The sequence below is a fragment of the Kryptolebias marmoratus genome, linkage group LG22 (assembly GCF_001649575.2).
Source record: "Kryptolebias marmoratus isolate JLee-2015 linkage group LG22, ASM164957v2, whole genome shotgun sequence".
Classification (NCBI taxonomy): Eukaryota; Metazoa; Chordata; class Actinopteri; order Cyprinodontiformes; family Rivulidae; genus Kryptolebias; species Kryptolebias marmoratus.
In genome coordinates, this window is record NC_051451.1 from 20,668,112 (window position 1) to 20,795,031 (window position 126,920).

At 37.9% G+C, this 126,920-nt stretch overlaps 3 protein-coding genes and 1 long non-coding RNA gene across 5 annotated transcripts; 2 read left to right on the forward strand and 2 right to left on the reverse strand.

The window, feature by feature from the left end:
- Positions 1–211: 211 nt before the first annotated feature.
- marveld1 (MARVEL domain containing 1) lies at positions 212–1,602 on the reverse strand. The gene has a single exon (XM_017433007.3). The coding sequence runs from the start codon at positions 1,341–1,343 to the stop codon at positions 846–848; it is 498 nt and encodes a 165-aa protein (XP_017288496.1). The 5' UTR covers positions 1,344–1,602; the 3' UTR covers positions 212–845.
- A 15-nt stretch (positions 1,603–1,617) lies between these two features.
- LOC108245796 (arginine vasopressin-induced protein 1) lies at positions 1,618–6,967 on the forward strand. Its single transcript, XM_017432996.3, has 4 exons — positions 1,618–1,754; positions 1,842–2,276; positions 5,351–5,718; positions 5,804–6,967. Exons 3-4 carry the CDS (start codon positions 5,393–5,395, stop codon positions 6,054–6,056), a joined length of 579 nt encoding a protein of 192 aa, XP_017288485.1. The 5' UTR covers positions 1,618–1,754; positions 1,842–2,276; positions 5,351–5,392; the 3' UTR covers positions 6,057–6,967.
- A 21,349-nt stretch (positions 6,968–28,316) lies between these two features.
- On the forward strand, positions 28,317–60,168 carry LOC112451002. The gene is made up of 3 exons (XR_003039731.2): positions 28,317–28,402; positions 58,247–58,288; positions 59,887–60,168. It is a non-coding gene; the product is annotated as an uncharacterized LOC112451002 (long non-coding RNA).
- A 497-nt stretch (positions 60,169–60,665) lies between these two features.
- Positions 60,666–112,185, reverse strand: zgc:171482 (zinc finger protein). 2 transcript variants are annotated; one of them, XM_017431640.3, is made up of 7 exons: positions 111,536–112,182; positions 94,622–94,732; positions 91,226–91,318; positions 83,450–83,627; positions 79,552–79,809; positions 72,272–72,368; positions 60,666–62,432 (listed from the first exon to the last, which is right to left on the reverse strand). In XM_017431640.3, exons 2-7 carry the CDS (start codon positions 94,730–94,732, stop codon positions 62,411–62,413), a joined length of 759 nt encoding a protein of 252 aa, XP_017287129.1. In that variant the 5' UTR covers positions 111,536–112,182; the 3' UTR covers positions 60,666–62,410. The 2 variants fall into 2 exon arrangements, with proteins under 2 accessions (XP_017287129.1, XP_017287138.1); XM_017431649.3 differs by lacking the exon at positions 94,622–94,732 and having other exon boundaries at positions 111,536–112,185.
- Positions 112,186–126,920: the final 14,735 nt, after the last annotated feature.

Below are 126,920 nucleotides of genomic sequence, written 5' to 3' on the forward strand. Positions count from 1 at the left end.
ATTTAGGCATGTGGCAAAGAAAGATCTCTGCTGACTGGCTGGGACGTTTTATCTCCCCAACACAGGAAGTTCCTATTGGCTGAGGTCACCGATCTTCCCAAATATGTCCCATATCAGCTCCTTCTCAAAATTAATTACTTTAGCACTTTCCTTGAGCAGCTGTGAACGCTTCCAACCACAAACAGAGAATCAAAAACAACTGAAACAGCTCTCTGTTTCTCAGTCTAAATCTTTATTCTTATTATTTCTTAAAGAAACACCTTTGTTCGGTATACATGTTGCAGCCCCAGTCATATCCCTGTTGTGGAAGTTGTTGTCACAACCTTGTTGAGTATACAGCATTTTGACAAAACATGAAATGTTAAAGACAAAACAAAAACACCTGGATGAACAGATAGCAGATAGTAGTATAAGTTACTGGTGTTTAATTAGTCAGTATCGTTTGCTTCCTTAAAAAACATAAAGAGATATACCTTTAAAAATAGAATAAAAATGTAAGAAAAAAACAACCCAGAGGTTTAACACTGGCTACAAGTACATATCTATAAAACATATATTACTGCTGTTTTATATTATAATACCCCCTCTTCACTGTTGTTATCATGGTTCTTTATGAGGGTTATTACTCATATTAAGCTCGAACAGACTTGTGCACATAACCGAACTCCCATAATCCTTTGGGCCCTGCACCTGGAGCTGCAACATAAACGCCTGATCCAGCCTCACCATTGAGGTGAAAGGTCGGGAATGAGGAGACAGAAGGTTCTTAAGTGAAATGACAGTGAAGTGAACTATTCCTCATCTTGCAGTGGACACCCATTCCTCCATCCCTCGGTGCGCAGCCGTTAGATGACCGTTCTCTCTCCCCGACACTTCCGGCGACCCCCGTAAATAATGGACAGCAGGTAAGTGACGCAGCACAGGCAGGCGAACACGGAGGCCGTCAGGTAGACCTTGTACAAACAGGAGTGCAGGTACTGCTCCAGGTTACAGAAGGACTTGACCTCCGTCATGTGGATCGTGATCCCTATGGCCGGCAGGTAGAGCAGGGCGGCGGCCACGTCGTGCGCCACGTTGGCGCACAGCCAGCGCTCGCCCCCCAGCAGCGGCACCAGGTCCTGCTTGTCCAGGAGGGTGACGAAGAACAGGCCGAGGGTGAGGAGCCAGAAGAGCACGGCCACGAACAGGACGAAGTGAATGGAGCCCTCGTATTTGTTGGCAGCGATGGTGACCCACAGGCCGGCTCCGAACACAATATGCAGGATCCGGATGATCCCCCAAAAGCTCCTGAGGACCTTCAGGATGTTCTGCTTCACCTGCGGCTGGGGAGGTTGTGGTGGCATCTCTCTCCTCCACTCCGGTCAGTCGCAGGGCCCTTCTTTCCCCAACAGGGCGGATGTTTTTTTTTTTTTTTTTTTTTGGCCAGCTGCAAACAGCAGGCGAAAAAAAGAACAAAAACTGGAAATGAGAGGGTAGAAGGGCGGAAACAGGCTCCAACAAAAATGCAAAAGTTTGGGAATAAACAGGAACTCTCTGTTCTTTCCACAACCCCGGGGTTTTGAAATCACAGACCCTCTCGTATGTTTCGTCTTTTCCGTTTCCTCTGTTGAATGTAGAGTCTGTGTTGGGGGGCTGGTAATGGAACGAGGGGGTGGTCTGTAATTTAAACCCCGCTCCTCCTCTGCTGGACTGATGGACATCCCTGCGCGCTGTTACGGGAAGATTTCTGACTTTTATTTTCCTTTTACGCACAAGTACGACTACAATTTATCAGCCTGTTTAACTTCACTTTAACTTTCCAGAGTTTAAGAGTTAATTTTTTTTGTTTGTTTCTTTAACAGTAGGACTCATTCTGTCCAGTTCGACTTGAATCTGGGATGAGGCTCGTCCCGTTCATGCGTCACCCTGGCGCAGGATCCTCACATGTCCCGTTCTTTTCCTCACACGAGTGACAGACTGTGCCCGCTCCAGCCAGGCCCATTGACGTCAAGAAGTTTACAGATTGCTCAGTCCTACGTGGCCAAAGGGGTGGAGCCAAACACCAAACCCCTGATTGGTGGAAACAAAGACTGCGCCCAGGCTGAACGGGCGGGCGCACGCACATTACGCGGCTCTTATTTGCCACCCTGATTTATGATCGACACTCTGAACCTGATCGGCCTGAATGATTGCTGGTGGAGCTCCACAGACAGAGACAATCCTACAACAGCAGCGGTCAGTGTGACAGTAAGGGAGTGCAGCACATAAGGAAGTCTGAATCCTTTCATTATCTTTGGGTAAGCGATTTGTTTATTGTATTTTTTTTCTTCACATGACTGTCATAGGATTGGTCATTCTTGCCGTTTTAACCCATGAGTCAGCGAGCACAACGTGGACTACAGGAGAAATGAACTTGTTTTATTTTTTTTTGTTTCGAGTATCAACCTTAAAACAACCGTCACATAAGAAAGAACCTAACCTTGTTCTCAGGTTATTGTCTGTTTACAGACTGTGGCTCTCATTAATATCACAGGTTTATCCACAGATTCAGCCTTGCACACAGGACTTTGTGAATATTTTTGTTGCAGTGACTGACCCAGCAGTGAAACATGTTTGACTAGTTAATATATAATAAGCAGGACTGTGATGACTTGAAAGAGGAAACTCATTTTGAATTTTAAACCAGTTCATTAAGAGGGACTTTCAGCATATAAATCAGATGTCTGATTTTGACACATTTTTCAGATATTAATACACTAAAGGTTAAAGTTTTTTGTTTTTGCAGTCAGTTGAATAAATGAGGAATGAGGAACTAAGACAAATCAAATCTACTCAGATGCTTTGTCACCAATAATTAATAAATGCTTTCATACAAGGCTGTGGGAAGTAGGGCTGTGGAGGGTGCGGCAGCACCCTCTGATGGATGCCAGAGGCCACACCTGTCCAAATGAATACACTGTGTTCCAAATTATTATGCGCCGTAGCCTTGTTCGCATGGGGTGTCCATCAACCAGCCATCCTCCACTCCATCCATCTGGACCATCGAGCGTTGCACGGCACTCATCGGTGAACAAAACAGTTTTGAAGTCAGTCTTCATGTATTGTTTGGCCCACTGGAGCCGTTTCTGCTTGTGTGCAGTGGATAGAGGAGGTCGACAGGATGGCTTACGCACAGCTGCAAATCTCTGAAAGACCCTGCATCTTGTTGTGCGTGGGACGTTGGAGGCACCAGCAGCTTCAAAAACTTGTCTGCTGCCATGACAAGGCATTTTTGCAGCTGCTCTTTTAATCCGACGGAATTGCCTGTTGGAAAGAGTCCGCAATTTTCCCTTATCAGCACGCACACGTGTGTGCTGTGAATCAGCTACATACTTCTTAATTGTGCGATGATCACGATGAAGTGTCTTGGCAATGTTGATTGTAGTCATGCCTTGACCTAAACACTCCACAATTTGTTGCTTCTCAGCAGCCGACACATCCTTTTTCTTTCCCATTTTGGCTGAAAATGTAGGCTGCTTAATAATGTGGGACAGCCTTCTTAAGTAGTCTTGCCTTTAATTGGACACACCTGCCAAACTAATTAGCATAGGTGTCTGCAATTGCTTTCAATGATATAAGGAGCCCTGACACACATCACCATCAATGAGTTTAGCTGACAAACCAAAAATTTCTTACCTTGTCACTCCTAAACACGTTTTGCATAATAATTTGGAACACAGTGTAGTTAAAGAATTCGAAAAATGGATAGAATCAGATTTAATTAGTGGTGGATTTGTCTACATCCCAAAAACATTTTGATATTTTTGTGTTTTGGAAACTTGGTTTATGAACCAGCAGCGTTACTGCATATGTGTGTGTGCCTAAATACGGTGTCCGACAGGTGCAAACAGCTTAATGTGCTTCAAACAGCTCAACATGCTGCAAACGGCAAAACACACAAACAAAAAACAAATGCAACAGAAAAACAAATGCAAAGAAAAAATGCTGCACGTACCAAAAACACTAAAAAAAAAACTGAAAACACCAGAAAGTAAGAAAAGTTGCTCCTCTAAACAGAAGTGCAGCAGACCACTAGGGGGGACTCGAGGTGGTCTCGGCGGTGTCTTCCTGCTGTCCGATGCTGGCAGTGAGATGTGGGTCAGCCCACCTTCATGTCTCCCTCCTAAACACGGTGGTTCACTTCAGGACCATCAACACTTTACTAACCAACAACACTTGAAAAACAAAACTTAAAAAGCCTCCATGTCATGTAAACTTCTGTCCAAGAGACTAGACTGGACAAATAAGGCACACCTAAGTCTATCTGATTTTAATTTTTTAATTAATATTTTTATGAAAAATTAAGAGTTTTTTCTTAATAGTTTCTATGTTTCGAGATAAAACGATGAAAAGTTAATATTGAATTGTTTCATTAGGTGGATGCGTCTTATTTGTCCAGTCTAATTAAATTAAGCCACAAGGAACTACTTTATTACCTTAATATTAATTATTCACAACACAGTTGCAAATGTTTCACTAATTATTTATTAAAATTAGTTATGAATGAATCTGCACTAGTTCTGTGATGTTCACCAGCACATCAAGATAATCAGAAACAATCATGAAAAAAGTGTCTCACTCATACTAATATTATTGTCCTTATTTAAGACGTTCCATAGTTTATTCTTAAGTACCTTTCCTTCTTTTGTTATATAAGTGTTCATCAGAAAGTTCCTATAAACTTATTTTTAATAATGATCCACCAACAATCAGTTAGCCCCTGATTCAGACCCTATTTGATTGATTAGTTAACAATAAGCTAAATAATAAAACATGATGAGTTACTCATTAATCAGTGGTTATTTCGTATAAATAGTTTTAAATTTGGTACTTACTGTATTTGCTTCCTGGCATTTATTTTACCTTTCCTGTTATAGATTGTTTTAATTTTAAACAGCTGAACAAGCGGATTTTTAGCAGAAGGGTCAGTATTACAGTCATGATGTTGGTCGTTCAGTTAATTCTGACTTGGACGTGTCCCATTTACAAACATAAAAGTAACAGAGTAACCATCTGCTGCGTAAGTGGCTTAAAGTGCTGTTCGTCACTCGTCTTGTAGTAAGATTAAAGAATCAGAGCAGAGTTGCAGATTTATAGCTGACAGGCAGTTTTTTTTCCTAATCTTTGCCTCAGAAAGGGTTGTTCTGTCATTGATTGAGTAGCAGATACAAGTGATCCTTTTAAGGTAGGTACGAAATATCATCTATAGATTAACCTGCACAAAGTTTTACATTAATCATATTCTACTGGTTAGCTTTTTTTTTAAACTGAACTGCAATCTGAAGCCTTTTTTGCATGGCAAACAGACCAATTTTTGCTTCCTTCTCCGCAGAGTTTAATCTGACTGCATGACACTTTTCCTGTGCATCTCTGGATGGAGACTGGATCCGCCTCCCCTTCTTCCTCGGTGCTGGTGGGTCCTTCCTCCTCGCCGTGGCGCCTGGCTGAGAGGAGAAACAGAAAGGCGGGCTCAGGGAACATTTTCAGCAGTGTGAATCTGTGGCAACTCCAAAGACTGTTCAGGGCAGCTGGAGACCAGGATGCAGAGCAGAGAGCCCAGGTGATTTGGGGACACAGAGATGACGCCGAACTGGCTCAGGCGTTAATAGGAATGAGAACTCGAAGCCAGCGGAGAGGGCTGAGAACCAACGGGAGAGACGCTCTGGGCTCTCACTGGCTGCGAGCCTTCAATCACCTCAGGTAAAACCACCTCTAACGTCACACTTATTTGTCAAAGGAAAGAGCCTGACTCTTTGAATTGCTCATAACCATCTATATTGCTCAGAATTAGAGAGAGCTCACCGAGCAGCCGCGGGGAGGACTCTGGGGAGGAGAATGGTTGTAAAGCGGAGGCTCAGAGAAGTCCAGAACCACACAGACACGCCTCGGTGAGGGCAACAGCAGAAGAAACTGAGGCCAAATTTTCACTAACTGAGAGCCAAGGCCCCACAGGGCTCTCTGAGAGGCCAGCTAAATCCAGCTCAGGACTGAGGAGAGGAGGCGATCCTGAGAGATACCTCCACCGAATACTTCACTGAAGACACCAAACATGGACACTGATTGTCTTCTAGTTTATACTGAAAATATTTTAAGCTGAGAAAATAAATCTCTAATATTGTTTGCTCTTTAAATGACAAAGGGTAACGCTTTTACATTACACTGTTACCACTTGGAGACATGTTACCAAAGAATCCTTTCAGCATAAACCACTCACAGCTTTAAATATTAATTGCTTTAATTAGAATCTGCCTTTTTTTTTGTTCTTTTAAATTTTTCCATTAATAAAGCACACTAATAATGAATTATTTGAAATGTAATTCAGATGTAATGTATGGCAAAGTTAATATGAAAACAACTTCTTCAAGTGAGGGTATTCATTACTGCATTCCAGATGTGCTCAGCTGTTTCCACTCTCTAAATGTCATGCCTGCCTAAACTTTTTGTATACCTTGAAAATATGCTATCTTTTTTTTGAATTTCTACTAAGGAATGACACAAAAACATTATAAACTGAGAAATGTTGGTTTTGCAAGTATATTAGATGTTCCACTGGTCTGCACGCCAGAGATGATTCACCAAATGGTATCTTACATTTTGCACTTTAACACTTGCAACAGATTTTAAGTTCAGCTGGTTTTAAAAACAGGTTTTACAATCCAAACTGTTGGGGTTGAAGTTGATTTCCCAATTTAAGCTGTATTTTGTGGGAAAATATGTTTTTATTTGAACTTTTATTTTCATCTTTTCACCGAAGCTTTGTTTATTGGTACCGATGTGCCGGGTAAACAACTCTGCTGAGAAACCAAAGATTAGAAGGCCTTGTTGTGCATGGAAAAATGATTAGCTTTTATTATTGTTCAGATAACACAGGGAAAAAAATCAAACTTATGAAAAAAGTCTGAAAACTTTCCATTTTGAATTCTGACAATAAAGTAAATTAACACATGAAGTATATTTTGTCTTTCCTTTGTTCCTTCCATCCTTACCGCATTTCTTTCCTCTGTCCTTTATTTGTTTGTTCCTTCATCTCCTCTTTTTATTTCTCCTCCCTTTCTTCCTTTTGTTTTTTCCTTTGTGTCTTCATTCCTTCATGGTAATATTTTTCTGCAGTGAATTAAACAGCTCATTAGACTCACTGTAGTGATAATTAAGTTAAAAAAGATGTAATAATATCTGTTCTCTGAAACGGTCAAATCTTGTCATGTGCATTATGTGCTCTATATTTTAGTGTTGCCATCTTAAAATTATATATGCAATAAGAATAAGCATATTAAAAAACAAAACAAAACAAATAGCTGCTTTGGTGCTAACAATGACCCACAGTCAGAGTCCATCTCATCCCTGACCTCTGACACTCGCAGACTCCAGTTTAAGTTTTGTTTCGTTAAGAAAAAGGAAATATTAACAGCCATTAGATGTTGCACAGAAAGAAACATTGTCCTCTAGTGGTCTTTGTTTGTGAGGCTGTCACATATCATGTCAACCTGCAGTCACTAGATGGTGCCAACGGTTTTATTTTGAAAAGCAGAACTGTGAGTTGAAAATAGCTCACGCTTGAGATTTTTGGCAGAACCCTCCCAACAGAAAACTTTGGATGAGCATAAAAAGCTGAGTAATAAACCAACCGTGTTAACTTTAAAATGTATCAACCTCAGCCTCAAACACTTGTTTTAGTTTAATTACTGTAAGATAATCTTTAAATGAAACCAAGGAGAATTAAACAGTGTGGTGCATTTATTATATTAGTCGATATTCCCTCATAATTCTTAGCAATCTGCCCACCCCCTGTTAATCCAGGAACTAGTGAGTAAATAAAAATAGGAGATAAAAAATCAAATTGGAGCTATAGGTCTCACTGTGTGTCCTGGTTGGACTTGGCTGTGCCTGGTTGGAGCAGTGACAGAAGTGAGGCCACACAGGGGCAGCTTTATGAGGTGCAGAAAGCTCAAACAGAGAAAGCAGCTGACAGGCTCAGACGTAATCCTCCTTTCCCTCAACATCTCACCTTGTTGTGTTAAAATAAGTACAGTTTGTAGGACATTTTACTGCTTATTTCAACTTTTATTCACCCCGTAAGCCTTGGGACAGTGAATGATATGTGGAATGATGATACAGCAGTAACACAGCAGCAGATATATTTTCTCACTCTTTAGTTTTCTGGTTGGTGCAGGATGTGTGCACTTATTTCTGCAGAACGGGCACTTTATCTCATGATACATACAATACATTTTTGCTCATGATACTTTTGTATTCTGGGCACGGACCTGTTCTGGACGAGCTTTAAACTGTTAGACTGCTGCTTTTCTGTTTGTAAGAAATATAACTATCATCATTTATATTCAAGAGTGTGTGGCAGAATTACCATTTGTGGATATTTTCATAATAATATATTTACTGTTCAGACATTGGTTTAAATTATAATCATGCATGGAAACTTTTTAATTTAAATGTACGTTGGGAGAGTTGCAGAAAACAATTAATTTCGCTGACTTCTGTAATTCTGTTCAAATTATTATAATTCTTCACACAATAGCATTTGGGTGGCGACCTCAGATTCCTTTTGTGGTACAATGTTGCCTTTCAGGCACATCTTAGCAGATTTTTCTAAGTTATGTGCATATAAATGAACATCTTTATGCTTCCAAAAGTCTGGGTCTAATTTAGTAGTTAATAAAAACTGACAGAGGGAAAGCTTCTCCGTGCAGTGTTGCATCAGGACTTGTAAATGACTTGTTTTTCTTCTGGCACACTCTGTACACCAGTTTTCGAACAAGATTTAAAATAAAAAGTAAGTTAAACAAAATGTTGGGATTCTTTTTGTATCCAATAGACTTAGTTTAGGTGTTTTAGACAGTGAAGCACTTCCTGTCCAGTCGTCCACTCATTTGTTGATAGACAAATGTCCTTAGTTCTCTCTTTCTGGTCAGCACAACTTCTTCAGACATAAATAAATAAATAAAAAAGTGACAAACATTTGGTGCCTGGTTTCCTGCAGCTCTCTCCAAAAATAAATAAATAAATAAAACCTCCAGTAGACTATTAACTTTGCATCTACTTTGCATTTTGATTAAATCCCCTTTTGTGACAATCATAAATTATATCCACCCCTCTGCCTGTCATCTAAATCAGCCAGCTAAATGACATTTCGCTTGACGACAATGTTTTTAAGTGTCTCTTCCAGCATAAACACACTCTCAGATGTCGCCTGGTTTTCCAGTTTTGCTTTCCAGACATTTTTTAGCAAGGATGATTCGAGGCAAAGCTGACAAAGGATGAGGAAAGGGATGAGTGACAGCTGCATCCGGAACATAGAGAGCATATCTGATTTTCCAAACTAAGAAAATAGACTTTTTCCAATCCTTTGTGTGCGAATGTGTGTGATTGACAACAGTCGTATTGGGGGATCTTGGATAGGGAAGGATCTGAGAATAGAATCTGTCCCTGATGCACGGTAATTAGAGCAAGGAACAGTAATTAGTGAAATGATACATACAGAATATGTTCCCTATGCTCTGATTTCAATCCACCACACAGACAACCACTCAAACACCCACCCACCCACACACACACACACACACAGATGAGCCCTTGTGCACTCTGTTTTTGTTCAGGAAGAACCACAGAACACTGCAGCACAACATTCATTGTTATTCCTTTGCTCGGTGTCACTGTGTGGCTTTGCTCTTATTTTCGGCGCTGTACAACTCAGTCTCTCGTTGACTCCTGCAGTCTCCAATCAGACACGACGCAGCCTTCCTGCTCCTCTCTGAGGTAAACACACAACATCAAACGTGAGAGATGTGAACGCCGGGGCCAACACCTTTTCCATTTACTCCATTCAAAGGAGTTCAAAACTCTTCACCTAACCTTCAGAAATAAAATCCACTTTATTGCCGCTGAAGAGAGAACACTTTCTTGATACTATAAAGAGAAAAACCTGATGTGCAAGCTCAACTTGCAGCTGTCAAATTAAAGTTTTTCCAATCTCCCTGGCTGTTAAAATAAAATGGGCTCAACTCATTTACACAAGGTCAAACTGCTTTCCACGTATAAGACCTTCCTGTTTGCCGTCACGCTTTGCTGCCTTCAGGGCTGTTCTGGGCGGTAGAGAAACACAACATCACATCAAATTATATCGTATGGCCCACACTGGCAGTTTGAACTATTAAGATCAGCAGGGCCAGGAATAGATTTTTAAAGAAGCCTTAATAAGCAGGTCATGCGTCAGATAATTGTTGGGATCTTTTGTTCTCTGCCCTTTTTTTGAACCCACAGTAGTGACATTACTTGTGTTTTTTTTTGCTTACGATTCAAGTCGATTATGTCCAGATCACAAAATAACAGTTATTATGTTTAATGTGTTCTCCAGATGGACAGTGTATTACTTGTTGTAGCTTCCTGTTGCTTCCTTTATTCTTTATTTTGCTTTATTTTCAGATTCAGATAATACAGCAGAGTTATTAATAATAATAAAAAAAAATCAGAGAACAGGAAGTGATCAAAAACATGTTGCAAATGCAACTCAGGAGTTTTTGACTGTAAATAAGCAAAATAATCTGCTACGGCCATGTTCACTGAGCTCTGTTTTACTCACTGAAGAAGAGCTGCAGTGAAGATGCATGCTGACACACTACACACAGCTTTTGTCAAGTAACCAAGAGTTGGAGTGAATTACAGTAGAACAGGAAGTCCTCTGTGTTATCATAATGCAAACTGCATTTCCTTGTGGGCATAAACTGAATGTAAAAACAGGGTGAAATTATAGGCCAAGCATTCCTTGAAGGAATGCCTTCTATGTCAGAGTTCTGAGTAAAGATAATTCAAACAACAAAATAATAGCCTTTTTAGTCAAATCTTTCAAAGTATGTTTTATGCTTTGTTAAGCAAAATTGTTAGTGCTCAAAGTAAGTGTTGGGACTGACTCTAACTGACTACTGCACCACATTTTAGCTTTATATCTGTAAAACTGTCTGAGTTATAGCCATTTCATTGTTTGCTAAAGTTACTCAGCTGTGATGGCCATTCTGAATGGTGTTAGTTCCAAACATTCATCCAGTGATCCGTCTACTGGTTCACAAGATGTTCTGCGAATAATCAGACACATGAACACACATGCAAACACAGACAGACATGGGCAAAAACCTTATTGTCTTTTGATTCTGGCGCTGGGTGATCACTATTTTGTTGCATCAACTTGGCCCTGTCACAGTTCGAGGAAGACCCAAAAGCAGACACACAGGAGACGGGATCAAGATGTAAAACAAGGCATGAGATGGTACACGGAGTAAACAGGAGGATCTGATCACGGATTGTGGAAAAAACAAAGGATATCTAAACTGGGAGGGTTGATGAGACAACGGAAAACAGGTTTTGGAGAAGGCTCAAGAACAACTGAGGACATCTAGTAGGAATGATGATAACAAGAACAAAACCAAGGCTAAATAACCCAGGCAGCCAAAACTAATCAAACTCACAGAAATTTAATAAATTCAAACATTAACTCAAAACACCAAAAGCAAAACAAAGAGTCAAAACCATGACAGGCCCAACAGGGCATCAGTTAACCCTGATTTATTAAGAGATCTACTGATTTATTGTGACAAGTGATAGAGGCATGTAATGATCGGCAGAGCAAAGTGGCCCTAATCTTATATTAACACGTACCACCGGCCTGGAACTAAGAGGGGGAGCAGATCTGGATTATTCAGTTTGAAACAGGCTGCTGAGCCAGTGACACAGAGTAACCTTCAGTTAATGAAGAAAATGGCATGAAGAGTCACTCACATATCTGACTCTGCTTACACGCATGTAATACCACGCATGGTTGCACAGACTTAAATCATGCAGCTTGTTCCACCACGCTGTGAAAGAAGGTTCAGGCTTTCTCTCAAGCTTTGTTTTACTCTGCAAGGGAGTGGGACATCTGCTTACATGTGGCAAAACGCAGCACAGGACAGCTGTTTCTGAAGAAACCTTTTTGAAGTTCTCAGAGTCTGTCACAGATCAACACAACCTCAGGGACAGAATAAACTCACGCAGACCCCAAAACGAAAGGATGCAAATTCACAAAGTATTATAAGCTGAGCTTCAGTGTACATAATGTTCTAATCTGTTTTTTTTTCCTTTAATATAAGAAAATAGTAAAGCTGAACAATTCATTAGAGAATTTGTGTTTTTTTTAATTATTATTATTTCCCTTTCTTTCCATAAAATAATTTGACTCTCCAGTGCACCATCAGGCAGCACACCTGACCTATATTTTTGCATCTTTAAACACACCGAATGCTGATATGGTTTTACACACAAACGTAAGAGAAGGGGCAACGAACAAAGATCAGCTGACACTGTTGTCATCTCGCGGTCTCTGTGCTGAACTTCGTAAAAGTTACAGATCTGCTGCTGAAGCAGCAGTTTGCAAAGCCACCACACTGGCAGCTGTAGTGTGTATAAATAAAAAAAAGTGAAAATATAAGAAGGCAGCTTAAAAAATTCAAATCAATGCAGGGAGGGGTTGGTGTCAGGCTTTGTGTGCAGCTTGGGGGGATTTATCATGGTCACTCTACACTCTGCTTCGCTGTTGCTTGTTTGCAAACTTGGCTGAAAATTTTCTGCTGCTGCACTTGAAACATTTTATTAATTTAAATTCCAGTTTTCAAATATGAGCCCTGACAGAGTTCCCTTTAGTCTGTTGTGGTGCTTGGTTCATGCTTGTAGTAGATATTTTTGACATGCCATCAACACGATTCTTCTGATGTTAGTGTTTGCTGATCTAAACTGCAATCTATTAAATAAATCCTTATGAGTATAGAAATGCAAAAAAGGATAAAAGACAACAAATATGTAATTACCCATCTGTGTATGTTTGAGTCTCTGTGTTTGTTTTCTGTATGCAAGCAGAATATTTTAGGAGCCAGTGAATGGATTCTAATGAAACTCCTAGAAAGTAATGATTAGATGTACATCTACAACTGATTAACTTCAGGAATCAAAACCCAACCAAGTTGGCTGCCACAGCTAATCAACCTTAGCAAACACAAAAATAGCTAAAACTCAGTGAATTTTACAGATATTGAACTATATTTTTTGTGTAATAGAGATATCCCCAACTGATACTTTGAGTGCTTAAAGATCACATGATATCTTTGTTTAAAGATCTGGCAAATGACAATACAGCTTCCTTCCATATAATTTGTGTTATAAACACATCAAAACTTCAAGTCTGACTTTGCTCTATATGCAAAAAAAGCCTCTGAAAATGAAAACTGAATGCTAGTTTGAAAAATAACAGACTAGAAACAGGTAATGCAGCTATTAAGGAGTGCTTTTTGTGACAAATTTTGTATTTCAAAAGAAGCAAAGTCTGTGTGTGTTCAAGCTAACGTTCTAACCTGTCACAGGAGAAGATGAAGGCCATGAATAGAACCCTGTTAAAGGGTTTCCTCCAACACCTTTGATGCTGGCTTAGCTCCCAGGGAGGACGTGACAGAGGCCTAAAACGAATTAGATCCCTAATAGAAAAAGACCCCTGCAGCCCTCAAAACCTCACTGATTCTGAGCTTCCACATAAAGAATTTGTGTTAAAAAAAAAAATCCTGCACCTTAACCCACGTGTCCAATTCCATCGCTTTGCATTCCGATTACTCTCTTCAAAGGGCTCTAATTCAAATGCTACAAATGCAAATACGTCTGAACACAGCTCCCTGTAGGCGCTGTCACTTTCAGAGAATGTACTTACAGTGAGGATAAGAAGGAATGAGTTTAAAACAAGAGCGCAGCATGTCACATACAGGAGAAAGATGAGATGTTGAGGTCTAATATTTAAAAAAGTGCTGTAACCCATCTAAACCGACTGTCGCGGTGCAGACGTCCTCATCTTTGATGGGACTTGATTTATCTCAGGCTTGTCATGATGTGTTGAGACACCTCCTGATGGCTCTAATGGCTTCTTGCATTACTTATGACGATTACTTTATCATTCTGTAGCTCTGAGTGAGCTACATAAACTGCTCAGTTGTCATTAGCAGGAGGACGTACGGAGTGAGACGAGTTGGGAGAGAAGCTGTCATTTTGTCATGCTTTCAAGGTTGGCAGATTTTCACGATGTGTGCAGTTATCAGCTTCTCTCATCTCTAGTCCCTTTAGCCTTTGCAGAATTTATTTGAAACTGCCTCTTTAATGGGATCGGACAACACCAAGTTACTGTGTCCCCGCTTCACCTCGAACAATTGAGATGAATTTTTGTATCTGAAAAGTTATCACATTTCTCTTTTCCAGGGATGCTTAGAAAACTAGACATCTGAAATGACTTATTTTGTGCCCTGACAGCGAAAATTCAGAATCTGTTATCCATGCCATCCCTGGTTGTTTATAAAAGGTGATACTGAGCATATTCTTTTGCGTATGCCACATCATCCTTTAATTGTCAGCTTACTTGACCTGTGCAAATTTCCATTGTTAATTAAGGAAATCAGGGATGCAGAAAATGAATATTTCAGCCATTTATCTATTATTTATCATCCGCCATGGTTTACAACCAACCATGTGTTACAAAGAGCTTCGATCCAACTTTTAATGTGGAAAGATTGGAAAGCAGGTTTAACATATATAGTAGTTGTCAATCAAATCTTTACTATCCTGTGCATTTTATGTAATGTGATAAATTATTTGCATTATCTTGTACAGAAGAAGTCTATTAATTCTAAAGCACATCTGAAAATACAGTATTTATCAGCAGTAAATAGTCTTTTGCAATGTCATCTAAATGTAAAACTATGATTAATTATAACAACTACTAATAGTGTAATTGTGTTTTTATCTAAACTCGTATAAAGAGGTTTTGCTCTTATCAGTTAATAAAACAATTTCTTCAGGGAGAAAATGTTAAAGGCCAAATATTGTCTTTTTTCACTGCCAGAAAACCTACAGATCCTGATTGTACCAACATAAATAAATGACCATCGAGCGTTTTCACTGTGCGCAAAATAGGTAAGTAATTTTAAAGTGCACTTTTCTGACAGGATGGGAGCTTGTGAAGGCAGGTATTTATGAAACAGAATAACCCTCACCATATATGAAGTGATGGCACATCATGGCAGACTGTTGTTTTAGTAGATAATGACAGAAATGGGATTGTCTTGTCCTCAGAGAGGACAGGAACATGCTGAATCGATGCTGAACCGGATCACCTCACTGGCTGATGAAGGCTGTCGGAGCCACGTGGTGAAGCACGTCTCGGACCGGGTTAACCTGCTGCTTCATCCTCAGAGCTGAGCAGGGACCCACCAAACACACAGGAGAGAGGATGGAAATATAAAAAAAAAACATGACTGGAGGTTTTGTCAGTTTGCAATTTGCTTAAATAAAATCAAGATTTTAAAAGACTCAAGCAACAACACTGATGTGCTTTGATTTGTGTTAATAGACTCCTTTTCTGTCAGAATTGCAGACATTTCTTTGGCTTTCTGAGTGAGAACAACTTCATCGGGAATTCATTCATAATAATCTTTGTGTAGTACACCCAAAATAATTGTGTGACCACTTTGATTTTGTTTAGCAAAATTAGTAGAATTTTCTATTTTTCTGATAGACTTTATACTTCATCCTAGTGGTTTGAAGAAAAGAACTGATAAATGCGAGCAGCATGCCTGCGGAACCTTTGTTCGTGGACGAGTGTAAGGCCAGGTTGCAATAGGTGAGGCACTCCGCCCCTCACGTCAGACGCAAATTGGATGACAAACGCTGCACGTATGTTCATTGCTGCTGCGCTTTTTCTGTATCCTTACAGGTTAGTGGTCAACCATACACGCATAAATGTTCCCTCAAAATGTACCAAAGCTGTGTGAATGTGAAAGGAAGAGTCATAATGTGATTTATGAACCGTTTATTGTGTTAAAAAGAGTTTGTTTCACTCCGCTGCTCTCTGCAGCGTGGTGCGCATTCGCGGGTTAATTTGCCCTTCTCAGGGTCTGGCAGGCGGGCCGCCGGTAGAGGTGGGTCAGATTTGCCCTGAGTATTGTCTTGAAGGCATGCTGCCAGGTTAAACGGTGGTATAGATAGCTGTCCCACACACTTGCAAAAGTTAGTGAAGTTATGTAAGGTGTTTTGTTCAGTGTGATAATTGATTCCAAATAAGTAAATGTTAAGAAAGAAAATAAGTATTTTGTAAAGCAAGTTAATTTACTTAAGGTTAATTATTTAAGTTAAGCTTTACAGCTATGTTGTATATTCCCAGAGTGAAGTCAAACACGATTTAAGTGCTGAAGTCCTGAAACATTACAATTGAGCAAATTGTTAATATTGAGTACAGTCAGAGCTTACAGTAATTTTACTATGTCAACATAGTAGTCTAATTTGTGCCTTATTCAATGTTTGATTGATATTGAAGCTCTCTTGGAGAAAATGTGGTTCAAGACACTATAGATTTGGATATTATGAATAGGTTAAATTGAAGACACTGGAATGTATGGACATTTTAAAGCACTCATGTTTCAGTTAGAGACTGAAGTACAGGAACTGGAACTCAGGGAACTGTTTGTAAAATAATAAGTGTTTGTAAATTAAAGCAGACGCAAATTGGATGACAAACGCTGCACGTATGTTCATTGCTGCTGCGCTTTTTCTGTATCCTTACAGACTTATCACTTTGTTGCCACGGTACCAATCCTGGGACCCGTAACATTTGTCATATGAGCTCACATTTCAGCTGGAGACTTTGATATCACTAATTTATTCTTGGGTGGCCATAATTTTCCAATATAACTTCTCCGCAGACACATGGCTCAACACAGAAGAGCCAGCTCTTCAGGACAAGACTCAGCTGTGCACCTATACCTCAAGGCGGCCCATTAGTGAGTCAGGCAATCAAAGACCCTAACGAGCCTCTACTGTGAGGAGAGTGAGTGTAATCTGAATGTGAATCTAGTTTACAGAACGTCTGATCTTTTAAAGCTTAAACTCCAAACTCTCTGCTTTTTGAATTGATCAAACTCCTCAGATGAGAAGCAAAATGTCTTCAGCTACAGAATAGAATTCCAGTTGCTTTTTAAACTTTTTTGATTCCTCTCTGTATGCAACTTCTTGTTTTTTTAAAATCAGTCAGTATTATACCACACAAAAACAAACCAGTGGTGTTTTTTTGACAAAAGAAAAAGCTCTGACTCTCAGCACATTCTATAAACTACAAAATAAATTTGCCAACTTGTCTTGACTGCAGCTGAAAAACTGCAGTTGCATAACTTCTTGAAAAGGAAACTAATAAGATCAAACTTCAATCAGTTTGAGTTTCAGTCTCCTTATGACCGGATGTTCTCAGGATCATGTTAAGTTTGTTTTGTGAAGTTTAAAGGCACAATCATACCCTTCAACATAACAGCTGCATTCTGTGACACGAGTCTGCACTATAGTAAAAACCTGTTCTTTTAGGAAGTAAATAAGTAAAAATAAAACATGCATTGACACATGTTGGCTCCAGAAACAAGGATCTTCTGACATTTTGTAGGAATTAATTTTTTTCAATCCAAAAAACTGCACAAAATACACAAATATATAACCCAACAAGCATTCTCTGAGTATTTATGCATTTTTTATGCCATGTAAACTTATAAAATAGCTCACTGTTGTTTACCAGCTGCTCTTTTAACCACAAATGCTTCCTCACTTTGCACATCCTTAGTCTTCCTCCTCCCAACATGTCCTCTCATGAGAAAGAAGAGCAGAGGAGGACAAGAAGAGGCTCAGGAAGAGTAGAAAACACATTGAACAAAATGAGACATCTGTGGTGAGAAGCCATTATATTAAACCAATGCCAATTACACAGCACTTGTGACAAAGCTGTATCATCTTCATTTTTTTCTCATTAGTCTTTAGCTGTATTTAATGATCTTTGTTTTAGAAGCTTTACCAGCTTATATATTCACATTTAATGTACTGTACAGCTGAATATCCGAGTTGTATAAGTATCAATAAGACATCTGTAAAACATGCCTCTTTGCGTGTATGCTTACAACTTGTAAAACCACATTATGCATATTAGCAGATGTGTTGAAGCAACACAGACTTCTCCCAAAGATCTAAAATGAGAGTTGAATGCTTCAGATTTACTCAGGAGTAAAAGGTTGGAGGTTAAAGGCTTCGAGCCAATGAAGCTCAACAAAAACAGGAGCACAGGTGGGTGCTGTTAACTCTGAGTTGTTGTTTTGATTTCTTTAGAAAAAAAATAAAAATTATAATTTGAGTGTTTTGACTCTAACCTATGAATTTTATTTTCTCTCATGCTAGCAGAAGTAGAGTTTTATGCATATTTTTAAGAGTTTATGCATGTGTTCAATTTTTGTTTTTAGAGTTTTTAATAATGCATGTGTTTTTTTTTTATTTGGACATTCTACTCTAGATGCATGCTTTGCAGCTGGAGATGGAAGAGGAGAATTGGACTTCCTGTTAAACAGGCAATTTTTGTGGATGGCTGGACGATGGTTCAAAATTAAAAAAAGAATTAAAGAAAGAAAATCTTGTTCCGAAATGATGCAGAAAAAACAATTCATGCATTTACTATCACTTTTAGGTTGTACTATTGCAATTTCTTATTAGCAGGATGTCTTTAGTTGATCTGGAATGCTGCTGCAGGAGTTCTGATGAGAGTTAGAAGGAGAGCGATCATATTTCTCTAATATGCTTCGATCTTATTAGCTTCAGTCTTTTGGCTCCCTGTAGAGAATAGAATTTAAAATTTACTTCTAACTTATAAGGTTCTTAACAACCAAGTTCCATCTTCTGGTAAATATCTTCTTGTTCCATGTTTTCCTAACAGAGCAACTCACTCAGACTGCAGATTTATTTGTGGTTCCTGGATTTCTATAAAATGGAGCGTTTTCAGTTCTCAGGCGTTTTTCTCCATGACACCATGTCTCCTTTTAAAACTAGGCTTAAAACTGTACTTTTTGATAAATCCTACAATTAGGGTTGGCTTGGGTTTCCTTAGCTATCTTTTAGTTATGCTGCTATAGGCTTAGACTGCTGGAAGACATACTGACCACTTTTCCTCCAGCCTTACTCTCTCTACTTTCCTTGTTTAAACATGCAATTATTGCTGCAATTACCCTGTTTTATATTGTTTTTCTTCCCATAGAAACTACATGTGGACCACTTGCTGTTTGTCTGTGTCTCTTTCCTGTCCTCTTAAACCCCAGCTGACTGAGGCAGATGGCTGCTCATCCTGAGCCTGGTTCTGCTGGAGGTTTGTTCGTGTTAAAAGGGAGTCATTACTTTCTACTGCACCAACGTGCTGCTCAGAATGGGGGATTGTGACAAAGTGAAGGTTCAATGTAATCTGTTGGCTTCTTTGGATAGATAATTCTTACTAATTGACATTTTGAAATGTACTGTAAGTGAATGTATTGTATTATATTCAGAAAATACTGAAGGAGCTTTTAAATGATATTGGAGCACAATAATTAAGTTTTTCTTTCGTCTTAAGATACGAATCTGATGACTTATTGTTTGGTGCTTGAATGTAATGTTAGGGGAAGCCCTGTGGCCCTCAGAGCTACATGTAGAGAAATATTGTGACTAAACACTGCACTCGGATGACAAGAGCTATTTATGTTACCAAGGACCAATAAATTTATCCCAGATTTGTTTCTCTCCTGAGCACACTGAGTCCTTGTGTTCTTGTACTGGATCCAAAATTGCAAACTCAAATAATTCCTTCACACTCATGGCTCATGTTCACCGTGCCGGTGATGTTATTCCAACCATTTGTTTGTACGTTTACCCGGGCTGGTTTGTTCTGACACAAACATGCAGCACACAGTGTGCACCCTCACTCAGCAGGAAGGTTTTACACATGAGGTTTTGTTTCAGGAGGGAAGCAAGGTAATGCTGCAGAGAGAGAGAGAGAGATGGAGACAAGGCACAAAGCAGCAGGAGAGAAATGAAAATTAATCAAATGCAAAGAGTTTCTGGGAACTTTTCTCGGCACAGCTGAACATCTCAATGTACCCCCATCTGTGCGGTGAATCTAACGCCAACAAATGATGGACGAGGGGCACGAATCATTCAATTACATCTTTGTGTATGCTGTAATCACAGAGAGGCATGCACAGAGGAAAAGAGACAATATGGGAGAGAGCTGGAAGCAAAAAATTCTGTTGAAAAATAGACTCAACTAAACAAAGATTAAAGAAGTCACCACAGAGAGAAAGAAAAGTGGTTTCACGATTTACAGATTTATTTTTAGATTTATCAGTCCGTGTTTGTGTCAGGAAGTTTTAACTCTGAGAAGATGAAATGACACCAGCAGAACCTGGACAGTGTGATCCTCTGACCAGCATGTGATTGCATTACGTCAGGGTCTATTGCCTCATTTCAGCCCCTCACATGCTATTAATTTCCACTGAACTTCTAATTGAACAGTCAGCAGAAGCACTGGGGCTCTCCTCTGCTTCCTTCTCCCTATGTCCTCCTCCACCATGACTCTTTGATCAGTTCCTCTCCTTATTCCTCGCTCTGTAACTCCAGCCCAACTTCCTTTTCTCTCTCTCAACGGTGTGATTGGCAGCTGTGAACTTTCACATCGTTGCATCATTATTTTCAAGGCTTCCACTGTTGACTGAAACAAACATAATAAATACTGTAAATCTGCATGAATCCTTCTGCTGCTTTATTTGACTCTGTCTCATTATGTGTCAGTAAAAGGGGATGTGTATTAGTTTTCTCAGCACTGCGGCTGTTCTTAAAGTCACAGTGAAAAAGAAGTGCGCATATTTTTCAGTTCTATAACTTTTCCTGTGTAAACTGAGGTTTGCAGACATCTATACATAGGTTTCTTCAGGTCTCGGCACAACATTTCTATCGAGGAGCTGAGGGATGGACCTTTACTGGTCCAGTGCAACCTGTTGATTCTTCTGTTTTTCTCTCATCCTGCTGTATTTCTTGGCATGTTTGGGACCATTGTGCTGCTGCATGAGCCTATAAAAAAGTGAACATGACACGGGCAACTTTTGCATCCGAGAAAGCGCCAACAATCCTGGACAATAAATCCATGTTTGGAGCAACACACGGTGAACAAATAACAGCACAGCTCCTTAAAATGTCTAAATTTCAGATTTGCTACTCACTGAAAATGTTGTAAATGTAAAACTAAACAACCAGAAAGACAAACAAATTGAGGGTTGATCCCCAGTACGCACTGAACCCCGGTCACTACCCGTGGTATGCTTATTTGTGTAAAATTGTGAACATAAAAAATGTTGTATATAGACTGCAAAATACATAACAGAAAGCACTGTGTGAAAGTGTGTGTTTGTGAGTGTGTGTATGTGTGGGTAAACGAGCAATGGAAAGGTTAAAAACATTCTATATGAATATGGACCATTTATCATTTAACATGATTTTACTCCTAATTAATCTTCACATTTCAACTAAACATATAGTATGCTGTTTTTGGTTGTATTAAATTTCTAGATGCTGGGATAATTTGTAAATATAAAAATACTCAGTGCCCATTATGAAAAATAAATGTCCTTTTTCTTGATTACTTGCAGTTTAGCTCACATGAATACAGTAATTTGTTGCTTTTCAAATGTGTCTGTGTGTCACATTTTACAGATAATGTCTTGAATGTCAGTAATAATGTACATACGGTCCATAAATAGTGAATAATCTAAATGATGAAAATTGGGTGATTTGCTGTTGAGAAAAAAAAAGGTAATGAGGAGCAGCTCATTTGGCAACATTAGATAATGGTAAAGCCATCTTGAACTAATAAGGAACTTCTGTTTTCATTTTAATGGTTTATTTTATTTCACTGAGCACAAAATGACTCAGTAACCTGTAATAAAAGGTGTTATTTTTAGTGCTGCTTGGCGTTTGGATCAATGTTAATCAATAATGACATGAAGAAAGAAAAGATATGATTGATTTGCAGATAATTAGGATGAGCTAATGGTTATTGCATCATATTTCCTTTTGAATTTTACATAAATGATTGTGTATATATAAAGTATGTGATTTTGTAATATTAGTAAATTTGGACAGGGAAATGGGAATTATACAAAAATGAAGCATATATCATCTGATTAATTCAGGTTAATTCTTCACTCTGTGTTTGCAGTTTTGTAAATTTCTGTGAGTTGTACTTTGGAGTGTTGCAGCCTTTTATTTGACTTCATTATTGCACATGCTGTGAAAGTGACCTTGACTATTACGGTAGATTTTAGTGTGTACCTCAGGCTCGTTTCAGTGAACAGAGCTGCTGGACTCATCCTCTCCTCCTCTCCTCCTCCTCTTCATCAGCAGGACAGAGATGCTGTTAAATGTGACTGCACCGCTGTTTCCCCTTTTAACTCCCCGCCTTCAGATCCAATGTGACACGCACAGTGCTGCTACGCAAGATCTAAACTGGCTTCTCACTTCACACTAATCTGCACGGCCTCATCACAGGGCAAATGCTGCTGTCTCCTCCAGCTCTGGCATGACACGAACACACATAAAGACACAAATAACCTCCTCACTCAACACACTCATGAAACTAAACGGCCAGTTTTTTTTTTTCTCAGTGAAAGTTTAATTTATCTTTGGGTGGCTGCCAGTTTCCCCTGTGAAGTCATCTCATCTCCAGATCTTTTGTGCCATCTTTAACACCCCCCCCCCCATTTTCTTTCTCCAGGGTCTCAGATTTTAAACACGCCAGAATAGATTAAGATTAAATTGTGGAAATTGTCACATACAGTCATTTCTTATCATTCATGTACTGTACACAGAAGCATGTTTTTTTTTCTTTGTTTGTTTCTGTTTTTGCCCTATTCTTGTATTACTTAAAGGCCTATAGCAATATGTGTCCAAACCTGGTCCTGGAGGGCCACTATCCTGCATGTTTTAGATGTTTTTCTGCTGTAACACACCTGATTTAAATGACTGAGTGATTAACAGGCTTCTGCAGAACTTAAAGACTTCTTGAAGAACCGGGAAACATCTAAAACATGGAGAATAGTGACCCTCCAGGAGCAGGATTGGACACCACTGGCCTATAGCATTCCTTGAAGGAATTGTCCACCACCTTTCATGCCAGAGTTTTAAACCAGGACAGACATGACAGAGTTTTAATGTGCAATTTTGTTCAATATCACAAGATGTCACGCTCAGAGTATGGGTTGGGAATGACTTTTAGCTACTACTACATCAAATTTTATCTCAGTGTCTGACTGAATTATAGCCAGTTTTGTGTTTTCTGAGATCAGTTGGGTGTGGTGGCGATCTTAAACTGGGTTGGCTCCAAAAGTTAATCACTTGTAGAGGTGCTGCCAGTGATTATTTCCTAAAAGTTTCATACAAAATTTAAAAACAGAGTTTTTGTGCAATCTATTAGCACATAGAATATACATTGGGTAGTAGTCTCAGCAAGTACAACACCAAATCTTAGGTCAATATCTGTAAAATCGACTAAGTTTGTGTTCCTTAAAGTTAGTCCGCTGTTTTCCCTTTACTGATGCTTTTATGTCTCTTGAGAATTTGCCTTGCATGTGCACTATTTTTTATTTTATTTTGTCAATATTGGATTTATTTCAGTAGTTGCAACTGATTCTATAAACAAGGTTGGGCTGTAAAAATCCTTTAGCCTGCTTTGTGGAAGTAAATAAACAATTGACATCTACAAAATCTTTGAAAAGCATTGAGTGAAAAAGATTCTGCTTCAGTACAATTACTCCTCACAGTCTCACCAGTCTAATGGGAGAGCAGCCAAAAGAGGGTCAGTCTCAGGAGTTTGTATTGAATAGCTTTTAATTGTTTGTACTAGAGCGGAATGACAGAGTGACACGCTATTAAAATGATACAAGCAAATTGGCTTGCATTAATGCAGTAACAGTTAATGGAAGCTTTAAAAGACTGTTAAATAACTATTTCTCACAAAGAAGTAGTTTTGTTTTTTGACAAACAAATGGCCACTGTCATTATAACAAGCCTCTTTGTTGCTGCAATCCCAAATACCTTTTTTATATTTTATAGATTATTTTCATACATTTTCACCTTACAACAGTATGTGCGCAAAAGCACAGGTGTTCCAATTTAAGTGTCCAGAAGAAATTCACAGAATACAGTCAGGATTTATAGCAGCTATTTGTGACTGCAATGATAGTTACACACACACTGTGAAGGTCATATTGTCCACACAGAGCTGTGAGTATCACAGCTGAAATGGGACTAAACTGTACTTTAATGCATCATATATTTTATTGTCCCTCATGAGCTGTTGACAGATGATAAATCAGTGACTGTTATGCTGATTTTCCATCCAAATTGCTCTCTACATGATTTTTCCAACGACCTCTTTGCCCTTTTGGAAGTTGTGTGAAAAGTATTTTTTTTTAATTACTAGGATTTTATTCAGTTTAAGTGCCTAATTTAGCCCCTTATTATTTCTAAAATGAAAGCTTCGGTTTTTCCTGCATGTAATATCTACTTTTGTGTTCTCACAGCACAGATGTGCCGATGCACTCCAAAGCAGCAGACCTGCCTGTTTAATTTCAGTTAGCCAATTAATTAAGCCCATAAGACAAAGAAACAAACAGGAAATATGAGGGATCAATTAGCCGGAAAATGACTACAGCACCTGTTTTGAAGGCATGGCTGAAGAATGAATGGGTATCTAGTTGTATGGATGCCATAGTGAAGTCAATCAGATTGGAGATCTTTACAAACTTTGTGAATGAACATGAGTCAACACTTAAAAAAAATATATAATCTAAGGAGTATTTTTGGATCAATATTGCAGACTTCCTTGATTTGTTCTCTGCTGCTAAGTGGAAACAAACGAGTCAAACCCATCTTCTGGTCACAAATAAATCTATAATATGAAATTCTGCAGTTGCTGCTTTATTACGTAGAAAATGATTGCCAAGATGGGATCTGCTATTTCTGAGTCGGAATCAAAATAATATTAAAAAAAATGTCCAAGACACTTTTTACTTTTTTTTTTTCAGTTTACCTTTTTGAAGCACAGACATTTTAAACCAATGTTTGTCAGGCAACAGCAACATCGTCTAAAAATGTTCAACAGTGTTTCTGCTTGTGTCTGGGTGTGTGTGTGCATTTGTCTGCTTTGTTGGCAAAATATCTTACGAACCACTGGTTGGATTTTCTTGAAGCTCTCAGAAAGAAATAACATTTACACATTTCCTTATTTTAAGAGCAGCATTCTTTTACACATCTCAGATTATAGATTATTTTCTTTACATTTCTTTGCTGTATTCACCGAGACAAGTATTTTTTAAAACTTTAAGCTTCCTTCGGTAACCATCCTGCAGTATATTCTTCTGTAGTTTCTTGCTGAAAGATCCCAGGAAATAATTTATTTCTCTGCAAGTGGGTCACCAAGCATCTGTGGAAGGTGAAATATATGAGATGCATGAAGTCACTGGTAGTTTAAGGATGCTGTGAGCTTAAAGGAGGTATGGGAGTGCATCAGCCCATCTGTGTGTGTGTGGGTGTGAGACAGAGTTTGTGTTTAATAAGTTAGAGCCACTGGAGTCCATGGTTTAATTAAGAGATAGAAACAGATTTAGGCCTCAGCAGTACCACGCTGGTCTTCTCCTTGGTCTCATGCAGGATGTCCTCGGATGTTTTATGAATCGCACGCAAACCTCCTGCAAAAACATGTACACTTAGCAAGGATTATCACAGATAAAAGAAAAAGCAGATTCCAGCTAAAAAGGGTATAACAAGAGGGAAAAGTCTTTAATTGGAGAAACAGAAAACATGATAACAAATATGAGATAAAAAAGATAAATGCTATTTTAAATACATTATCTCTTACAATGAAGGTAGCTCAAACTCTCAACTGAAAGAATAGACTTAAAAAAGGAATAAGAAGGATAACTGAGGATAGAAAGAGCCTCTCAGGTCTGATAAACAGAAAGCCCATTTATGTATCTCAGCTGCAGGAGGAGGCCCAGAAAATGGAAAAGAAATGAAAAGATAAAATGAAACTTGTTTGTGGATAAGACTCCTTTCAAAGACTTTAGATGCATTTTTATGTTGATTTCCTACTTGTGACGGGTTTTTTTCTGAAGATGTGATTATGAAAAATGTGCATTAGTTTCTACGGCTGGGGCAGCTTACACATCTGGAAAGGCACCATCAATGCAGAAAATAATATACAGGTTTAGGAACAACAGGTGCTTTGCTTTGATTAGCTGATAATTTTGTGTACTGGTTAACAGAATTGATTGATTGAGAAACATAAATGTCATGGTAAATCATTTTGTCTTTTGTTCCTGGCTTCTTAAAGTTTTTAAAGCCTAAATATTTAGGAACGATGGTAGCTTTAAACAAACTGACATAATAATCAGTAATGAAAATATATATTCAGTTCAATTTTGGTTATTTCTTGTGAGAGCGTGCAAAAACATTCCATCCAAGTTTACATTTGTTTTTCAGTTCCTGTATGTAAACAAGAATTTAACAAGGGTGCTCATTAGAGGCTGATGGCTGTGCACAGTTAGAACATTTCCATATTCTGTAGGATGTATGATTTGTATCTGAAGCTGAAGAAGATGCAATGTTAAAGTGTTTTTCCTCTTTCTTAAGCAGGGATGTTAAACTTATGTTTGGTTCCTGTCCTCTGTATGTGAGGGGGACAGAGGTCATAGCTGTCTGAATTTAGAAAATTAGGCAGGATTTCTTATGAAGAGGCGACCTAAGTTTGTGTAACATGAGCTGTGTTGCAACACAGTGTCACACACAGCGTTACACTGACCTCGGATCACAGGTACACGGTAGTTTAGAAAGTGTGTTGACAAAGTACATAGGTCTAATGCAAAAGTAATGCATTTTAAAGAATTTATACTATGGTGAGGCATGACAGGCTCTGAAAGTGTTAAGGTTTGAGTTCCCTATAAATGAATAAAGCAAAAAACCTCCATGGCTTCGTTCTAATTCATTAATTTAGCTTGGTTTCATCCGTCCCTATCCTTGACTCTCCAAACAGAGAGACTGTTGTCTTCTGCTGGTAAGACTTTCACAAAGGCTTTCCACACAACTTCCCTCCACCCCCAACAAAACCAAATCAAAAAACAAACAAAATCAAAAAACAAAAGCAAAAGAAAAGACAAATCATGCTTGTAAATGGCATTAAGTGCAATTTTATGCAATATTACAAGATATCAGGCTGAGAGAACATGTTGTGAATGACTTTTAGCTTCTGCCGCCCCAAGTATCTTTAAATGAACTGAGTTAGTGACATTTTTGTGTTGGCTAATGTCAATAAGCTTTAATAGCCATCTTGAGTTGTTATTCAGTTGTAAATGTACATCTGATAATTACTTTTTGAGAGTTTCATTAAAATCCGTCATGTATTTCCCCAAACAACATAGCAAAACAAATGTCATATTAGAAGCTGTGTTCTTTGAAATGTTGTATTTTCTTTGTTTTCCAATCTATATTTTACATTCTTTCCATCAAAAAAACAACTAAAAACAAGCAAACAAATAATCTATCTATCTATCTATCTATCTATCTATCTATCTATCTATCTATCTATCTATCTATCTATCTATCTATCTATCTATCTATCTATCTATCTATCTATCTATCTATCTATCTATCTATCTATCTATCTATCTATCTATCTATCTATCTATCTATCTATCTATCGGGTTACATTTAGTTAAGCCTAAATATCTTGACTGATGAAAGTTAAAAAAAGAAACCCTAATTAAAGCTAAATACTCCTTTTATTGTCTGGAAGATTTCCACTGAGTGGATTTATTTGAAAACTCTTAAACTTTAGTATGCAGCAGTGAAGACTGTTTCTCAAGGCTGCCATTATAATAAAGTAACCTTGTTGCTGCAATGTTGTGCAATCAGTGGTTCTCAGTGCAAATTTGATTCTGCTGATGAGGCTTCCCTCTGCCATCTCTCTGACTTCATCCCTCATCCTCATTCCACATCACATCTATTGAATTCACGAGATGATTTTTCTTTTTTCAAAAGGGAAAAAGAGCTTCTCATTAGTATGCAGAGGAGTCCAAGTACAAACAGCACACTTATTTTCAGAAGTATGAAAATAAAATATTCATGACTACAGAGAGCTATCTTTGAGTGAAAGAGAGGCAGAGAGAGATAAGGGCGGAGAAGAAAACAGTTGTCATTTTCACAGAAGCCTTCATCCAAATTTCCATGCTGTCCCTGGCTTCTTTCAGGGCACTGCTCTCATCCTGCACCTGTTGGCTTTTTGAACCTGAAGAGCAGATGAAGAAAACATAGCTCATCCTTTCAAACTGACTGTCTTTAGTTATTTCTCTCCTCAGCGTTCCTCCGGTGGCTGTTGGTGATGTCTCCATGGCAGCAGGTAGCCAATAAAAACAGCTCCATCCCAGCTGTTAAACTGAAGGTAAATCAAACGCAGAACGCCAAGGAGCTGCTGTATAATAAGGCTCGCACAACACTGAGGACTGTAAGTGGCCCATTTAAATGATATTTGTGTCATGTCATTTACAAATGAATGGCCTGGCATTCCATGAAAGAATGCACATTACCCGCCATCTTACTTGCCAGGGTTATAGACTAAGGCTCCAAAAGTTGATCACTTGTAGATTTACATCCAACTATTACTGTCTGAAAGCTTCATTAAATCCATCCAGTGGTTCATGAGATATTTTGCTACCAGTACAGACAAACACACACATACACACTTATACACAGACCCAGACAAAAAAAGTATTGCTCTGCCTTTGCCTTCAGAAGCAGGCACAGGCACCTATTAAAAGAGCATACCCCTTTATAAGCTGCATTTCCGATAAAACAGGCACCTATCAAAACAGCATACTTTTTAATTTACTGAGGTTTTGATGAAACAAGCACCTATCAAAAAACAAACCTTTTTCAAGCCTGCTTTTTCCATAAAACAGGCACTTATCAAAACAGCATACCCCGTTAGAAACTGCATTTTCTACAAAACAAGCACCTATCAAAAGAGCATACCTGTATAAAAACTGTATTTTCTAAAAAAGAGGCGCCTATCAAAACAGCATACTTCTTCATTTACTGTAGTTTTGATTTGCATGCATTTGAGTCAGTTATTCAATTATTTATTTTATGACAATAGTGCAACTGTTACCAGTCCTAAATATGGAGCTAAAAATGAAATATAAATCCACAACCACCACAAACTTCAATGTCTTGGCATGTTTACACCTGGGCCTGAGCTATTTCAGTCTTTTAGTCTGAAAATCCTGCCTCGGGCAACTGTCAACCATCCTGTCATTCTTCACAAAAACAATGTCTTAGCAAGAAAAAAAACAACACACCATAGGTGTAAATAATAGAATCTATGGTGGCATGAAAACACTTGACTTGCTTTCGTTTCAGGCTGCGTATGTTTTAGAACACTGTAATGACTCAGGAGAATTTAAGAGAAGAAATTGATCATTTACTGGATGTTGGGATGAACATCAGTGTTAAAAGCCACAGTGTCAGATGGGAAAAAGTCCAATATTGCAACTAGCAGTTCTTGAAGGAGTGCACTTTGCAGGCCGATGTTTTCTACAAAGATCCTGTGTGATCTGTTACTGCTTGCTGTACGGGCAGTGAATGACTCTCAGCTACTACCACACCAAGTTTTAGCTCAATATCGGTCAAACTAACTCTAGTAGAGCCATTTTTGTTAACTAAGATTGCTTTACTGAGGTGGCCATCTTGAAATAGGTTAACTCCAAAAGGTAATTTTACATCCAGGGATCACAATCTGAGAGTTTTTTATTACAAACTGTCAAGTAGTTAATGTGAAATTTTGCTAACAGACAAACAAATGAACACGCACAGACAGACAGGCAAATAAATGATCGTCTGTATTTCATGGTGGCAGGCGATAATAAAAAGTAATGAATTTTGCAGTCAAATCATCTTTCTTTTTTAAGCAGCATGACATTTTAATTAATTATTTTTTTCCCACTCTTAACAAACAGTAGGTGGTTTTATCTTCCCTTTAAGCATCATTGTGTGTGGCTGGTTATATATGCACCAAACAACTATAACCAAACCTACTTTTATTCTCTGTGGCCTATCTCAGTATTTTCACATTAACTTCACAGTGAGCTTGTTCATTTTATTCACCAGTGTCTCTCCTCATGTAATTCTCTGCCTCCTACATGGCAAACAGCTTTCTAATATTGTTTCTAATCCATCGCCTGTCTCTGTGCATGATTGTGTGCGTCCACAGGGAGCGCATACAGTGGTTGTGCATTAAGAGACCACCAAAGTCCTCTCTAAAAGATAAGGAGTCACCTTGCTTTCATTGCCCCCCCTGCGGGGTTCTGCATCGAGAGCCTAATTACTTCATTGCACCACACACCAGAGCTATTGCAGATAGCCTGAGGGACAACTGGACTTAAAGGATAGGTTCATTTATGTGACACACTAAAAGTGGAGAGTAGGGAGAACATTTCCAGTGATTTTGCTGGGAATACAAAAACACAAAAAAGCCCAGAACAAAAACAAAACGAAGGCCATCCCAGCCTTATGGCTTATTTTCACAACTCATTAAAGGCCACACGCAGAGTTAATTAGTTTTAATGCTAAAATTTTCAGAGGTGGTCGCTTTGATTATTGTGTGAATGCTGATTCAGCATTTGCATTATTGGTTTCCTGTTTTTTATTATTCCCTACACTTCTTGCAGTCTAACTCTGCATTCTTGTTAGTATTGTTGCCATTTAACTTCAAAAGGTTCAGCTCATTTAGGAAATGGGTGCTATGACTTTTGTTCCTTCTAACTTTTATACGTTTTACTTGCACAGAAATACACTGAGTAAAATATGTGTCACTTCAAAATCTGCTTCAGCATAAATGCTCTGTTTTTACTTTTATCTTCTTAGTTACTGTTCTGCTAATTTTAGTTGGCTTTTTGCTACTTTTAGCTTCTAGCTATCCTTTTGCTACTTTAGTTCTTAGCTAGGCCTTTGCTACTTTAGGTTTTAACTACCTTTTTAGAACTACCCTTTTTGCTATTTTTAGCTAAGCCTTTTCCACTTGTAGCTAGCGCTTTGCTTCTTTTAGCTAATATTTTGCTCTCAGCTCTTTCAGCTAGTGTTCTGCTTTTTTTAACTTTACAACCATAGCTGTGGTGCTGTGAGAACTTTTGAACAAAGATGCTCCACCCAAAACCCTAATTATGAAGTCATTATCATAAAATATTGTTGAATTATAAACTTACATAGCACTACTCAATATCTATTTTTTTGTTTATTTACTCATTCATTTAGTCCTTTTTTTTTTTTTTTTTACATATTTCATTTCTTGTCATCTTCAAAGAGTTGCTGTAGCACCATCAGCACCCACGGTTCCCTCAGGCTTCTTAACAAGTCAGTTTCAGCTTCTTCAGCAAAGTTCAGCCACTTCATTCAGCACTCAGCGTTCACATTACTATTTGCCAAGAAAATGCAATTTTTCTACTTGAAATATTTTTTATGAGCATCAATGTTGAAATCTCAATTTAATTTTCATAAATCTGCAACTTTAAACAACATACCACGATGCAATATTTACTGACCTTACTGTTTAATTTGTTGATTTTTTTTTTATTTGCAGGTAGTCAATTTATTCACTTCTATGTTCTACATAAAAATGTGCATATGAATTTAGAGCACAAAATTTATAACCAGAGGATTTCTAATTTCCATTTGTTGCCCTTTTGAAGTTAAATTTGTTCTGACTAACCACAACAGAGCACTCTGTAGCTCAAACAGGGTATTAAAAAAAGATAAAAGCAAAAGAGGCAAAACACATTTGTAAAAATAAATGTTCATGCTGTTAAATGGACCTTTTGTCGCCTCACTGACCAAAAGCTTTTTTACACTACAAGCCACATTTATCTATTCAAGCGTAATAATACACTTGTGTTCTTAAAAAAGGAGCAAAATATTGAACCACTGACCTTCAAATTAGTGCACAACCTCTGATCCATTGCAAATTGAAACAACACACTGAGAAAGATTTCTGTTTTTAATCCAATTTTTCAACAATCATGAACAGTCGTTGCTAAGGGAACCATCACTATTATTATACTTTATTCAGACATGTAGAAATTACACCGAAAGTACAACTGTTTATGAACGCTAAATGATTTGATTATAAACCTTTTTGTTAAGATTTTGTCCACTCACAGTGTTGTTTCTAAGTTTGTGACTAATCAAATATGAAGGCAAAATTTTTACAGTTTATTGTATTTTATATTATATATTTGTGTGTAGCTGAGGGGGAGCAACTGAGCAACCAGTATTTACTGCCCAATGGCATGAAGGGGAGTAACAAACGTCCTCCACTCCTGTCTGTTTAGGGCCAGCATCTGGATGGTACCCCAGGTGTGGTTTAGGGTCTTCATCTCTCCCTCTATCGCTCGTCGCCTGGTGTTCTTCGGTCTGCCTCTGTTGCGTTTGCCTTCTGGTGTCCAGTATCGAACTGTGCGGGTAATGTTACCAGGTTCTTTCTTAAGCACCTGCCCAACCCACCTCCACCTTCTCCTCATGATGATGGTCTCCAAGCTCGACAATGAGCGAGCAGTTTATTTGAGATTGTGTTGGGCCAGAAGATTCTCAGGATGGGAAACAGAGAGCTTGTTTAGGTAATTGTCAGTCAGCCTCCAACACTCTGAGCCGTATAGCATGTGTTCTCCTGTTTAACATCGCCACTGCCTGGGTGATGCAAGGAAAGATCAGCCGAGAGGCACATGATGGACCATCTTAGCAGCACTTGAAGACAAATTTGGCTGATGACCTGGCTCTGGTCTCCCACACCCAACAACACATCCAAGAGTCTCACCTTAACACATATGGTCAGCAGAGAGGCCTGGAGATCAGCCTGAAGAAGACAGAGGTGATGACAATGAACATCACAAATCCTTCACTGGTGCAGGTGACTGGAGAAGATCTACTTATGACTAAGTAGTTCACTTACTTAGGAAGCACTGTTAGATATGGAGGAGCAGGCAATTGTCTTAGCAAGGCCAGAAATGCCTTCTGCATGCTTAACAATGTTTGGAGGTCCCAGCAGTACAGTATAAAGACCAAGCTGAAGCTGTACCAGAGCGGTGTACTTTCTATCAGTAAGCCAAGAAAAATATATTTCAATGTAAAGTTACCTAAAAACAGACAGTTCTCAAACTTGGCTCTACAAAGATGTGTTTGTGAGGCTGTCCACCAACTCCTTCCTTCTTCATCTCCTAAAAGGAAGATTTTTGCTTGTTAAATGGGATTAAGTGTTTTTGCAACTTTTTCACAAAATACAGAGATGTATATAAAGATGTTTGCACACAGTATCACAACAAATGAACAAAAAATGTTTGTGTGGACACAAATAAGCTTTTTTGACAACTATTGATTGTTCATTGTTCAGCTGCCTCCAACTTCTGATTGTAAAAGTATCTGTAGAAAATTATTCTTTAAAAAAAAAAAGTTCTTACATTTACAAACTTCAACAATGTTACTAGAGGCTTATCATTTACATGATAAAAACAGTAGTTTGTTTTTATTTTTTACTCTGTATTTTTTCCTCTCAGAATGTGGATATGTTTACATGTAGGGACATACAGAAATGTGTGAGTATTGTTCTTGGATGGCTGCTGAAGTCAGTACTCTTCACAGAGGATATAACTTATTGATTGAAATGACTCATTTATTCAGACGAAGCTCCTGGAGTTGCTTCTGGGCTTGTTTTAGTCATGGAATCAGATGCTTGCTATTCTTCATTCCAGTCTATAAAAATACATTTTTGTGCACTGACAACAGAGGCACAGCTACAGGACAAAAGAAAAGAAAACAGAAGAAAAGTCATAGAAACTCCACATTGTTTTTGGCTTTTACATTATGTATGAACAAAATCTTTAATTTCAGCTTCATGTGATGAGAATCTTTCACAGATTTTAACATCAAAGTCAAATGTCACTTATGGGTTTTCACAAATAAGAATTAGGTACTCCCCTCAAACCCAGCTAAATGGTTGACTAACAAGAACTGTAACACTAATTAGGATTTTCTGCTGGCATTCATTTTATTATCGAGGCAACTACTAACAGAAAAAGGTTTTAACCTTATAGGAAATTACTTTTTGGATTGTCACTCCAACATTTTCCTGCAGTGTAGAAACACCCTTTGAACTGGCGAGAACCAAGTGGAGAGGACTGGCTATCATTCAGAGATATAAAGAAAATACAAACACAGTATGTCAGCGTAAAAACCTCATAACATCTGTTTATTTACACAGTTGCATAGGGCTTTGAGCTCATTTTTACAACCACAGACTTGGGCACTTTACTGTTCTTAAGTTGACTGCAAACTCTTCTGTCTCAGAAGCCATTTCAGAGTCAGATGTGGGAACAGCTAAAGCTTAGCCATAATGGCTTCATGCTACAGGATAATATTAACTAACACAGCAGAGATACATTAGGATAGCCAATTAAGAAAAAAGAATCCAGTGACTGCAATGGTCCAGTTGAATTTAAAGGATTTGGTGGGACCTTAAGAGAGCTGTAAATTAACAAATGTCCACAAATCTTAATGAACTGAAGGAACATTGTAAAGAAATGAAAGTCTAATTTAATCCACAATGATGTGACAGACTAATGAAGTCATACAGAAGACAATTACCTCAAGTTTTTGCTGACTTATAGTCTTTTAACACTTGCTGCGTTGGCATATTTTAGATCTTTTTTCTACCCATCTATTTCACCTTAACCCACTGTTATTTCTCAAACTATAGGAATTACTTTATATTACTATTCAATCATGGGAAAAATATTCTGTCTCAAAGCATAAGCAGCAAAAATGTAAGCTATGTTGTTTTCCATTGAAGCAAAATCTTACTAAACGGGGCATCTCATGGAGTTATTTTTTGCAAATTTGACCAAGCTTTTTAAGAATTCTACAATGACCTTCTTTGGATTTTTAAAAAATAATCTAAAAAATCAATCACAAGCAGATATTTCCCTCATGCTGGTTAGATGTTTCACTTTATTGTTGGTTTTACTTTGAATGCACAAAATATTCAGGATCATTTAGCTGTATTTTGCAGAAATTCACATGATATTTTTTATCGGTATTTGTGCTGCAACACTTTCCACACTTTCCACAGCACCTGAGAGAATGGTGCTGACTTCACGTTTTTTTCACTTGGGTGGAAAAAAAAAATCATTCAGTTAATACTGAAAACTTCTGCAAGGTCATGCACAATCCTTTTGACAACAGCCAGCTTGGCTGATTGTGTGCCTGAGCATTGACCTTAACCACATTTAATTGGATTGCTCATGTCTCCTGAATTTCAACTTTCAGGGCAGCAAAACTTCCAAGAGAGCACTGCTTGAGGACAAAACAAACATCCCACACTCGTCACTGTCTACTCAACCTCCTGTCTGTATCCACAGACTCACACATTGTCTCATATGCCTCTGCTCTAACACACTTATGTCCAGCCTTCCAGTAATAGGTCACTGTTGTGATGCCAGCCTGTGATTCATGTGTGGAGGGCAGAATAAATCTCATGCTAGGCTTGGGGATGATAAAACGTACAGACATGCATCAGCTGGGCAGAGAATCCTTCAGATGTACCAGGTGCCATTCTAACCTGCTGCTAATCTGTCCCAAAGCCTGGGATTTGCTCCATCCTTTCATGGGAGTTTATTCTGCTTGATGCATGCAAGGCGTCAACAGCTAAAAATAAACAAAGAATGCAGAATTTGTAGAGCTTCCACAAGTTTAGAGGAATAGTCTAGTCATTTTATAACTGATGTTCTGTCAAATAGTTATCAATAATTAGTACCTTATCAGCTGTGACAGCAGTCATGGAGCAGAGACTATAGAGAAAGAGGCAAAGGTCTTTGTCCAGCGTTGGTTAATGGCTAGCCAAATAAGTGCCTGTTTTTTTATTGTTTTTCTGGCTCACAGCACAACTTTTTCTCTAAAACAACATACTGGTGTGAAAGAAAGCTGCATTAGCTAATAATAAACACCTACACTTTTGCACACTGTTTGTTTAGTTTGACCCTGTTTTCTCAACCAAACAACATCAGTGAAAGAAAGATTGCGCCTGTGCCATCAGTCGGCCTAAGTTTACTTAACTCAACGGCGGACTGATACATTCAGCAGCCTCAGCACCATTGGCATATACATGGTCTCTATTTTAGTCTATCTATGCTCAGCACAGATTTATTCACATAGTAACATAGATGTTTTGTTGAGAAAACAGAAAAACTAAACAAATGGTGTTGTGGTGAAGTGCATAGGTCTAAAATTAGCATTGTTTTACACCAGTATGTTCTTTTTTAGATGGCGATGTTTTATAAGCCTGAAAATCTATTAAAAAACTGGCACTTGTTTGACTAGCCATTAGCCTAGCCTGGATGAAGACTTTTGCCTTTTTCTCCATACCCCATGCTCTATGACTGGTGTCACAGCTGAATTGGTGCTAACTATCGATAACTATGAGACAGAACATCAATTCAAAAATGACTAGACTATTTCTTTAAGGCGCCAGTGGAGAAACAGCTGGATAAATCGGGCACTTTGGTTGAACTCTGAAGACGCGAATCCATGTTTTCTTTTCCTCGGCAAGTACAAAGCCTTTAATCTTATGGCTGTGTTTTTGTATGTGTATGTGTGTGCAACCTATATTTTGGTTGTTGTAGCCTTTGTGCACTTTGGGTTGTATGATTTAAGTGGAGGTTTAAGTAAAAGCTCCTGTTTTGACAGGTGCTTGAAAGAAGGATTAAAGTAGGGATGAGAGCCGCATTAATGAGAGGATTTATCTCCTGCTGCTTTTCTCTTTCCTCTGACTAAAATATACTCCTCTGAGCTCTAAAAGCTTAGGAAAGGTGGCTAGAGACAGCGACGGTGTAAATGTGTTTCTTAGCTGTCAAATAGTGGCTTATTACTGAAAGACTGGGCACGTGTGTGTGTGTGTGTGTTGACTGGGAGCTGAGAGTGACAAGTGTGAAAGGTTTGTTTTATCCTCAAGCACTGCACTCATGTAGCCCGTCTGCAACTTTTAATGCAATAATGCAGGAGGCAGATGGCTCTCTCTGTGTCTCTCTGTCTCCTCTCATTTTATGTTTTAATCTATTTTTCAAACTCAAGTTGCTTCCATTACCCACAACACACCGTGCAATGACATTTCTGCTCTTCAAATTAAATTATTCAGCTCCTCTATTCATTTGTTCCCCTGTTCCTTTGTTCCCATTTCAACAAATGCCTCTTTTCCCTCCGAGCCAAAAACCTGTGCTCATAAAACCGGTGACCCCAGAAATAGAGGAGCCATCACTTAGTGTCTTTATCTGGGGCTGTGTGAGATGACCGAAACTTATTTTCAGCAATGTGACCTTGAGCGAAAGTCTGAGTGATTGTAGGAGGGACAGAGCCTTCCTGTAGTTTTGATCAGAGGTTGAAAGCATTTGGCGAGCTCTGCTCAACAGAATGCTTCCCTTAATAAGTCAAACGTATTGGAATAGCCTTGAGAAAAATATTTTGATCTTTTTTGGATTAAATGTTTAGTTTGTATTTTTCATACGAAATGGTTTTCTTTAACCAGATGATGAATTAGAAATCCAAATCTACAATAACCTGTCTCTGACCTTGAGAATAAAATGGAACTGTGCAGTTTGTTTAAAAAATAAGCAATACAGCAGGAGCTAAATCTCTTTCAAAAAGCATGACAACGTTTTAATCTTTTCTGTCTTTTTTGCAAATTGTCACTTGTCATTGTCTGCTTATGCATCTAGTAGCTTTCATTTTGTTAAAAAATTATAAAAAAATACGCCTTGGATAAAAACCCAGAAAGTTTATTCTATTAAAAAGTAACTTCTTGGTGATAGTTACATCCTGCTTGCATCATCTGTAGTGCCCACTCTCATGAAAGCATTTAACTCACTTTAACTCCTCCTGTTTCCCTGGCCACTCTTCCTCTTCTTCTTCTTCTTCTTTGAGTTTAATTGTGGATTAGAATATCAGCTTAAGGTGCAGACTGTCACGTACCTTACCTGAGTATATAGTGCAGGTACTAATGTGCTCTGTTTAACTGAAGGCAAACAAACAAACAAAAAACACTATATTGTGTAAAACAAACTTGTTTTAACGAATAAAACAAGTACTCATTTGCAGATTATTTCCTTCAGTTATTTCTGCTGCAGCTCATTAAACACCTGTCTGTGTCAGTAAGCTCACCTGTCAGTCACTGACTAATCACTGTCCCAGAACGTATACAGTCCTTGGCTTTTAACTTTGTTTACTTGCACTTACCTTCCTGCTTTCCTGCTGCTTCCTTCTGCTCCAGTTTTCTTTTTTAGGTTTTGGTGCTGTAGTTTTTGCTGCTTTGTCAGCCTTTTTTTAAGAATTTTATAATTAAAGTTTTATCATTTTGTACTTAGTTCTCAATTTCTGTGCCTGCTATTTTGGGTCCACCACACCACTATACATCACGACAGTATGGTATCTCATATATAGCCTTTATATATTAGGAAGGCTATTTTTCCCCCTAGTAGGACAGATGAGTTATGGATGATCCCAGGTCAATACACACTGCTGTGAGTAAATGAGAACATTTGAGCTTACCTGATAATGTCCTCAGAACAATTATCAGAAGAAAGGCTGCAAATAATACCAGTAAGGAAGAAAATCTTCATCATACAGTCTCTGTGGGTCTTGCAGAAAAGCAGGTATAATTATAAATCTAGCATAACCTTGAAGGAACACATAGCCCACTGCTTTTCATGACAGATCATTCTCTTTAACAGAGGTATCAGTTTTGGTCAAACCTTAAACATGTTGTGCACAATCTCATGCAATTCTGCAAGATCTCACACAATCTATTAGCCCTCAAAATATGTCTTGTGAATGACCCTCAGCTTCTACCGCAACAAATTTTACCTCAATATCTGTAAAACTGTCCGAGTTATAATGTGTTTTCTAAGGTCAGTTGGCTGTGGTGGCCATCTTAACTTAGGCTGGCCCCAAAAGTAAATCAGGTATAGATGTACATCCAGTGATTACTGTCTGAAAGATTTGTTAAACTCCATCTAGTGGTTCATGAGGTAATTTACTAACAGACAGGCAGGGTTGCCTGCAACAGTTAATGCCACAGTTTTAAACAAAAAAATGTTAAAAATAGCACTTGAGGTATGAGTTGGGGATGCCTCTCAGCTACTACCACACCAAATGTTATCTCAGTACATGTAAAATTGATTGTTATGACATTTTTGGGGGGGGTTCTAAGTTTGATTTGTTGCGGTGGCCATCTTACATCGGATTGGTTTTAAAAGTTAATCAGCTGTAGATGTGCATCAAGTGATTACTTTGTGAGAGTCTCAGTAAAATCTGTTTAGTGGTTCATGAGATGTTTTTCAGATATTTGACCAACTAACACATATGCATACAGACACAGGCAAAAACATTATCAGCAAAAAGCAGTAATTACAGTTAAATGTGTCTTGTATCGATCATTACTCTTCAATAATGCACTGGATAAAAGACAATAAAGATACTGAAAATGTCCATTTTTATTGATACAAAACAGAAAAATATAATAATAAGAAAAAGAAAAAATGCAGGAGAAGCAAAGAATTTTCTGGCTCAACATTTCTTTTACTATTTCTTTTAGATTTCATTGTGCACATTTAGCTTCAGCTGCTTATTGCTATTCTATGATGCAAAAAAAGCCCAACATTAGGTTTACAAAACATTCTCATTGAATGCAGGCTTTTCTCCAGGCGCTCAACCACTGATGACAGTGAAAGATGAAGACTGTTCTTTACTCTTGTGTATTTCTGATTAAATCTTTTGATGACAGAACCAGAAAGCGTTTTACAAACACAAACATCACTGCTCCAGGAGACAGAAAAGAGGCAGACTCTGTTTGGAATCTTAAGTGAGAGACTTGCAGCTCTCTCAAATTACTCATATATAGGTCAGGGAGATGAGCTTGTGTTTATGTGAAGATTGTGTGTGTGTGTGTGTGTCTGTCAGAGTTTTATGGGTTGAATCTCTTGCACTCTGAAGTGAGTGCAGTAAACAAACATCAGTGCTCCGTGATGGCCTGCAGCAGCCGAGATGTGAGGCTTGTGGAAGCCTCTGAAATTGTTTTTGATTATTAAAATAAAAACAATTTCTTCTGATCAAATCTCTGCGAGCAGACAGGACCGATGCTGTTATCGGCAAACGATCACATAGAAGAACGGAGAGAATTCAAAACTGAACATATAAGCAAGTTTAGCAAACTTAAACTCAAGTTTCTAAATGTCTGTCAAATATTGGTTAGTTGTATTCAGATTTATTTTATTTCAGGGCCTGCAAACAATCTGTGGGCATGGATGTAGTTTCATGCAAGACTAAGCTTTAAGGAAGACTTGTTATATTAACCATTTTCAGGTATGAGACACAAAATTACAATATTGTTAAGAGTGTCCTATTTAAAGATTTTTGTTCTTGTTGGCTTCAATAAAGCATGAAAATTATTAATGAGAGGCCCCAGGTCTGCATAAAATACCTACTTTGTCCTGTGAGGATGAAAAAGTTAGTTTTAATGAGTTTGTGTGCGTTGGTTGTACACACAGTACAAACAGCATTAGGAAGTTAGAAAATTTCGCCTTTCTCCTGGTTTAACATTTCTTACGGGTTTTTATTTGCAAAGTTGTTTCATTGCACTTACAGTAACAGGATTAGTAGTTAATTCCTAAATCATATTATCTTTCTCTTCCCTTAGGTTTATGTTCATCATGGCACATTATAAAACCGACAAGGTCCACTATTATAATAAATATTAAGCACCACAGAGCTCGTCTTCAAAACAAAAGCACAGCATAAAAATGGCTTTAAAAAAAAGCAAAGATTTTGATTGATCAGCTGATGTGCTGGATGTGGCTTTGGGACCCTTAAGATGGAAAAGAAGCCCACATCTAAAAAAAATATAAACACAAACTGATAGATAATCAGTTTAATTTTATAAGAAAACTGAAAATAGAAGCTCACATTAATATGTCCATTTAGAGACTGGGATCATTTAACTGACTACATTACATTTTAGAAATTCACCTAATATAGATATTGGTTATAAAACCAGATTTTGGATTTCATTTTTGTTTATAAATTATGAATTTATTAAACACTTTTTTCAGCTGTCCTGCTTTTGAAATGTAAATCAAACTCTGAAAGGTCAAGGGAGGCAGTTGGTGTTTTAAAGCAGCCGTTAAGGGTAAATTATCTCCAGATGGTGCAAAAAAAAAAAAAAGTAGTGAAAGCCCACCAAATGTCTACATCATATCCAAAAAGCCAATCTTGGCCTTTGAATCTCTTGTAGAAGCAAACATATGCACCTATGTGCCTGATGCTGACTGTGTAGTTTGAGGGCTTTGGATTTTTAAAAATTGAATAATCCACTCCTGAGACATCTGAGATTAGCAGTTACTCTAACCCAAAGAATTGGTATGATAGTATTTGACCTGAATGACTCAGTTTGAGCTTCCATACTCATTAGCAGCACACAGATCTGCCTCAGGGAAACCAAGAAATTACCAGACATAATGGAAGAGACACAGCTATTCCCAGTTTCAAATTTAGCAATATATAGTTTCTGCAGGGTACCAATTCCAAACACATAACAGCCCCCATGAAGTGTCGGTGGAATGTTTTTGAATTCAAAGTTTCCCACACAACACATTAAACGATCCTTGTTTTCATTCACAATCCTATGGTCCAGGCTTCAAAACGAGTTGTTGAATGCGCTCGTCATTTCTGCAGCCGTGTGCTTGTGTTCACAGTTTTTTCACACACTCCCCTGTGAGTGTGCCTCAGAGTCTGGCACCGCGTTAAGCCCGAGAATGTGCATGTGTTGGAGCCGTCCTGCTTAATCCTTACAGCAAATAAAGGAAGGCTTACCCAGTCTGATGCACACACACAAATGCAGGAGAGTGAGCGCAGATGCACACACTTCACATGCACTGGCATCCTGTCTCCATATCTTTCTTTCCTCTTTCTCTGCTCCATCTGGCTCGTGCCTCATCCCTCCATTATTCCACCTCTCTTCTGCAGCCTATTCTTCATCTATCTTCCAACCTCCTGTCTTTCTTCATCCCTATCCCCCCTCTCTCTTTTACCCCTTTCTTGGAAAATCTCACACAATCCCTGCTGCTTGCAGTATCTCAGTTTCTTTGCCAAGCCAATTTGGGTTTTGGAAAGTGGCTCAAAAGTTACCCCCACACCCACCAACAGTTACCCCCGACTTTCCTGTCCAGGACACAGCAGCTGCTTGTGGTTTTACTGAGCTGCAAGGGTGGGTTTTCAGATTATTTACGATGGACTTTCCTCTCTGGTGAAGCAGCCATTGTCACAACTCTAAAGTGTAATGCAGTCACATCACAGCTCAAGAAACGGATATCTGGTCGCAGCCAGACCATAAATCTTCACTCTTCCATCCATTTGTTTTTCTGTGAAGACTGATATCTACCACTTTCATTTCCCTGAAGCCCTTCAGGCTTTGGTTGTCACCTACAATTTAAGATTATCCTCCTCTTATTGTATTTGCTCCCGGATGGCAAATATGATCAAGAAGTGGGTGGGCTCAGGTGTCTCATTAAGCAAACACAGCTGTGCACTGAGCCCATCTTTTCAAGCACGTGAATGTGATATAGTGAAAGTGATTAGGTGAGACTGACCAAATTTCAGCTTGTAAATAATGTAGATTAAATTAAAGGCCTGGCATTCACTGAAGGAATGCATATCGCCCGCCACCTTTCATGCCAGTGTTTTGGACTAAGATCATGTTCTGTTGGGAAATAAGAAATATTCAAGCTACTTTGGTCAAACCTTGAAAATATATTATGTGCAATTTTATGCTATATTGTGATATATTGCCTGCTCTTGCATGACTCATTAGCACTCAGAATATATGTGATAAATGACTGTAAGCTACTACTGCACATGTACTACCATTTTAGCTCAATATCTGTAAGATGTACTGAGTTACAGCCATTTTTTGTTGGCTAAAAATGCTCTGCTGTGGCAACCATGTTGAATCGAGTTGATTCCAAAAGCAAACCATCTGTACATGTCTAGGCTATGACTACTTCCCAAAAGTTTTATTAAAATCTGTTCAGTGAATCATAAGATATTTTTCTATAAGGTATAAACAAACCCACTCTCACACATACTTTCTCAGGCAGTTCCCTGTTGGGTAATGATCAAATGATAAAAGCTCATGTGGGATTTAATCAAACTGGTCTGAGCTGCACTGCACCATTTGCAGTGCCTGGATATTTTTTTGCCAAACAGACAAAAAAATAGCCCAAATTTCAGCTCTACTGTAAGTGCCTGTACAATGTGTGTGTAAAGCATAAGAAACTGCTGTGGAAAAAGTCCGCTGAAGTCAGTTCTTTAAACTTGTCCTTCTAATCTGAATCTGTTGTGTTTCTGACTGCATGATTTAGCTACCAGAACGATGCTGCTAATGTCTTCGCCTCCAGGGGAAAAAAAAAACTCCCCAAAAAACAAAACTCACCAACAGACGTTAGTGTGAACAAGTAGGAGACTGTGCCATGACTGCGTTCCTGAGAGAAAAAGAAGAACTGCCAGAGTTTGGACACTAAAAATCTGCACCTTGGTTTTACATTTATTTACAAAGAACTGATTTTCCAGTGGCAGCATCGTAATTTAATGAAATGGACCAATTCTTTTGATATGATCTTTTTATTATATATGAAAATTTAGTCAGATTCTTTTACAAATAAAAACCTGAAAAGTGTTTCCTCCCTTTTTTTTAAGCCCCGTTTACATTTATAGCCCAAACTAAAATCCAGTGTAACCAACTGCATTCAGAAGTCACCTAATTAGAAAGTAGAGTACAGTACAGCATAAATACAGCTGTTCTGTGAAGGCCTCAGAGATTTGTTATAGAACATTAGAGCTCAATCAGCATCATGAAGACCAAGGAACACACCAGATAGGTGAGGGATAGTTGTCGAAATGTTTAAAGCAAGGTTAGGTTATACAGTTCAACAATATCCCAAGCTTTGAACATCTCTGTGAGATGTTCAAGGCATCAGCTGAAACAGATGTTTAGCACTGTTGCCTCACAGAAAGTAGGTTGCAGGTTCGACTCCCAGCTGGGAATTTTCTGTGTTGAATTTGCACGTTCTCTTTGTGTAAATGTGGGATTTTTCCGTGTACTCTGGTTTGAGTAAACGTACATGCTGACTCTTAAGTGTCATCATGGGGTCAGCGTGAATGTCTGTCTTCTTTGTTTCTCTGTGGACCAGTAATGGACTGATGACCTGTCCAGAGTGTATCCTTCCTCTTACCCAATGACTGCTTTAGGCCCCTGACCACTGCGACCCTGAACAGGACCATGTGTGTGCGTGTGTTCATATGTTTGTGTGTTAGCAAACTGAACTAATGGACTTTACTGAGTCAATCTCAGATCATATGTGCAATACATAAAAGGTTTGAATCTGAAACGTCAAAATGAATGATTCTCATTCTCATCTTATTTTCCTACTGAATCCTAAATCAATCTTAACAGGTTGGAGTATTTTCAAGGTGTTTTTTAATGGATCTATATTGGGGTTAGTGCGCACACATTAACTCTAATCTGGTCAGCCACAACAAGGGCATTCCTTGTAAAGTAATTAGCCCTTGATGTGCATTAGGGGAATGAAGAACAACTTTTGTGAATTGTGCCTGACCTGGTAAAGATGAAATTACATCACTCACCAGCTGTTTCCAGTCAGAGCCAGCACACTCACATAAATGACCGGCATCTTCTCCCTAGATAAGATATAATATCCCATCTGACCCTCTCAGCCTCTGCACAAATGCCAAAATCTAATTTCCCTAGTGTCGTTCAGAAGTCTAGAGCAGCTGAAATTCAGGATGCTTTTGTGTTTCTACTTTTTATGTTTTGCTTTAATCTTTTTTCCAGGTTTGATAACAAAGAAATGTTTCCATTAATTAAACATTTCTTTAAAATACCATGCTGCCTTTCTTAGCGGTTTTCAGTGGGCATTTTGTTTAACATAAAGGAACAAGATGGAATGCAGACAATTGCACTTTTTTTGGACAAGGAGAGATGTTTTTTTTTAGTTTTAGTCTCCTTTTCCAGCTCTTCATATTTAGCATCTGAGCTTTTGGCTTTTTCGAGCCAAAGTAGAATCTTTCTTTCCCATGTCTTTCCCAATTTAGCCCTTGTTTAGTTGGCACTTGTGCTCAGCTGTGCTGCTGCCCACTCAGATTATGTGTAAAATGAACACACATCTGAAAAAAAAAAGAATCAACTCAGTATTTTCCATCCAAAATGAGAAAACTGTTCTGCTTATTCAATCCAGCGTATTATAAAGAGAAAAAAAAATAGAAGTAACTTTTGTTGAAATACTTTGACACTTTCTTTGTATTTCAGCTGACATTTTTGAGCTGCTGACTAAAAGTGTTGGTCAGACTTTGGTCATCTGCCTCGGACACTTTCGGATCAAAAGGCCTTGGAGAGATGGCGGCTTCATAATGATTCAGCTCCTCCAAATGCTCACATCTTTTTTGTATCACGCGCTCTTTCTAGTTGAGCTCACAAGTCACTTCTTTTGTTCTTCATTGTTTTGCTGCTTCATTAGTCTTCAAGCAACAATGTTTGACTCAGAAATGCTTCTTTGATGCAGCTTTTTTAGTCTGTGTACATGGCCACTTTGTTTTCTCCAGTTTTGTGGTTAAACTTATATTTTCCGTCTTCAGCACAAGTGAGCTCAAAAGCAGAACCTTTATCAATGTTTTTCTTTTAGCTTATCTATGTATTGATGTCTGTAACGGTCTTGTTTCAAAGGAATATAGAAAACAATATTTCTACTAACTAGTACATCAGTAACTGTTTGTTCACTTTAAGTGAAAACAATTTTACCAAAACAGAATGAACAAAGTTGAGCATGACCACACAGAGTACAATGCTGTATTTCACTACTTGAATGAAAGTTATCCAAAATAATCCAACCCCAAAAGGGATTTTATCATCAACTGACCATGCATTATAGATATTATTAATGTGGTCATGTTAACAAAAGGAAAACAGCACAAATCAAATGTTTTTCCTCATTCTTGATTTAAAAGATTTGCCATTTATTCATTAAATTAATAAACTTTATAATTTATTGTCTAATCAATAAACTTAAATGGACAAATGCGTAAATAAGAGTTATTTTAAAAGCAAAAAGTTATCCGCTTTGTTTGCATTTTATTATACATCAGCTAAGCTGGACAATGAGTTTTAAAAAGTTTTAGTACAAAAGAAAAGTACTTTTTTGGTGACCCATTGGAATATTGTTGATATCAGACAACATTTTTTATTGCAATTAGATAAAAGATTAAAAGTAAATTACAAGATTTATAAATAATTACCAAAGGACCTAGAAGGACCTTCCTTTTTTAAATTTATTCACTTTTTCTGTTTAGTTTTATGCACAACCTTTTACAATACATTTTATAGCAGGTGCTTAGAGGAATATGCAAGAAATATGCAAACATTAAGGAAAAAAAAACCCAAAAAACAACAAAACCAAACAGACATAATTAGGACAGTGACAGTACAGTATCAATGTATTTGTCCTAAAAGGCAATCTTTAAAAAATAATTCTCTATATAAATAACAAGATATATTTTCATCATTTCTTCTCACCTTAGACTCCAATTCATGGAGCCAAAGTCAGTGTCTAAAGCACTCTTAGCTGTTTTTTGTTTCTCTTACTTGCTCCTGAGCTGTCAGATTAATCTTTGTCTCTTTAAGCACCGTAGCATTATTAATTTAATGATAGGTGGCATTACGTGAGATGCTCAGAGAATAATGAGGGAGTTTGCTTTGGCTATTACTCCCTCTGTTAGAGCGAAGCAGCATGAGTACCTTGCAGCTCGTTTAAATCCAGAACCAAGGTCAATGAAGCCTTGCTACATATTGTTCATTACGTAAACATATATGTCTGTACAGTATACTCCACACACCTCTGTGCACAATATGAATTGTATGAAAATCACAGGGGTGGGTGACCTGTAACACTTGTCCTTGATTAATGTGCCAATAACAGTATAATCTGTGTGTTTTACATGCAGATGTGATGAATAAGAACTTGTTGACCTATTTAGCAGCTGCGTACCGTGATATCTGAGCCCAGTGTCAGTGTCTGTTTATTCCTCTTATCGATCAACTCCTGGTCCTCTTTCTTGTATGTGCTCGCTACCTCACAACAAATTTCCCACAGGGGTTTGCTGCTACTTCCTGACCTTCTTAGAGCTCCCGAGCCACTCTGTACCTTCCTCCTCCTTCTCTCGAGCTCGCCGTGTGTGTGCTGGCGTGGAGCTGAGGGAGCCCGCACTAACAGAAACTCTATTGACTGGGCCAGTCACTTATTGCTGCTATTATAGCTGCCGAGGCCCTCTGGACGCCAGTCGATAAAAACTGCTTGTCTCTGTTCAGTGGTGAGGGGGCCTTTGTCAGCACTGGAGGAAAATTATATGTTTGGATCGACCACCTTAAGTTGCAGTTTATAGTGGGGTTGTGAATATGTGAGCATGCATCAGGGTGTCATGGGCTTTTATATGTATGTGTGTGTAAATCGGGAAAGCAAATACAATTAAAACCAGGTTGGAGAACACAGCAGTAAATCCTCTTTCATGGTTTGAGAGTGTTTGTGTGATCAAGGCCGCCATGGTGACTGCTAATTCTCATAAACCTTTTTCTGTGTTCCTGGAATGCACACAAATGGCAACTCAGTCTCGATGTTTGCTGCTGCAGACCAACAAACACGCACTTATGCCAAGTCCTCCCAAACACCAGTAACTAAGTATTAAAAGGGACAAATTAAAATAGACAGATAAGATAAAAATGGACCTGCAGCACCGGGTTTAAAAAAAAAACCCAACAAAATATGTCAACTGCAATGACTGTCAAACTATAATCATTAACTGCCCAATAAAACTACTGGGTTATTTTGATAACTTAACTGGTAGGTTGGATGAGTGTGACCAAGTATTAGGTCAAAATGTTTGACTCTGTATCATATTTGTATTAACAAATATTATTCTAAATCTTTTACAGTAAGTAGAGACTTGGGGTTATTTTTCATTTTTATCCATGTATGTGTGTGAATAAATATACAAAAAACAGTGGATAGAGGACATAGCATCTTTCTCAAAATGAATAACTTAAAAATCTTAACCAAAACACTAAAAAAATCCAACATATTTAAAATAACGTTCAAAGAAGACTAAAAGTAAGGCAAAATTGTCTAATCATTTGGAAAAGACAAGCATGTACACTATATATATATATGAACCCCTCAAATTTTACTCTACATTATAGTTTTGCAAATTTTACTTTTTATAAAGTCAAAGTTTCTCCGCTTAGCCTATTTGTCGTTGTGGCTGTACTTATAAGAACCATTTTTCCAGGCAGTGTTTTTGTCTCTTAATGCTGACGTGCACCTCATTAGAAGAGTCCCTACAGTGGCACCGGAGGGGGTTTAAGGAGATTGTTTGATTGACAGCACTGGCATTCAGACTTAGGAGGAGTGACAGTATGCAGAGCAGCAAGGTCACTGTCAGGGTAGAACAGACATGGAGGGAGCTACTAAAGCGTAAAAAAAAAGTCTGCGGCACGTGGTGAACTGCTTCAGTTATAGTCACACTAAAGTGCAACAAAAAGCATCTGTTTGGCTGCATGGTCTTTGAGAGTCCGGCATGGTGGAGCTAAAGCTAATGTCCAACCAAGACAACTCTAATGTTTAGTTTGTGTCATTATCGAGCAGCCACAGAGCTTTATTAATTACAGATAAATATCCAGTGATTACTTTTTCTGTAAGTTTTATTAAAATCTGCCCAGTAGTTTACAGGATGTTTTGCTAACAGTCAGTTGCACGCTCAAATACAGCGGGTGATTATGACCTGATCTTTGTCAGCACTTTTGAGGACACTTTTGTCACCGTTTCAGCTTCTGTCCAAGTATGGAGAGTGTATCACAACTGTGGGATATCCAAGAGGGAAATTTGCTGCTAATTCTGTCCCACATTTCTGCTTGCGGCAGAAGAGGAGGGAGAGAGGCTAACATGATTATACCTAATTTCTGCCAAAATGCTCGTAATGTGAGGCTGAGAGAACAAAAAAAAAGTGTTTATAAATGCACAGTCACACGCTTTGATTTTGTGCGTGCACACACGCATGTAGTCAGCGTGGAGGAGGATGGTACATTTTCTGATCAGATTAACTTAAAATTAAGTGAAAACTTTGTTAAAGTGGTCTGCCTCCCCGCAGGTGACAATCCAATTAACTTCATAAACATACCTGGCTGGAGTTCCATTCAGTGTTGGAAAAAAAAGACAGTTTAAAAAAGAAATGGACAATGTATGGTAGAGAAAGGTTGGTGTGTGTGAGATTGGGTGAGGGTGGGGGGACTATATGGGATAGGAAGGTGGTAAAATTAGGATGAGGCAGTAGCCAGGAGGAGAGATGAGTGAGAAAGGGGGGAGGGGTGGAGCGGTGAGTGATATCTGCAGTGTGCAGGGTGTGAAGCGTGTCATCTGTCATCTAATAGGAAACCTGTGTGTGGCCGAGGCTGAAATGCAAAAATATACCTTCCATTTCCAATCTCACACTCGCTCTCCGCTGCTATTTGTACCCACGGGGTAACCGGTCCAATCACTGACGGTTGGCTCCTGTCCCTGTCCGTCCACCTGTCTCTGTGTCTATTCTGTGCAGCTTTGTCACCTGTCACATACGCGGCTATGATGCAATTTCCCCACATCTGTGCGTTGTGAATCTTAAGCGAGCTTAGACTGAGAATTTGATTTGATCCTGTGTTTCTGAAAGAGTTGTTAAATTTGGATTCTCACATACACCTGCATTTGCAAAGACGGGACAACTGTGCCTCTCATTTTGCTTTCAGATGAATGCATCTGTTTGCTGCTTGTTGCCAAATGGTTATCTTTAAATGAATAGCCTGATTGGCAAAAGATGTTAGCAATTAGCTGTTTATGTGCTGGAAGAGGACCCAGTCATGTAAATGATGCCTTTGATGAGCTGTTGCTCAATTGTTATGGTGCAAATGGCAGTTAAAATTTGCAATAACGCTGTCTCACAGGAGAGTTTAAAATACGGTCACAAATGTAATTCCTCTTTAACGCTGAGGTTTCTGCAGCTTCGGTTAGAAGTCAGAGTGACTTTGTTCTGTCTTTGTGCAGTGAAGTAACCATTAAGGCTGTATAAACTGACATATTTAATTTTAGTCTTCTCTAAATTTGGAAGATATTTTACCTCAGGAAGAAGGGACTGGTTATGGATTGAGTATCTGTGCTCATTTTCTGGTGGGTGTGCTTTGAATGCCAAAGCAGGTACGTGATTGTTCATATATTTCTGTTCATATTTTTCTAGTTTTAGCTTTTGTTCATCGGCTTCCTGTGAAATTCAGAATAGAATTTATAATCTTACGTCTAACATACAGAGCTCCCAAAAACCAAGATTTATTTGTTATTAAAGATCTTTATGTTCCATATTTTCCTAACAGAGCATTGTGCTCTCAGATTGCAGGTTTACTTGTGGTTCCTAGACTTTCCAAAAGTAAAATGCTTTCAGTTCTCTGGCTTCTCTCTTGTGAAACCAACTTACAGTTTCTGTCAGTGAGGCTGACACCCTGTCAGGCTTAAGACTTTTCATTTTAAAATCTTATAATTAGGGTTGGGCTTGGGTTTCCTGAGCTATCCCTTAGCTATGCTGCTAAAGGCTTGGACTGCTAGAAGACACACTGACTATATTTCCTCAATCTGCTGCATTTTCTTACTTTTTCCACTTTCCATGTTTAAACAGTTATTGCTGTAGCGAACCTGTGTTTTTTTTCCCCATAGAAACTACACCTGGACCAGTTTTTCTGTGTTTGTCTCTGTCTCTTCCATGTACTCTCAAGCCACAGCTGGCCGATTCAGATGGCTGCTTGTCCTGAACCTGGTTTTGCTTGAGGTTTTTTTCTGTTAAAAGCAAGTTGTTCCTTTCTACTGTCACTGCTCAGGATAGGGGATTGGGATGATGAGGACAAGGTTTGCAATCTGGTGGCATTTCATAAAGTACTATATGTGAATGTATTGTGTTATAATAAGAACCAAATTGACTGCAATTGGATTTGAATCTGGATCTAAATTGAATTTATGATTTGGACTTGTATAGTGTCCTGAGAGGACTTTTGTTGTGAATCTAAGCAAATAAACAAAATTGAATTGAACTGTTACCATGCAGCTTTTGTATACTGTTTCAAAAGTTTTGAAAACACTTTGCAGTTTCCATGGCATCCTAATGTATTTAGATTACATTTGGAACCAACAGGATTCTTTGTTTTGTTTGCTGCAAAGAAGTGGCGCTTGTGACTCACAAGAGCAAACTGTCAACTCCTTTCACAACAGTCAACGTCAGAACAACCTACAATTTCAGGACAAATGGCATCATCCGCCCTCAGGATCTGAAATACATTATCAGTCCATTCAAATCCTCACAGCGTTTTTCAACCCACAGTCATTGTGATGACAGCCGCACTCCGGTTTGTGACCTAAAAGATTTTATATCTCTCACCACGAAGAGCTCAAACTAGTTAGCTCCCTGGCCTTTTCCATTTACTAACACAAGAGCTGAGTCTACTTGATGTGTATTCTCTCTTTCCTCTCCTAATGAAGCCTAAGTGAGTTTTAGTGTTCTAATGGCTTTGCATTATACTCCCATCTCATTTGGTTCACTTACACAACTGTGCCTGATTAAGGCCAAGACTCGTAGATATTCTACTTGACAGAGGATGGGGGCTGTGCATTGTTAAAGGGTGAGGAGGGTTCATCCATTTCAGTCTTTAATTATTAATTTCATGCAATTTTTAAGAACTTGAAGCATTTCATGAAAGGCATTAGTGAATCATTTTAAGGATGTTTTTTTGTTATGGACATTGCCCTGTACTGATTTTGGAGAAAGGAAATGTGATTCTTTAATTTGATGCAGCTCATTCACAATTCATTTATCATCTTACAGTCCAAACAAGCACACTGTGCAACCTGTCAAACTGTCCAAGTGTCCATTCTCCACATGCTTGCTAACCAGAGATTTTCCTCTTGCACTGTTTGTGTCATGATGCAGTAGTGGCGAGGACAAAAAAATTGCAGACACAGTGGCAAAGAATTAAGTGAAAATAAAGAACTTTAATCATAAAAAAAAAAGCTGACAAGGCAGCAAAACAACTTACAAGAAAAGCAGGTGGAGCGCACAGGGAGCAGGAGGCATGAGCTAATAACACAAAACTACAAAGACAGAAACACAAGAAGGCATGGAGCCAGTAAACAGTTGGATCTGACAAAGAGATGAAAAAAAAAAACTGGGGAGTTTATATGCTGGGAAGGTTGATTACTGAGTGTGAACAGCTGGGCTGATTAACAGATGAGTGGCAGGTGTGTAAATGAGCTGAGAAACCAGGACACAAGGAGGAAACTAAGTAAACCAAACCGTACTGAGTACAACAAAGTACATAACTGTATAATTAAAACCACAATAAAACCGACTGCAAGAATAAAATAAAACCCCAACAAACTCCTAACACCATGATGGCTTACCTTTTAGCTAATATCTGTCAACCAGGAGTCCCATTAAAACAACTTTTGCTTTGTCAGTGTACCATGTAAGTGAATCTTTGTCCACACTGAAACATAGTTTATTTAAAACTAAAAATATCTTTGTAAATGTGGCACTGTTTCTAGAAACGTCTTCATGCACACGGAAACCCTGAAAATGACTCAAAAGGCTATAGTAACTATGCCAGGTCTGTGTGTGTTGCTGTAATGCTGCTGAAAACGTAAAACAAGGTGTGGAAAGTACGTCTAAAGCTTGCACGCCGGGTGCAAAATGGAAACAGTAGAAAAAGAAGAAGAGGTTGCTTTCAGGTTGTCAGGTGGATTAAAGGTGGTGGTTATGACAACATCATTTTCAAAAAGTTGAGTTTTGGCTGTCTGCAGAAAAAGTCAAGGGTGGCATTTTCAGAACTTTGGCAAGCAAGGCAGAAGGTGATCAGCAGTCTTCCAAGAAATGCTACTTTTATTATAAAAGAAAACCTTGAGAATCAGGACATTTTAACTATTGTTACCATTCAGTAACACATTATTACCTGTGTTGTCAAGTCAAAGGTTTATAAAACTAAACACATTCCTGTTTTGCTGCTTGTTTGTACATACATACATGTTTTTGGATGGCTCCTCTGTGAGGCTCTGTTTGGTGCACGTCCACTCGGTTGAACACTGAGGAAAACAGTGACTCTTGACAGCTACGGAGCCAGTCATGAAGAAAAACAAAGTGTGTGGACACACTATGTGCTCAGCAGTTCCTTGTGGGACACAAAAACACACAAATGAATCCATATGATCTAGCAAAGCAAACACACATTCAGAACAGTTAAAAAAAAAGGATAGGACAAATAGATTAAATAAAATTACTTGTCTGAACTTCTATCAATCTATTACAATATTGATTTTGCAACAAAAGCCACCCAAAAAAGCATTGTTAAAAGAATCAGAACTGATTTTTAAGCTAATAAAAAAGAGAAAGATGCAGAAACACAAACTGTTGGGGCCTTTTGTCTTGACTGGTTTTCTCATGAATATTTTGGTTGGAGATAGTGTTAATGCAAGAAAGCTGTCACTGACAAATATAACAAAACAAAATTTAAGCTAAGAATAGCAGCTATGCAATAAAATCTGCCGTACAAATATTTAATGTACTCTATGACAAAAGTTGCCATTCTTTTTTGCAGAAGATGATTTTGTTGTCTATGAAAGTATAACAAAGGAAGCCAATTCCTGTTCAATCTATGCAGATTTTTATTATAGTATCTGAAGCACCAACTTCGAGAATTTAATTTTTTATTAGCTTGGATGGAGAGAATAACAATCTGTGTTTCAAAGCACAATGCATTTCTCAAGTGTATATGAAAAAAAAAAAATCTTTTGACTGTAGGTTCTTAGAAGTGAAGAATAAAGTCTTCATTGAGTGAAATTCATCTATTAGTTGCTCCATTTTAAGGAAAATCTTTGTCAGGGTGGCAGCTGCCTTTTAGTCTTTTGAATATTTTGTTCCACTTCAAAGTAAAGGTTATCAACACACACTTGGTGCATTTAGGTTCTGATTACAAAATGAAACCATGCCTTTTTGCTCAGTATGCTTATGTCAAATTAACAAAGACATCACAATAAAAGTGAATACACATAAAAATGCAAATTTGCTATTTACCGAAAAAGAATACCAGAAACCTCTTATGTATTAAAACCTGATTATATATTTTTTTAAATGAAAGCACTTTACTTTAAAGCTAGTCCTTAATTTCAAATTGCATGTGCTTGAGAACAAAAGGTAAAACAGAAGGAAATCGCTGACTGCTCTCAGGAGCCTTACAGAGAAAAAAGTGGATTTTTCTTTCAGCCCTTCCCCCTTTTCTCCTTCTTTCTTTCTTCCTTTCTAACATAATGCTGATACAATAAAAAACGACTGCTGCCTTATTCTGTTTCTGCACACACCTTTGATTTGTGTTCAGCATTGTAAGGCAATTTTATGCTTAGCTGAAACTCTTAATTGAAACTGTGGATTTTTTTTAGTATTTTTCCACAAGGTTGAGGTTTTATTTTCATGATTCTGCAAAGGAACCACATACAAACAGGTGTCTACAGATGTTTTTTACATTATGTAGACTGTTATGTATTACAGTCACTGCTGATACCGAAAGGTATAGAATCTAAAGTTTTCTGTGGCATTTGTGACAAAATAAATGGTTCAAAGTCATTTTAAAGGTTTGACTTTGTCCCAGTTTCACAGTGTAGGCTGTAGCTGAAGTTCTTTGCAACAACTTGATAAACATTTAGCACACTTAAATTTGGCAGTATGCATACTCAATTCTGAGCGACTTCTGAATGTGGAGTTGATTGACGCCATTTATTCTCAAGATGCTTTTGAGTCAGGGAATGGAGTAGCTGCTGCCAGGCTTTAGATTAAGACGAAATGCGAGGAGTGGTGAAACGACGTCAGCGAACTTAAAAATTTAAATCTTCTGCCAGTAAATTACTGCACCATTTTCAGAGTCGTTGTTTGGGCTGATGTCGTCTCGTGTGCATCCTTTATTGTTTTTTATTTAAACAAACTGGTAAAATTAATTTCTTTCCAAGGCCATGGAACGTGTTGTGGTTGTGGGGGTTTAATGCTGCTCTTGCTGCCATCTTGTTGGTCTGTACGTTGTCCTGACTCACACTTGAAGGCAAACCACCACCTGTCAGTCAAAGCAAACATGCCACCACATGTAATTATTGATTTCTAATTATTACAGATGGATGTGAGAGAATGGTAAAGTCCGAGTGGCTGCATGTTAGGTTTGACAACTGAATTTGTCACTGCAGCCAGGCTGCTTCTCTCAGTGTGTTTGTGTGTGTGTGTGTGTGGTTGTCACAGATTTAGCCCCTGGTTGGGTTGAGTTCTGCTGGCTGTTGAGATGACAGCAGTCACAGAGGGGAGGAAGCATCAGATGTAACCATCAACTGTCAGACTTATTACATTTGCTGTCCCCCTCCTGAGTCAAAGCCCATATACATACAGTATCAGGCCAAATGTTGCCTAATTTGCCTAATTTTTAATCATACATTTCCTTCCAACGTTTCTACCCTCAGTTCTCTGTGTTTAATGTAAAAAGAAAAAAAGAAAACATGGCATTTCTGGTAAATGGTAAAGTCTTTAATGGAGTGCTCGTACAAGCTGACATGCTATCTTATGATCTTTTAGCTGGAGAAACAAAACTGATTAGTTATAAAAGTCTCCCTGATAGAAAAACAGATTTTAGGAGGAGTGAGCTTCTTGTAATAAATTTTTAAGAGCGATTGCACTCAACATATGCTACTTGCCACAACACTCGCATAAATCTGCCACACAAACACATTTTTATACATACATAAATATGCAACAAATAGAAAAAAAAACACATACACACATTTTATCCACTCACACATGCACAGACAGATGAATGGAATGCTGGTGCGTGCTCACTTTCCCATACACAAAACCAAGTCCTCGAATCTATGCTGGCACAGTTAATGGCTGGAGCAGTGAATGTATCAAATCAAAGGTTTAATTAACGCTTCTCTGGCCAGCTGCAGAGCGGGAACAGCAAAAAGCTTTTATTGACGGAGGGTTTGGCAATTGGCAAAGCTTGCTCATTTGAAAAACAGCAAGAGACAGATTTGGATTGCAACTGAAACCAAAACAATGTCTCCGCTTGAGTAGAGCTACAACCTTTTTTTTTTTTTTTTGCCTAAAACAAAGTAAAAAAAAAACAAAAACCCCCAGATATTTTAGCAGAGTCATTAGAGTCACTCTTAATATACTTTTATCAATGTGCATTTGGTATTGGCTCTGGTTACAATAGCAAATAGGACACAAATTTACTACAGAGGTATTGCTATAAAGCATCTGTCATTATTTCACATTATGTGAAAAGGTGAGGCAATATGTTGTATTCAGCTGTCATAATTTTTTATTTAGAATGTTTTGGGTAAGCCAAGAAGTCTAATGACAGAATGAATTTTAAAATGACCTAGATCTATAACTTTAAAGGTCTTGCAACCTAGTTGCAAAACACAAAGGAAAATTATTAAATGACTGGTGTCCTTGATTTCTGTGCAAGAAAAGCAAATAGCAGTGCCTTTCTGTGGCAACTAGAGTGATCACACTCACATCTTGCAAGCTAACGATGCTTTATTTGCCTGGCAAATGCATCATCGGTGAATATCAGACTTTGAACGGCTTTTAAATTTTCATTTCAAGTACCCATAACCTCCTTGCTTGTTAATATTGGTCACTGAGCTCAAAAATGTAGGTCAGGGGGGCCAAACTCAGTTACACAAAGGGGTGAGAAATAAGAACTTGTACCAAGGGCCAATTTCGCTCAATATTTATTGAAAAAAGCTATAAATTACCGGTAACCTTGGTTTTCAGATGAAATATGTCAAAGTATTCATATGGAAATTCAAATGACATTTTTTGTATTGATATATTATGTAGAATTTGAAACACAACTGAATGAATAAAGATAAAAAAAGGATGAAATTTAAAAAGAGACACATCATTATTAGTCATTTCTTATGCTTTACTCACTATCAACAACTTATTCATTTATTATTTCTTAGTTATACATTTTATCACAATCTATCAAATTAATTTAAAAAAAAGTCTCCATTAAAAATCTGGACAACATTTGACTTTGAAATAAGAAGAGAATACAGGGTAAAATAAATAAAGCAGACTCTGTTGCTCTGGTGAACATTAACATCTGTTCTTGGCTAAAGGTTTTGAATAGGTACTTTGTCAATAAACTAAATTTAATGGATTAAAAAACATCAACTTCACATTTAAATTGTTTTCCTGTGTATGCATGATACATCTCTGAATGGGTTAAAGCAGGTGCAAAATGAATGAATGAATATCATAAGATCTCAGGAACATTAGCACTTTGGTGTTGATTCAGCGGTGCTAGGTGTGCCCGGCTGCTTCTGTTGCTCACCAAGCTGCGATCCATTGTCTCATATCCCAGCTGAGGCTGTGAGGTCAATATTGTGAGGACAACAATGATTTTTGACAGGGAAGCTCTGACAGGCTCAAACAATGAACAGCTTGCTGCATGGAGCAGCGCAGTGGAGTGAAAATCTGTGGTTTTGGGCTTCATCACTGCTGACAGCCAGATTGGAGCATGCAGATACGACATGTGACATGAAGTTTTAAATCTGTCACTGATATGTAGAACTGTGTGTCGAAATGTGTAGAGCACATTGTTTTACTGATATGTTTTTGTTTCACAGCAAAAAAATGAATCCAGTTCTGTTACTGTCTGTCCTTGCTCTTCAAACCCTTTAAAACATCAATGAAACTAGTTTTCTACGTGTGATTTTGCTGTAATATTTATTAAAAAGTTGTTGCTTGTTTTTTTTTTCTTAATAAATAAGCTGCTAAATGAAAAGTAAGTCTATGTAAAAAATCTTTCATCTCACCCTCAGGTCCTTTTGGGACCTTGAGGGTTTGGATCAGTATCATAGCTTTTCCTGCAACTGCACTCCTCTGAACAGAAATCTCTGAGGTTATTTTTTGCATTCTATGTACACTATCCTTTGCAGCTGTTAATTTGACTTTCCTGTGAATTCTTCTCTAGGATTCTCCATAGTGAGATCACGCTGACTGCTGTCTACAGCAGGTAAGATACTGACTGCTCATAGGTACTCCACACACATCCACTTTTAAAAATCTTTGTAAAATGTCAGCTGAAAACATATCCTTGTCTTGACATTTATAGAAAATGTTTCTCAGACTGATGCAGTTCTGCAGGATTACTCGGAGGATTCTGTAACACCTAATCTGCTGTTTTGTGTGGGAACCCTCACCACGACTCACTGATATTTCTTCATGTGTTTGGAGATGATTATGTGTTTACTGTTACCAAAAGTAAATCAGTGTAAAATCTACAGCAAGGCTGCCACCATTTCAATTAAATCCATTCAGAAAACTGACCTGTGTGCACCTCGAGTAAAGAGATTACCTTTTTCAAGAACACATCCAGCAGAACATGGAGTTTCAGTGATAGGGTTATGAATATGGATGAGCAGAGATGGCTTGCCCTTCTGAGGGCTAAGTGGGGTGACGGCCTTAAATTCTCACACCCACTGTGCTCTGGTACATGGAGGATGGGTGGTGCAGTGGAAATGACATAATACCAGCTTTAATGTTTTATTCAGATCATCTCCTGTTGACTACAATGGACCATTAAGAGTGCACATCATCTCCTGTTTGCACTGATTCCTTCTCCCTCCTGCTGTTTTCTTTCCTCAATGACTAGCACTTGTTTGTTTCATGCAATTACCATGCTTTCCTCTGTGAATAACAAGTTTGTTTTCCAATCAAGGAAATTATAAAAATAGATTATAAACAGTCGGCTCGATTGTGCAAACTTTTTTGGCACCTCAGCCTTAATGCACTTGTTATGAAAGTTATTATGTTAAAATATTGAAATAATGATTATAGCAAAAACAGCAAAGTTAAAATAAAAACTAGTCTAGATCCAAGCTTTGCAACTACTGTGACAGTGTGAGCAGCTTTGATCTATTTTTATTTTATTTCGTCTTCTCTTTTTGTGCAATTAAGGTGACATCTAAGGCTGTCTGAACAACAGCCACAAACACATCTGACCACACCACCAACATTCTTTGCTTTTTCACTTTTATGAAGTAAGGATGAGTCAACATAGAAGTGAAAGTCTACTAGAGTGTGTGTTTTTATGTTTGTTTCTCCCAGAGTGGACTTTCTGTGTTCCCAAACCTTTACAGACTTTTATCATTAAGAAGATAGAAATGGGATTCTATTAGTGGAGATTACATTTTTTTAGGTTTTTACCTCGCTCTCAGGCTGCAGGTTTACTTGTGTTTCCTAGAGATTCTAAAATGTGAGGCACAGCTTTCAGTTATCAAGCTCCTCACTTATGGAACCAATTTCCAGTTTCTGTTCAATAAGGCTGACAGCCTGTCTGCTTTGATAAATCCTAGAGTTAGAGTTGGCTTGGGTTTCCTGAGCTATCCCTTTATCCCTTTTGATGCTTATAGGCTTAGCCTGTTTGAGAACATACTGACCACACTTCCTCACTCTGCTGCTGTTTTTACTGTCTTGACTCTGTTTATGCATACATACAATTATTGCTGCCAGTACCCTGTGTATTTCTTTGTTTTTCTTCTCATAGAAACGAAACCTCTACCAATCTTTCTGCATTTGTCTGTGTCCTTTCCATGTCCTCTCAACCCCCAGCCGGTCCAGGCAGATGGCTGCTCATCCTGAACCTGGTTTGCTCGAGGTGTCTTCCTGTTAAAAGACAGTCATTTCTTTCCACAATCTCCAACGTGCTGCTCAGGATGGAAGATTATGACTACTATTCAACAACACAAAAGATATTCTGCAAACTTCAAAGCTGTGCATGTCAATGAAATTATTTCTTACTTGTCTCCGTGAGGGTGTAAACAAACAGAAAAAGAAAAACACAAGTCTGTTTTTTGCAAGAGAAAGATAGATATAGTTGTCAGTTCTTTGTATTCATCATCAGGTGTGTTTACAAATGTGCTCACAACTAACAAAGAGTCTCCCACTGTCAGTGCAGCAAACAGCTTCACATACTGATGCCCACTGGAAAGCATTGTATCACAGTTTGTTTTTTTTACCCATAAATACATCTCTGTTATATATATTATGTAACATCTACTAAAATATCTGACTCATGGCAAAGTCAGCCTTCACATTTTCGACATACACGTCTATTGTGAATAAACCAGAGCAGGAGACAGAGCAGTCAGTGTAAATCGTCACACAAACAGTCTGAAGAAAAAGCCAAATGTATTCACGTTTTTGCAGTTTTGTTACGGCGTTGAAAAGTCCAGCAGCTTCGTTTGTATTCTTGCATCGTTGTTTGGGCAGTTTTTCTGACGCACACACACAAGATGTTCATCATGGTGATTGTAGATTTTCTGGTAAAAACTGCAGGTATTAAAACTCCTCTCAGCAAACATGATCTCTTACTGTTTTTTGTGTGCTGAAATTTGGTCCATTGTCATTATTTCCAAGTTTATTTGACTATATTTTATCCACTAAAAACACAATCCACCAAAATGTAGTTTATTCTCAATTCAGTGTACGCAACTTTTATAATAAGTATAAGAAGCTGCTCTACTTGTGACTCAGTGCAGATAAACAATATGATTACAAAACTCTCTCTGTAAAACACAAATTTTACCTGCACACACATCTTTTTTCTTCTTTGATAAACTGTTTCCACGTTGTGTGGTTGTTAAAATCCCAGCACGATTGCATAAAAACCAATACTCATCCATTTGTCTATTGAGGGAAAAATAGTTTCTAATTGTGTGTTGTTTACCCTCCTCGTTGTAAAATAAGCACACAAAACAAAACCATTTGAGTGTGCATCATAAAAAACAACTAACAGAGGACAGCACTGTGTGTTTCTCAGTTGCTGCTAAGGGCCACTTTCATCGTCAGAACAGGAAAGCAGAGCACATCTTCTTTTTGTTCATTTTTATGATGCTACAAACCATCACTGGAACTCACTCAACAGACATCATGAAGACGCTAAGCATGACACTGTAAAACTGCAGGGACAGGTGCTCTGTGGATCAAAATGTTTGCTGTTGAGATGTGAAACATGTAGAGAATAAACCAGCTCTAGAAGTGACCTCTTTGTTCTGTTACAAGCATGTGCTGTGATGCATTGCAAAGCTATTCCTAGAAAGCAGCACAATAAATAGGCTTTCAAAAGGCAAGTGAATGCAACATTTGCATGCATTGAAATATAGCCCAGTTGTATTGGGTGCTACATGGGTAGTAAAGAAAAAAAATGATATTTTTTTCTCCCTATAGCAACAAGAAAAATAAATACTTTTTTATCTACATGTTGCCCTTGTCAGAGAGAGTTTTCTCTCCAACTTGCATCTGACATCAGTATTTGGTGTCGTGGGAATGTTTTTAACAGTAAATTAATCACAGGATTATACAGACTCGCTTAAAAGCAGGAATCTGAAAATCTCTTGGCTGCTTTTTTTATCTTCTGGTTTTGAACATGTGGAATACATCGAGTTAGGTTTCAAACTGGCATGTCATTTGAACAGAAACAAAACCACCACACTGCTAAAAAAAATAAACAACAAGAAAAAATAAAAACCTCTTTGATTTTGAACTTATCAGGTCATGCAGTCTGTAATGGTTGAGGCCATTGGATGGTCCTGTTCTTGGATACTAAAGTCTGAGTCGGTCTCAAGTGGTCTGAAAGTGAGCCATCCATGAGCCATCACCATCATCACTGCATTATTAGAAACATGAACAAATAGAAGACCGTGTCCAGACTTAGATCACTGTCAGAGCACTTGGGGGACTGCGAGTTACAGAGTTATTATTACTTCTGTTCCATGACTATCATTATAATGGTTATTACCAGGCTGGGCAACGCACTGACATCAGTTCAATTTTAAGATTGTGGTTCACAGAGGAGTTCCACCCTCAGCCGCGAGTCTTCTGAAGATTGTGTTGAACTCATCAAACACAAAGTGCTCAATATATCTCAGATATACAAATTACCACACAACTACCCCTCTGCGCACACACACATACACACACGCATACACTTCAGATGTGTGCATAGATGCCAGCAACACACCTATATGCACACACACATACACACCCGCATAATAAAGTAATTCTGCACTACTTTCTGACATTAAGTCCTCTTTTCAGAAGTTGTTTGAAGTTGTCTTCTTTTGCGAGTGGCGGCTTACTGCTGGTGTTGCTTTATGCTGGAAACAAAACACAGGAAAGAATAAATTAGTTGGGTTCTGCAAATTCAACAAGACACGACTCTTTGTGCAATACTTTGGTCCATGGAAGGTAATCCCATTTACCTGTAAGTCCAATTTCTTGCATAAAGTAGCTCAACAAAGTCCTCTGTAGTAATGGAACAAAACAAATGTGTCCAGATCTTCATTGTAATTTTGTAATTACTGGTATTTTCTAATATCTGCTACACTTTAAAGAACTTCACTTTGGTGTAAAGTACAAACCTGCTGTATGAAAAGCAGCAATACTCCTGTACCACAATCTTCTCATAATTACAGCCATCTATTATGCCTGCTATCTGGCTGTGCTCCAAATTAAAACAAAGGAAATAGATTGGAGCATAAACCTTCATGTTTAAAGTGCAGTATTTGCAGTGGATTTGGCCTTTATCACGTACAGCTAATAGTTTTTCATGATGACAGCCTCTATGACTGCATTCTGTGGCTTTATCGCTATGAAACAAAGCAACTGCAGGAGCCGAGGAGCCACATTCAATTAAAACAAAGAGATAAGTTGGATTGAAGATCATAGAAAGCAACACACACTACAATGAGAAGGATTTTATTTTTTTTTTCTGAGGCAGAGTCTTCTAAAGGACTAAAATTATGGGAGAACCTGCAGCAGAGCTGTGCAACGTGTCATTCAGACGACAAAACTAAACCAGAGATTTATTTTTTCAGCTGAATGAATGTAACATAAGAAATTGCAGCTGTTTTCGATCTCTGAAACATTTTGTGTGTAATTGTTAGTTTGATGTGCTTCTGCTACTTTGATAATATAGTTCTGAGATGGTTTACTTTAGTGTGAGTTTATCTTTTTCCATTTTTACCTTAGTTGAGAGAGACAAACGATATCAGACACACAAATTGAAAATGTTTTCATCCATACGCTGTCGTCAATTTGAGGCTGAAATGAAAACACACCCCACAGACAGCACAGCAAATTCCACTTTTTTCATCAGCGTCTTTGGTAAATTGCCACTCCTTCACTGTGCACCGCCAAACCATCTCCACCTCCACACCCCCACAGCGCAAATACTGCAACAGAGTTAGAAAAGGAGGGAGGATGCACAGGCAAACTAGCTGTCAGCACCTATCCTGGTAATGGCTGTTAAAACAGTGGCTTCTACACCCTGTCTGCTCTGTCAGGACTCATCTGGTGAGTTGGACTCTCACAAGAGAAGGAAGGGCACGACTCTGGCAGCTTTTATTGTTCTCTGTGAGGGGACAGGTAGCAGCGAGGCGGGATGGGAGGGCAATAAGATGAAAAAGACTGAAGGAAAATTATATAACACAGGGGAATGAAACATCTACCTTCAGTTGACTCTATGTTACTGATACATCCTGCATACTTTAGCTCTCTTTTCTCTCCCTTTATCCTATTTAAGCCCATTTAGGCAGACTGATATAATTGAGCAAAGGATATCTTTAATATTTGAGGAACTTCATGCAGAAAAATGTTTTTTATGCTTGCCTAAAACATTGATTAAATCAAAAATCAGAACTGATGTGAATTCTGTTTTGAAGCTTCTTAAAATCACCAGTATTTTCACAACTTTGTAAAAGCAAAAATAGGCCTCCTACTATCAAGAAGACTTATGTTGCATTTAAATTTAGCAGTGAATTTGTTTAAACTTGCAAAATTCAGCTGTTGTTAGTTTCACTATTTGTCACCTTGTTTTTAAAATGTCCCCTTACCTGTCTGTTACTATGGAAACAATATATCTAACAGTGTTGTGAATAAGATATATAACAATAATTCTTTTCTGCACCCATTTAGCTTTTACTTCCAGAATACTGCCTTAAACACAATAAAGCTATTGTAAATAGCTTTTAAAGTTAAAGGCTTAGATTACCTACAGTAAGAACGAAGACTTGTTATTTATTCTTCATTGCATTTAACTGGAGGGGTTTGGCTGATTTTCTCTTTGAAACACCTTAAAAGTGCTTTTTTGGCATTTTAGTTAAGTCACAAACTTGGCTTTGGAAACTTGGGTGTGATTTTTGTACTGTGCTTTGAAACGCAACCATAGTCGAGCAGGTGGAGTAGGGGCATCATTTTCTCAGTCACTATTTTTGACTACCTACAGGCATCCACAGTGCCATCTAAAAATATCTTTTTAACACCCCTCACAGTTATGCACCTCTGTTACGTCACGTTCTCACCTCCGTGCTTCACTGTTGGCGCTACATGTTGGCTGCGCGAGTCAAGTTTGGAAAAGCTAACTGGGCCACATCTGAGGGAGAAATAGAGGTGAGCAAAAATTGTCTCCACGTATTCATCAAGAAGTTTGTGTTTTAAAGCATATTTTTCTCATTTTTATGTTCTTTGTTGGAGTATGCTGGTGTAGGTTCTCAGTCATCCAGGCCATGGCAAATCCAAAAATGGTAAAAAACAAAAACAATTGGACTTCAACTACAGAATAGAAGTCCAGCTGTTTTTGTTTTTAACCTTTTTTGGATTTCTTTGTTGGAGGGAAATTTATTTTTTGACAATGTCTACAAAGAATTTGACACAATTTTTGTGTGTTAAAATGATAGCAGAAAAGATGTCAGCGCGAAGGAACGTATGAATTATGTACAAACTGAAGCAGAGCATGGGGTAGAAAAAGGGTCATGATCTGTGAGTGATCAGGGCTGTTATTGGACTAATCCAATAGTCTGACCCAGGGTCATATACAGAGTGGAAGATATATGGGGATGAGAGAGTGTGATAGAGTTCAGTGAGAGTGCACGTGCCTCTAATAACCACTGGAGATGTTTGTGGGGATTTGAAGGTCACCTTGGTATGCTGCATGTGTGTATCAGAGAAAAAAAGAAGCATGCATGCGTTAAATGTGCTGTATAATTGTTTAAAGGTTCATGTTTTGCACGGTAAAGGTTTTCTTTTTGTCTTTCTGCATTGGCTTAATGTTAGTCCCTGCTAAAATACAGACAGTGCTGTAAAAGCTGGGTGCAGGAGCTCCTTTTGTGTTTCTTAGACATCTGCAGCACCAGCATCTCATAAACTTCTACGAACAAGAACTGTGCTCTTCTTAGCTGTAACTTCATTACTGACTTCAAGTTACAGATCATTCATGAGACCAAAACAAGACTGATCAACATCCAAAATACAGAGATGTGTACTCAGTGTACTCAGTTATATAAACAAAATTGCAAACAAACAAACAAAAAGCTGGCATCTCTTTTAGCAGGTACTGTGTTGAGCTGTGTTTTCAGTGAGGAATTGGAGGTGGTGGAATAAATCTCAATGGGAAAGCAAATTTGAAAATACTGCCTGTGAAAGGAAAGTTCAGGCATCATCTAAAAGTTGCAACATCCAATTATATTTGTAGAATGTTTTTAAGCTCTCATCTTACTTTCCCCACATAGACACCAAAGTTATTTGTCAAGCTCACAGTATGACTTATTTTATTGGAATGAAGTTGTAGTTTATGGTGTACTTTTCTCTGCCAGTGTAAGGAGTAAAGTTATTTATGAAAAATGTTTAGAAGGCAGTATTTTTAGGAGGGAAAACTTCTCCAACTTTTCAACATCATTGATGTTCTTTAGGACATAATGTTCATTAGGAAATTTTTACACATTGTTTAGTAGACTGATGATAAATCCATCCATTTTCTTGGGTGACAAGGAGCTGGTGTCTATCTCCAGCAGGTGGGAGACACCATGGACAGACTGTCAATCCATTACAGGGCTATATAGAGTCAAACACACACTATATAGAGTCAAACACACACTATATAGAGTCAAACACACACTGACGCACAAACTCACTTCTAGTGACAATTCAGAGTCATCAGTTAACCTAACATGCATGTTTTTGGACTGTGGGAAGAAACTGGAAAGCCTGGAGAAAACACCTGTGAACAGGAAGAACATCAAATTTCAAGCAGAAAGGATGGGAGTCAAACCTGAAACTTTTTTTGCTGTAAAGTTTGCTGTTAACCAACTACTCCACCATTCACCCATGAAAACTTGGTGTATGTAAGATTTGTGTGCTTTGTTATTGTCTCTTCATATCTTTAGATTTATTTTATTGTCTTTCATCAATCTGGCCAAAGGAGAAACATATGCACAATGATTTTTATATGTGTGAAAGGCCCCTTCTCAGAAATAAAATATATAGCTCAGGAACACCTGTAGGAAATGTCTTCAGTTTTAGCACAAATGTTCACTTGCACCCAAATTTGAACTGGAAAGAAGTTTGTTGTAAAAGCTGAAAAGTCAAACTTCCTGTGACCTACATTTCTCCCATTCTTCTGAACGTGACATTTCAGGAACACCTTGAGGGAATTTCTTCATCTTTGGCACAGATGTTTACTTGGACAGAGAATGAAATGATGACATTTTATATCCAAAAGTTCAAACGTGAATTTTTCATTGACACTACAAAGGGTTCTGGCCAGATATGCCATAACCCAGGAACAAAAGGAGGCACGGATGTAGAATGCAGCTTGACAGGGCTGGTGGAGGCGAACAACTCAGAGGTGAAAACAATTATCAGGTTGTATAAATTTGTTGGTCATTGTTGTGTAACAGTGTAATCCTGGAACTAGCTCAAACGACTGAATGTTCCTTTTCTATAACAGTTAAATAAATATTAATAACAGGAAAAGAACTGAGCCAGACAAAAGAACTTAAATAATACAATTTGACAGAATATTCAGCACAACAATAAATGATTTAGAGACCCTATGACGAGTACTTTTAATAAAATTTGATGAGTTTCTCTCCTCTTCATGTTAAATATTTGTGAAGAAACAACAGATGAAGATTTATACTATTTAGATATGTATATAAAGATAATATACATACTCATATAATACACAATATACTCCTATAGGAGTAATAGTCAAATTATTGTAAGAGAATGGGATAATACATCAAGTTGTGTCTATTTTAATTTTTGCTTAAATTACAAATGATAAGATGTGTGACTACAAGTTATAAATCACATCTGGAAACATTATGGCAGTTTCACTGCAAAGCAGTAACACTTTAAGAAATATTATTTACTATTATTATTTATTTTCCCTCTTTACATTTTTGCAGCTTGGCCATTAGTTTGTAAAAGTGCTGTTTGAGTTAGAGACTTACATGAGGATTTAGTGTTCATCTGTCTGCTTCCGTCATGTGTCTTTGCCTTAGTTGGCCAGCTAAGTGCATTGGCATAATCACCACATACTGTAAACTGTAAAAATGGTCTGCCAAGTTATCTTGTTATATCTCTGCTGTTGTTATCTTTTGCAGGTCCAATTACAGCAGCCAGTCTGGAATGACTGGGGGAGTCTGCAGCGTTTCAAATGACCCGCAGCTGCCTATAAAGCAGATGTTCGGCACAGATAAGCAGAGCTGGTAGATGGATGCATCCAGCTGTTTAAAGAATGGAGAAATCTGTTGTTGTTTTATGATGACACATTCAAAACACACACACACACACACACACGCACACACAGTCCAACAAATACACACACTTTTCATGGATGTTTCTTCAATGAGAGCTAATCCTTTGCCGTTGCCAGTCGTGCTTTCATCTCATCCGGAAAGCTCCTTACACCAGCAAAAGCTCATACTTAGTGCGACAGAACATATATATGACACAAACATATACACACTCAGTCAAACACAGGGTGGAAGACTGTGTGTGACCCTGTCAAATCTGGTCAAACCCTCAAAAAACCCAGAAATATGAATGGAACCAGAAGATATGCAGACATTAACACACTATAAAATGACCATTAAACAAATATTTAAAAAAATATATCTTGTCAAAGAAATCATTAAAGAATATGTTTGTATTTAAACCATGTGGCAGCCTGATATACATACATAAACACAGCTTCATTCACTTGGATTTCTATCCTGAACTTGAATTGCCTTTCAGGGTACTTATTTCTGATATGTGTGTGCATATGCATATCTTGTTATGCGGTAAATTGGTACATTACAATGAGTAGAGGAGATTATTTTTTATCTTGTCATTCCCTTGTACATCACTATGTTGTGAAGGCTCAAATATGATGCATGCAGGAAAGAGAGGGATACAACAGAGACTAAGAAATATCCCAAGGTGGTTTCTAACACACATTTACGAACCAGTATTGTGTTTCACTTGAGTGACTGGGCAAAGACAGAGGAAGTGAGGTTGATGAGGTGGAACTTTTGGTCTTGTTCTCTGTTTCCCAGAGGATCGATAGAGGAATGCAATAGACCTGGCCACACTTATTTTCAGTATGAGTGTTCACGTTCATAGACATTTGTAATAAGTCTGTGAGAGCTCACAGTTGTCACACTTATTAAATTGCTTTAGCTTTGAGGGCTCTCCCTTGGCACTACACTGTTAAAAGTGATATTTTTCATTTTTAAATATAATCTTTTTAAATGCATTTTGCAGCTCAGTATTGTTCTGACAAAACCTCTTCTGTTTCATACCACTTCCTCTAAGACTTATGTAGAAGTTGATAGACTTCTTCCTCCTATCTGCACGTTCTCAGTAAATCTCTGTGGTACCTCTTCGCCCAATCTCTCCATCTTAAAGCTCTGCAGCTGTCAGCAAAACTGTGCTCACCTCATTGTCCACTTCAAATCTCCTCTATCTCCCTGGCTCCAGTTTTCAGTTCAGTTTAGAGGATTTAATGTTAACTGCAGGTGGGTTTCACTCTTTTTCTTTATCTTTGCACCTTTCTGTCCTCAATACAGCCTTGCTTTGTGTTAAAACAGTTCTCCTTGTCAGTAGAGTTCATACCCTAATTTTATCTCAGACTTCTGTTATTGCTAAGCCTTGTTTTTTTTCTTCTTCAAACATGTCTCCTTCTGTCTCTCTGCCTCCCTTGTCCCATCTGTCACTTGATGTCCGTGGTGGATGCATCTATTTGTCTTGCTTACTCTCTCATTCTCTGACATAAACATGACTCTTTCAGAGTGTCTGCACTCTTTTCCGCTTTGCAACAATAAAACTGACAAAGGAGAGTTATGAAGCACCGTATTTTTCCTCTTGTGATGTACTGTTTCCAAGTATATCTATTACGCAGCTCAAAATTCTGTCTTTTCAGGATTTTAACTCATGCTTCTGTCTGGGCTGGCTATGGTGAGTTTGGAGATGTTTCTGGTGTTCTGCTTGGTAACACTTTATGAAGATTGATTTCTCCAGCCACTTTCTTTCTAAACAACACCTCTTCTCAGATCTATTAAAACAGAAGCTTCTTTAATATGTCCTATGCTGTTGTGAAATCACAGCAATTTACTGAGTGAGGAGTTGTTGGTCATTCAATATGTACTCCAATATCCAGTCTGTTATTTAGAGGGATGACTAATGTTAGGACAATTTTAGTATAACTCCAACCACTACAGTTTGAATGTCTGCTCGACCTAAATTTAAAATCAGTTTAAAGTCAGTAGGGGATAAAATATTTCTCTATAAAATAAGTCAGCTCCTTGAGAAATCTATATGTCATCATTTGTCACTGTTTTCTTTTATGTGAACAGACCCAGTGTGTTTTTGACTGAGTTCCTAATGTTGTGTAATAATATTGTAATCTGTTGAAGGTGGTTAGGCAGAACTTCCCAGCATGCCTTGCTGGTGCATTCCTGTTTAGGACAATGACGATTAGTTTGTTTACTTTTCCTGTTAGCGTTCACTTAAATTGATGTTATGGTTGGTGGCAGTTGCCATATAAGCAAACACTCTGTTGAACCATGAGTGATGTTTGGCGTCACCCGGACGGATGTTGTTTGGGGTGTTTAAAGTTAATCAATGAAGTCCCCTATAAATACAGGAAACTTTTTAGGTTGTAGCAGCTGCATTGAAGCCTGTGCCAGTGAAGTTAGTTTGTTAGAATCATATTTGCTACAACACAAAGGGACATCAGCATGTGACACTGTTTACAAATGCTTGGAAAAGAAGTTTGACAATGACACCAAACATCAAATTCATCATAGTGTTGTAACTACAACATAGAAAATACTTTAATTTGTAAGTGTTTGCTAGAGTAACATTTGAAACACTCCCTTTGATAAGTCCCTGATAAATACTTCTTTTTTGCAACTTTTAGCCCTCCTCTAACAATACACACAGAACTAGGACACCCCTAATCATTGGCATGAACTTGCAAAACATAGGTGATAAAGAAAAGGATAAAATGTGTTTTACCCAAAGAATCTGGGTTCCTTTTTTTGTATTAATCTGCAGTTAATGTGAAATAATTGGTTCTTTTGAAATTGCAAATAATTAGCCTAATCAGTTGACCTATAAATCAAATGTAAAAGACATAATGTCTCTTTCAGAAATAACCTGTCCAAGCTCTTAATTTGCTTTTTGTTTAAGTATGTAGATTTATTTAATTGGTATTCCATCATTCATTTAATACCCTGCTGCATTTGTTTCTTTGTGTGAGGTTCTAAATATAAATTCCTCATTAGAGGTTTTGCTGCAACAATTTGGCTTTGCCTGTTCTTGCTTCAATTGCAGTCTTTTCATCCTTAATTTATTATTGCTGCTGCTTTTCTCACTACGCCAACTAGTCTCTGACTTGTTTGCACGAGTTTGCTGTATGAACCGCAGACAAGGTAAGCTTCAGGGTTATTGAATACAGAAAGTTGTCTTGCTTCAACTCAAAAACAAAAGACAAAAAGAAAGGACAACAAAAGAAAGCTTCAAATGCAGTGTTATATCCTCAAGCACACTTTTATCTGACAAAGACCGTTCTGAACGCACTCCCCGTCCATTCCATTGCTTTCAATACAGAGAGACAACAAACAAGCATGCAGACATGCATCACAACACAGCCTGCAAGCATGCTCACAGCTACCTCATGGTAAATGCATGAAACATAACTGTTCTGTGTCACATTCTCTTTCGGATGGTGGTTATAAATGACTTTATATGTTACAAGGTATTGTTACAATTCAGACCTGGTGTTCAACAAGCTCAACTCATACTTAATTTCTGCTTCATTGTCTCCCTTCTATGCATTGTTATACACACACTGTCAACACACATCTGACAGGAAAAATAAAATACAGAGCTAGGCTGCAACAGAACAAAAGACACAATATGTATTCATTTGGTGTTAGCTTAAAGTTTCAGCTCTGAGTCAATGATGTCTCATTTATTTAAAGGCCTGTTGTCTTAACTAGTCATTCTTTGTGTCTCTCTCACCTTTCAACTCTTTTTCAAGAAATCAAGAATGCATAATTTGACAAATGAGATAAGAAAAAAGACAGCTCCGAATTTATAAAAGGTAGGGCTAAGGGGCTATAACACAGGTTATAAAAGAATGCAAGGCATATAGTTTGCCAATATTTATCAGATCCATTGAGAACATCATATTAAACAAAAATCCATGTGAGCCTTTAACAAAGGTTCTTGTGCTGCTTGTTTGGGCAGCTTTTGGTGCTAGCCTCATAATTCAGATCAAAGTTGGTTCTATTATTAAAATGTTGCTGTAGGTTCTCAGTAATCCAGGACAAAGCTGTTTTAAAAGTTGAACTAAAGTTCTGACTATCCATAATTAGAACTATAGAATCCTTTGAGATAAAAAAGTGAAAAATATCTTCAAGAAATAAGAAAAGAAGTCCATTTGCTTAACCTCAGGATTTCTGCTTTCAGTTTTTGATGAACCTGGCTTGATTTTCAAATTTGTCACCACAATCATGATGACACTTTAAATTTCTGATGCAGTATTTAGTACTATATTCCTAATTTCTGTACAAAACCATAACTGTGGTGTTGTTCTTGAAATGTAGTGACAGTTGCTGCATTTGACTGACAATTCAAATGTCTATAGATCTGTTGTACCCACTTGTTCTGGTGTTTGGAGCCCTGGAGGTGTGCATGGTACTGCTCGATGGAGTTGAGGACCACACTGCAGACATTGCATGAGTAACTACTGCGCAACCCTGGAAGGAGACAAACACACAACCATGCAGAGGTTACCATGAGGGAAACTTTGAGGTGCAGAGTTCATAAAAACCCTTAAACGCCATTGTCATCATTATTATCAGCCAAATCCCAAACACGTCGGAATGAGGCCAATATGAGCAACAATAAAAATATGAACTGAAACTAAGTTATTTTTACTCTCTGCAGTGCGGAGTAATTTTCCTAATTAGAGTGCATCTGGAAAGAGATCTGATTAGACTAATCATTAGCAGAAAACCAGCTACAGTTTTGGATCGTTAGATTAGTACTTCCGTTTTTCTAGTGCCTGAATATGTGTGTGTGTGTGTAAGGGTGCCTTTTTGAAACTTGAACTTGAGCAGGGTTCAGCAGAAGAATTAGGACGCTAAGAATAGAAAAAACAAAACAGTGCAGTCGATTGTGCGCTTGTCTTCTGCTGCGAACGGCTGTGTGTGCATCTTTCTTGTGGCGATGAATGCATGCTTTTAAATGGTGCAGCTCAGACACAGATGTTAACTAATTAGAGGGTTTGCAGGTGGTCGCGTTGAACACCCCAAAATAGATAAATTTGGTGATACTGACAGATTGGGTTGAAGAGACATTTGGAGGTGTGTGTGTGTGTGTGTGTGTGGGTGTGTGTGTGTGTGTGTGTGTGTGTGTGTGTGTGGGGGGGTAACGATTAAGTAGAACGGAGGAAAAGGGAAATTTCCAGAGAAAAATAGGATGTGTGTATACAGAGACAGAAGAGGAGACAAATAATGAGTTGTTGGCATAGCAGCACAGATTCTAAAAATGTCTGTCTTTCATAAGGGCAGAGGAAGCAGAGAAAATGCTTTCTATGTCAACGAAGACAGGGCGATCAGCAATGTGGCATAATTGTCTGTGTAATCATGGTCAGAGATGCAATGAAGTGTTTTTTTTCAGCTCTCTAACAGTTTACACAAAAATATAAGTACTGGAGTTTAAAGAGATCAGAAATTATCCTCCATGAGACTTCAGGGTTATATGGCAAAACCTGGCTGTCAACAACCCTCCATCTTGTTGGTGCTTTTTGTATTTTTGGAAATTTTTTGGAGTGTAAAACCCATGATGAGTGCAGCAAGTGGAATTGGGTGTGTTCTCTTGTGTGTGGCTGCCCTTTCCTCTGCTGTCATTACTGTCTTTGAGATTTATGACTCGACTGTGTATTCTGTCACCTCCCGACCTTCTGTGGCGGTAATTGGTAAAGAACCATGTTAGAAGATGAAGTTGTAATACAGTCAGAAGTGGTGGGAGGTCATTTACACTAGGCTGGGGCTGCATAATGTTGCATATCTACTTCATGTTGCCTCAAGAGTTGCTCTGGCTGTGACAGGGGTGATTAAAGACAAGCAGTCACTAAAAGAAGGCACGACTGAATTAACAGCCTGGAGTAAGCGCAGTTTTCTCCTAAATGTTGATATTTTGCAGCTATTAGGAGCTAATAACTAAGTCTGTGTGTGCATGAAAGAGAATCTAAAAAAAGAAATGATCCATATTCTGCCAAAACGTCATTACTTCTGTTCTCTCTAAATGAAACAGGATGCTAATTGGAGAAGAGGTAATTTGTGAAAAAAAGTCTTATTATTGCTATTCTGTCTCTTCTTTGTAATATTATACTGCTGCAAGGATTACACAAAGATATATATATATAAAATGCTGTATGTGTATGTGTGGACAGATTTTCTTTTTTATCCTGATAGATTTGTCACCTCTCCACTTCCTGTCTGAGTAGCACTGTTGTGCAATATGCTGTTGCTTTATGTCAAAGCCAGTTGTCTAAACACAAGCACAACACAAACACACAAAATCGAACAGACAATAACTGGTTCTGGTGTTCAGAATTATGGTGTGTAAGTTCTGGCCTAAAACCACGGTGGGCCCTAATCCATGCTAATTACATGCAGTGAAAGTGTGCGTGTAAAGAGAGCAACAACACACAGCTCAGGGTTGGGAATATATCTCTTTTTTGTTAGCATGAGCAGTATTTGTGAGGGTGTTTTAAGTCTTGTTAATTACACAAGAAGATATGCCAGGGTGAGAAAAAAGAGGCGGTGAGATGAGCTAAGGCAGTGGGTGAGGGGTTGCGACTGTTGTTTCATGTGCAGAGCCTTCTAGCGCTGCAACAACCCCTTCTTTGGAGTTGCATTAATGCCCGTGTAAAAAGTAATCTGCAACATTTTGTGCTCAGAAAATCAAAAAATTATTATATTATATTAGAATATAATATTTGTAATTAAACGCCAATTATTATATGAAATAACACATATCACTTGCAGCCTTTCATGCTAGAGTTTTAAACTAAGATCATGATTAAACTTTGAAAATAATGTTATGCGTAATCTTATACCATATTGGCTGAAATATTGGGGATTATATTAGTTGTCATGCTCAAAGTATGTGTTGTGAATGACTCTCAGCTTCTACCACATTAAACTGTAGCTCAGTATTTATAAAATTAAGTGTGTTAAAGCCATCTGTGTGTTGGCTAATGCCAATTATCTATGGTGGCCATGTTGAATTGGATTGACTTCAAAGGTTGATCAGTTGTAGATGTAAAGCCAATGATTACTTTCTGAAAGTTTTAATTAAAATTCATCTAAAGGGTGATGATATATTCTGGAACCAGACAGGAATACAGCCACACATGCATGGGATAAAACATTATCTTCTGCCTTCACTTTTCAGTGGTGGGTGTTAATGGGGTTGTTGCACAGAAATTGTACTCACTTTATGGTAAACTTTTTACTTGATCTTCCACAACATTATTGTTTCTGTTAGGAAGATAGTATTTGTAGTGTGTTCTATTTAGAAGCTGTCAGTGCAAAAACTGTTATGTGTCTCTGCAGTATTTCAGGTACCACTTAGTACTGACAATTTTGTCTTACCTGATTGCAGTTGATTAGAAAGCAATGTAGACTTACGTAGTAGACTTTCGTTTTTATTTTCTTCTAGGTTTATGGAGCTCTTACCATTTCAGGAAATTTGGATTGTAGTACCCAATGAGTGTGCCATGCAATCTGAAAGTCTAAAAATGACCCACATTAGAAAAGAAAGTCATTGAAACTGGATCAAAACCGGCAGTGTGCAAAGGCTTGACACTGCTTCTCTTAGGAAAACAGTTCAACACTGAGTCAGAGTGAATCCAAGTGGAATTTTACCAGCTAACTTCGAAGAACTTAAAGAAACTCAAATTAATTTTGCAGTCGATGTGACAGAAAGTGCAAACACCATCTGTTTCAAACAATAGAAATGGAAACCATAAAGGGAAACTAGGCTGATTTTAATTCGGTCAAAATCAAAACGTATCCAATTCAATTTGATTCCCAGTATGAATAATTACTGAGTCAGTTAATTTAGAGTAGCCAGCTTTCATATGAATAAATAAATAATAACATGTTAGAGCTAGCACATGAGACTGGTATAAGAAAAGCTTTACATATAAACAGAAAAGGGCATAGATTAAAACATAATCTTAAAATCTGTTGAATTATGACCATATTATGACTGATTTTTAATCAGACGATAAATTTAGTTAGACCCAATTCTTAAGGGAACAATCTTCATGAGTGATTACTTTAAAATAATACAAAAAAGGTATTGAGATTAATGCCCAACACAATAATCTACACAGCCTGCAGCTGATCACCAGCGTGTATGTAAGTGATGTGCGGCTGTGTCACAGGGAGTGCTATCTCATGGGAACTGAGGCCATCTCTGTCCCAGAACTCAGGCGCAGTCATCAATTACACACAGTTTTCTCTCCACTTCAGTACCAAACCCTCTCAGGTCCTCGCACACAAACATACACACACAGGCAGACAGACACAATCCCATCCTAGACGCTTATCTCACTGCTTCTACTTCTTTACTCAATCTCCAGGGAGAAAAGACAAAGTGCAGAGCTTGTCTTGAGGGGATTCTACTCCTGTTGTGATTTATGTAAAGACACGGGCAAGTCAGCTGGGCTCCAGCACCTCAAAAGGGGCCACACCCTCTGTGACTCTCTTGCCCTCCTATGTAAGTCATCTCCCAGGATTTTAGTGTGATTTTAGTTATGGATAACATTCCCCTTAAGTCTTGTGTGGTCATCTGCATAAGATAAATACTAAAAGTAAGAAGTGGCTTCCATATAAATACTGGGCTTATTTTGGGAAATGTTTTGCTTGTGCACAAAGGAGACAGGACAGAATAATTAGGGTACAGGAAAAGGTCAGCAATATTAATAGGACAAATGATTCAAAGAAGGTGGATTCTTTGAAAGAGGAAAATTGTGAGTATATTATTCACAACACCATGTAGGGAGCTAATGAAGATGACTGATGAGACATGACAGCAAATTGGAGCTCGTCGTGGGGGCACACACACAAAACAAACACAAAAACAACCAACAAAGCGACAAGACAGAATGCAACAGCAGGAAAGGTGAAGTAAAAAAAAAGACAGTCCCACGAAGGGAGAAAGTAAAAGGACAGAGATAAATCTACGCTTGACTAGGATTGAATTTCTCATTACCCCCCTGCCCCCATCCCCCGCCACCACCCTGTCTGCATCAGCTCAGCAGCCGCCTCACCTTTGACCCTTCTTCTGAGATCTACTCAGCACACCTGTGACTTCCCACCTCACACCTGAAGTGGTGAGAAAAGCCAATCAGATGTGAGAATTTGACACCACTGGAAATGTGTCTGAAATAAACAACCAAAGAGTGCTGTCAATAAGAGTCATGCTATGATGAGCAAAGTGTTTTGGGACTAAAGGCAATAGAAAAACCACTTGATTGATGGCAGATATTATATAATATGTCATATCTTTTCATTTCCATTTTAAAGTAAACTTGAAATAAAGCTTGCAGGGAAGCATCACTCTTCACTAAATCTGAAAATATAAAAAAAAACTTGACTGCTAAATATTTATAAATGCATATATTATATTGTGTTTGGTCAAAATAATGAAAAATAGCTTAAGTTCTGGGATCTGGGTCACAGTATGTGGATGGAGGACGATATCTAACATGACACTTTTAAAGCCTCTGAGCCACTGTAGGCGGCAACATGATTCATGCTTTTAATATGATTGGCTTCTTGAGATGATGGTGTGTGTCATGGCACCTGGAGCACGCAGTGATCAGCGCAGCTTTGGCTCTCTGAGGATTTGCATGTGCTTGGCGGCGGCTGTGTAATGTTTGCCACGAGTGCATAGAACTTGTATTGTGCGTGCTGCAGCACAATGATGTTAGATGGTATCACCCAAAAAAAATGTGAAAGCACTTTTTGTGCCAAATACTATTTGTTATTTCTTTAAAAGACCCCTCTGGCAGAGATTTGTATGAATGCATGCAAATCTATGCCTCCTTTCTGCTACATTTGTGCAAGGAAGTGTTTGTGTGGGAGAAAGGAGAGAAATAAAGAGTGTGAGAAAGACACAGAATTTAAAGCCCAGGACTCACCATGACAACTGTATTTAATGTCAGTTTTACAAATGAACATAAAGAAGAATTTATTTTACTTTTGACCCACTTACTTGTAATTTTGTGTGGGACTTATGCTCCAACCCTCATCATTAATATTACTATGGTGTTATACAAATCTGATTTTTTTACACTATGCAGGGTTTTAACAGCTAAGTAAGATATGCAATGCCAAAATAGGTTCTACTTTTTTTTTCGTACACATTGCAAAGTTTGCACTAACAAGTGGGAAAGCTGTGCAGTAATGTTAACAGACAGCCGACATAAAAAGTTAAGACTATAGAATCACAAGATGTGTCAAAAGTTGGCTGCAAATAACAGCTAATTACAGTGAGAAAATGATTTGCTTTGCTTACTGGATGATTATTGAGGAAGTTATGGTCTATGGGGTTTTAGTGTTGGGCATGTTTTTTTTTTTTGTCTAGTTTCAGTTTTTGTATGTAAAAAATGTGGTTTGCCATTTTGGATTTCTGTTTTTTTCTGCAGTGTTATATGTCCCTGTTGTTCTGACTTACACTGAACTTCCTTCAGATGGCCAAGTTACTTCTTCTCTGCTTCTTTACAGCTCACTTACACCACCCAATTAGTTCTTCAAGTTTATAGATTATTTTGTTTTCCTTTAATGTGGGTCTGTGTTCCCATTTTAGACAAATTCAATTTTACCTGGTTTTCAGTTTTTCTCTTCCCTGTAGTATCACTTCAGGCTTTGTTTCTAGAAAACAAAAAGCCAATGGTTTTCGAGACCTATCAAGTCTAGTCTGACTAGTATGTCTTTATCTAACTAGTCACTGTAAGGTCACTATCACAGTACACGAATGCTCCAGTCAAGAATGCTTAAAAAAACCCACTAATATATTATACAATTTCTCACTTTTTAACCCATAAAAAGAGTAAATTGGCTAAATAAACGGATATGTACCATATAACTTTCCTGAATGACAGTAGTGCTTTTGACCACCAAGCCAGCATAGCAAACAGTAGAACATTATGTAAATTACGCCTATTGAGAGTGAAAATGTGCATAAGGCAACATTATCTTCGTAACATAATAGTAGTATTGAGAAGACATTATGCTGCTGAAAGCCTGCAGCTGCTGGGTGGGTCTAAAAGCCTGGTAATTTCCTCCTTTTTCCACATAGAAACAAAAACCATCGACACCGCATACCCAAAGATAATTAGGTAGCACACAAACTGGTTAACTAATCTCAATTTAAACTATACATTATTCCTAAATTATACATTATTATCAGACCATAAAAAATATCAAAATGTCAAAAACAGGATTTCACAAGTGACTGACCTTGACTGCTTGCAAGGGCATGTAAGAATATATTATTGATGTTGTCTGGCAGTTTATATATTTTTTATTCTAATTAAAATTCCTCACCGTTGAGTGGATGGTAGTGAACTTGACATCATTAGTATTACTATTACTATAAACAGGAAAAGATTACTTTTAAAATGAGAGTTGGCACTAGTGCTACTTTTATCTGTGTTTAACTGGTGTGATTTACATCAGTATGACATTTGTGAAATGTATACCACATTGACAGCCATACAGTGTGAAACATTTCACCACTCACTCTGCCACAAATCTTGCATTTGATCACCCAATTGACCTCCTTCCTCCGACAAAGTCACAGCACCTTTGTGACCTTTATCCATTACTGAGTTGAATTTAGGTTTGAGGTGCTGACCTGTGCTCTCTGTGGCATCCAGACTGTCTGCTAGCTGCTCCAGGAGGCGTGCCCTGGCTGCATTCCTGCGGTGTTTCTTCCCCTCGTAGTGCTGCTGGGCCATCAGTGGGTTGTTGAACCAGGCTCCACACAGGCAGCAATACTTCCCAGCCTCTCTGCCACCATTTCCACTGATCTCTGCTGTGGGCCACGGTAAGGTGGGCGGGGGAGGCGGGCACGCCGAGGGGTCTGAGGTGAGCGGGGTGGAAGGTGAGGAATCTGGGGGATGAAGTGAAAAGAGAGTTGAAAAGCAGGCGGTGCAGGATAGAAGAATTAGGAAGCGAAGCAAGGGGAAGAAAAGGGAGCATAAAGCTGAATATTAATCTTAATTCAAATGCAAATTGAGGTTTAATGAAAAAATGACAGAATGAAAATATTTTCATGAAATTATTACACTGATATGAAGATCTGATTCATTCACAGAGAATCCCACGTTTTTATTCTAACTGATGAAACCTCACAGGCTAGCCTGCTCTCACATTGAAAGGCTCTAAATGTAATGTCTACATTATACTCATCAAGTCTGCCTGCAAATAGATCACTGTGTCATATCTGTGGAAATCAGATGAGATATGGAAAAGGCCCTTTGTGCACTGCGTTTCAGTCTGAGAAAACTGGCTTTCTGCTCTCATCTACTACACAGCTGAACCTTTCTATTTCATCTTTTTTTCAACGTCCCTTCTCTTCCCTCTCCTCTGAGGGAATGAAAAAAAGAGAGATGGCAGACTTCCAGGTGACCTGCTACTCATGACATGACACTGGTTACCATGGTGATTGCCCATTAATAGCAAACGGGCACTGATGTGTCCACAGGACGTAGATGTGGCTCGCGCAGTGACGACTGCGTTTGTGTGTGTTTCTGTGGGTGTGTGGGTGTTTGGGTGGCTGACTGAATGTGTAATCCCATGAGAAAATGTGAGTGTATGTGTGCAAGAATGGAGTCCCAGAACAGCCTGCGTGCACACATAAGGTACAATACATGAAGGAAAAAAATAAAAATAAAAAAGGGAGGAGAAGGGGGGGTTAGGTCCACAGCCAGATTGTGTGAAAAGCTTATGATGCCAGATGGTAAGTCCAAATGTGCCAATTCACCCTCCACAATGTGTCAATAACTGTAGAGTCATACTGACTGTAACTACACCACCGCAAAGGCACACGTTTAGACATTTTATATCACAAACACAAGCCCACTCTCACGTGTTTTCAAGTGAAAATGAGTCACATCGCCTATTTCACACCAGCCACCAGCTCCCGACTAAGAGATGAAGAGCACGCATGAAATTTGGACCATCGACCACAAAGTGGTGATGTTTGGGAGCGAGTTTATCTTTAGTATGTGGGCCTGTGTTGACCTAACTCAATTCCTGTGATCTGATTGGCTGTTTATACCTTGATGTGTCTTCGGGCTCTGTTCACATAGTTACTGTATCTATGGCTGTGTCTCTGCTCATCGCACCCACCACACCCACTCACATTTTTTGTCATTCCACTTCATCTTCTCAGTTACAAAACTCAACCCGGTGTAACACTCATTTCTTTCATTTTTTATTAAGCTCCAAGACAGGACGGTCATCAAACCTGTGGTTGATATTTGTGTGTGTTTGTGTGTGCCCATGCATGATAGAAGCTCCTCAGCTCTGACAGGGATTTCTCTTCTCCATCCATTGTTTTCTCACTATTTCTCCTCTTCTGACTGTGATCTCTGTACATTGGAGCAGAAATAAATGTTTTTCATAGAGAGGGGCACAGGGAGTGTGTGTAATAGTGTGTGTGTGTAGTCAGAGGAAGTGCTGGTTTGAAGTATATAAGATGTGCTCAGGGGAGGAAACCAGTACCAGTACAGTGTTTGCTCTCTACCTGTCTGGAGTTTTTCCAACATACGTGAGTGTTGTCTTATCTTTCTTCAGTACATTAGAGTCCATCTTAACTGAGATGCAAGTGAATACATCAGTCATTTTGTCTGTGTGTGTGTGTGTTTCGCTGCCCATGTGCGCCCAAGTCTGTCAACTTGGCTGTGCATCTTTGGCTGAGCGCTCGTCTCAGAGAGCTCACAAAGGCTAGCTTTGACTTTAATCTCTCCTGAAATCCTCTTCTTCTCTCCCAGGTCACTCTTCCTCTCCTTCTCTCTTCTTGTGCTTATTCTCTTGCATCTTTTCCTCCAGGTCCCACTGTCATAAAAACACGGAAATTCCACAGCAGCCGTGGTACAGAAGTGACAGTTTTTCCAAAGTAGGACAAAGTTTAGCTAAAGTCATTCACAGGCTTGATTGTAACACTCCATTTCGGAGCAGCAGTGTGCTTGGAGCTCTGTGGATTTTCTCTTTTCAATCCAATTTGTATCACTTTATGAAAAGCTTCCTTGAAGACAACTCCTCAGAACACACACCTAAGAAAATGCTACTCAAACAGCCAACGGCATGCCTGGTAATCAATTGGTGGATGATTTTATTTGGCAAGAAAATTTCTTTTTAGTTCTTATTTGATCTTTATAAATGAAACATTGCCAGCATGCTTCCTCTTCAAAGCATTACATTTTGAACCTCTGGCGAATAAGCATTTCAGACACTTTTCCTTTTATCCTCGGGCTGGACGTTTTGACTGAATCATGCAAAACTTTACAAAACCAAAGGCTTTGAAAATCTTGCTGTTCCTGCAAAACTCAGATCATTTTTTTGTGTAGTCTGAAGTGACAATCTCTAAAAATCTAAACTAATTATTGCCTACTACTAAAAGCAACGGTGACGATGTTTTTGCCTGTCTGTTGTGTGTTCATTTGTCGGTAGAGTTTGAGAAATTACTCTTGAATCAGAGGATGGATTTTAATGAAATTTGCAGACAGTAATTATTAAAAGTACATATATAACTGTTTCAATTTTGGAGTTAAACTGTTGCAAGATAGCTGCCACATCCAATTGACCTTAAAATACACAAAAATAACCAATTTTTACACATATTGATCTATGTGGTAGTTGCTGAGACCAATTCAACATTAACATTTTGAAGTCAACTGGTCCATCTGATTGCAAAATGACAGACATTAATGACACTTTCAGTAAGTAAACATTGAATTTACCTCTACAACTGATTATCTTTTGAAGCAAAAGCAAATCAAGATGGCCAACACAGCCAACTTGCCTAAGAATAAAACTTATCCAGGTGGAAAGTGTCCACCAAACCACTAAACAACAGGATCACCTCAGTCTGGACTTCATGGTAGGTTAGTCAAACAGAAGACATTGCTAACTAAATGAAACAATTCAGCACATTGGAAACTCACCAAAAGGTATCTGAAGGACACAGGGATGAAAAATCATCTGAAATAAATCATTACTTTTCCCTTTGTAATCCTGATGGTCCCATATTTCAGAAGGGAAGTTTTTTTTTTGTGACAGCAGCTTGGTAACTTAGTGGAAATAAGAAAATGAAACTATGTGGGAAACTATAGAGCAGTTCACAGTAAAAAGATTTTTTTTTTCTTTCTTTTTGCAGGGGCAAAGGTTTACTTCACAGCAATGCACCCACCCAAAGTACTGAGCCAAGAAAAGACTCACAGGTAGCCTCGGGAAACCATTTTTTCCTGTTTCTGTCAAGAAGTTTTGGGGAAACTTTAAACAGGAAGATTTCCAAGTTTGTAGGTGAATTCCTAAGTAAATTTAAAGCTGTAATTTATTTACTTTTTGCCAAGAAGAGCAATACTAAAAACTACCTGAACCATCTGGATGCCTATGTAAATGGGATGAATTAAATTATATCTTTGGGTGAGGTTGAAAAATACAAAAAAAAATTAAGAAAACGTTTTACTAACATGTCTATTTTGTATGATTTTCTGCTAACATCACAGATAAAATGTGCAGTGTACCTGTGTTTGTAGGGCTGGTTATGATTGTGGGCTGGTTCGGTGGCTCCCCGAGCACCAGGCGGACTCTCTTGGCGTGGGTTTTGCCCTGGTAGTGGGACTGGGCCACAATCGCGGAGGTGAAGAACATATTACACAAGGTGCAGCACTTGTTCCTGTCCACCTCTGTCTCTGCACAATCCTACAGCAGCAGACAACAGAAAAATAAATAAAAAAAAACTCAGTTTCAGGGTAGGAGAGGGTGAATGAGGTAAAAATAAAAACAAAACAACAAAAACAAAGGTAAAAATAAGAGGGTAACAGAAACGAAACCAAGAACAGGTGTATCTTTTGCACTTAACTCAATGTGCTTCCTTGTAAATCACAACCATGCACAAACATATACCAGCACACACAAAGGCAAAGAAAGATGATCAAATATTCATTTGCCTCTCAGGGCTGAGATTGTGGCTTGGCCTCTTCACTGCTGCTGGTTCATTACTGATGAGGGGATGTTGCTTCCTGCAGGAAATGGGGGAATCCAAACTAAAAGACTAACCGCCTGATTGACACTAATGTGAAAACCCAAACACACAAACACACAGAGTCACACACTTCAGAGGACACTTCAGGCTACACAGTTTATATAATGAAAAGGCTGACTATATTCCTATTTGTAAATATTACTTTGACTTTAATATCAAATCAATTTGTCATTATGAAACACTATGATTTATACTGACTACGTTTTGTCTAAAAAAGAGAGATGGGTCGACCGACTGTCGCTGTGTCCCTAAAACACACACACACACACACACGCACACACATCCACTCGCATCAGCTGTGCAGGTCATGTTTTATTCCACCTTCACTTCAGCTTCATTAGAGCAAAGAAAAACTAAAATATGCATTAGGCTAAGTGCCAGGAGAGTAACAACAATCAATTTGCATTAAACCTTGTGTGAGGAAAAAGTATTTTTGTGTTTTAAAATTACAAAGTGATGTCTGACTTCAGAAAGTAAGGTCTACAATTAAGAAATGTGACTTTATTTGTTTGAAATTTTATATTGCTCAAAACTGCTGAATTTACTTTTTTAAAACTTGACCTAAAAATCCACCTTCCTGAATTTTAGAGCTACCGAACTAAAATAGCCGGCAAGTCACTGTCTTGCTTTTCTATACTAGGAAAATCCAAATGATTGAATAAATAAATTGCATAAAATTTCACTTTATGCAAGATAAAAAAAAATTTGTTGGTGTTGCACTTTAAAGATGATCACTTCACTTTCACCTCTCAGCCTGCTGAACATGGGGCATACTTTTATCAAGAGTAGACAATGATTTGTTTAGATTGTAGCTTGCAGTCTACCCTACTGCTGTAGACACTTTTATTTGTGTTTTAATGCTTCACCTCAGAGTTTTTTTACACAAGAAATCAGAACCTGGTGCTATCTGGAACAGGCTGAACACAGCTCAAATTTTTCTGATGTATTTAAACCTTTCAGAGAGTATATTTTTTAATGTGCACACAAGTTTAAACCAAAGGGTAGGAATAAATTGTGAGCTTTTCATTATTTTTGACAACAAACATGCTATTAGGATATATATTGATCTCTTTAGCTGACAAAAAAAAACAGATTATCTTTTAACCTACAAACATTACAATGCTCCGTCTCACTCCACTGACATTTACAAGAAATGAATTTGTCTTTATTCTGACTTTGTTCTTTCTTCGCATCGACTTTAGTTGAGGTGACAAATCAAGTTTCACAAGAAACACTCCAGCAGGAATGAGAGAGTACAATAACAGTGAAGTGTCTGAAACACCAAATCTGAGTAAGTGGGTGAATGGTGCGAGTCTCGGAGGATGTGTGTGAGTGTGTGTGTGTGTGTGTGTTTCTTATGTCACCCCCTGTTAGGATCACGGACAGTGGATGTGAGAGTTAAGGACACCTTTACCTTCCAGGCTTAGCCTTGTCTCTCAGCTCTCCTCTTGCTTTTTGCTTTGCTTTTGCTCTTAGAATTTTTCTCCCTGCATCCTTTGCCCCCCTCTGGGCACCAGTCTCAGTGACTCTGTGAGTTGTGGGATGAAATATTTATCTGTATTGGCAGGCCCTGGTCATTCCCCCCCCCCCAATCTCTCTCCATGCTCCTCTCCTGCCTCGCCTCATCTCCTCCCCCTTGTCTGTTCCTGTTGTGAACATGTTCAAGGCTGGCAATGAAGTGTCCCACACCTCCTCCTTCAAGCACCATTACTAAGTTCTTCCCTCATTTAGGTTGATTTCACTTTCTTTTTACTTTATTAGTCCTGAAAAATTGCCTCCGGGATACGAGCGCCACCAAGAGGGAGCCGGAGGGGCAACGAATGGCACCCATTATAAATTTGCTCCCCCCCACCCAACCAGACATAACCAGACTTCGCAAAATATCCAAATATGTTGGACAGATTTTTATGAAACTCTCAGAAATTGATTAATCATTGGATGTACATCTACAACTGATTAACATTTGGAGTCAATCCAATTCAAGATGGCCACCATAGCTAATCTGCCTTTTTAACACAAAAATGACTACAACTGGGCTCTGTCAATTTTCTAGGTATTGAATTACAATTTTGCTCAATAGTAGCTGAGAGTCATTCCCAGCACATATTCTTAATGTTAACAGCTTGCACAAGATATTCTCTAAAAAAACTTTGGCATTAACTCAGCCTGGTTTGTATGTTAGCAAAATATCTCAAAAACCACTGGATACATATTAATGAAACTCTCAGAAAATAATTAGATGCACATCTATAACTGATTGGGTTTTGAAATCAATCATATTAAGCACAGAAACCAAAACAAAATGGGTATACCTCAGTCAATTTGACATATTTTGAGCTAAAATTTGTTGTGGAAGTAGTTGAGAGTAATCTCCATCACCTACTCTGAGCGCAACAGATCTCACAAGATCTTTGTTTACAGCTTTGGCATGCCAAGCAGTGAGTGGTACTTATTTTTTCAAGGAATGCTAGTTTTAAACATGAACATGAATTTGAGTGGAAAGGACAAGCTTGAAAAGGTTGAGCACCGACTGTGCTGTCTTCAGGTGTTATCAACTGTGAAGTAAAAAAAAACCTGAAAAAAACAAAGTTGGTGTGTATCAGAAAGTGATTCCCTAACTCCTATATTGCAGTATTTTTTTTTAAATTGCCTACATATACAAAAATAAAACTCCTAAAATTCTGCCACTCCAAGATCATCAGTAGCCACCATCTTGATCCCATTTTGAAAACCTACTGGAAGAACCCCTACTCCTGGTGTCAAACAAAAGGAATAAGTTGGTTCGTATTTATTTGCGAATATATCTGCAAAATGAAAGCTGCTTGATCATGAATAACACAATATTTATTTATAACTGTGACACGAGGGACATGCTGTTGCTCTCATGAGGAGAAATCACATTTCTCTTCTAATTTTCTTAGAAAGAAAACCTTTTTTTTCCTGTCTTGAATTTCCTTTTCCCTATATTCTCTTCTCCGTCCCTTCCGGACCTATGGCATTTAGTTATGCCAAAATCTTGGATGAAAAAAAAAGACTGCAGTGGGCCGATCTCCCATAAGTCTGTGTTTTGTTTTGTTTTTTCTTTTTTTTTCTTTCTGCTTTTTGTGGGCTAAGGACCAAAAGCCTGAAATGATACTCTCAAGGAGCCGGCAGGAATTTCACTTGTCAAAACACAATAAAAAATAAATAATAATAATAATAAAAAAGGGATTGACACAAAGGGGAGAGAACCATAGAGAGGCATCTACTTGAAACAATGAAAGATGTTACAGCAGGGATTTAGTGACAGCTTAGGAGGGGAGTTTTAAACTATTTCAAACACGTGTGGGTGACTGACATGAATAATTGGCAGCTTTGTTCAACTGCCACTCTACTAAAACACTTCAAACAATAAATAACATCTGACTGTTTTCCTTCATTGCCTCTCTCTCTGATAAAAGTCATCAGCCTCTCTGTCTTCATATTTAATGTCTAAATCTCATTCTTCGCTCTGTTTTGTTTCTCTCTGTCACTACCTGTCGCACATCCCACATCTGTTGACTCATTTGCATGTAGCCTAATTGTTGTGTGCACTTTTGTTTGCGTTTCTGCATGTATGTCTGCTTATCAGTTGCCTGACAGTGACGTCTGTATCGCTGAATATTTTGCGTTCCGGGTGACTTCATCCTTGCTCATGCGCCTAACAATAGATTCCTAATTAGCTGTGTTTATCTTCTTCTCCTTCTGTTTTGCTTTTTCTCGGCTCCTCCTTAATTCTCCCACCGTTCGGTGTTGAGTCGCTGTGGGAAGGCTTGCTAAATTTACACGCGGAGCAGCACAGGGAAGCAAGGCGCTTTGAGTTTGGAGTTTGAAGAAGCTCCGAAAGTGCGAAAACTGAAAGTGGAATCTTATAATAAAAGGGTGAATAAGAGGTTAAAGAAAATATATTTTATCTCTTGCCCTGTTTGCAGATAGGAAACGGCGCCAGGGGAGAAAACAGAGGGGGTGGAAACGGATTAAGTTTCCTCCCCTTTCATCTGGGAGCACCTTTGCGACCTACTTTCTCTCTGTCTGCTTTGTGACAAACACTTTCACCTACACACACACATACACAAAAACCTCCAGGCATGGCATTTTACTCTGGCATTTCATTCACTCTACCCTTTGCAGCGGCTCCCACTGGACAGCGCCACGTCAATCAGAACAAAAAAAAACCAAACACTAAACGCGGTGCAGAGAAAAGATGTGTGAAACCTCCTGAGGGAAGAAAAAAACATAAAAGAGAAGAAAGAAGAAAAGTTTGTGTGAATCTCTGCTTCTGAAATCAGTTGTCGGATGATCAATGTCACATCTCTGCGTGAAAGAATAAAATAAAGCTGTGGTTCTCTCATTGGGTTACAGTAAGGCAGATGAGGAGTGTGTTTAAGTGTGTTTATGACTTATTTATGTGTAATCAGTGTCTTGTATGAGGTGAAGGTCAGTAAGGTCTTTTTTATTTAGGGAAGCGAACAGAAACAGATTTCTCTATTTACATAGAACGTGTAAGTGTATCTGCAAACCCAGTGTGTTAGGAACTGGAAAGCAGTTTGTTGACTAATGCAAAGAACAGTTTTCAGTATTTTAACTCTCTTAAGAGAAGACCAATTCCAGTTTTAAAATATATCTATTTATTATTTGTTGGTTTTCTCACTTTGATATAATGGTTTCCTTTTCATGGTGGCAGACATTAATGTAATTATCTGTGTTTTGCTGGTCTGTTGTGTTAGCAAAATATGTCATGAACCAGTGAATGGATTTTAACAAAACTCTTAATTAAGTGTTTGTCTTCAACTCATTCACTTTTGGAGTCAACCCAATTCAAGATGACCGCCACAGCCAATCAACCATAGCAAACACAAAAAAAGCTACAGCTCAGATAGTTTTACAGATAACAAGCTAATTTTTGGCACAATAGTAGCTGAGAGTCATTTCCAACATATATTCTGAGCTCTAACAAATTGCATGAGATCTTGCATTATCGTGTGAAATCACACATGACGTTATTTTCCAGATTTGACCAAAACAGCTATAACTCCATCATCCTTCAACATAAAAGGAGCTTTTAGCATGAAAGCCAGCATTCTTTTAAGAAATAATAGGCCTTTAACTGACTGATTTTTAGTTTTTCATGCAAGTTGTTGCTGTGTTCAGCTTTTCATCAGGGTTCCGTTCACCTCTCCTGTTTTTGAAGGACACAGTCAACCAGTTTGTTTTTTGACAACTGTTTTTCAGATGATTGAGCAGCTTCGGAAATCTGGTTTCTTGGGAAATTTCCAAGGCTGTTTCAGGTTGACCTTCACACCCACTTAACAGAGCAGCTCCCCAGGTATGTGGAGGTGAGAAAGTAAGACGAATTTACCACTTCCAATCAATACAAAAACAAACTGGGAAAAACAGAGAAACTCCTTTTAAGGGAGACTTTAAAGAAAGGTATGTGCGGCTGTTAATTCTTTCCACGTTTAAGTATTTTCGAGTTTAACTATTCTGCTGTTTTGTTCAGATGATGCATTGTTGCAGGAATGCAATAAAGAGCTTGATCAATAATCAGTCAGACAGTCACAAAGTTTCTTACAATAATATGAAAGCAAGTTATTGCTGTGTAGGTGAGAAACTTTTTTTTGAATGATTCAGAGCTGTGAGTTTAATACCTTGTTGCTGTCTCCAGGTCTAAATTTATGCCTGGATTTAATTATGAAAACTGAAGTAACTCATATATTTCCTCTGATGGTAACTACTTGCCAGTTTAAACAGTATTTGACAGGATTTTCATATTTCCTGTGCTTTTATATACACATTATACAATCTATAGTTCATTAAATTGGACATATTAAAAGCTGCTTTGGTTCCTTAGTTTTTGCCTGCTACCATGAAAGGTGGGCAATAATTTAATTGCTTGTGTCTGTAGTGCATGTGTCTGTCTATTAGCAAAATATATCATGGACTACTGCACAGATTTTTAATGAGGCTTGCAGAAAGTAATCATTTAATGCACATATCTACAGCTGATTAATTTTTGGAGTCAACTTAATTCAACTTGGCTGCGACAGCCAACTGACCTTGAAAAACACAGAAATGACTGTAACTCAGTCAATTTGACAAAGATTGCGCTGGAATCTGATGTGGTTGTAGCTGAGAGTAATTCACCACACATACTCTGAGCTGAACATGACATCTTGAGATATTGCATGAGATTTCCCATACCATTTTTTTCCCCAAGGTTAGACCTAAACATCTCTAACTCTTGTCATTTCTCAACAGAAGATGATCTTAATCTAAAACTTTGGCACCAAAGGCGGTGGGTGATGTTCATTCTTTCAAGAAATGCTAACTGTTTTTAAATTGTATTATGGATTTCCTGTGAGTGGAAAGGCAAAGTCCATCAGCCCTTCCAAGGTGACCATCCTTCCACTGTCTTGTAAATTCTTGGCCGTGACGCTACACTGTTTTTAGGAAATTGCTCCACCACTTCCCTCCTCTGCCAGTTAATTCGATAAGCTTTATTTTCTCACCAGCTGTGTCTCAAAAGTGTACGCCGTATGATTTCTTTGTGTGTATTTCTGTTTCACGCCACATGGGACAAGCCAGATAAATTGGCTCACAATGAACAATTGTAAACGTCTTTATACAATACACAATGGACTATTTCACATTCACCTAGAAATGTATACACCGGCAGTAGCAGGATACCTGTTATACGTCAAGTTGGAGTTCAACAATTCTCTGCAAATGCAAATGCAAACTTCAGCATTTGCTGTGGAAGCAAAACTCAGAAATGACTCTGGACACAAAATGGCATTTCTACAGCTTACCCATTCAGGCAGACACACAAACAATTGTACTGCAATGACCTCCTTAGCAATAGCTGGCAATATTTAGATGTGAAGCTATTTAACTGCATCTGCTTGTACTAAATCTTACCAGACAGATGGAAAAGGCATAACCTCTCTTGGGAAAATTCTAGTGCACAACTAAACACGGCAGAGCAAACAAATATTTGGATGAACATTTGTCTAAAACAGTCAAAGCTGAGAGTGGATAAGCTTAGCAAAGGATCTGTAGTCAGTGTAGGTTTTTGTCACACACACACACACATATATATATATATATATATGTATAAAATAAAGGGCAAATTTAGCCTTGAACCCCCCTCCCATAAACATTTATTTTTATTATGAGAATGTATTGCCATTGTTTCTAAAAAAACAGGCACACATGCATGCGTTCAGTGTGAGCATACTGGATTATCTGGTCTCAGTCTTTTAGACGGTGGTCCTCCATCTTCAGGGTGAAGCATGTAGAACAGACGTACCTTGTTGGCATGTTTTTTACTCTGTGAAAGAAACACAAAAAGACAGACACTCAGCAAATAAAATGAATTTAGAAGTAACGAGAAAGCCAAAAAAAGAAAACTAAGTAAAGAAACAAACAAATAAAAATCAATGACTGCCACTCCATCTTGGCAGCACTCACTGTATTTTTATTTCTGTTACAGCTGATAATGCTAACAAACATTTTGCCCCCGGTGAGGTGACTAATTGCTTAGACAGACTTCAGCTTTCTGCAGCTCAGATTAGGATGTTGGGTAGTCATGTGGTTGAGGGGGAGTTGAAATATCTTTGCTTTATTTGCAAACATTTCAACTTTAAGTGTGTAACTATTTTGGATGACACCAGTGATAATAAATTTTAAAACAACATTGTTTTAATTGATAAAAATACAAAATTATAATACTTTATAAAAAGATTAATTATTAAATGGGTGCAAATATGCCACTATATATAAATATATATGTACATTTAGTGTTAACTGTTATTTTATTTGTACTTTTCAAACAATATTTTAGATTTTCTTTCGACTCGAGTGGGCTCTGCCCGTGTTATGTTGCTTTAAAACATAAATGTAGTAAGGTATAATAAACACAAAAATGTTTATATGAAAGGACAGTGAGCTGTCCTTGAAGCTGCTAACTGTCACTTTAATGCAGAGCAATGAAAATAACTGGACAATCTGCAGAGGGAGTAATCTGTAAATGTTTATGTGCTCAGACAGCTCTGAGGTAAAACATCTATTTTCCTTTAAACATATAATTTTATTTTAGAGTTTCACTTCCTCCTAAGGGTTGTTACCTTGATCCATGTGCATGTAAAAACAACAACATCAAAAATATTCATTGTTCATATTGTTTGCTTGGTTTTTATTCCCCCCCCCAATGACTTCTGCATACTTTGTGCTATTTTAAACATCAATATTCAAAACATTCAGCTCATTCAGAAGATGAGGGAAATGAGTTTTGTTTTTTATATTTTTTATCTTTTAAAAATATTTTACTTTATTTACAAGGATTTCCCCCATATAAATGCATTGAGATTCAGAGTCTTCCAAAACATCGGTCTTTTTAAAAATCTGGTCCAGGACACTTGCTCTATTTTTTAAATTTTTTTATTCTTTTTTTTCCGACTACTTTTAGTTTTTAGCTAACCTTTTGCTGTTCTTAGCGTCTGCTATCATTTTGCTACCTTTATACATTTAGCTTTTAACTTGTGTTTTGTTACTTTTCCCTGTCATTTGCTTTTCACTAACAGCTTGCATTTAGCTACTTTTCACTTTTATTTAGCTTTTAGATGACTTTTTCTGGCTTCTTGCTATTATTTTGCTTCTTTTTACCTTTAAGCTAATGTTCTCCTTCTTTTAGCTTTAACAACTCATTTTCAGCTTCTTTAGCAAATCTCTTCAAAGTTATTCATCACTCAGTTTTCGGTTTCTCTACTACAATAACATTGTGCTTCTAAAATGAACAATGTACAACTATGAATGGATGAGAGATGGGTATGATGCAATAAAAGTTATGATGTGTGGATAAAAATATGATTTTAAGGTATAAATAGTTTTTACAACTGAACAGAACTCAAAGAAGCCAAATGGGAAAGTCTGACACTTCACTTGCTGCTCCAAAGTCTGGATTGAATCTTTTCCCCCCCTCCGAGAAGAGTTCCTCCCCAACCTCACATGCCTTCTCACTTGTCAGACTGCTGTTAATGCATTTTGTCAGAGTGTGTGTGTGTGTGTGTGTGTGTTTGAGTTTCTGACAGTATGCTTGTGTTTATAGGTATATAAATGGCCTTGTATTTGATGGCTCTGGGATATGGCCTATAAAAGCAAAACCTTGTGTCACTATGGTTACCCTGCACTGACCCTCAGTGCTCACACCACTCTAATGGTTTATGCATGTTGCTTTTTTTTCCACTTTTCATTTTTGTGTGTGTGTTAAATCAAGCTGGAGGAGACAAACAGAGTAGAGCCCAACTATATGACAGAAGCTATGGCACTCTGTGGGGTTTAAATGTATGCAGGACACATTATACAGCACGCAGAGGTATGATGCGGTTGTTAGAAAAACATTTCAAAGATGTTAAATCCTTAAGAGAAATTGGAATTATGGGATGAACCTTCAAAGATACAATCAAATCATTCCATGATGGAGCTGGTAGACAAGGTCTTATGATGCAACTGAAAAAAGATCACAGAAGATTAAGAATAGTTATAGGACACACATCCCGGTTTGATCAGCCAATGCACAGTGTCCCCTTAAAGAGCTACAGTGAAGGACATACAACTAAAAACGTCTCCCAAACTGTTGAACTGACCAACAGCCTGCCATTGATTTTTTATAATGATCCCTTTCCATCAGATCATTTTGATTGAACTTAAACTGATTGGAAAAATTAAAACAATTAGTAAAGCAGTTAATTGTCAAAGAAATAACTAATGTTATTCATATTTTACAATAATATTATTTGGTAATGTTACATAAACATTTGCACTTTTTTAGTTGTGGAAACAAACCACATCATTTTAAATTCGTGTGAACTTTGCTGCAAGGAGCTGCCATATTTTGCCGACACAATATACCATTCAAAAGTTCCCTGCTTTCAAGTGATTTTTTTTGCTCTGACTTCTTGGTCCACTGACCTCTGCAGAGATCTTTTGTAAAGGCTGACACTGACAACATGTTGTGACTCATCTCGCCTGTTTGTCTACTCCACTCAAGGCGATGTGTTGTTGTCAAACTTTAAGGATGAGGGACACAAATAGATTACTGTCAAGTGAAAGTGGTGAACACACATGTGTACAAACACATACACACTGTTGCAGTCTTTGGCCCTTGTCCTCATTAGTCTCCTTGTTAATCTCAGTACTATTTTATAATCAAAGATGACCTCGATGCACTATCGAGCGCACACTTATATGGTTATGCAAACACATGAATTTGCATATGGATTCAATTTATCTAATTCAAGGGCTGATTATTTAATGGTCATTGATTACACTGTACATCTCTTAGAAAATCTGCTGAAAAGTAGACTACATTAAAATAAAAGTAAATGCATGTGTGTTTGTGTGCAAGTAACAAGCATTACCATGCTGCTGGAAGTCTATGTATAATGGATGAGTGCTGTCTTGAACGGCACAAGCATAAATTGATACAAATAAGGCTAAGCACAGTGCATGAATCTGCATGTAAAAGCAGTATTGGTAGCAACATTGTTTTGATTTTCTGTGTACAAAGTTTGACTGTGACTGTTCAGACAACAACAACAGAAAAACCTCCAAAACTGAACAGATTTGGACTCACCTCATAGTGAGCGGTGCGCTGGGACTCAGAGATGAGCTGGGCATTGCAGATGTTACAATAACTCTCTGTGAATAAGCCTCCGTCCACGATGCCCGCAGACTTCATCTTCATCTGAGACGACACAAACACACACACACACACGCCCAAACAGATGAATATGACTAGCATGCAGAATATGGAATAAAATGTCAGTGTACTTTATGATGTTTGTGTGTGTGAGGGGTAGAATGCTGAAAATATCTCAACTTAGAAATCTTTTTTCTTCAGAATGACACATTCAGCCCAAAATATGCTGATTCCCTATGTCAGAACATCCTATTATGGATGATTTTGGCTCCAATTTTGGAAAGAATGGCCCGGGGCTCATATTCAACTTTCTGCATTTTATTTAGCAAAAAACTATCATGTTGTTGTCATTTAGGCAAGTTAGAAAACAAACATAAGGCTCTTTCACAAACACTTCAAGCCGGGACTCAGAGGCTATCTGGATGCGATGTGATTTGTGAACGGGCCAAGGAGAAGAGGAGTATTGAAACCAATGTACACCTGATGTACCTTTGTGTACCATGCACCATGAAATAGTAACAAAGCTGAAACGGTTGACAAGTAAAAAGGCAAGCTGGCTTTGTGGCTCAATAATGTAATGAAGTGATGACATATGGTCTGTGTGACCACTGGATCATGGGGTTAATCAATGACAAACAGATTTAGTGCCGAGGGAAGGTTGATGATACCAAACAGCAACTTTGTATTTAGTTTAAAAAATAGTTAACCACAAAGAGAATGGCTAAACTGAGTAAATTCATCTTGTTTTGCAGGACATGGCCGGCTCTATTGAGAGGCAGCATATAGACAGATTGGTCTTTGTGGCCATTTTACAGTAATGTTTAGTGAAAGTGCCTAAAGTCTTTGTTAAGATTTTATTGATAAAGTAAATACCAGAAAGACAAATATCTTGGCAGCAATACTTCCCTGTATATACTGGGTGTGTACTTGATACTTACCAATACTTACCAGCTACATACCCCAACAGAATTAGTAAGTATCAGGTATGTACACATTATACATACCAGGTACGTACTAGATATGTACCTGGTAGGTACCAGATATGTTCCCAATAGGTACAAGGTATGTACTTGTGATGCATTATGTATTGCTAACAATATGGTTTAAACTGAAATGTAAAGACATGATTATGCACTTAAATAAAAAAAAATATTCTTTTGGCAGTAAGCTTGTTTTGTTAAAAACATGTTTACATCTTGGTTGGTCAAAATAGTCCTAATCCTAATTATGTACTGCATCAGTAGGATTCTCTTCATAGTAAACACTGCCAAAACACTACTCTACACTTAAACTTTGTTTTACTAATTTCAACTCATCAGTAACTACAGTCATTATTTTTAATGAACGTATTATATAATGAGATGTTCAAATAAAAAAGCTACATATTTTTTTAATGCAGGCAGGTCTAAATTAATGTCCAAATGATCCCAATTAAATGAGACATTTGTGTTGTTTGTCTAGTCTTGTAGAAATAAACAAATATTTTTGATTCATTAAATCCCTGGTTATGAGCATTATGCATAAACCAAATGAATTTGTTTGTTTGGTTTATGCAAATTGTGTGTTCATAGAAGTACAAAAACAGTATAGTGGTTAACATAGTTGCCTCAAAGCATTAAGGTCCATGGTTTGAATCTCGGCTCCAGCTTTCTTTTTCTGTCTAAAAGCATGCACGTTTGGGTAACTGGTGATTCTGAATTAAGTAACTCGTGTTTATTTAGTGTGTTTTCTGCCTCTTTTGTGGTTAAAGTTCCATGAGGCTCCAGCGTGGATCTTTCACCTTTTTGGGCATTAATGAGATTGTGACTCTCATACACCTGTTTTAATTATTCAGAAAATAAAAGTTTGAAAGCACACATTTATTCTATGTGAATAAATTTGTATTGTTATTGACTACCAAAGGTGAAAGGACAATAATGTTTTTGTCCATGTCTGTGTGTATGTTCTTTGTCTGTTGTGTTAACAAAATATCTAAAAGAATTGGACACATTTTACTGATCTTTATTTTTATTTTTTCACATTTTACTTTTTATATCTGTTTACACATCTAGCTCTAGTAATCAATGTAAATGCATTGCTATTTTGTTGGCATTAAGAAATATTGTGCTTGACTATTATATTATGCTTAGCTTCTATTGGTTTAAAAATAATAGATTGGATAAAAAAAGACAAAATGACATTTATCAGTTGTGTTTGTATATTTATTTTAGCAACAGTCGGCAGTCTGCAGCTTAGAAAGCTGTGGGTCTTGTGATGTTTTCTTTGTTAAAGGTTACAGTCTCTGAAGTAAACATAACTGAAGTCTAACCAAAGTAAAAATGTTTCCAACAAAATTCTTTTTTTAAGTTTTCAAAGTGTCCTAAAACCTCTCAACACTGGGGCTACTCAACCAATAAAACAACAGAGACATGAACAACCCACTGGGAACTCTGACTCTGAGGCTTTAACAACCTGGCAGGAGTGTTTTTCTTTTGATTTTATAGTGGGTACTGTAAAAGGAAATGGTATAATGATGTGCTCTAGGGTCTTGTGTTCAATTTTCTATTCTCTTCATTATGTGGCCCCTGTAGGTCCTGCTCTGACTAGGCCAGGGTGACTAACTGGTCTTCGGGGAGCGGTTCTGAAGCGTCAGCCATTAAGCAGGATGATGTCCATTTGACAAGAAAGCAGCACTACAGAAAGTTTACAAGGGCAAAGGGTTTCATAGCTCAAGGAACATGGATGCTGCAGAGGTCAGCATTCAATGGTGAACAAATAGAGCCCTTTGAATGACATTTTATCTCAGAAATCACAGCTTTAGTGATGAGCAGACAAATATCTACTCCAGTGTGTCAGCAGGGAAAAGTAGTGGCAGGAATTATTTTCCTTTATCTCAGGACTATAGTGTGTAATTACATTCAGCCAAAGCATTTGCTTTGTGTGTGCTCACATGTGTGCGAGCACACACTCTTTAACACGGCACTAGTAATTACCCCTGCCTACTCATCTTGTCTGTTTAGTGCACCTCAGACCTTTCAATTATCCACAGATATGAAATATAGATACATTCTTCATTATCTAATTGAATCTGTGACACATATTTACATTTGAATGGAAAAGGAAATGTGTTTGATCTAAAGTACCTTCATGAGTCCTCAGAAAATTATACATGCCTGTGAGGTATAGCTTTAAATCTAAAATGTCACAGATAGCAAGTTAAAAACTTGTTTTGTCTAGAGGCTTAGACACATTATTACCTCCACCATGAGGTGTCCTATGAGGCATGATGAAATAGATATATTTTCCAAACTGACACACTAAATTTGCCTCAAAATCCACAGCCTGCCACAAATCGGTGGCAATAAAAGACCTTGCAATGCCTGTGGACGTCAGCAAGGCAGAAGCGAGTCTATCTTTTAATCTTGATGCTAATTAAAAGTGAGTGTGACTGCAGAAATATCCATATCTTTCTAATATCTCGATTACCTTTGATTATTACATGCAAGATGGAAGATGTAGGCTAATTAATAGAGGCAATCTGTTGGGGAGATTAATGGAATAGCATGGCCAATGGAGCGAAAAGATGGAGAGATAGATAGTGGGGAGCATAATGAAGAAGAGTAAAGGGAAGACGTTAAAGGGAGGAGGGGGTGAGGAGGAAGGGAAGAGGGTGAGATTGTTACATTACATCTGGGTAACATTTTAGATGGATCAGGTTTTTTTTTAATTTTAAGGGTTTTTTTCATTATACAATATGAGTTAAGCTTAGTATTAGAATAAAGAATAGCTTCAAGTATAACTTCAGTTCAACTTTAGATTTATCTTATTGGTAAAATTTTAATCTCGTTTTTCACTCCAGTGCATCCAGGGGTAATTCGCAATGATTTAATCATTTATAATTGGGTCTTAGAATTAAACAGAATTTATATCTGTGAGAATGAAAGCTGAGGTCTAGTTATCATTATTGGAGTTTCTGTAAGAGCTTCTCATAGTAAGTCATGAATCTTCAATAAACATGATTTTAGATTGTTACTTCAAGCAACAATTCAAGGAATTGATTATATGTAGTAAAAAAAACAACATTATTTTGTCACAAGCTAAAAAGATTTTGCTCTGCTCTTTTAAAAATGACTTACACATCACACAGTACTGTATTAGAAGACTATAATTTACAGACTCAAGTAGAAGGTTAGTGTGTGCAGTCATCTGAATATAAAGACAGATTCTAAATGAGCTTAGTGCAGCCAGAATATAAAATTAAACATTGGGGCTACATTTAAAAAAAATGTTCAAAAACTTTTCTGAAAAAGTCAAGTTTGTGTTTGTAATTTTAACGATATTTATAATAAAACTTGTGATTTATTTGCAAATTAAATTCTACAAAATATAGGAGTTAGAAAATTGCATTAATAATAAAGATCAAGGTCCTCTTGCTTCACACTTTAGTGACAGCAACTCTCAATTATCTGTTCATGACAGCCAAGAAAATCAAAACGGCATGTTTGTATTAATTATTATCTGAAATACAATCTTTGCTAAACTCTCACTATAATTTAATATAATTAATTAAGCAATGTAAAAACACGTGTATGGCACATTAGAGAGAAGTAGGGATTGTCAGAGCTACAGGAAGCCAGCCTCTCTGAAGAATTTCAGGTGTTATTGGCTGTGTGGCGCACCTTTATGAAAGCAACTTGACATCACTTCTTACATTACTGCAAAGAGACCTCTGTGAGTACTAAACTTAATGAAAGACACATTACAAAGGACTCTGGACAACTTCAATGACGTTAAACGGTGCCATATTTGTGTAGACCATTTGTTAGGTAGAGCATGTTAAATTCACAATCAGAAGGAGATGTCGATTCCCAAGGCTCCAAACTCTCACACATTCAGAGTGATTCCGTTTTCACATGCTCTCATGCCACACATGCATTCTCTCACATTATAGAAAATAAATTTAAAATTGATGACATTGTAGCAAAAGAAAAAAAGAAGAGATAGAGAGAGAGAGGGGGAAAGAGAAAGTCTGAGAGCACTGCAATCACAAGGTTTTCAGACCATTCAAGAGGAAAGTGAGAAATATCCACTATAAATGACTGCCGGTACATTACGGCCTTTTTCTGCAGCTGTCATCAAAGGCAGTGTGGTATATTCTGGGCAGCCTGTCTTTCTTCCTCAAAAAGACTTGTTTTTCCTTTAGATACTGTCCGTCCGTCCGTCCATCCATCCATCCATCCATCCATTCGTCCGTTCGTCCGTCCATCCATCCATCCATCCATCCATCCATCCATCCATCCATCCATCCATCCATAACATGCACATAACCGTAAGGGCTACATCTGATTAATGTGTGTTTTTTTAAAATCTTTTTTTTTAACTGAGCAACTAATGTACCCTGTTACTGTATTTCAAAATTTGTAGTGGACCAGCTGAACAAAGAGGGCTTCATAGTATAATGAATAGTCCTTTCTTTTCTTTCTTTCTTTCTTTTTTGCATTGAACATCTTACATTACATTGCTTATCTTTGCAGAATATTGATGCATTTTTGTCTGTGGCTTTGTAGGTGTATTTCATAGAAATTGTCACATTACTATGACTTATAAAAGTAATTTTTCCCGGGTTGTTTTTTCATCATAATAGTATCACTTTATGTTTGAACTCCTCGCAGTTCAACAGTGTTCCCTCACTTTGCATTGAAGACCAAAAGCATAATCAAGCTGGACTTTTTGTATCAGACAAATCTAAAAATTACACAGTCACTCTGCTTAAAAGTCCTGGCATAATCATCAAAAGCACCAAAATATGTATCAAGACAACTGAGAAGAAGCTCCAAGAATGAACCTAACCAGGCAGATTTATTTTAAACCAAAATGAAATAAGTTTCAAACTTACAATCAGGAAGATATGGGAAAAAGGATTCAAAGATAGATTGAAGCAAAATTCATATGTTAGCATAATAATAAAAAAAACCCTTTAGTTAAAGTAAGAAAAACAATAATTATTATACAGTTAAGTAAAATTCAACTGAAAGTGAAAAAAAAGGATTGTGAAAGGTGGATTTTTAACAAGCTCATAAAAGCCTAACCCATATGAAGATGGCATGAAAAAAGATTCTCTTTTAAGACCACATCAAGTATTTAACAGAGTTGTGAACTCTACACTCCTCCTGAAATCTCAGCCCTTTGCCCATCATACATTAAACAGCTTGTACTAAAATAGATGAGGCCTTTTGTTCTTTTCTAATAAATCTAACCTCCTAGGCTGCTTTCGGCCATATTTGCATGAATAATAATTTTGTTGTAATATTATGTGCAGCTACTAAAGACAGTGTGCTAAATGGTGGGAAGCTTTGTCAGAAAATGTGTTCCCTATTACAAAATTATAGTTTGTCTATACCCTGAAAACACAATTTTTATTTAATAAGCTGAAGATAAACCTGCGTGTGTATGCCTGCCACAGTGATGGAGAATTGTGCCAAACTTTAAAGAGGATAAAATACAGAGAGAATTATGGATAAATACAGAGAGCATGAGGCGTTTGGAGAAGCAGAACTTCTTTTAAGTTTCTTCCTTCCTTCTTTCTTTATATTTTTACTCCAACAGGATGGTGGCTCTGTGAACTGGGCGAGCTGTTCCTCCCTCCCTTTTTCTGTGCTTACATCTGTACAGCTCCAGTCTTGTTTGAAATAAATTGCTGTTCTGATTTGACTGTCAAATTATGCGTACAGATGAGGAAATACTGACACCAGCCTGTGAGCGAATGACCTGTTTAATGAGTCAATAGTGGGAATAACAAGAGATGGGGTTGCAGGGTTAATAACATGGAACATTATGTCGTAAAAGCACTCAGCTGTGTGCCTTTGATGTTTCCACATTGCATTTTTCTTGCTTCTGGTGAAGTAATCTCTCCCATACTACATTCCCTTTGTCTACCTCCAAACCACACAGATAACTTTAACTTCATAATCCCCACCTTTTGTGCAATCAGAATCAGAAGTTTGAGATTGTGAGAAAAGTCTTCAAACGAATGGAAGCTGGTGTTAAAAGCCACATCCTCATTCTGTCTATTCACACAGCAAAGATGAACTCTAATTGTGAACTATTTTTGCTAGATGCAGAAACTAAAACATAAACATCCAAAACAAATGACAAAAATGTGCAATCAAAGCTCCTGTCTTGTTCCTATTGCTAGTTTAAATGTGTTAAACTAGAATAATAGAATATAGAATAAAAGCTTTCTTTTTATATGTGCTCTTCTTGATTATTGGAACATTACATATTAAAGACCTTGTAGTTCTATATTATTCCAGCAGATAACTTCACTCCTTTAAACTTGTGTTTCTCATAGTATCTAAAAGCCAAAAAGGAGGGAGAGCTTTCAGCTATCAGGTTCCTTTATTGCAGAATGAGCTCCAAGTTTGGGTTTTGCAGGCAGATTTTTTCTTCTTAAGACTTGATTTAAATGTTCTTCTTTGAAAATTCTCACAGTTAAGGCTGCCTTGGATCACCTTGAACTTTATTCTCCTTAGTCCTCCTATGCTATTTTTGCTGTCATTAACTGTGTTTTTCTTTTATTCATTTGCCCATAGCAGGAATGCTCAACCTGGTATTTTTGAGGTTGTTTGTTCGTGTCTCTTCCCTGTCTTCCTTGATGGTTGAGGCAGATGGCTGCCCTTTCTACTACAATTTATTTCTTTATAAAACCAGCTCTCTTCTTCAACGTCACTTGTCAGCCAGTGCAGGCCAGAGCAGGAATCAAGTTGAAAACTCAGTGCAATCTCTTGGCTTTCTTAGCTGAAACAAGTGAGCTGATCTGTCATTATTTTCCAGTCTAATAACAACAAGTCAGCACCACACAAAATGGATTTCTTACAGCTTTCTCCAGACATCAAATAAGTCCTCTTGTTGGGTCTTTCAAGTTTTGTGCTTTGACATTACCATTCACTTTAAGTTGGAATATCTTGATGCTGACAAATCAAACTAATTACATATAATCACATTATGCTTTCAATCTTCATATTAGCTTCTCCTTCTCTCCTACCTCCTTTTCCCTGTGGTTAAAATATGGTCTTTAGAGCAGTGATTATTCATGAGGAATAATGTAGGCCACACTTGTCTTCTCTTGGGACAGCAGTGCAAATTCATTCCTTTCCCTGTACCTTTCTACTCAGGTTAGGCACACTCAATCTTCAGACAGATTAGATGCAAATAGCTTACACCTGAAATAAAGTATTTGCTCCCCCTTGGCAAAGATGTAATTATCTTCAACAGACAAAGTAAATAAATAAAACAGCAGCTAACATAAAGAGGGCTTTGTTAAAATACCTAGTTTGAAAAGTTCACATAGACAGATACAAAACTGGTACAATGAAAACACTGCTAGTGTGGCCTCTGGTCTAAAACCATTCACTGGGGTCAAATTAGATAGATTTAAAAATGTTAAGGACCTTTAAAAGTTCCAGTAACTGGTAATCTATCATGAAAATAAGAGTAAAAGAAATCCTCAGATGCAAACAAGATACAGAGCTATACATCATCATGTACTGTGTCTTCTGACCCATTAGAGGTCCAGCTACATTTTCCAGGTCATCTGGTGGGACCTCGAGGCATTACCAAGCCAACCGTAAGATGTAATGTCTCCAGCAAGTCCTGAATTTTTCCCAAGGCCTCTTCCCAACGGGTCACGTCTGAAACACCTCCATATATGAAGATGTCTGGAAGGCCTTCTCACCAGATGTCCAAACCATCCCAAATGGCTTTTTGAGCTCATCCCAAACACAGAAAGAAAATATAGCAATCAGTTCAAATTTCTGTCACCTACGTCAACCGTGCTCATTTTTTTATGGCTGACACTGACCCACAGATGTAGCCAATCTCACTGGGCAGAAAAGAGACTTTTACACTTAAACCGGCAAATTGGGTCCTGTACTTTTCATCAAGTTTTGAGGGTGCGTGCAGATGATCTGGCTTCTGTTTTTGTGCAGTAAAATGAGTTTCCCAAGCGACTGCCATATGTTAATTTGCAAACAAGAATTTATGTTTTGTATGTGTTGAAGGAATAAAATGTACTGCAATCTCTGCAGCTTTTTTACTTTTTTTTTTCAGCAGTAACACAGCTGCTGCTTTGCCTCTTACTTTCTCACTGAGGTTGATGTGTCAATTGATTTATGTTGAGCTCTCTTCAGCAGGGAGGAAACTATCAGTGTTCAATATACTTCAGATCATACAGTGATACCATATCTAGTGATAAATATATTGTGAACTATAGGTTATTTTTTTGCATTAAAGTAGGTTTTTACAAATGTGTTATGGTGGTAACTTTACAACCTTAATTTAAACTTGAGCATTTTTTGTTAGATGCACATAATTTGCATGTGGCAAAAGTGGGTTAGTGTGCTGCCAGAGGACACTTCAACACTTACACAGGTGGAACCCTGTGAGATGAGAAACCATGCGAATGTTTACCAGCTTAACTTAAGAAACCTTGACCCCTACATTTGTTGGTCCTCTAGGGGAACAATTTGAACAGACTTGTCTTGATTTTTACAGTTGATAAATGTTTTTTTGGTTCTTTAAGGTTTCTTGACTACAAAAGATTTATTGTCCAATAATGTTTCTTTTTTATGTTTAGATAGCATGACAGATCAATGATTCAATTTCATGGTTTCACTTTTTATACAAAAAATAAAAGTTACTATCCTATACCTCAAATGCCCCATCATGCTGTGCTACATCCTGAGGTTTCGTTGAGAGAGTATCCTATACCTGGTCCAGGATTTAAAAGGCTGTCCCACTTTTCACATTTTATTCCTCTATCAAATTTATAAAACCCACTGTGGCTTTTTTGTGTAATCTTGCTGACAGTCAGCAAGACAAACAAACAGAACCTTTTACTTACTTCCACCTTGGTTATTGCCTTGGCAGAGAAAATGTTGAATTTTTGGTGCCAAGTTCTAACAAACACAATTTTTATCCACTGAATCCATGTTGTCAGTCACCCTAGTAAAGACAATTTGTCTGACAGTCAAAAAGCTGGTTCCAAGGGCAGAGACAATGGGCAAATCTGTGTGAAATGAATGAATAAAAAGCTTCAGTAGCACTAGGTGATGCTCATGTGTCACTTTCCGAGTAGATTGGCAGTAAGGCTGAAACAGTTTGTAAAACAAACCCTCACCTCTCACCCCTATTCATCTGCTTTATTTAAATTTTATAACCTCCCTGACTTTACAAGACCTTCGTATTAATGAGAATACTCTGGTGGTTTTATCTCTGAAAATCTCTCTCTATGGACCATTAGTTGTTAATGGTATTAATAAAAGATCTTTTGCTTTAGGCAACAACATGGACTTATTAAAAGGTGAAAGAAGAGTATTAGCTCGGACAAAAATAGGTTCTCCCAGTTTAACTGAGCTCATCTATGCCTCACTGTGACTATCAGTAACAGACTGCTAGGCAAACGGAGTTAATGGTGGGAGACAAAAAGCGGCCCAAAGTTTTAATGGGGGCTTTTATGTTACTGTAACATATGGAGAATGTAATGCTGGATGGCAACAACACTGTTGGGGGTTATCTGTTCTATTAGCAACTAACTGCACTGCATTTATGAAAGGCAATTTTTTGCCAGATGTTTCCATTTTTTTTTTTCTGTGTGATTTTCCGAGTCATGTTTCACTGTCTGTACTTTTAACTGATAGAAATAGAACAATAACCAATCCAGAATCACTAAGATGTGATGCTGGATGATTCAATAAAAGCCATAAAATTGTACCTTAAAGGTGGTGATAGAGCATGCTCAAATGTTTAAGTGCTAACACTTTAGAGTCACATATTTTAGCTGAAAGAAATGAATGTTTAGAAAGAAGAGTCCTTATTTGCTATCATGTGGTGACAAATACCAGAATTTAATCTTTGCATTTAACCATTTTAGGCTGTGAAGACACCAAGAGACCACTGTTTAATGCAGACAAAGACTGTCGGTTTTTAGGATTAAACCTAATCCATTAACACTGATCTTTTTACCGTAAACATTCAGTAGGATCTAAAATGTGTGATAAAAATTCTAAGTCAGCGTTGTCTTTTAAGCATTCTTCTATCCCCAAACAAAAGTTCCATATTATCAATATTACACTGGCTTTCCATGTACAATATCTAGCTATATTACCAAGAAAATGGTGAGCTAAGATAAATAATAAATATAAAAATATATTGGAAACACAAATGAGAAGTGTAAAACAAATCAGGCATATAATTGCAACGAGAGGAACAAGTGAAGTGACAAGCTTTGTAATAACTTTCCTCCTGCATATCTCTCTGCCCAACCTTGCTCCCTTTGTCTGCATTGTTGAACTGACGTGACTGCAAACACCTAATTACCAATATGACATTTTCTTTCTTGCTAATTACTAAAATAAGCTGCCTGTTCTCCAACACAAAAAGACTCGGCGGACACAAATCAAATGGTGTTTTTCAACTGAGTAACACTCTGAAGTCTGGTATTTTGACTATAAAGCAGGTGTATAAATAGTTACAGTTCAATGCAACTCTGAGTCAATGATGTATTTTGTTCCTCAAGGGACTTGTGCACAACTGTTGCTTCACTATCAGTTAGACGTGTCTGTTTTATATACAGTATGTGCTATGTTGAGTGTGTCTCCAGGTGCCTGTAAAGTAAATGTGAATCAGTGCCCCTGAAGGCATCCACACAGGAAGCTGGAGGAGATAATAGTTTTCTTTGAGTTTTAGACGTTTACTACTGTGAATTCAAATACACCTTTGATGGAGAATGGAAGGTCAGCTGCTTGTTGTATTACTGCTCTAGGATAGATACTAATATCCAGGTTGTAGTAACATAAAAAACAAGTATTTTTATAATGGCAGTATGTATCTGGGACTTTTATTATTTCTGAGATAGTCATGATTTTTGTTTTCCAAGACAATGTAACCTTTATTAAATAGAAAAGACTCCATTGGACTTTTAATTTCAGCTTCCCTTTCCACGTGAGTGCTTTGTGGAGAGAAGTATTACGGTTAACTCGTGCTACTAGAACGGGGAAGCCAACAGTGGAATTGGTTAGCAAAACTACCAATCAAATTGTCAAAACCTGAAAAGAAAATGAACAAAAACACTTATTAAAAAAATTACAATTAAAAATCAAGTAGTAAGCAAAAATGCAAGAAAGAGCAATATCAAAACATGTGCTCTGAATTCCAAGGGGTAATTATCCATGCCAGTGTAAAGAGGCTTATTTTAACACTGTCAGGCTCTAGTTCTGCAGACATAGCTGTACTGAATGCACAGACTGAGAGGATAAATAATAATTTTAACATTGCTTGAAGTTATTGGTATCTCCATCAATCCAAACAAAAACAGATAAGACAAAACTTAGGACTTTTATTTTGACACAAACAATCGCCAATTACATCTAATTGATCACTTAAATGTGATAACAGAAATCAGACCATCTTAATCTTTTCTGGCTATGATCAGACTTGCAAAATTCAGTGTAGCAGCTTCACTCCATCAAACATCAAGTACTCTGTGCCTGCTTTAAGACTGTTAAAGCACAACTGCGTCACTTTTAGCTAAACATGGAAAAAAGAGGAAAATACATGCAGGGGTAAGAGCTCTCTACAGTTCTTATCGGGTTAACCCAAGTTTCATTTCAATAGTCTGTCCTTTAAAATGGACAAACAACATTACTCCACTTATGCTTACTTTATTTTAGAGAAAGTGAGTGCAATTCATCAGTTTTCTTTTTTCCTTTGTTCTGATTAATCATCAAGAACAATGAAAGTAACATTTATATTTTGTGTAAACTGCACATACAGTACATGTTTTCAGGAAGGAAGGCATCCAAGTAACATAATAGAATGTTTTAAAAGAAAAAGATTAAATGAGAGAGCAAAAACTGTATGTAAGTGTGACTAATCTACTGCAAAAAAACTTCATAATCAAAGTAATCATAATCAACACCTTTTTTAGTACGTGCTCCCACAGAATCTGCCTGTTTTAATAATATGAGCACCGCTTCCACCCCCCTTAAATTCAGACATATTTATAACATGAACAAGAGTACAAATTCGACAAAAAAAAAAATCCAAAAAGCACTGTTTGTTTGTCTACAATGTGTGAAATGATAAAAATAAACATTAAGGCCAACAAACTTTACAGCAGTAGCAGAGATTCTGTGATACATTGTCTCCAACTGTGCTCAGTACCTGTCTTTATGGGAAGCCCCTTAGGACAAAAAACATTCCTCCTCTCACATACATCATCAAACCCTCTGATCTAAACCAAGCTGAAGCTACCTGGCTTGGCTGAAGTTAGTATCTGGCCTGCAGGAGGCCCACAATATGCGGAAGGATGAGAATGAATAAAATGTACCCTGAAATTTAGGATTCTCTACATGTATTTCCTATTTTTAAAATTTGGAATGATAGAAATAGACCCATGTAATCAATTTTGTAATATTTTTAATTTAGTTATATTTTACAGGTGATATCAGAGAAAGGTTATTATGAACGGCACACAATCTGAAGCAGAACCTCGACTTACCTCACGCTTCTATCTGTATGTCACTTGTTCTTTTTTGAATGAAAAACCTTATTCTGAAGTTTAACATGCTGCTGCTACTAGTACTTGACTTTGTGCAACAGTGACGTGAAGCACAGTCAAACCCATAACTTTGCATTAAAAAAAAAAAACTTCAGCCAGGTAGTGTCAGCATGGTTTAGGTGAGAGGGTTTGATGGTGAATGTGAAAGGAAGAATGTTTTTGTCCAAAGAGGCCTCCCATATTACTTTTTTCCCAGGTTATGCCTCTACAAACAAGAACGTGCTGCACTGTGTTACAGTTGGCTGTGTAAAAAATGACAAAACACACAATGCCACCCAGAGTTTGCATCATCCTGACAAACACACATCTACACAAACAAAATTGATCTAAATAGGGCATAACCTTGCTGCATGTAGCCTACAAAAACAGTCTGTATAATTATTAGTTAATCCTTTAATGGGAGTGAGATTTTATTAAAAAAACAGTTATTTAAGCTAATTTTGGGGAAAATAATGCAAATTAAAACTGAGAAGTTTATTATTTTTTTCTCTAATTGAGTAACACATCCAAAATGTTGTGCTTTCCTTCTCTCATTAGATCCCATCTGGCAACAGGCCAGTTTCCGAACATGTTCATGGAGCAAAAGAAAATTGATTTCTAAAGTGCCCTGTCCGCCATGCCCGGATATGAAATACACAGCCAGTTATTAGTCCAACACTGACATTAACATGACATGACAACCGTGTCAAGATACATATTAAAGATGTCTCTTTTCATTTTTCTAAGCGTTGTTGTCTAAAAATGATAAGCCGCCACCTGTTCAAAGTAAATCAGATCATTATCAGTATCACACAGCTGTGATTTCTAGTTTAAGAAGGAAAAAAAAGCTGCTAGATAGGGTTGACAATTTACTGATACTGCTCAGAGAAAGACCTAACAACTTGCTTGTGTTAACACCGACTGGTTCCAAATTAGACATTATGCAGCTATTAATGAATGTACACTATGAAAGGTCAAACGGTCCACGCACCGGGCTACATGATGCAGACACACACACACTTTCACACACAGATGCAGATGCACCCATGCAAAGACAGAACACTGTCAGCAGAAAGGTCATAGCACACTGTGAGTGAGAAAAAAGATATCTGAAGACGATATGCTGCCTGTTGCTATGGAGCACTCCTCCAAGGGAACATACACACAAAGACACACACCTACTCAATCTTAAGGAAACAATCACACACTTAAAACCACATACACACACACACACTCAATCAGTCCCTGCCCCATTTAAAAATGCAAGAAAGCCGAAGCAACTTTTCAAGAACATCGTGGCTTCAGTCATTTCTTGCAGACTCGTTGTTTATCTTTTTGGTCTCAGCATACTGTACAGAGTACAGAGTAAGCAGGTACTTTTTAATGAACCTTGCTTGTTTGTAACTTTAGGATGAAGGCAAACTATACCATTCAGTTTATCATCTTCATCATTATCATCATCATCATCCACTTTATTTATTTTAACACCGGCCAACGGCTGAAACAAAGTGCTGAACATCAGTAATAAATAAAATAAAAGAAGCATAAAAAATAATAATCTATATTTAATCAATAATTAACTCTCTTGTGAAGCAGACACAAAGAGAAGGAGCAAGAAATCAGATCTAGACAGGTAAGAGGGGATCTACACTGCAAACACGGTGAACATGCTTATTTATCACAGATCTTTTCCTACTGTACACAGTTTGAAATTTAATATAAAGTGCAGGCATAAAAAAAGTTACTATGTTTAAACCTTTATCAGTATTTCCCTCCATTTTTTTTCAAAGAAATTGCATAAAACTCTTGACAAAAAAGGCACAAGTGACACGACACGACGAAGTGTTTAATGGGTAAACACTTCAGTAAAGGCTTCTGAATACTTTTTAACAATATATTTGTTTCTCCTTGATTTAACCTTAGCTATTGTTGTGGGTCTCTGGTGCCCTTTGTGTGCATTGTTCACTTATTTTATATTAACAGGAGCGTTGGTCTCACTGGACTGTGCAAGGTGTTTCTCTCCTCAGCTGGCCTGTCTGCTGCAGTGACTTCCAGTCAAAGTTAGCACAGGCAAAATTGATCACTGCATGGGACTGATGATTACTTGCTCTGACTTGGGATCAATAGCCTCATGTAAACAGAGTATGAGGACTGTGCCCTGCTTAGACATGTGGAAAAATAGAGCAGGAGCAACTCAGTGGAAAGAGGGGTCGCCTGTGCAGCATGGAGACAGAAAAAAACGTCCTTGTCTGAGGAATCTAAGACAGATAAATTTAATTGTCTGAAATCACTTCAAGTTAAGATATTTAAATGGGGTATATGTAGGGGTGAAAGTCTCGTACAGAAGTTGTTCATGCGTGTTTTGTGGGTCAGTCCTGACAGACGGGAGGGGGGGTTGAAAAGACCATAAACTGGTATCGTTATGCTGCAGACGTTCAGCGAGCTGACTGGACATTACTCCTGAGTGATAGAGACCAGCAATTAAACAGCTCTGGATGGGCTTGATAGGTGTTGTTGACACTACAGGCAGTTTCCGAATGAGGTTGCATATTTATGCTTGGCTTCCATAAAGCAGGTTTCAGTTTAAAGGTGAGACGGAGCTTCCGTTTATTAGGTTTGTTTTCCTTGTTTGCAATTAGGAAGATCTTTGCATGTAACATTCAAACTTTCTTTAATATTACTGAACAAAAATCTAATTAACCCATGCAAAGGAATGGAATAATTTGATGATCATATGCCAATATGATTATAAATCATCAGTTTTTACTGATGGAAACAACACAAATTCTTTTCAACCAAACTTTCTAGTGGAGGTTTTATCTCATTTGATGTATTTGCAACATTTGGCCACCTTGCACTCTGGCCATTGCATTTGCAATAAACAATTAAAAGAAAGAGGGGGGGAAAAGGTCCAAATAAAGTAAATATTTTTAGAAGTCTACATAATAATTCAGTTCCTGATATTTAATACCTTGAGGAAATCCAGTAATTCCTGCAACAATGCTTTTTGGGATCATTCTGAGACAAAGTCCATTGATTAAAACTATTATTCATAAGGACCTACATGCAAGAAAAGTCTCAAGAGCTTGACATATTTTGGGCTACATGCAGGAATTTCAAAGCGAGAAATAATAAAAAAGAAAACTTTCTGCAACTATGTTTCGAGTAATGGAGTAGAAGTCCAATATCAAGGTCAATAGCAGTCAATAAACCATCCCTTGGACAAACTCGGGTCAGTATTTCCCATTAGCAGCCCACAGTCCATCACTCACCTTGCGCAGAGGCACTGACTCCTCACCTCGAAGCCGACAACCATCCAACCAACTGCACTGTCCGTGTTCCCTGAACGCACCTGTTCCGTTCAAATCCGTCCAAACTCAGTGGGAGTCAGAGCGCTGCTCCTCACAAAGATACATATTCTGCCTGGGTCTTCTTTCAAACTGCCACAGACCCCCCGAGAAATCAAAAGAAGACAAAACATAAAATAAAAAAAATTAAAAAAAAGATCGAATTAAAGCAACTCCCTCGCGCTGCCTTTCTGTCGTGATGCGCGTGTCCTCTGACGACTTCTCGTAGTATCACAGAGAGAGGGAGAGAGAGACAGGAGGGGGATAATAAACGAAGGAGCTCTGTTGATATCATCCACTTAACTCCGGCCAAAAAGGCACAGCGGAAGGGAGAAGGAGATCAAACACAGTCTGAGCGGAGGAAGAGGAGGAAGAGGAGGAGGAGGAGGAGGAGAAAGTGTGAGCAGCAGCAGCAGCAGCAGCAGCAGCGGCGGTAGCGGCTCTTCACCGGGATGAATGAAAGACAGAAAGCGCTCTCGGCTCTGCGCGGCGCGTGTGCTGATAGTGTTCGCTGAATGCTTGATTTGTTCCGTGAGTGAGTGGCTCTGCGCACGAAGCGCGCGCACGTAAATGACTTCTAATACAAACAGAGAGAGAGAGAGAGAGAGAGAGAGAGGCGCCAAAGTCCTCGTGATGCTCTGACATTGATGCATCGTTTGCTCTTCTAAGATCGTCTCGTTGCATCCAGTCGCTTAAAAACTTTGTTAAACTTATAATAAAGGGAGGAATCTCTGGAGGAGGGGGTGGCCGTTTTAATTAAAGCACACAGACAAGGCACGATTAAAAGGAGGGTGTTGGTCCCTGGGCTAGAGCTACTTTTGGGGCCTTTTTGTTATTATTTATTTTTTTTTTTTTCCCAAATATTGATTATGCACACATTAGCTTCGAGGCTTCTATTCACAGAAAGAAGAGTTGGTCTTAAGGTGCTACCTTTGTAGCTGCTGCTACAAGGACTACACTGACATTTGACAACAGGGACTATAATAACATTTATTTAAGAAAATTTTTCTTTGTCAACAAAGAAATAAATACAACCATTTTTTTCGGTTGTTATTAAAGTTCATAATGCTACTTTTATCACTAATTATGTTCAAATATGGTAAATTCTCATAGACACCTCCTGAATAAACTGTGTTGGTGCTTATCACATCCTGTGTAATAGTTACCAAAAAGTGGCCAGATTAACTCAGTTATCTATCTATCTATCTATCTATCTATCTATCTATCTATCTATCTATCTATCTATCTATCTATCTATCTATCTATCTATCTATCTATCTATCTATCTATCTATCTATCTATCTATCTATCTATCTATCTATCTATCTATCTATCTATCTATCTATCTATCTATATAGTATGTATGCTTTTATACTTTACAATTATTCTTATCAGATGACTTAGAAGACTTGTGCCACTTCTGCGGAGAGATGGAAAACGGGACGGACTTGAACTGGGTAACAAAATTTTGGAATTATTCAAAGATGAAGTGTTGGGAAGTTAAAGGGAGAGGACAAAAACTATAATTTCATCTTGTGTAAGCAAGCTTGGATAGGGTCCTGCCCCCCTGTGGACCAAAGTTGCAATAAGTGGGAATAGAAAATGAATGAATGTTGTAAATGTAAAGAGAAAATTTTGTTGAAAATGCCTAATATTATTTGCCCCTTTTCTAGATCCAGTGTGAAATGTGCCTAAGGTGGTTTCATCAGGCATGTGTGAAAAGCCCTCCACCAGAGAACAGATTCGAGTGTTTTGCATGTTCTCTTTAGATTTGCGTTTGCTGTGGTGCTTGCTGTTTGTTTAGTTTCTATAAAGTTAATAAAGGACATTTAGAAAAATGTGCTTGATATTTTTCTTTTCAAAGCTTTCACATAAAATAACTATGGGAAGGAAACAGTGAAAGACTCACTCCATGATTATGGAAATATAGTTTGTTCCCTTGTTTTAGAGGGGGAACCGATTATTTCAGACGGCTGAAATATTTGGTTCCCTCCCAGTAACTTTTGCAAAAAAAGAACAAATGTCTCCAAATTCACGGGACTTGTTGTCCATGATGAGAGGAATAAACACAGTTAAGGACCTGTTGGTAAATTATTTTTGTCTTATGTTTTAGAGGGGGAACCGATTATTTCAGACAGCTAAAATATTTGGTTCCCTCTGGTAACTTTTATAAAACAAGAACAAATGTCTCCAAATTCACAGGACTTGTTGTCCATGATGCCTGCAGAGCCTCACCTGTCATCATGACAAGAAAAAAAGAAAAAAAAAAGATGACATAAATGAATATTAATATTTGTCCACTGATCTTTATGTATGACTAATTTTCGAACATTTTTATAGTCAAAATCGCTGAAATTGTATATTTTGGGTTGATACATGCAATTGGCCCGTGCCTGAATGTCGCCAATATAATGGCTTATATACCCTGATTTTCCACAGTCTGGCTAATGTCTTTAACCATTTACGTTTAATGTTTGTTAGTGACATATTTAGTTTTGCTGAGGAGACATAAAACCGCGGTGAAAAGGCACAGGGTGAGGCAGGCAGTACTCTGCCGCACTGAAGGGGGCGCACGTGAGCCAACGGGAGCTTGTTTGCTGTCTTTTTACGCAGAGGCGAGTGAGAGTCACGTGCACTGCTTGTTTTGCTCCATCGGACTGCCAAAACGGTAATTGTAACATTTTTTCTTATCTTATCTTTAATACGTATGTGCGCGCGCGTGTGTGAGTGAGTGAGTGAGTGAGTGAGTGAGTGAGTGAGTGAGTGAGTGAGTGAGTGAGTGAGTGAGTGAGTGAGAGAGAGAGAGAGAGAGAGAGTGTGTGAAGAACGCTGATGAGATGAAATAACCAGCAGCCAATTGAATAATCTACCCTTTTGGGTTTATATATTTTGTAAATCTGACTCTAAAGGAGTCAGTGCCTCACCAACCATGAACCTCACCGCACATCACTGGTACCTCACTGGCTCCAACTGTAGTTGGTGAACTTGCAACTTTCACAGGGGTTCTCATCTTCCTTGCATGAGTCTCAGAGTCCTGTTTCTTGAGTTTTGAACATGTTCAAAAAAACAGTGCAAGAACTTTTCATTCAGTAGTCACAAAGTCATTGTAGGTGACTCCAAAGTCATCTCAAGAGTGCCAGAGATGCATTTTGATACCTGCATGGTGACAGAAAACATCTGAAAACCATGCTGATAAGAAATACTGATTATTGAATAACTCGTCCCATATTCATTTTACTCCAGCAGATTAAATCAAAGACACAGTGTTGCCAACTTAGCATTTTCATCACTATATTCAGCAAATAATTAAACTCCTCTAGTGACTCTTTTTCAAAAAAGCAACTAGCAGAAACATCTAGGGAGTTTTTCTGCTACTACTGGAGACTTTTGGAGACTCTGACATGACTCAAGGAGCAGCAGGTTCTGCCGTGGGCCCTTCCCCCATCCCAAAGCATTCACAGGTGGCCCGGTCCTCAAGCTGCATCCCTCCCAGCTGCAGGCGGAGCAGGAGATGTTCACCCCTCCACATCCAGACTGCAAATGAATTGCGCGTGTTTGAAGCTGCCGCTGGCTGATCCATGGCGGGATGTAAATGTAAAAAATTTTTGTCAAAGAGAAATAACTGCTCTAAAACAACTTTATAGCTTTAAACACAAATGTGTTTATTATGCAGCGTTGTGTCTTGTTTTGCAACCAAATCCATTATATCGGTGTCAGCAGAGAAATTGCCATGAGGCAGCACTGAATTTTGTCATGGGTTTGTTTAATGAGCTATATTACAAAGACGTTAGGATGATCCGCTAAACTTCTGGGTCACATTTATGCATATCATCTCAGTTCCTGTCCAGTAGATATAATCGAATAATGAACATTTCTACTGTTGAGCTATGTCACCAGTGTAACAACTTAATAATGTTGTAAAAGGAACAAGCGGCTAAAAACATTTGAAAGTTGGTGGTTTTTTTCTTTGTTAAATGGCACAAAAGTGAGTGAATTTGCACACAATCACTGTAAAACTGTGAACTTCCTTGAATTTGTAACATTTAAACCCACATGAAGGGCATTCACCCAGTCCCAAAAAGTGCATGTTTGTGAAACTAGTGAGTCAGGGTCAGTGATCCAGTCCTGCATCTTTCCACTTATCTGACAAATCCGACCACACTGACAAAGATTATTCTAAAACCAAACCAAAACCTGGAAAGTAGCCGATAACAGGGCGTTTCTCACAATATGTCTCTGTCATCCCAGCATGCTGGCCAACATGACAGACTGCCACTCTTCATACAAACTCATTAAACCAGAAGAGAAGAAAGGGCAGAAAAAAAGGGAAAACACCAGGGAAAAAGTGATACAGCCTATTAAAGTCATGTGACTGAGATGAAGCCATTTGTGATGGCTGATGAGTTGTCCTGTATCTAAATTCAAACACAGAGGGAGCATGGTTGTGTTAAAACTGCCTATGAATATAGAGTTAGGCAAATAAACTCAAATTTCAGGGGGATTAATTTCAAAGTGAGATTAGCATAAACAAACCTTTTCTTTTAAATCCCAGTTAAACAAAGACGACATTACACTGCTGTAATTACATTCCTGCTCTCAAAAACTGAATGTTTGGTGCCAAACTGTTTTGCACAGTCAACAATAACCACCATTGACGTGTCAAAATGGCAATGATTCCCTGTGGCTCACAAACAATTCCCATCATATGCACAATGTAGAGTTTAGGTGACAAGAATGACATTGCAAAGCTCCTTGTTATAAACTTTCTGTTCGATTAGCTCAAGTTTTTTAGAAATGTCACTTTTTTTTTTTTAACCGCGTATGGATGTGCATTCATTCTGTGAGAATGGGCGCCTATTACATGCTTTCAAAGGCTGTGACAGCAGCCCTCAGTGAGGAAGCCAAATACTTCACAGCCCAGACAATGTACCCAGGCAGACACACACTCTTACACACAAGCATGCACACACAGATTCAAATACACAGAAACCCACTGACACAATGCACATCGACACGATGAAAGGGACAATTTATCAAACCACCAGCCAAGGCAGGCCTGAGGATGTTTAGTGCCAGCATTGGTCTGGAGAAAGAGGGCAGTGTGGACTTAGTGTGGGTTTATGAATGTGTGTGTGTAGGTGTGCGTGTGTGTGCATGTGTAACTTTGTTCTTTCTTTGGCTAGATGCTAAAGTCAGTCCTCTGACGTAATGTGTGCTTTTGCCCTCGGCTAATTTTCAAATGCATCACCTGCTGATCGTGGGTGCATGAAAAGAATTTATTGCTCTTTTGACCATTAGGTACTCTGGTGTAATGAAATGAATTTATGTTTATGAGTTTGTTAGAGACAGAGAGCTAAACTGGGGGAGGTAGCGATGATACTGGGTGTCATTAAACTGCAGGATCGATGTCCACTCTCAGAGCTTTAGCATTTACTAGTCCAACCTGATCCACATTTAGAGAGCTGCACTGAGAGGAAAACAGAACAGAGGTTAGAAAAGGTGGTGCTGAAATGAAAACAAAACGCATAACAACAATGGGTCTTGCATCAGCACATATTTTGAGCAATGTTTGTACAGTACAACACGGAATAAGAACAAATCTGTGCTTTTCTTTTCCTGCATGTCTGCAGAGCCACGAATCCATGCGTTGTAAAGATCATCCTCTGCTTAGGTCGCCGTATGTCCACCATGATCTCTCTTGAGCCATTTCACACTTGTACTGAAGCGATGACATCTTGAAGCAGTAACCGAGGAGTCAGATTTCCCCAAGTTTCTGTCTGGACTTAGTTTAGTGCATATCCACTCAGCTCCCCTGTAAATACTCAGGAAAATAATCCACTCCTTAGTCAAAAAAACATTTTTAATAGATGTTTAAAGAGCTTTGTCTCACGTGCACATTATTATACTGAAAGGGCAGAATAAATGACACACAGATAACATTTAATTTATTTTTTGATCAGTGTTTTTTTTTTTTTTTTCTGCAGGCACAGAGGTTCTTCTTTTTGTTATTGTGAAGCTGACATTTTTTCTTAAGTAAGAAGGGATTTGACTTCACTTCTTCATTCATTCATCCATTTTTTTTAACCGCTTTTCCATGCAAGGTCCAAGGGAGCTGGTGCCTATCTCCAGCAGTGCCTGTGTGAGAAGCGCGGTACATCCTGGAACGGTCAGGTGAGCAGCTAATGAAATATAGACAAACACAAAATCTTTCAAATTAGAAGTCAACTTTAATAAATATGTTTTGTGAACTGATATTAACCAGTATATTCAACTATGACATTGTGGATACATAACAGTTCCCTGTGACAATTTATTCACTTGCTTATCTCTGTGTTCCCCATTTTTATATGAAATATTGCAATATATTTTTAAAATCAATTGTTTAGTTTAGATTCTCCCTTCTGTAGAGAAGGGTTATAGAAATAGATTCACACTTTTTAGTAGGAAAAAACAGACCATATCAGATCACAAGAAATAACATTTTGAAGTTCTCAGTAAATATCTCTACAGCAGACTTGTACCACCCTTTTAAACAAATATAAATCTTAATATCACACTTATTGTTTCTGCAACACAAAATTCAAATATTAACTCCTAAAAACCAAACATAAAAATAGGACTTTAAAATAATTTGTTTGCAAAACTGATTATTCTCAACACACCAGTTAAAGAATATTATTTTCTCTTTACAATTAGAACTGTATTTAGTAAACCTTAAACATATGTATGAGATACAAAGACAAAGAAAAAGCAGCTGAGATTAAACTTATACACCAGATGTTATTTCCACTGATCTGCTAACTCTGTAGTTAAAGCAGTGTTTTAATTTAGATACCAGTATAAATGTGTCTATATTTGTTGGGAGAGCAGCACAAGTTCAGCCATCTTGATTTTATGTTTTATGTTTTCAGTGCAGTGAATTCTTTGGTTTACTGCAGCTATAGGATACAGGGCAGTTCAGCAGGGAGCAGGCTGCTGAATCTGTCTGCCGGTGGAAAGTAAAGAAGCGTCCCCGGAGCATAAGCAAAATAGATTTGCATGTTTGTCCACCAGAGGTCAGAAATACCAGATTACAAACATGAACTCAGGCTGGTCATTGGCTGAGTGAGTGGAGAGCATGTGTAGCATGTGTTTGGAACGAGTTAAGAGGATGTGGACCCACTGGGTTGTTGGCAAATACTTTGGTTCTTATCAATAAAGTGTTTATTGGTAACAGGTGACAGGGAATCCTGGGAGAGATTTCATTTCAGGAGCATCAGCAGCTCTTAGGGTGACGGCTCGGATCGTTTACAAACAGCCATATATAGAGGACAGCTGAGCCCGAGCGAGCACAGAGGGAGCTTCATCAACATTAATGTGAACTTGTTACCACCTTAACATCAGATGAGAAGGAGAGAGACAGAACAGTGGCAAGATTTGGACTTTCAGCATTAACTCCTGTGCAAATACATGTTTGGTGACTAACACATCCTTCTATTATTATCTGCAATGTGTTAAAACTTCTAAAAATAAACTCTTTTCTTACTTTTAATGTATGGAACACAAATGTTGTACGTTGTGAATGTTTTAAGCTTTCAATCACCTTTTGTAAATCTCCATTTCTTAGCCTTTTCTCAATATTTAGCATGTTGTAATTATGAGAAATGAAGAAACCACTCAGAGCTGTAATTAGTGTTGAAGTGGTTTATGGTGAGGTGACAGTCTGGTCCCTGTGAGCCACTGAACAAACATGATCCTTGTCATCAGGTGTCTGCAGCAGTAATCTTATTACAACAGTTTTTGCAGAACAGACACCAGATTCTGCCACACGATTAATACTTTTAAAACAAACCACTATGACTGCTGTTCATCACTTTGTTATTTTCGTCTTGTTTTATATTTGAACTTCAACTGACATGTAGATGTTGCTTCTTTACATCATTGCACATATGGGCTTATTTCTTCCAAAAAATTATTTTGTTTTCCCACATAAATGGCCAGTTTTGTCAGATTAACATCCATCACTGCTGCCTTCCTTGTTCTTCCTGCCTGTGGTTGGTGGCTGTGGCCATCTACAGGCAAAATGGATTAATTGCACAAAGCTTCTTCAAACACTCTTGTTACAGAGTACATCTATCTATCTATCTATCTATCTATCTATCTATCTATCTATCTATCTATCTATCTATCTATCTATCTATCTATCTATCTATAGATAGATAGATAGATAGATAGATAGATAGATAGATAGATAGATAGATAGATATTGATATACTATGTTTCTGTTCTATTTTAAATTTAAATAGACTAAAAAATGTGACATTAAGATGTAATTACCAAACAAAAATTAATGTTACAAATGAAAGGAAGTCCATATAATATAAGTCTCATTCTAAAGATCAAAATAACAGAAATTCCTGAGCTGTCATTTTGGTAGCTTAGATTATTGCAGAAATATAGCTTCTTTACAAGATCCTTGACATTGTTAGTGAAGCAAGCCTTAGATGAAGAGTTCTCTGAAGAAGAGGAGGAGGGAAAAAAATAAAACAGTTTTTGGCAAAAATAATACAATCAACTGGTCATCACCTTGGCATCAGAAAATGTGGTATGAATAAATCCTGAATTCCTGAAACCTTTCCTGTATCTTATGTGACCTTTCTAGCTCTTCCCCCTCCAGTCATAGAGACATAGAGACTGGAGGGGGAAGAGAGCCTGTCTTAGTGTTTATAAATGTGCAATAAAAGCAAAAAGTACAGTTATAAAAAAGTTATAGCTATTTTTGTGTTTTGCAAGAACAGTTGGCTAGTTTCTTTAAATGTAATAAAATCTGTCCAGTGGTTCACAAGATATTTTGCTGAAAATGAGCACACTGGCAAAAACAGTACCGCCTTACTTTTGCCTGTGGCGGTGGGTGATAAGAAGGAAATTAGGTCAGGGAAAAATCTGACCCAAATATTATAGTAAAAATGATGAACAGTGTCCCATATCCTCCCTAAACAAGTCAAGTGTGCTTAAAAAATGTTTTGATTATTAGGGATTTTTTTTTAAAGTAACATTATTCCACAATTATTTCTATAATTATTATTGGTCACTTGCATTTTAGTAAACTATTCTTAAACAAACAAATAAATAAATGTCTAACAAATTAAACCCATGGTCATTTTTTTCCCTGTACAATCCTTTTTCAGTTTCTTAGTTAAACTAAAACTTCATATTTCTAATCCCAGCATGTAAACACATTTTACCATCATGAACTCAAGTTACAGTAATTAAATGATCTCATTGGTGTCTGCGTGGCTCATTCCATTTATTTGAGCTGTCTAATCATCGTCATGGGTAAAATTGCACATTCTCAATAATTTCCTAAGTGCTGCTCATTTCATTTCAGTTTATTAATCTGCATCTAAAATTTATTTCCACACATAAAAGATGACAATCTCAGTGCTTGTAGAATGAGCTAAGAGGCAAAAGATGGTGCTAGAGCGCTGCGGAGGAAACAAACAGGAGAGCGGGAAGAGAAGAGACAGCGGGAGTCACGTCAAAACTTCAGCAGTGTTTTATGTCTGAGTGCTTCCATTAAAACCAACATTAATTAAATTCATGGCAAATTGGGTTTACACACTGGAACTGAGTTTTCTTTACTGAGTTCACTTTGAAGTGATTTACTTCATCTTCTCCACTTGGGTGCTTGTAATTGTAGCCAAATAACTTGGTCTTCATTACAGATGTCCCCCTGGAATTAAAACACTTGTGTTGACTTGATGTGCATCTGTGTGTTCTTGTGTGTGTGTGCCCATAAAGTGCATGTACTATATATACCCTCTGTGTTAATATGATATGTCTCCTTGTCCCTTGCGTTTGCTAAACATATTTTTGGGGTGTGTAAATGATGGTATCGGCCTGGCTGCTTCTGCCAGACAGTGTGCTTGAATCATGATTAAAATAAACTGACTCTTTCTAGGGAGGTTGTGCCTTCTTTATCCCTTAAACCCCATGTTCTTATCCCATCTCTGTGCACAAGCAGGTCTTATCTAGAACCTTCTACTGCATTTGGACAGGAATTCTGCACTGACGCCGCACATTTTCCCATGAGCCATAAAGCTGAAATGTCACATTACTGTAATTCACATGCACACGTGATGAAACTGGATCCTTGCAGTAGATTTGGGCATTAGTCTCTCTACCATTGTTTTCTAACATGAAGGACATCAAGCTGCACCTCAGTTTTGAGCATTTCCATTCCCTGCGTATCCATGCCACACACAACAATGACATGATCCTTAAATGGCTTTATTCTAAATCCCCAGAAATCCAAAACAACCACCGGCATGAAATGAAAGCTGGGTAACCTTGTCCAACAAGTCATTATTTTCTTTCTTTTAAACAAAAGAGACTTTGCTTTCCAGCTAACAGGACTGAACTCATAGTCTTGTGGTTGGAACAAAACAAAAACATGAACAGGCTCAGTATGATAGAGGGAGACTATGTATTTCTGAGAGGGATTATCGATCTATAGGCCTATTAGTTTATACAAAATATTTACATACACTTTCTAGACCCCCTCATAATATTTATTAGGTAATATTTCCTTTCTGACAGTACATTTCCACCAACTAATAATGTTTGAGTATGTATTTGTGATGGGAGGAAATTGTGTAATTTAAAGTGAAACAAAGCTGTACAAAAGTAACTGAATTCCTGTAACAGTGCCATCCTCCCAGATACTTCAATTTTTAGCTGTCAACAGTGATATATGAAGAAATATTATTCTTATGTTCAGTAAATCTCCATCATCAAATCTGCAAAACAGTGACAGACCACATGTTTATGCCTTTTATGCCATATTTATGTTGACACTGCAGCAAATTTTAAGTGTCAAAATATTGTTAAAAAGAGTGATTTTTTTTTATTTAAAAAGGATTTTGTTTAAAAATTATTAAGAGGAAAAAAGCATGTATTAACTAAACCTAAAAATCTGGCCATCATTTTGTCAAATAAATTAAAGGAACTTTTTTCTTTTTCTGCAGTAGTTTGGCATTAAGTCAACGTATGAACTGACTTCTAGCAGTTTTCTAGCAAAGAAGAGTTGAAACAAATTAGTTTTGGATCCTATAAAATTTCAGAGATAAAAATAAAAAAAATAAAAAAATTAAATTGTCCAGATTAACTTTAAGCGTTTATTTCCCCTGCACCTACAGTATTTCTACTCTGATGAAAGAGAAGATCCAGTTTGTCCAGTTTTGGCTGCATAATAAACCCTGTCTTCTGATACTGTTTAAATCAATGGCCCACTTCTCCCTGAAGGGGAAATAAAAGCTAATTTTACTGTAGTTCCCTTGCATGTCAGGAATGCATTTGGCTTCATATTTGAAATTATCTTTATTAAATTATGTTTAACATCGCCTTGACCCATGAAACTCAACACTCACAGCCACACACGCAAAGGAAATTTATTTGTCCAAACCCAAATATAAAAGCATTGTTATTGTAAAAAAATACTTTCTTTCTTTCTTTTTTGTTTATAAGAATTTAGTTTTTAGGGGTTGCCTTACTCCTCTGTGCACAGTGAAATCTCTAATGCATTCTTGTTTATTCTGTTCCTATAACTTATCATAATGGGCAGTTTGGCCTGACCAGACATAAAATTTAATAGTACGATGCAAGTGTTTAAACAGACAGCCTCAAGAAAATGGAAGTAGTGTCTTGTAAAAGTCATCAAACAGAAAATACCTGTATAAGTAAGAGCTTTACTTACCTTTTTTTTTTTTAGTTTTTTTCCTTACTAATTCAATGTTCATCATTTCCTAAATTAATTTCTTACATTTCTGGTGTGTTTTGCCAAGATATGACTGACAGCTGTTCAAAAGCGATACACTTGTGTTTGTGTGCATTTGGCCCTGACTCAATCCATTTGCTGTCAGTGATTAATGCCTCTCATGTGGATGTACAGTTCCTGGGGAAAATGTCAGATGATATAGAGATCAACGGTGCCATTTCTGCATATGTTGTGTGCTTTAGTCTTTAGTGAGTGTGGTTGAAAGGTGTCCAAGGGAAAGGCCTTGGTTTTTGCTGTGTCGCGACATATATCCATCACAGCTGTTGATAAGAAGCTATTTGTTTAATCGTTCATGGAGAGCCATTATGCAGCAGACCTCTGACCACACCAGCACATGAGCACTCTTTATTTGGCTGCTGTTGGCTGTTCTGTTGCATCACATTTACCTCCACTCTTGGTGTTTTGCAGAACTTGGCAGAACATCTCATCTGTCCACTTCAAGGGTTCATATGACTCTAAATTAATAAAAGATAATAAAAAAAACTCATGACCACGATCTATTTTGTTCTTCTTAGTCTTTGTTTTAATGTGTTCTTTATTGATGCAACATTTGGAACAAGAAAATGTTTTTGATCAAAATGTCTTGCAGGTCAGAGATATGTATCATCAGCCAGAGACAGGGTGGAGACAAAGTTTATGAGGTGTTGAAACTCTACAGAAGTCACTCATGTTGTAATTGTTCATGCAAACTTGGAGATAAGAACTGAACAATCAGAAAGACTCAGTAGGTCACAGCTCTTATGGACAGTATGATCACATGTGCACAAACTTGTTTTTTGCTAAATATGCTTGGAAAATGGCAACTTTACCATTCTTCAGTCTACTCAACCATAACACTTTTTAAGTTAACAAACATGGAGAAGGAAAAGTAAGATACACTTCTATGAACATGTGATTTATTTTTAAAAGTTGCACAGTTGCATTCAAATTGAAGCATTACTCTGAACAGTGTCTTGTGCTGGAGACTTCTTCTGAGTTTTTTGTTGTAGTTCTGGTGCTCTAGCCACTCCGTTACAGCATGTGTTGACCCTGGCTCCCTCCAGGTCTTGGTTAACTCCAGATGTGGTATTTGAACTCTGGATGTTTAGGCACATAATGGAATAGCCAATTGAACTTGGCCAGTGCTCGCCCAGAGGCCAACAGTGGGCCAACAGTGAGAGGTGTGCAGAGGCATATATCAAATCTATATGTATGATTTGGATGGACTGGGGTGTCATTGTTTTTTAATGATGCAATGGGTTTGTTCTGCCATGCAACTGAGTCGGCCCAATGGGTGTTCCAACCACACTTTATGTGTCTGTAAAATGCACCGAGGTGTGTTTTATTGGTTGTTTTCAGGGAATTCCGTGGTAACCAAACAACTATTTAACTTAATTTTGAGACTTTTCTTGAATTTGTACGTCCAACATGAAAAGAAATGAACTAAAAGAAAGGAGCTGGTGACTGACATGAACTGCAAAAGCCATAAATCTTGTTACCCCTGCTTTTTGATGAAGTTGAAATTTTTATATTTTTTGATATTTAATGAATATTCACAGGAACTGGCAAGTTTTAAAACTAATGAATTCAAGAGGCTTAAATTACAGTTTAAAAAGTAGGTCAAACTGATTTAGAGATTATTCTAGATGAAATCTTAGAATCTAGCAAAATGATTTAGGAAGAATACATCACAAATGACCCTAAATCTTTTAATGATCAGATGTAATTTTCATCGGTAGTTTGGAGTTCCAGTACATGCTTGAGCTCTCTGATGCACAGAGCACAAGCATGCATACAGTCAAGGACACACAAAAATAAAAGTGTCTTTGCATGTGCATATGTATGCTTAAAGGAATAGTCTGGTCATTTTTAAAGTTATGTTCTGTCTAATAGTTATCATTACCTAGCCATGACATCAGTTTTATAACACAGAGTATGAGGCAAAGGGGGAAAGCCTTCATCTCAAAACTGAGATGTATAAAAACACCTTAATAAGATTTACTGATCACATGTGCCACAGTAAGAAATTGAGAGTTCACAAAATATTCTTCAAAGTTGAGTTTAAAAGATGGAAACCACATTGGACTGAACTTCCAGTTAGTGAGTTCATGTCTTTCATCAGTATCTAATTAGAATTTTGCTTCTGTCTGTGGAGCTTCATTGGTGTGTGTGTGTGGTGATGGTGGGGTCTGTAAAAGAGAATGTGGGCGCCTGACTTTTGATGTCTATCTTTTTAATAGCTTTTATTGTGCAGTTTATTCATAGTTCAAACTTTAATGTTTTTGTTGTGCAGAGGTAATAATGATGACTCTGGGTGTGCAGAATAGATGGGTGTGTCACATACTAGAACATCTAAATATTCTCATGAGCTGACATATCAGCATCATTACCTCAGACTATAGCAATCCATCACTGGTAATGGATGTGTGTTCTTATGCGTGGCTTTGTTTAAAGGGTGTGTGTGTAAGTTTGTAATGGGTCATTACCTCCCAGTGACCTATTACATGTTTAAATGCTTCAGTTTTATTTTAAAGATTTTTTTAAATTTTTTTATTTTGAAGCTTATTGATATGCTGTTATGTTTTCAGGAAATTAAGGGGAAAATAAGGAGCCAGACTAAACATGTTTTACCTGTGTCTTTGTGCACGTGTGTTAGACTAAACATGATTAAAATTCAAAGACAGTAGATGCGATTTAGTTCATGTCTACAAGTAGAAACTCTGTAAACAAACATGAGGAAATTAGCAATTACAATAATAAGCAGATGTAGTTGAGCTTCAACAGTGAACATCTGCAGAACACTGACAGCCCCTAAGAAACCAGTTGTGCTCACACGCACACAAACACACACATACACTCCTTAAACTCATCTCCTTCATGATTCGCCTCATCTGAGGACATGAGTCTTCCTCACTTTTATTTACTAAGGCCAGTTACACTGCCATGGCAACCAGCTATGTTTTGGAGCATGCTTGTTCAGGTAATATGAGTAAGGGGACACATGAGAGAACCCACAGGCCCGTCTTTGCTTCTGCTGGCACCTTAAAGTGGAGGAAGTTAAATGAGGGGGGGCTAAAAGGTGGGGAGGCAAGTGTATTGTAAATCAGGAAACAGAAAAGCAGATCTTTTTCATATCACTTTTGCCTTTAAATTATACCTGCGGTGAATCATGTACACTATACAAGACAGAAAGCCTGTTTAAGGGGTTAGGGCCTTTTGGCTCAGGGCTAGGGTTAGGGTCTCCGCAGGATTAAAGGGGTTAGGGCCTTTTGGCTCAGGGCTAGGGTTAGGGTCTCCTGAGGGTTGCAGTGGTTAGGGGATTTTGGCTCAGGGCTAGGGTTAGGGTCTCCTCAGGATTAATAGGTGAGGGCCTTTTGGCTCAGGGCTAGGGTTAGGGTCTCCTCAGGATTAATAGATTAGGGCCTTTTGGCTCAGGGTCTCCTCAGGGTTGCAGTGGTTAGGGCATTTTGGCCCAGGGCTAGGGTTAGGGTCTCCTCAGTGTTAAATGGGTGAGGG

Excerpts from the sequence above, each read along its gene's own strand:
- zgc:171482 (XM_017431640.3), bottom strand. The coding sequence starts at position 94,732 with ATGAAGATGAAGTCTGCGGGCATCGTGGACGGAGGCTTATTCACAGAG. Across the intron at positions 83,628-91,225 it reads GACTGAGACCAGATAATCCA|GATTGTGCAGAGACAGAGGT; the intron begins GTATGCTCACAC and ends CTGCTGCTGTAG. Across the intron at positions 62,433-72,271 it reads GGCTCCAAACACCAGAACAA|CATAAAGCAACACCAGCAGT; the intron begins GTGGGTACAACA and ends TTTTGTTTCCAG.
- LOC108245796 (XM_017432996.3), top strand. The coding sequence starts at position 5,393 with ATGGAGACTGGATCCGCCTCCCCTTCTTCCTCGGTGCTGGTGGGTCCT. Across the intron at positions 5,719-5,803 it reads CGAGCCTTCAATCACCTCAG|AATTAGAGAGAGCTCACCGA; the intron begins GTAAAACCACCT and ends TATATTGCTCAG.
- marveld1 (XM_017433007.3), bottom strand. The coding sequence starts at position 1,343 with ATGCCACCACAACCTCCCCAGCCGCAGGTGAAGCAGAACATCCTGAAG.